This window comes from Trachinotus anak, unplaced genomic scaffold (genome assembly GCF_046630095.1).
Source record: "Trachinotus anak isolate AG129_WGS33_773 ecotype Australia unplaced genomic scaffold, CSIRO_AGI_Tana_v1 ptg000008l, whole genome shotgun sequence".
NCBI classification, from domain to species: domain Eukaryota; kingdom Metazoa; phylum Chordata; class Actinopteri; order Carangiformes; family Carangidae; genus Trachinotus; species Trachinotus anak.
In genome coordinates, this window is record NW_027273859.1 from 8,319,491 (window position 1) to 8,463,669 (window position 144,179).

A 144,179-nucleotide genomic window follows, 5' to 3' on the forward strand; every position below is an offset into this window, starting at 1 on the left:
TTCAGATTTAGCACAAACACTCACTTGGACTCAAAGATGAAGTGATAAGATTTTTGTGGGCAAAGGTCAAAATTCAAGGTCATGGTGACTTTATATCCTTGTGATTGAACTATATCAGGAATGCCCTGAGGGAATTTAATTACATCTGGTACAAACATTCACTTGGACTCAAGGATTAATTATTTAGAATTTGGTGGTCAAAGGTCAAAAGTCAAGGTCACTGTAATCACACAAAACATGTTTTTTTCCAAAATGTCACACAAATGTCTAATAGGATAAAAATGATGAAGTCATGAAATTTTATATCCACAGGTGTAAACTGCCTTTTGACTGGTTGACAGAGGCATACAACCATTAGGTAGTAGTTCCAATTTTGCAGTGATCCATCTTTGTTGACGGTATGATAGGGTGCACTACATTGTCCTGTGTTTTAGGTCTCTGTGGGTGTGCTAAGCCTGCTGTCCAATCCACTGCCTCCATGTTGGCCCCTCAGTGAACAGGGGCACAGGCTAATTGCATGAAGAAGCCGTAATAAGGTGGATTGAATTAGCTTTGCCTTGACTAAAATGAATTAAAGAGGCCGTCATGACATACAGACTCCCAAACTGACTCATTATACCTGCTCAGCCAAATATATCATAATATACTGTATTATTGTAGAGATGCTGACAATCTAGGACTATAGCCCAACATTAGTTTGTGCAAATGACTGTATGGTGGAATGAACAGTGTCTTGTTTTGCCTTAATTAGAAATGCCTGCATGAATATTTGTTTTAATATGGATGAACAGAAAGCTAACCCTCTGCCCTGACAATTATCAAAAATAATGAGCTCATATTGATCTGACTCGGATGCTGTGTGCATGGTAGAGCAGGCTAGTTACTTAGTGAAGTTATGGAACTTCTACATCACTTCATATACATTACATACATAAATACATACATTAAGGACAATTTCAGTGAAAGCTCCATTGGATAAATTAGCAGTTGTTTTGGTTTTCCACAGTCACTGTTGCTCAGGTTTGAATTTTTCAGTCAAGGATATGAATTATAGTTGGAGGTTAATACATCACCTTGCTGACAGCACATGTTAGAGATAGGAGTTCCTGAGCACCTGAAGGTTGAGGAGGATGGAGGTACTACATGGCTTTAGGAATCGTGCCTTGCAGCAGGGGTACGGGGCAGGACAGAGAGAGCCTTAGTCCAGATGTCTGTTTGCGTTAGGGAGGTTACGGCACTGCCTCCTGCCATGAGAAACAAACACTAATTGCCCATTGGCCCCGGGTTGGAGATGTGCAGCTGGGGACATGTGGCTAAAAATAGCACTGCTTGTTCCCATGAGTGGCGGGCACACAGCAGTATAGCATTAGTATTCAGCACTAAACCATGGCATGGACAAAAAAAGGTCATCTTCTGGCCATGGCCACAAATGTCAGGGTGGGGTACAAAGCGACACCAACACAGGGTGGGTGAACTGGTGGCTGCACCTCAGGCTTCGCCCCCATATTGACCAACCTACTGAACCATCGTCCTCTGTCTGAACACTTGCAGGAAAATGTCACATGGAAACAGCCAAGCCAGTGTCATGACATCCCGTGTTTTGTTTGTATCTCAGCAGCCTCCACACTTGTTCCATGAAGTCTTTACCTCCATGCAGCCATGGCCCTCCATGCTTGAGTCGAGTTACAGCTCTCCCTTTATGACACAAAGGTAGCATCTGGTTCCACCTGACTGGAGCCATGAATAATTTAATAGGGGGCATTATTATTTCCAGCCAGCTCCACTAGCTTGGCAATAACAAGCAGTTTAGGTAGTGCTATCAGCGTTGCTGGCTAAGTGGTTGAACATGAAGAGAGGATGTTATTTTACCTTGTTGGCATCTTATACTTGTGTGGCTTTGTAAGTATCTGGTTGAATGAGTGCTTAAGTGTTATTTTTCATTGATACACTAGGTCAACATGTTGCTCGGTTGTTTGCAGATTTTTGAATGTGAGTAAACAGCTGTGTGAAACATCTGGGTGACTGGGATAATGCAATTAAGTTACCCTTATACCAATCAGTTGATGCCTTGTAACTTGCACAGATTATTAAACACAACCCATCAGCACTTTATTTGATTTTACTGCTAATCCACTATACAAACATCCTTTTTCTATTTTAATATGTGATTTTTTCTTCGACTGAAGTTCATTGGAGTGCCTTTATTTTCCATGTAATCAAAGCTTAGTGGAGTGCTGTGTTCAGCATGTGCTCAAAGCAGCAGGTGGGCAGGTAGTTCAGTGGATACTTTATTCCTTCTATTGTCAGACTGAACCTGTGAGGATCAATGAAGGGAGAACACACTCTGTTTGCACTGCGTGAGAGTAGCTGTTAGCTGTTTTTTCCACTCAGACCACCTGCTGGCTCTGAGCGGCCACTCACCTACACTTTGAGATAGAGAGCTCGCAGATTTCATCACCAGTAGAACTTAGCAGCAGTTGGTGAAGAGTTATCTGGACTGAGTTAGCCCAAAGTTAGCCCAAAACTACATAATAAATCTACCATTGTTATTGTGATGACTAATCATTATGGGGAGGTATTACTATTCCTATATGAATTTGAATTAAATGCTTTAAACAACTGCAGCTTTTCTGTTTCCCTCCCACAGCTAAGAAATGAAGTGTTGCCCCACCACCTCTCAAGTGTGCAGCGTTTTGACACCTTTCGTCTTCTAGAGGACAACAGGAGAGTCCTGAGACTCAACCCGGAGACCCTGAGCCACCAAAGGCTAAAGCAGAAGTTGCTGGTGAGTTTCCTGTGAACGGGAGATAAAGGCGTGCTGATGTTGCACTAGGCGTGGGCCATTAGGGGCAGTTGAAGGCTGCTGTTGAGGCATTTGCTTTCAGCAGTTGTCAGGCTTTCATGTTCTTCTTCCTGCTTTGGATTGTGAACTTATGAACCATGAGTTATTTTTCCTGCAGTTGTTGGTTTAATTTTGAAATGAGCTGTGTTTGCTTCTGCTTGTGTTCATTTAAAATCATCACGGATTAATTGAGGTCAAAGTTTTTGTGTATTTCGTGACCACTGACCATATCAGAGAAAACTCAGGAGACAATGCCTTTTAATTTAGGCTTGTGCATTCACCTCATGTCCGAGGAGGAGATGGCTGTTGGCAGACTGCTCCTTTGGCTAATTTTGCATACTTTTAGGCAACTAATGTTTAAGTTTGAAGCATTAGTTCTATGTAGAAGATTGAATAGATGATGATTTTATTTTTAGAAGAAGTGAGGATGTTGATAAGAATTATATGTACAGTAGAAATAATGCAAGGCAAATAAATAGGCCTGGCTGCTCATCAAGGAAGGATTGCCATCAGTGCAAAGCAGGGACCCTGAAGGTGGCTTCTGCATTTTAACCTGCAATAATCTTGACATCCTTCCTGCACAGGGACCCTGAGTTAAAATGATATTTAGTACATGTAGTGTTTCACTTTTATATGTGGCATATTCTTGAATAAGTCTAAGTGTAACCAAGTGATCAGAAACTAACTTGAGGAGGGAGGTGAGAAGGTGGGCCACATCTGGTTTTGCCCCCCCCTTTCTGTTAACAAAGTGTATATTAATACTGACACAGAGCATCTACTGGGGTCACATGACTCTTTTTTTTCACACTTAAGATCATGTTTTAATAACCATAAAATGTGGCACATTGTCTTAACAGTTTGGTTTAAGTGCTGTTGTACCTGTTCAGTATCATATCTTGTAGAGTGAGGACACCCAGTAACCATGCCGTTGAAAATGTTGTGGAGAGTAAACAATAGGTTTCCAGAGTGAAGCTGGCTTCGTCTTCCTCAGGCTTCCTCCAGGCTGCGATCTCACAGCGGAGGCTGCTTGTAATTCCCCCGGCTTCCCCTGACGTCTGTGGTTCAATATGAATGAGCTGCATCGATTAGACCTCAGTGTGTTGCTTGCACAAAGGGGGCGAGTGTGTGTGTGTGTGTGTGTATGTGTGTGTGTGAGTGTGTGTGTGCATGTGTACGTGAGTGGGGGGGGACTGCTGGCTTTCTCTCCTGTGTCTCCTCAGCACTTACCAGACTGTTGTTTTCGCAGAGGGCAATGTTACAAGTGACATCTTTTAGTTGAACCATAAACTGAAGCTTTGTTATTAGCAGCTTCTATGTGTTAAAGAACAGTGAGTGTAACTGATATTTCCTACTGGTGTGAAGGAATTTTATTGGCAGTAATGGCAACATAAGACACTAACAAAGATGTTGTCTGTATCAAATTTCTCCTTCCATGTTTCCTGGTTTTGGTTTGGACACATACAGTCGCACAAACGTACAGAAACACATGATATTCACACACAGCTTTCACAACCCTCCAACCTTCCTGTCTTGTCTCACACACTGAGAGCGTGGCCTTCCTGTGCTAATGTCTGCCAGCTGTAGTCTATAGGGGTGCGAGGTTAGCGCTGCTGACTGTAATTTTTTGCATAATGAGGGTGGTGTGGGCTCTATTTTTAAACTCTGTGCCTGCTTGTGACAGGACTACTTGATAATTAGCTTGTCAACATTTCTCAAGGGCTCGCCTGCCATTTCAGTAATGTGCAGCAGCATTTTCAAAATGACCAAATGTGAATAATAACATATTTCTAAAAAAAAAAAAAAAAAAAATTGGATTGTAAATACATTTTTTAATGTGTCAGACGCCCTAAAGGTTTTGCAATAATTCTGTTTGAAGGACATTTAATTGTGAATTTGCCTACATATCGATGGACAGATTGTTTAATGTGAAATATGGAGTGTATGCTATTACTTGGCAGTTGTTGCCTTCCCTCAGGCTTAATCCACCGTATCTTTTGATTACACTGACAAATTTGAACCAAAATCTGGTAACACAAAAGCTCGTCCCTCGTACCTGTGGTGGTTTCTGGGAATTGAGTGTTTTTGAAGGCAACATGCATCCTATCATGTCATTAAGCTGGTGTTTTGCACTGCTCACTCAACAGAGAAATGGACTGGGAGGAACAGGGGTATTGGTGGGGGGGAGGGGGTGGGTGTTGTTAGTTCCCTCGAGTGGAAAAACAGCTGATTATGGATCCTGAAAGACTGACGTAGCATCAGTAATTACCAATACTGCATGGTCCTACGCAAGATGCGAGTGAAGTGGTAATGAAAAACTGACAGAGCATGAGGCATGTCTTCAGCGAGCTCCATTAGCCTGCAGCTCTGTTGTCTTATGATGGAGATGCAATCAACAAACCGCACCCTACTAAAGGTATCCTCTTTGTGTACACAGCTGTCTGTGGCTGTTCCATCTCTCTGTCTTATGCAGTGTGTGTGTGTGTGTGTGTGTGTGTTTTCCTGTGAGCAATCTTGATAAAAGCGATGCTTTTTTTTTTTTGTACCCTTTTCTGTCGCTTGTTCTCTTTTAGGCATGCAGATTTGTGCTGAAGAGGGAATTTCACAGATACTGAGTTGTAGTTGTTATTCTGCAGAAGTTGACATTTACATAACGTTTTCCTCTGTTTAGGAATTTTTAGTTTACGACTGCAGGAGTTTTCGAGATCAAGGAAAGTGGCAGAAGAGAGAAGCAGTTCTTTGCCACTTTCCTGCCTATAAATTATGCATCTACTCTTGTGGAAAATACAGTCAGGGATATAATTAAAGTCTTGTATTTTGAGCATGAACCTGCTATAGGGCTGTCACTTTTTATTTGAACATTCGAACATTCATTTGAATGTGGGAGGAAAATGTTAATATTCAAACTGTAACGACCTGTTCAAATTCAAAATTCACAGCCTCTAAGCTCAAGAGACCGTTTGAAGTGTTTTGGCTTATGATCCAGCAAAGGGCGCTCTAAAATGTCACTATCAGCTCGACCGATATGGCAAGCCCTATCAGTAAACTAAGCACTTAGTAATGTTGTGTTTTTGGTTCAGAAAATGGAGAACAGCGAGCAAAGCAGTCACCAAAGCCTCTGAGAAGCAGTGTCTGCTGACTTGCCACCCAGGTGAGGCAGCAGGGGCACCACATACGAGCGGAGCAATGTCAAGTGTACAACTTCGTCTGACTACCTACTATTCGGCACACTCAGCTTCAGAAGGCCTTTTGCCAGAAGCCTGTAAAAATAGCAACAGTTATCTTCAAGCATATGCAGCCCATTGGTATTGTTTCAGGAGTGGGGCTTCGGGGTTGTGCATTCAAATTCTTTCAAATTCATTCAAACTTGATTTTTTGGAAAAAGTGATGACTGCCACCTGCTCCTACTTTGCTGATTTGATCTGTGGTCATATGAGTGCATCCAAACCAACCAAACAGAAATCTTCAACCAATCAACCGGCTAGTTTTATATGCTTTGCACAACGTGAGAGATGTACAATTTTTTTTTCCAGATGTTCTTAAAAATGCAAAAGATGAAGCAGCAAAATACAAACACAGCGGGTTCACTGTTAAATCCTCTATTGCTAAAAAGCGAGACTATGTAACATACAAAGAAGAATTATTACATTATTACAGTTATTCATTTATTACATGAGCGAAATGACTCAGTAATGTCAGTTAATAGAGAAATATCTAGCTGAAGTTTGCTAACATTAGCCAGCTTTAGCCTCCACTGGCAAGTGGTCATCCCAGACCAAGCAAGGTTGTATCAGCAACACCCCTGAGTGTAATAAATTCACCAAGGGTGAATTTTATTGCTAGTGAATGCAACTTTTCATTTGCAAGAGCAAGACAGTGTTATTTCTCTTCTCACAAAGTGACATGCGGTTGCTTTAAATTGTCTTGACAGTCTGACGGTAACAAGTTGAGATGTTTTTCCACCTGATAGGTTTGTCCTCATCCCAGTTTTCTTCCTGCTCTGCTGCAGGGGAAGATTTTTGAGGTAAATTGGCAGGGTTTCCAGGGTGTCAAAAAATGAAACAGGCATATCATTCAAAGACTCATCGAAGGGAGCTTTTAGCATTTTTCAGCACTGAGCATTTGAAAGATCCAAGTTGCATGAACAGATGTGCTGAAAGTGGAGAGGTTTACTGATTTACTGCCAGGTGCTGTGATGTTTGGTGCTGTGTGATGTTTTAGCAAAGATCTAGGCAATGCCATTCTCTTAGAATCTTTCCAAAAGATAATTTCTGGGTCCACATCAGTCGGTTTTCTTGCTGTGCTCTGATTGGCTCACCTGCACATTACTAAGCTGAGGGTGTGACCCATTACACACCTGTGGGAGTGTCTCACTGTCGTAGCTGAGATGGCAATGGGCGAGTCTTATTAGGGCTGTGAACAGTTTCTCCTTGGTTAACTCCTGCCCTCATAACTATTCATGACTGGGAGCAGGCCTACAGTCAGGCCTACGGGTTTAACTGGGCTGCACTCGGTTTGATGGTCAAGTGAATCACCAGGCCAACGCACATTAGAGTGCTGCTCATGAATATGCATCACGCAGATTGCAAAAATCACAGTCACTTTGCAGTATCATAGATTGTGGGTTCCCATCATGTTCTTCTAAATCAGGGCTAAAAATATTCCCTGGTGTCAACTTAATGTCTCATGTACTCTCTCCTACACCACCATCAGTACCAGATTTGTCACCTATTTATTTTTATCCATATTCAGAAGACATACACATCAGAACAACAGAAGGGCTGAATCGATCTCCCTGCTAACCACTGAGCCACCGTGTGTCACAAGATTTAATGACACTTCACCATCGACTGCTGATGCTGCCCAAGCACTGCGTTTCTGCCTTTCTTGTGCCACATAATGCTGAAATTTTTCCCCTGATCAACCTTTATTACTTTGTCAGTGTTACCTTACCAACACACAGGCTGGAATTTCTTCACAGGATGTTGCTGGGACGAACATGTGTGGGTGTAGATTTGTGGTTTTCTATCATTTATTTCCGTAAGTGAGCATCATATTTTTATTTGTGTGCATGTGTGCTTGCGCATGTATTGATGTGGGAGGCCCCTGCGCTGGGGGCCAACCTCATGTTTACATCACTTGTAATGAAATTAGAGCCGTGTGGCGCCCACACTACAGGCCTCCACTGATCCTCTAATTCAATTACCCCCCTTATTAACGCTCAGATGCTGCTGGCTGACCCAGGACCGCACACTGCTCTTGCTACACACCATTCACTCAGCGGCTTTTCTGCTTCTCCAATGGACTGACAAGTTATCAGAGATTGTCTTACTGATGCACAGGGTCATCCAGGTTCCTCCTTGATACAAATGTGTTTGGTTATGACTGTAGAAGCAGCCCCAAGTCTCCCTACTGTGACGGCAAATACGACTTAACAGGAACTCGTTTACATGCCTAACATTGCACAGCGTGTGTCAGACTCTACAGTAAGATTGGAACATATTTTTATGCCTCTCTTCCACTTTGCCGTTTTTCTATCACATCTATTCTTGGTTGATCTGCAGTGATTATTTATTATATCAATATATTTAGTGATTGTTTGCTTATAATATGATATTTGCCAACATGTACAGGCTTTAGGATGATAACACTGAGGGGTAGATAGTTTTAAGTTCAAAATTCAATATTCAGGTTTATCCTCAGTTGTCGGGCAGTGCAGGATAAAGCTTCACTGATGTTCCACAGGGCCGCCTCGAAAGGGCTTCAAACCAAGTTTATTTCCATGTGGACCATGTCTTATTGCATGCACAACCTCCTTTTTAAACTAATGCCGTCCTTACACCGAACAACTTTTCATGAGATTCCACTGTCACAGACAAATTTCAAGTTTTCGGAATAAAATCACGAAAGTTGTGCTAGACACAGATAATAGTTGTATATTACAACACTCGAAGGAAATACCCAGTTCAACTTGCAATGATAAAAGAAAAGCAAGTAAAATTTGCTTTAAACAGTGAATGGTTAGTATTTTTACCTTTGGAAATTGCTAAAAAATGACGTGATTAATACATTTCATTTTAATAATCAAATAATAGTTTCAACTTTAATCAATGTACAGAGAAAAAAATATCATTCACAAGCAGTAAACACTGATGGTCTTATTTCCTGACTGAGATACAAGCCTTGAATGTAAACTGTAAGACTGTGTTGCTGTTGGAACAAGGCCCATCGCCTCTCTACTGTAACAGGTCTGCTGGCGGCATCTATGGCTGGATTTAACACACAGGGGGTCTGCTGCCAGCACACACACACACACACACACACACACACACACCAACCAGGGCAAACACGCGCACACAAACATACATACACAGCACTGTGTGTCGTCACTGTTTGGGCCTTTACCTCACCAGATAAGAGTACACTTATGATGCCGAGATAACGTTTATCACGGCCACATCAGAGATAGTGGAGAGAGGGAGAGAGTCCTTCCCAGTCTCCTCCAGGGTCAGGTGTTTCCGAGCCCGCTGACACCAGCCACCTTCATCTACAGTCTGGCCTGTCATGATAGCCATAGGCTTTAGCACCACTCCACCCACCCTGTATTCATTCAGCAGTGGTTTGGTTTCCCGTGGGTAAAAAAAAAAAAAAAAAAAAAAAAATCACCAGGTTTGATATAACAACATGGTGCTACAGTAATGGTAAATAAAACCTGTAAAATAAAGATATACGTTGCCGTGATATTATCTCATTATGCTGGGCTTAAAGGGGCTGCATTAGCAATAGCAGCAGAAACATTGCTTCATATCACAGATTAAATTGCTGGGGGAAGTGTCTGAAGTTAAGCCGGTTAATGGGTTTATCACAGGTTTGCAGAATCCCCTGTCTTTTGACCCGCTTGAGTGCATGCATGATACAATGAGGCTAAATCATCATGCCCATATTCAGGATTTCAAAGCTAAATCTCTGCCAAGTTTCTTAATCTCTAGCCACTGTATTGAGCTTATTAAAATTTCAATCTGCTACAGGCTCTCTTTCTCGCCTCACAGGATGAATGTGCCCTTTTAATAATGTAACCGGTTTTAACAAGATCGTAAAATGTTCATCTAACTTTCATAAGCCCTGTTAGCAAAGTGACAAATTCATGTGGTGGCAGGAATCACTTTGGCAGTCCCTCAGTTTTAGAAATGAGAACACAGTCAGTTTATTATTACTATTATTAATTTCTTTCCTTCTGGTGCAGCTCGGTGGAGGCCGCAGAGTTGTGCCTAAGTTTCCAGCAGCCTGCAGGGAAGGCTGGGCTCACTGCTGTGTCACCCCTGTGGCTCTGAAATAGAGGTTAGTCATGATGGGGGAGATTTAGATTGGCCCTTCTGGTAACTGATAGCGCTCCTCTGAACACTCCCCTTCTCCTCTGCCTCATCTATAATGTACATGAGTTGCACAAGGCTAAACCCTGAAAACACAACCTTTTCAGACGCAGCTACAGCGTCTGCCATGTGATGGCTTTCATAATCCATTTATGGCTGATGAGCTCTCTATGTTTTTACGCTCTTTAATACAATATGTGGTTCAGTGACATTAGTTGAACTGCGGCAGGGTCAGGGTGGCGTGAATGCAGAAGCTGCTGGCTGATTTGAGTCTGTGTGTGTCTGGGTGCTTCTTCCTCTCAGGCGTTGTTGGAGTAATGTGACCTTCATAGGAAGATTAAAATATGTAGCAGGCGTGCATTGATTTTTGGACTGGCCACTGGTATTTATGGACTCAGCCAGTGCATAAATATTGATACCCACTCTCCTAAAGAAAGATCTGACTTTCAGTGTGTTTCTGTGCACTCATGTGCTGGCTGAGTCAAAGAAAAAAAGAAGTATGAGAAGACACCTGATATAAGAGAATAATTGGTAGCACATGTGTTTTGGTAACCTAAATCTGCCACTGACCCAGCAGCAGCTTAATAAGGTCATTCCCATTATGTGGTGGCTAATTACAATGTCTGTCATTGAAGTCCCCGAGCTGCACAAGAGAGCAGTTTAAAGGGGCAGTTCACGTCAAAACACAACAGTGGCATTTTTAGTCATGCTTGTGGTGTGGCTCTGTGGATGTCGATTGAGATCAGTAATTGTTTCATCTCAATGATCTTGTTTTCATAGTCACTGGACGTCAAAATCACAATCAAAAATACAATTGGTTTATTCGCCCAGACATAGATGTCGATATCAGTTGTTAAGTTACCAAGACATTTGATCCCCAGAGGATGAATCCTAATGACTTTGAGTGTCTCAACAACTCTTGGACGGATTGTTGTGACATTAATGTAGGTTTGGTCATCACTTTTTATTTTTATTATGTATTTTATTATTTATTTATATTTATTTTATAATTTCATTTTGTATTTTATTTTATTACTTTTTATCTGGGGCCATCAACAAGATCGTAATAACTGAAAAATTAGTGACATTCCCACCAATCTCAGCTGTACTTTGTGTTTAGTGCTAACTGCAAGTGGAAGATAGTGAACATGGTGAACATCGTACCTACTAAACATCTGCATCTTAGCATTGTCATTAAGAGCATGTTAGCGTGTTGATTTTAGTATTTGATTTTAAGTGCTGCTGTGCCTAACTACAGCCTCACATAGCCCCACTTGACCTCTGTGCATCATATGTTGTTCCGTGACTCACTCACATAAAACTCTCAGTGCAAAACGTAGGGGGGGAAATACAAATCCAATTTTTTATTTTTTTTTATCTGTCATCCGGCAGCGATTTGCATCTTCACTCTCTACGGGACGAGAACATCTTTGCTCAGAGGGATACCAGTGTTTAAATCCGCTATTTCCACAGGCTGTGCCCAGTTTTTCAGCAACAGCCCCACAAACATGGCCCCCACTGCTGTCATCCTCCGTGTTTTTGCTTTTTTCTTTTATCAGACAGTTGACAAACAAACAAACAAAAAAAAATTGAGCGCAAGAATCAAACTGAGGATGTTGTAGTTATATGACATGCACATTAATCACTAGGCCACCAGGCCTCCCTCTACCCATCCATTTAAGCTCGGGGTGACACACTGAAATTTAGATAATGGCTGTAGCTCCAAAAATATAATGCACTCAGTAGTATTTGTTTTGTGCTCAGTGTTCCTAACGCTGAGTGTCTTTTATTATTTGTTTTTTTGTTTTATGAATACGCATATTTGTTGAGCATGTTAGCGGCTTTGTTTTGAAATCTTTGTGTATTTGTAAAACGTCAGGAGGTGGTAATTGTGCCCCTTTAATTAGACTGGTGCCTGGGTGGAATTAAAGGCCAACAGTGGCTGCCAGCGTTTCTGGTGCAGACAGAGGCTGACTGATAAGCCGGCCACTCACAGTGTCGGAAGAGCTGCGATGAGCTGTGTCTGTGTCTGGAGTGTTGGTACTGTATGCTGCTGTAACCCTCTCTTGTGTCCTCGAATTGCTCCTTTGTCTCAGTCGGGAATGCTTGTTCATCAGAGCGTTTTGTTCGGTGGTTAGGCGTTTTGTTTTTTTTTTTTGTTTTTTTTTCTCAGAGCTTGTTGTTGACTGTGAAGTTCAGACTCCTGCCTCTTGCTGCATTTGAGATGCTGTCCTCTGTGAGGTTTTGTTCTTTGTATGTACTTTAGGATGAGTGTGTGGGGCAAGTGGCCCTGACAGGCCGACTTGGGATGACTCACACTGCTGACACGACTTTTTGTCCAATGAGTTCACCAGAAAAAGGTTGTTTTCTGGGTCATTTGCTTAGATTGCATCTCTCTCCCTCTCCTTCTCCTTCCTTTTCTGGTTTTTCCAGCCAGTTGATGTCTTAGGTGTCACACAGCTTTCCAGTGAAGTGAGAACCAGCTCGGGAAAGACCTGTGACTGTGCCGATTAAAGCAAAATTCACCATCAACTTCCACTACATGTATATAAAAAATATATGTATATATGTGTGTGTTTGTATATGTGTTTATGTAGCCACATATATTTCTTTGTGTGTAAAAAAGATAACAAGGAGCCAGTGTCTCACTCCAGAGCTGCATCTAAATGTGCTCTTCAACTGAAAGTGTGTCTGATAGAAGTCTTACAGAGCAGAATGTAAAAGTACTTACCAGGGACTGAATATTGGAGTTGCACTCCCTTAGAGAGAAAGACCATAAAATGGCTGGGATACTTGTTCACCTTGTTAAAAGAAGCATTTTTGCTGACAACACTCTGTCCTGTGCCACTTGTAGTTGTTGTGCTGGTCTTGAGTTCATATTAATCTCCTGTGTCAAACACAGTGCTTATCAGTGTGTGATGGTGTATTACTGGGCAACTGGAGCTCTGGCAGCATGCAGTAATTTGATCCGCAGCCTTGGATAGCAGCATGGACTTCAGCTGAACTTCAGGATCAGGTTGCAGAGGAGGATTCAGAACTCTGTGAAGAGAGGTCTGTCTATCTCGCCACCTCTGCTACAGTCTGGACAGACTCGTGGAGACGGAAAACTTACCATTTGTTACCTGCTGCTTGTCTGGATATGAGGGAACTAGTCTTTAAGGCTTGCACCGTCTCTGTGTGGGAGAAGGTAAGGTGAGGCCGGCGAGAGTGCTTTGGAGGAAGTAACTTCTGTGCAGTGGGGGTGAAAAAATTTAGGTCAGAGAAATGTTCAGGCAAGTGGAAATAGAATTGTGTTTGATTGATGTTTGAACATTAGACAAGTAGCCAGTCTGTGTCAGTGTCAGACAGTTTTCTTACCTGCCTTTTTTTTCTTTAGCAATTTACTCTCAGATAAAAGACTCAAATACTTAAATACAAATGTTTTGTATTTAACTGATCATTTCCTGTAGAATTTAATGTTTCATTAATAACAAGTGCTTATTTTTCCAATTTCTCTTTGCAGATTTGTTTCAGGTAATTAATATTTTTTTATGTCAACTGTTTACTGTATTAAATGTTGACTTTAACAAGTCATTCAGTCTTATATTAAATTCTGCAAGTGGTGTGAGATAACTCCACCTCCTTTCAGTTTCATCCTACAGGCAATCTACAGAAACAAGCCAAATTACTTTGTTGCAAAACAAGGCAGGAATGGACAAATTCCTCCAGCAGACACTGGATTTACTTCCATCTCTACTATTAGGGAGCAAGATTATTGATTATTGATTATTGATTATATGTGATAAATGTTTAGCATTTTGAGAAGATATTATGCAAATGACCTGGAATACTTTTTAAAATTAATCTCTTAGAAAGTAAAACATCAGAAAACAGTGAAAATGTCCATCAGAAGTTCTCATCTTCAGATGTCTTATTTAAAAAAAAAAATGAAATTTACAATAATATGAAAAGAAAAAAGCAGCAAATCCTCATATTACAGATGCTGGAAACAGAGAGTGTTTGGAGTTTTGCTAAATAATTGACTTAAACGATAAAACAATTGTTGATTGTTATCAACTGATTATTTCTGCTCTAAAATTTTCAAAGTGTAATTTACAGAATTTCTTCGGAAGAGTATTTTACATTTACCCCACACTCTGTACCATTTCATCCCCTGTGACCCACAGTGATGTGTGCAGGCCTGTCTTCATTACAGTAACATGACCACAATGGAAAGTCAGCTATTCAAACATTAAACTGAGGCTTTGGCCCAACCCTTCAGCGTCTGATGCTCTAATCATTCAGTAGACTAACACTGGAGCTGCTGTGCTGCTCTGCTGTTGCATAACACCGGCCCTGCTTGTACATTTACCAGCTGGGAGTCCTCTACCTGCTCGTGTTTGATATTTGTGGCAGAACCCTGTTCAAGAGTGAGGGCGTTTGGTGTCTCCTTGCTGCATTGCTGCCATAAGCACTGTCTTCGACTTAAAGAAAACCTCTCCCCTCTTTCCCTCTCTCTGCACTGATGATGACTCACACTCCAACACACCCTGCAGAAATCTCCTCTCATGCACCCGAGAGAGAGAAGATTTGTGCTCTTTTGGTTCTAATACACACAATACCTGTTCATGTGTCCTGCTCTACCGGCTCTGTCTGTCTGTTTATAGAAATACCTGTACTCATCAGTATTCCCTGTGGTTCCCTGCAGAGTGGAAATGCAGCTGGTGTTTTTGTGCTGCTAAACCCTTGAGTGCATTTTGCATTTTTTTGGGCAACCAGTTCTCTTATCTGCAACCAAGAGTCTTCAGGAGTGCATTTACATTCATCAGATGAAGTTAACACCTCCAAGACGCTGACGTCAAACCCTGAGTCACAAAAAGCACAAATTAGAGGCGTTATTTTAAGTGAGGGAGTGGAGTGTCGGATCAAAGCTTTATCAGATGGTGCTTCCGTAAAGAGTTGGGTGGAAAGGTGCCATTTATAGGTTGTCCTCGTGATCCCCTCACCGTAGGCTGCCCTCCAGTAAGCAAGCTAACACTGTGTGACATTTGCAGTGATGCTGAAGTCCAGCCTGCACGTGCTGCGGTGCCGTAGGTCCGCTGCCCTCAGGATTCTGCTTCTCTGGAAATAGAAAAAGAGCAAAGAGACCGAGCGTGATTAATGGCCATATATGTGCAGCAGAAAACACAACAGGCCTGTCTGCCGCCATTTCCTAACACATGGCCCCACAGGCTGAGAATTACATAACAGATCTGCAAAGATGCTCATGCTGATTCTTAATTGCTTTGGTTCATTTATCGTATGCGATTGTGGCCGCGTAGCCTTGTGAAACTCGCGCGTGTCAGGTGGGATCACAGTCACAGTGAGATGTGAGCGGTTTCACATTCAGAGTGGTTTGCCCTGCAATTGGTCTCTCTCCTCTTATTCACCATGCCCCCTAGTTCAGCTCTCAGGACAGTCTTTGGAGGAAATCTTTTATCTCTCCCGCCTCGTGCCAGTCTGGATTTGACTGCCACTCTTGTTTTTTTCTATTAAGAATGTGCTATTTTTAGCACGCTGTGTCAAAACACGGCTGTCTCATCCTGTGTATGTATGTGCACACTGAAATAACTTCCCTTCCCCAGAAGGCTTGAGTGGTCTCTTCAGCTACATGTGCTGAAACCCTGTTTGCTGTGTTTCACACTGCATGCAGACCCATTACGCAACCCTGTGCATCAGCCGCGGGGCCACCGGGCCAGAATGGCAGCCAGCTACCAATCACTCTCCCTCTCATCTTCCCTTTCTTTCCTGTTTTCATCATCTCTTTCCGCCTCTCTGTTTTACCCCGACCCGCTCTTTGTTCCTTTCTTAGTTCATATTTTTGAAGGTAAAGGAGAATGCATGGTGCACAGATTTGTTTGTATACCAAATTACAGCAGTGTGTGTTTTAGAGAGTTGGTAAAAGCTGTGTATTGCCCCTGGCATGCAGAGTTGTTCTCTCTCTGTGTGCTGGAGTGTGAAGGCAGGTCAGTGGGGGCCAGCAGAGGAAGAGAGGATGATCTGTCCTTTGTTGTCAGTGGGCTTCCTGTGTGCTCTGCCTCATCTTAATGCAAAGTAGAGGGTTGTATTTTTAGAAGGTTTGGATCTCTGAACGGACATAGTCAGCAATACTCCACTAATTGTTTGATCTGCCATATTGCACAGTTCTCTTGGCAGGTTCAACAGAGCCTTAAATGTGCCCTGAATTCATGTCATCTACTAATAATTTTAAAGTAGGGCTGTCAAACGATTAATTTTTTCTTAATTGTGATTAATTGCTGAATTTCAGTAATTAATGTTTTATCACATGACTTAAATTCTATTATTTTGCATTTCAGGAATGTTTACTCTTGTTTGACAACACATAACCGTCAGTCTGTCTGAAGTAGAAGCTAACGTTAGCATGTCTGACGTGTAATTATGAAGATGTCTGATAATTTATTTATCCGTAGTAGAGCTCTGGCTAAATTATATTTTTATTTTTCAACTCATTCGATCTTCACCAACGACGGTTCAGACATTGGATTTAAAAGCTTTAGGTCTCCCGACACGCCCCTTTATGAAGGCCAGAACCGTCCCCCTTTCGCTCCCATAGACATGACTTGCCACAAAGTATCTTGCTCCACCATATAAAACCTTTGTAGGAAGTGTCTGTGGCAGATTGACCAAAAGTAAGGGTGTGTCAAAGGGTCAAAATAGTCGCAGCCAAAGATTCTGGAACGTAGTGATCTAGAATATTTGGTAACAACACCAGTGACGGTAGCCACTTTAGTGGCAATTAACACGATTGAAAAAAATAATGCGTTATGCTCTTTCCTAAATCTCATCACGATTAATGCGTTAATGCTGACAGCCCTAATATAAAGTATAACATGCAGATCCTTATTCAATCCTTCAGTCCCATGAAAAATATACTGATAACAAGTCAGATTTCATTGTATGTCTGCATGTGATGTTTTCCCATTAGTTTTGTGAGTAGGAAAAAGAAGAATCAATTAAGAATCAGTGTATTGTGTGTAGCTTAGTAAGTTTGCACAGACATGTACCATGTGTTTACTAGAGTAAGAGGGATGAGGTGTAGAGTATACTAATACTGCAAATTGCAAAAGTAAACAAAGTGTTTAAAGAAAACATTTAAAGGAGCAGTAGGGTGTAAAAATACTCCATGTTATCAGTAAAATGTTGTGTCAAGAATGGTCACGTGCAGATTGTTAAATCTGAATACTGATTGTGATGAAGGTGTAAGTTAACTTTTAGTAACTGGACAGTTTAACCAGACACCAGTGTTTGTTTACAGTTGTAAATTAATGAGGCCGTGTTAAACTCAGCTGGAGATCTTAAAACTAAACTTTTTTGTGTAACTGACAACAACAACTGAAGAAAAGCGATAAAAACCTTCTCAATGAGAACCAAACACAAATGTAACTGTAACTGGATGATGGCTGTAGTTTTATTTAGCATGCAGACTACAGGCTAGGCTACAACCAACAGCTGTTAGCGTAGCTTAGCTTAAAGACTTGAGTGCAAAAAGGCTAACAGCTAACATGGCTCTGTCCAAAAGTGGAAAAAACAGCACTACTGCTGGTGTACCAGCACCTCTAAAACTTAGTAATAAATATATTGTATCTTGTTTGTTTAGTCTGTACAAAGACAAGTGACAAGTGGTGGTCTTACAGAGTCAGGATAGCTGTTTCCCCGGTGTTTTAAGTCTTTGTGCTAGGCTAATCGCCGCTGCTGCTTGTTGCTTCGTATTTGATGGAGAGATGTGAGAGAGGTATCCATCTTCTCATCTAAATGACAGCAAGAAAGCAAGTAAGCTTATTTCCTACCTTTGTGGAATTTTCCGCACTTGATGCAACACACATCATAATAACCATGGAATCTGAAGAGAGAAATTACAGGCTAATTATGCTCTGCAAATTAAAAGCACATTATGTTCCATTCAAGTCCGCTCAGAGCATTGAGATTGTGTCTGCTTTGACATCTCACAGTCGCTGAAGCCATCAACATTTCACTCACACTCTATAAAGGTGGTAAATGAGCCTTAGACAGATACTTGAAGTAGTTCAGAGTTTTAATTGAATGAACTGAGATTGCAGGCACATAATATTGACCCTCTAACACACACACACACACACACACACACATTCCTGAGCCCCTTACCCTAACTTCAACCATCACTCTTAATGCCTAACCCGAACCTTAAAAACATGTCTTAGCCCTCAAACAACCATTTAAACTTGTGGGATTTTGCACATCCCCACAAAGCTGTCAGACCCCACAAGCATAGTGAGCTCCTGGTTTTTAAACCACACAAATGTAATAAAACAAGCCCACACACACAGACACAGTCTATTTTATTTTTTTCTGCTGCTTTATTTCTGACACATGAAAAATGCTTTGAAAAAAATGGAGACAATCTGTATGATAAAACCCCCTACAACAGTGCAGTCTGTGCCGTTTTTGATGTGGCTTTATATTCTGTGTGGGGAAAGGAGAATCTCAACACGGTTAAGTTCTGCGTCAACTTGCGTGTAAATGTAAAACAGCTTCTCTTTTGCATCTTTTGCAAAACAGATTCTCCTCAGTTTCAAATAAAAAGCTTCTGTATTGCCAGCATAAATGCCATGGTAACTGCTGAGAGCAGTGTAACATTTTAAGTGTTCTCAGTGGAAAGATAATCATGGTGGTCCTGTGTTACACAAAAGGCAGAATATGTTTTTTTTGCCATGTGTATTCACAGATTGAAGCAACTATCAAACACTATACATTGTACTATTTATTGCCGTATGCTGGCATCTATGTTAGTGGATAATACACTGTGAGGACATACAAAACATAGCAGCAGAGTCACTGTATGAGGACTTGTTAAAGATATGTGTAATGAGTTCCAGTGAGCCTAAACTGCTTGGATCAGTGCTAATGTTGGCTCTGTTCCCTCCAAACCAGCATCACCCAGCCCCTGCTGAGTGGAGGCAGCAGAAATTGATGGCGCTACAGCAGTGTCCTTTACCAAGACCCACACACACACAAACACACACACACATATACACACACACGCACACACTGGTACACAAATACATTTTCTACACTGCTCTGAAGTCATGTCCAGTCTGTCTGTTGGTCTCCAGGTGTATGTTGTCACCTTTTGTGGGAGGTGGTGGCCGTTTACACAGCTCCAAATTGACCTGTTATGTGTTTTTCCATTTGCTGTTTGTTGAATACAGAAAGGAATAATAACTTTTGTAATTAACCTCATGGCTTATAAAATTCAGTGCAGTGGAGTGAATCAGGCTTGGGAAAACAGAAATGCCTGGTATGACTATTATTATTATTATTATCTAGCCTCTCTCTGTCTCCCACCCACTTGTCTGTTTGGGCCATTCTGAGTCAATTTTTCCAAAAGAAAAAAGAAAAACTGGAGTTGTTTTTCTTTTCTTACTGGATGCTCAAATTGGAGTATATAGCGACAGAAATGGAGAGTCCAATGATTGACAGGTTGGAGTGTTGTTTTTCATCTGTTTATCCTCTCCCCTGTGTGCAGGAATCAAAGTCCTGACAGCCCTTCTCTGATCCCTGGATGAGGACCAGCGAGCATATTGACAATTGAGCCTTGTGCAACAGCAGCCATCTAGTCCAGGCTGTTGTTTATATGCTAATGCTGGACTCTGTCACTCCCGCACAACCCGCTCACTTTCTACTATGCTGTTATCCGTGCACAGTAGGCTTCATATTCATTTTACCTTCTATTCATTTTGACAAAAATGTCACCTGTGATGATGTTTTGTCTGGAGCATCTGCGATTTCATGATACCTGCTAAATTTAGTTCACCAGCAAAGGTCCATTGATTACAAAATTTATTTCTCTGTGGCTTCTGGGAGCCGTAGGCTGAAAGAAAATTAGTTTCAGATTTGCAGTCTTCATTTACCCTGGAGTTACAGGGCTCTCTGCTGTAAAAATAAGTAATTTGTTTTCAATTGAGCCTCAGCAGGGGCGCCTCCTCATTTGTTCCAGGCTACTATGTCTATGTGACCACAGGGTCTGTGAGTGAACGTGAATATTTGGGTGTACATTTTCTGATATATTTCCACGTTTCTTTTATTCCATTATCCAAATTCCAACACTGACCTTTTGCTATAAAATATAAAATAACCATGAAGGTACTTTTCATATTAAAATAAATTTTTGCCATGCATCTAAGGTAACATTGGTTTTTTGGTTGTTCGGTCCACCACTTTGGTCCAGACTGAAATATCTCAATGCTAATTAGCAAATATTAGCGGTTAACACACTAAATTTAGTTGAAGTTACGCATTTCAGACATTAGCATCGGTCACAACGCCAAACATCAGCATGTTAGCGTTTAGCATTTAGTTACAACCTTGCAAAGCCACTAGCATGGCTGTAGTCTCTTGTTTAGAGACTATAAATATACTCTAATATACAAATGTGTAATGCTGTTCAAGTTCATTCTTAAAGAAGCTATTTGTAAGTTTTGCTACTGCTACAAAATGAGCCCAGAAGAAATGTTACAAGTTTAGCATCAAACTCCTTCCCTTTACTCACCAAGAGCAGTCTCCAGAGGAGGAAAGACCAATGTTAACTCTTGTCTCTATCACGTTTTTTTCTTCTACTGAAATTAGCACGCTAACCAGCTAGCCCTGACCCATCTTGTCACTTTCTGATAGCGGCTCAGTGTCAGAGAAATCTTACAAATAGCCTCTTTAAATGTCCTTGACATCACAATGAAGAAACTTTATGTTCAAATGGGGCTCACATACCACTCCACACACACCTAGGCAAGCCCTGGCACTGTTACTTTGTGTGTGATCTACTTGTTGTGTCTCATCTTTTTATTTACCTCCTTGCCTGTTCTGTTTTCCAATGCTTCTCGTACAGATTGCATTGCAAACATGAAGATAATAATAGAGCTGAATCGAATTAGTGTGGATCCAGTGCTGGCATAATTTAGTTTCTCAATCCGACCACTTGTATTATTTGGCACTTGGACGCTGTAGGCAGCAGGTCCTCTGTTTGCTGCTCAGGTAATGACCAGTAATTGAGTGTCCTGTAAATTGGCAGTGATAGTTAGAGAGTGTGCCCCAGATGGGAGGTAACGGCGTCTGTTTCTGCTGCGATTGTGCCAGACTCCTGTGGGGTGAGAGCCTCGCTCTTTATCTCCTCCTGGGCACCACCTGTCTCCTATTACTGGACACAGGATCTCCTCACCCACACCCTAATATGAGAACTCCTCATATCAGAGTCTGCTGAGTTTTGTTGAGGCCAAAAGCCAAGTGTGACACTTGATAATAATCAATTCACACAGAGCAAGCCTTCCTAACCTGTGGGGATGGTCCTCTACGCCAGGCCGGGTACAACCTTCCTCTCCATTTTCCTCTTTCTCTAGCATTAAAGAGCCATTAATGGACACCTCTGCAGGGCCAGGCTGACAGCAGTTCTTGACAAGCATTGAAGACTGGACTGAGGAAGGGGCTTCAAAACTTGGTGCCGTGGTTTAGGATAGAAAAAGCAAGGATCTGCCTTGTCTTCACATAAATTAAGCAGGAACAAGAGCATCAAAACATGCATGCCAGTTCTTGACTGTTAAACAGCAGCATAGTGCAAACTATATTTTGCCAGCATCAAGTTAGTTCCCCTTTGACAAAGGATATAAAAGTTAAGGTGCAAACTTATTGGTCACCAGCTGTTGAAATATAGTTAATGAATGGAAAGACATTGGAGAGCTGTTCCCTGCATCCAGTACAGCTCCTCCCTGCAGAATGGAGCAGCATATGTCTGTAGTTCTGGCACATGATCAAAGCAGGAGACAAACCACCTCAGCTGGTGGCTGCCCCATTTGCCTACAGCCTGAGCTCTGACTGTGTGGGGCAGGAAGATGGTTAAATTAGCGCCAGCCAGTGTAGAATTAGCGTTGAAAAGTTTATCGTTACATTCTGTTGAATTGGGCTTTAAAGTGAATCAAAGAAAGGGAATGTACCAGCAGAGTTCATGGTGGTTAGTGTGGACTGTAGTTCAGAGTCTGCTGCCCTACTGCTGTGGATCACAGCATCACAGCTGCAGTGTTATTGCTGTCTGATACCGTAGAGCACGGAAATTAATACAGTGGGTGGAAGAGGGGAGTTCCTGTGCTCCTTTGACTCCTCAGTCGTTTCATAAATTACATGTGTAAATGAAATTATTGGACATAATTGTCACAGCTAATGGTTGTCCTCTTTGTGCCAAAGGTTGCACCGTTTTGGATCTGAAGGATCACCTCGTAATTATCCATCTTAGTCTACCTTGACCTTTCATAGGTCAGTGATTTTGCATTACCAGGGACATCGGGATAACACTGGATCAGAACAAATAGGACAACATGTAATATTTTGTGTCATAATCAGCTTATCTGGTTGGAGCCCAAGCGTGCAGACAAACAGGCAGCCTGGTTCGATGTGAATTAATTTGATCACGGCAGGTTTGCGAGATTCTCTTTCTCTGTTGGCCTCTGACTGAGCGGGGCGCAGATGTGAGAGCACAACTCCCCGCAGAAAGGGAGCGAGTGATTCTGGCAAAGTCATGACAGCATGAAGGGAAAGACGGCTGCTCTTTTACTTTTTTGGCTGTTTCCTGGTATGTGAGGTTAAGCTTGTTCTGTCTGTCTTGTAATTTATATTGAAGTTTTATAACAAAATATTGTGTAATATATTTGGCCTTAAATGACTGCAGGGCAGCATTACAAAATCATTGCCAGTGGCCAGATCAAATTAATCAATTTGGCCCAATCAAATTTTCACATTTCTTAACCACTTTATTTTCTGTCTGTCTATGATTGTATCTGTGGCCAACAGGCTGCTGCAAACAATAATCAGAGGCTTCTACTGTGGCTAATGTGTTAGCTGTGCCCCACAAGTACCTTGATTTCCTGTGTGTACAATTATTGTGTCGTATTAGTGGGTCTTGATTCATGGTTCATTTGTCCTCCTGCGTTCGCTCCCCTGCTCAGTTTGCAATGTTGACACTGCCTCCCGAGGGTTGAACACTCTGTCCAGACTGTTCAGAGAACACTCCATCATCTCAGCAGCTCATCTACCTCCACAGCTACTGGCCACTCTAATGAGACCGAGCCAGCCGTGATCCTCTGGGGTTCAGGTCTCAGTACTGTATATTTACACACAGGCCATCTGGGTACTTCAGCTTCTCCAGAAATGATGCTCCACCTGTCTTGTAGTGTTTTTTTTAGTAATATTTTGTTATGATTATTTATTTTAGGTCATTTATTCAAGTAATTCTGTCATCTTTTGACACTTAATATTATGACCTCGAATTGTGGTTGGAAGCAGCAGGAGCAACACGGAAGAACTAATGAATGTCAGCTGAGTCTAGTTCTGTAGTACTGTTTTGTGACTGTTTTGTGTATATTTTTTTGCAACATCACATAGTTTTCATTTCAAATTCCTGTAAAGTTTTAGTCCCAGCAGGAGCTCACAGTGCCTATTGTGAATCTGGCCAAAAGTGATTGATTTTGTAGGGACTGTTGAGAAGAAAAACTGGGATGTGATTTGGAGTTTGTTTTGGCTGGCACACAACAGCGGCACCAGCCCTGTTATCACAAATGTCCCTGACTGACTTACCTGACTGTTGCCAACTACTTTCAATGGAAAGTAGCAAAAGCGTGTTTGAAAAGTCACTAAATGTTGCTAGATCAAGTACGCTAATACACTAATTAGCATATTCATGACATCATGTTGTATTTGCTTTCTGCCTACATATACAGCAGAATTTCCAATAAAGCTGGTCTCATTTACATATTTTCAACAAAACAATATGAAATAGTGACTGAAACGTTGCCCATTAATAATACATGTTAACCAGCGATCACTTCCAAGACATTTTCAAGCTTCTGCTCTGCTGCTAAAATCCTGATTCTATACCTGCAACGTCATCTGACAAAATCACCACCACATAAATTAAAGACAAAGACGAAGCTGTGTTTTCGGCTCGGCCGGATGCAAATAGGACACAGTGATGTCAGTTATTTACAGCGGTTCCACAACAGATTTCAACTACATCCTCAGTTTCACACTGGCCACATGTGGTCCGGCCACATGCTAGGTTTTGACCTGGTCTTGTTGTCAGAAAGAAATTGAAAGTAAAAAAGGTATGTTTGTGATAGCACTTGTTTAGGAGTGATGCACAGCCTGGGAGTAGGCTCTGCCTGAGAGAACACTTTTGAGGAAAGTCCACAAATAGGCAACATCTGCAAGAAAGTTGTGGTTGAGCATTGATTTGATTCAGCTTAGGCTCATTTCACTGGTTGGTTAAAAGACAGCAGTATTTGCACTGTGTTTGGAAAGTGCATTTTGACACTTTTTCATTTGGATAGAAAATAGAAAATTTAGTGCAATATTTTGCAAGCTTTTGCAAATATTCTGGAGATTGGTTAAATTTGCATTAATTCTTCCCTTGATAGTTGGATGGAGAGTCAAAGGAGATAAGTACACACCCTACTTTCATGTTTTGTTTCTAGTTTTAGAGCATTCAGCTATGTGTGTGACTAAACCAGCTGTGATCTGGTGCAGGTCCAGGCACATCTGCCCTATTGTTCTGCATCCTCTGAGAAAATGGGAATAACACAGGAATAACAACACACCACTTCATCTTTGTGGTGTAGGGAGTCAATCCTGTCCCACAGTTTACAGTCCATACGAAGACAATAATTTCCCGTCATCACACATATCACTTTGTACTTTGTATGCTGTGGTTGAATTGTTTTTATTTTTTTTATTTTTGTCAGATGACTTTTCTCTAAACAGCTGCAATAAAAACTGCAGAGGTGATACGCATTTACAACAACCATCTATTCTTACAGGGTGTTTACTGCTCTGCCATGAGAGATGAAGGTTACCATGTGAACTGAATGACAGTCTGAAGAAGCTTGGCCAGCAAATCTAGCTGGGGGATGAGTAAGCCTCTGTGTCTGAGTGGGCAACAGCAGTGGGCTTTCAGCATTTGCTTGGTTGCAGCAATAATCATCAGATGTTCTCTGTGGACCTTTAGTCAGCAAAATGCTTTCAGCTGCCAAAACACAAAAATAAAACCTGTTTTCTCTGATCAGACAGTAATTTTTCTATATAATGGTGCATTATTGAATCCAGCATTGTCATCTTCCATACAGGCAAATGAATAGATTTCACAGTAATACACACACCCTCCTTTCTCTCCGTAGGAGTCTGTTGTGGCTGGATGAGTCATTGTTTAGTTTCCATTAAGGTAAAAGTCTCATCTGACTTCTTGGTGTTCATGCAGTGGGATTATCAGGTTTACAGTCCCCTCTCTGGAGCCTCTCATACACACTGAGCCTGCTCTTTCAAATTAGCCCCCTATTCCAACAACCATGGATTTTATTATAGATCTTAGTTTTTGCTCAGCACCTGTCACTTTCCTTTCATTACTGCTCTTACTATAGAGGTCTGTGATGATAGAAGAACATGTCCGGTTATGTTTTCACTTGTGCCTGTTTGTTTGTTGGTTTGTCTGTTTCTTTGTCTGTCAGCAGGAGTATGTGAAAAGCACTGAACCGATTTGCACTTTAGTGGAGGGACGGTTGAGCCCAGGCCAGGGAATAAAATTTTGGTGCCAACCTGGTTAAAAGGGCAGATTCAGGATTTTGGCCATGTTTCAACACTTGTTAATTTCTTAGGAAATAAGGTTTCCTGTTTTGAAGGTGTTGGAATCTTTGTACAATTTGGTGCAGATCCAGATAACGTGTGGGATAGTCTGGATTGTTTGGCCTTGGCAGAGGTATGCGCTCTGCTTCTAGTTCTTTCTGTTTTTCTGTCTGTTGTTTTTCTTTTTTAAAAAAAAAAATTCATTATCATTCATTCTCTTCTCCTCTGCCATACTGACAGTATTCCTCCTCCTTCTCTCCCTCTCTGCCCTATCTGCTCTTCAGTAGTAGTGTGTTTCACTCATGAGACATCAGCAGGCAGGTAGTGTAGCGATGGGTGGCTCAGAGAGGTCAGACCCCGGTGATAGTGGCAGCTTCATTTCTGATTCTGCAGCACGCTGAGGCTCGTGATTCTTGGTGGGGAGATAGAGAGAGTGTGAAAAAAAAAGAGAGAAAGACTGAGAGCAAGTGGAATCCAGACTAGGTTACTCCTTCTGCCACTGCTGCATGATGTTTAATATGCCTGATAGAGGACGACTCGCTGAGGTCTTATACCCGGGACGAAATGCTGCAGAGCTGAGGAGCTTAGACGGTAAATCCTGCCTCCATCCCATTTTTCATTTTGCCCATTCTCCCCTCTTTGTCATTTGCATTCATATTTAGGCCTCGGTGCTTTTACATATCTCTGTCATGATCTTATGTTCATTCACTATCAATTGTTTCCTTTCCCTCACTCTTTACCGTTTCGTCTCTGCTCTGTGTGGTATTTCTTATGTGTGTGTGTGTGTGTGTGCGTCTCTGGGATGTACTTGTTGACCTCTGGGAGTTACACTTGTTTTTCCTGTAAATCTGTGATTCAGCAGTCAGTCTCCATGCTGCTGTGCATACACACGCATGCACACAAACACACACATACACACAGATATACACTTGCAGGCGGCAGACGAGTACAGTATTAGTGGAGTGCAAGCATCTGTGCCTGCGCTCACAGACTTAAGCTGGAGGGGTTATGTAACTTACTCTGCCATTTCAAATGATTTGAAATCACAGGGGCTTGCTGTGCTGAACTAGATTATTGTGTGTCTGGGCCAGCAGTATGTGCAGTATAGTCATATACTACATGTTATGCTACGTGTACATGCTAAGTTGAACAGGTTGTTGAGTAAGAGAAGGGAATCCTCTTTTAAAGACCCTGACAGCACAGTGGCTTCCTAACACTCAGCATTGGTGGTCTTTCCTTCAGCCTCATTATTGGCCTTTCCTCTGGCTGCAGCTCAGCTGCAAGAAAAAACATAATAACAAGAAAAAAGTGTCTCTGGATAATATATATCTCAGGGAGCACCACTGACATTTTGAGAGGCAACAAATTAGTTGTGGAGCTACAGCAAGTGCCACAGTTAGGTGTGATGTACTGTTTGTTTTTGAGTGCGACTACACCTAGTAAAAAGTCAAGTGCTTTTTCTCTTGTGTGGCCATGAGTTTGTGAGCCTGCATTTGGTGTCATAATTAGATGTGAAGTTAACCTAAAAGGTTTTGCAAAAAGAACGGAGGCTGCTTTAAATCCCATCCGGAAGCAAGTCTTCCTCCTGTGCATGTCTGTCTATGTTTGATATCTCCATCAGATATCTGCTGTTTGCATAGAATCGCCCCATGGTAGAAAACATTTGCAGTTTTTTTTATTTATTTATTTATTTTGCTCAGCCATTGGCAGGATTATTACCCATCATTAGGCATCATGCATATTCAACACAACAAGGGATGAAAGAGAGAGAAAGACAGGGAGAGAGAGAGAAAGCGAGAGAGAGTGAGAGAGTAATGAGGTTACTCCTGCTCGCCAGAGATTATACACAGAGCTTTCCCAACTACAAAAGATCAGAAGACTGAGCGCTGAGAATAGGATGGGGAAAGCCTCCTGTGTTAATTAGTCGTCGCTGAAATAACACTGTAGCATGTGAACCTCATTTCATCAAGATGTTTCTTTGCATTGAATTTACAGAGGAAAGTCAGCAGCAGCGAAAACAGTTGATGTAAAGTGTATATTCACCATATGCTACTGCTGTGTGAGCCCAGGGGAACTCTCCATGGTGCTGAACACAGAGACGCCTCAGTTCAGGGCTCACAGCTGGGGCTCGGCTGTTTTCACTTCTTGCCTTCTTTTATTAACCTCTTTGACTTGCTCAGTTCTAGTATTGTAGATGATGATTAGTTGTCAAGACTGGATGTTATTTTTCTTGATGAATGATTCGTTTTAGTGGCTGATTTAATTCTGTTGAACAACTAATTGAATATTTGATCATTTCAGCACCGAATGGCGGCATTATCGCTACCTAATAACAACTTTTGCTGTCCCTCATTGTGGATCTTGCCACAACCTAAAGCCAAATCATACTTTTTTTGGAGACCACTTGTTTTCAAAGATATACTTCCATCTGACAGAAACACCCAATGGTAGCTCACCATGAAAACTGCCATGACTGCACAGACCTGCGAGAGTCATGGAGGTAGTATAGAAGGATGTACCTTTTCTTGTGCATGCATTTGCATTAGTGCCACTGAGGCACGATGCTAGATCCAGCCTACGGGGATGGTCTTTCTCATCTGTCTTCATCTGCTGTGCAGTAAACGCCTCTTCACTTAAACAGGAGCTCATTACTCACAATGGCAGCCATTTGAATCTTTTATCAGAGGGATTTTTAATTGAACATTGGCAAATGTGCTACAAACAAATGGGCCTGAGAACAAGCCTGAGAGCTCAGTATTTGCATGTGTGTGTGTCTGTGTGTTTCTGCAAATGTGAGAGTGAACGATTCATCGTGCATGTTAGTGCAGTGTCATAGCCGTCTGGTTCTGAAAACAGCGCACATTAGTTACCAGCCCACACGGGAGATGGCAAGCTGTCTGCGGAGGCTCTGTGTGATTCACTCAAAGGAAGTCATTCAGAGTCAACATGGTAGTGTATGCTGTGCATATGTATGCTCTTTTTTTTACTGGTTTCATATTTTTTAACATTTAACAAATTTTTGCATGAACTAGTTTTAACAGTATGGTGAATAAGACCGGAGGAGTTTTGAGTATTACAAATCCCATAGAAACTGCCGTGGCTAATGTCACTCCCAGCTGAGTAAGTAAATTAATCATTTCTGAAACACTGATGTGTTTTGTGTTACTTTTCAGTAGTGAACAAACATCTCTTGATTTTGTGGCTTTTGGTTGTGTTAAATTCATTTCAAAAATTCATTTAATTTTTGAAAAGTTTGACCTTTTGATCATCCATTTTATTCTCAACCATAGCTCTTACCCTAAATTTAAACAGCTGTCAAATATAGAAGATTTATCTTACTGTCCATGTGAGGGTTTTAGCCCTTGAAGGGATAGAAATACTAGAGCACATGCACACACTGTACATACAGTTGAGCAGGATCACTAGTGGACCAGCTACGACAGATAAGGGGTCAAAGATTGAATCATGCCAACTGTCACTTGCCTGGGGTGAAGTGCCACAAGGTTACAGATCATGAAAGGGTCAAAGCTTGTTCCTCCTCCTTGTGCTCCTCCTGTTCTCCGACTGTATTGCTCGCTGTTTTATTAAGTATTGTTGGCACTCGCAGGGCGGGAGGTGAAGCCACAGATGTAGCAAAGTAAAATATCTTTACTTTTAATGGATTCCAATATAAAGTCAAACCATGCTGTGAGCGTCGCTGTGGTGAAGTGCACATCCAGATGTTCTCACATGCAGCATGTATTGTCAGCTGTAGGCTTCTGGTGGCTACGCTGGTGCTTATATTAGTTTTGCAGAGGGACACGTGGTGCCCTGCTACCAGTGAATGTGTGTGTGTGTGTGTGTGTGTGTGTGTGTGTGTGTGTGTGTGTGTTAGTGTTTGTACATTGGTAGCTCACACTGACACCGATCAAATCCTGTTTAATTCTATACACTAATCTTCGAACATCCAGCTGCACTTTCATTCCCATCCATTGCAAAGATGTTCTTCATACACTGATAGGAAGCTCAGTCTGCTGATAAACAGAGAATCTGATTAGTGATGTAACATTTTAATTTATTTTTACTGTAAGTAGTGCAATAGTTGGTTATGCATTAAATGAATGTCCATAGAAAAGAAGTGTATTTTCTACTCTTCACTATACTGAATGCATCCAAGTTTCGCAGAAAGTGTTACCTCCTGATTAGAGTGAAGTGACAAAGAGAAGTGGCATCTCCAGAGCAGGACTGAACACACAGGCTGCTTTGATGGGGGTATCCCATTTCTAGCTGTCTGCCCCTACTGAGAAGCCAGTGCTGCTGAGTTCTCTGAACAGCACTGATAGACTAAACAAGCCATCCTCTGTGGATATTGTGGCAGAATTTAGTGATGTTTTGGCTCTAATCACACATTGTGAAGGAAGCTGAACTTCTTTTCATTGTAATTCCAGCTAACACAGCATTCAGCTGTCAGCTCAGTTAAATGGCTGCTTGATGGAAACATAACAGGCATTCAAAAACCTCAGGAGGGTGTATTAGGTGTCAGCGAAGCGCTGGGAACCCTCATATTATTACCAGTGGACAGAGGATGCAAACTACAGTATGTATATTAACACATTTAAATCTTTAATTTTGATCACTTCAGTTTATATTCATATCCATATTCATCAGATGTTTTGAAAGATGTCAGATGTAACTAGGAGGGCATACCTCCACCAAGGCCAAACAATCCTGCACATGTCTGTCTGATAACATAAATGATTTGTCATAAAACGTAGTAAGTCATGATATATACAATTTCCTAACAAATTGATGAGGAAGTAGAAAAATGATCTCACAATGTTTAGTAATAAAGTGATAAAAAAAAGGCTTCTTGGGAGTGGCTCAGTAGTCGCGTACCATGTGAGACAAGCAAGATGCTCTTAGCAGGCAGTTGTCGGTTCGACTCCCGACCGGCTCGACTCTTTCCTGCATGTCATTCCCCTCTCTCTACCCCCTTTCCTGTCAGTCTCCACTGCACTATAATAATGGCACAAAAGCCCCCCCCCCCCAAAAAAAATGTAATGGCTTCTTGCCCGGCTCGTGCCCCATACCTCCAGTAAATTGGTTCAGTGCCTTTTGCGTAATCCTGCTGACAAAAAAACAGACTTGGTTGGAAACATAACTTCCTTGGCAGAGGTAATTAATAACATTAATTAAGGCTGCAGTATCTGTGCCATGGCTCTGCTATTGTGCAACAACTAACAATATGTGAAAAAGGTGAAGAAGACAGATGAAAGTTGAAGTAAAAAAAATTTTAAATGATTTTGGCAGTTGAAACTTTGTCATTACATTATTCATCACAATGTAGTGTTCAGTCGTCACCTCAGTTGAACATCCTGATGGAAACATAACAGACTTACAAGATATCTTAAGACAACATCAGGTGTCAGCTAGGTGCTGATGCAGCCTTACATTATCACTAATGATAGAGAATACAATAGCACAGTGAAGTGTAAACTAAACTTATGTTCTCAATGAATGTCACTCACCAGAAGATGTGTGTATCCCTGAGGTCCAGCAAAAGTGGTCTATATATGTCCTTCTTCATAAAACATTAGTAAAGTTAATGTTTTTAAATATGCTGCAAAATCCTGCGTTGTTTACATCCATGATTACTACCTTACAATCTTCTTCTTCCACTTGTTAAAAAACTGCTCCATAGCGGTACTAGAGGTCGGAAACTCCACGGGGAACCTTTAATAATGTTTACGGTCCAATTAGGATTTCCGGTGTCAGGGCTGTGCTGTTGCGCTCTCGGCTTTGCAGGGACCCTGACGCGGAACAGACGCGTCGTTAATGTAATTAGCAACACCTGTGCTTTTGTTCTGCTATGACAAGATGTGTTTGCAGCGAAAAAAGTCTTCAGACCTAACAACCATAGGTAGAGAAGGTTTTTAGTTTTTAGCTACACTGTTGGCGTCGAAATTTTAATTTATCCAGAACTTTGGGTTGTAACCAAATACTCATAAAACTCAGGACATTCCCTTCAACCTTAGTCATCCTGTGTGTGTAGTCCTGTTAAACTAAAACGGTGAACATGGTAAACACTATACTAGCTGAACATCAGCGTGTTAGCGTTTGAGCATGCTCACTTTAGCATGTTAGCATTTACTGTAAGCTAAAGCACCTGTGCGCCTACGTGCAACCTCACAGAGCTGCTGGCATGGCTGCAAAGACTTAGCCTTGTTAATTTACAACTTTGAGTGGCCAGACTGGGTGAAGGCTTTTAAACAGATATTTGTTTGATCTTTTTCATCACATTATTCCAGGAGGACCACACCCTACATCCTCAACATTTGAACCTCAGAATCATTCCAGCCTCCTGTCTGTTTGCAGACAACAAAAACATTTTGTAATATCTATTAGATAATCTCTGGAAATCTCCCTGTGCCTCTGTGTTGTACACACACACACATGCATATACACATGAACGCACACACATGCGCTCACATACCTAAATACTGCTGAATAATGAAATGCTCCAGCTCCCTCTGCCTAGTCTCACTGAGTTCTCTCAGGAAGCCTCTGTTCCTGACAAACCATAGCAGCCGTCCTCTGCTTTTTTTTTCTCTCCCCAGGAGACTGAGATCAGCACCAGAAGGAAGGAGTGTGAAGCACTTGAGGCAGAGGTGAAGAAAAAGAATCAAACATGTCAGACTTTGGTAAGTGCTCCAAAAATATACCTCGGCCTCTGAGTGAATGGGTGGAGGCTAAAATTGATTTGCACCTGAGAGCCTTGCCTGCTATCATTACACACAAATGTCCCCTGAGAAAATGAGTAGCAGTCTACTGTGATGACAGCTTAGTTCTCAGGTACTGATGTCTGAAATTGAAAAATTGGAGCAGTTAACTGCAGGTTGCAGTGTCTGTGGGTTGGGTTTTGTTTGCGTTGGGAATACATTTGAGAATCAGAGACACACTTTGTTGCAGTAATTATATTCTGCGTGTGATCATGCACAAACAGAGGGAATACAGGGTGTGGTGCTCTGTTGTATCTAAGCAATTCTGTACAATGCAAGTAGTGTACTGAGGCTGTGGCTATATCAGTTTGTTTTGTATACACATCAGTTCATGGAGGTCAGTGCAACATATAGCAGCGCAAAGTACTGTTTGTATTTTCCAAGTAATGGTCAGGTAATGGTCACCACTGTAAAAGGTCAGAGATACTGTAACATAAGTGCTGTATTTTCATATGGTTCCTCCTGAAGGTCACAATGGCCCAGAAATGTCATTCTGTCTGCTGGAGTGGCTTTGACCCAGGCAGCTCCATGTTAGTGTTTTGTGCTTAGGATTGTTGAAGCTATGACAACAGAATCCAAATATATTTAAAACTATATATAAAACTATAAACTATATAAACTATAATACTCAAACTAACCATTGATTGTTTTTTTTTTTGTTTTTGTTGCAATGTCACCTCACATGTTGATATAGTGTTATTAATTATCAGAGCTGTAGACGGATCAATTAGCAGCAGCTAGTTAAAGGTACCCTCTGGAGTTTTTGACCACTAGTGCAGTGGGCTCCCTGTTTGATTGTATGTTGTCACGAACACAGATGCATGGCTGCTGTATGAACAGCTTCAACAAACTGAAATGCATCTATTTCATCATGGGCAGAGTTCAAGGTAGACTAAAGTGAAGTGTTGAAGACTGGTGGTCTATGGCCATCAGTGACAAGTGTTTTGTGTTGGTTTGGCTGCTTAAAGTTCATCAATTGATTTCATCAGTTTTTATTGGTAGGTGGTACTGGGGAGTGGAGAATTTGCTGTTGAAGCCAGGCTACATGCTGAGCACACTGAAGTAACCACTGACCAGCAGATGCAATTACCCCAGTGGCAATTTAAACACCCTCAACATCAGGCTCCATCAGTCTCTCACCGCAGGAGGGCTTCATGGTTTTAACTCACAGCATACATAAAGCTTAAGTAAGTGGTTCTGGTCTGAGGGGTTTTACCATTACAGTTACAGGAGCCTCACTAAGTAGAATGACCAATCACTTTCTATTACAGTATACTGAGATGGAGCTTCTTTTAAATTTGATTCTGAGAGAGAATTACATGTTACTGCTGTGATGTTCCAGCAGTTGCTAAAGTGGTGTCTCCACAGACTGCAGCAAAATGTTGAGTTTAATTTTAGTTGAATTCATGAGGAATTTTAGAGAATGTGAAAGTGTAGACATTTCAAGAACTTCAGTATGTGGTTTGGCAGCGGGGAAAACAATACAGGGTGTTTTAAGACTGACCTAAAAGCTGTTTCATGAGAAGAAGTTGAAGTTGAGCATTACAGAAAAATGTTTGTAACCTGTGGAAGCAGAAGTAGGCACAGAGAAGTGCAGATGGCCTGGAGGGAGATTGTTCCTCTGAAAGGCAGGAGCTGTACGGATTCAGCAGTAATTTAAATGGCACTGTTTGGTCATAGGCCATTTGAATTCATTCCCTCATGCCCCTAAGCCATCCTCTTTAGATGAGCTGCCCCAAATTTACACTCCATTAGGACTGTTTTCTTTGCTGCCCTCCTCTCACGTTCCCTGCCCACAGCAGCACTTCCCTCCTCACCCATTGTCAGCCTGCTGAGTCTGAGGGAAGCTACCCAGAGGACAAACTGTCCCCAAATGGCGAGCCGAAATGGCAGGCTGGTCTCCACAGACTGCAGCACAGCTCTTATCTCCTCCCGCACTGAGCTCTGAGAACAGAGACGCAAACACAGACAAGACCAATGAACACTATTGTGAGGGGATGGCGAGTTGACAGTAATGTCACTCCCTGTTTGGTCAAAACTGGCTTACCTCTCTCACTCTCTCTCTCTCTCTCTCTCTCTCTCTCTCTCTCTCTCTCTCTCTCCATGTCCTCTGTTTTTCTCCTTCTCAGGTTAAAGTAAAGGGGGAACATACAGAATTACGTGCAGCTGTTAGCAACTCAGTGCAGCTGCTCTGCTGGTGGACTTAGAGCACCCAGTTTATCAAACACTGACAGTCTGTAGAGGAATATGCACTGATTTTTCTTTCCAAATGTTGAAATTCCAGCTGGTATTAACGCCATGTCCCCTCCTGGTGAGTTCAGCTGTCGTGTATATAAACACATAGTCTGACTGAGTGTGTGAGTGACAGTAAACACTGGCATAGCCATCTGGCACCTCCACCTTCCTGAGTATCGGGTGTATAACTACAGACCATCAGCAGAGTATGCCCCCACAAGCATTTAAGGTCTGTTACCATGGCGACAAGCATTAGCTGTGCCAGCGTCGCTCAAATATGTGATGGTTCTAATTGAACATCAATACTGAGGCAGACAGCAGGCAGACTCAACAAGTCCAAGGACTGGACTGCAGAGCTGTTCTCTCAAACGTAGCTCAGTAGCAGTTGTGAAATGCTGAGTCTTTGTGGTGGGCTTAGCTTTCATTATGAGCTGTTTGTAAACACAAACACCTTCTGTCAAAGGCGTGATTGGCATCTCTCGTTGCTTGGCCACACGACATGCTTTGTATGTGGCAAAAGCAAAAAAGACATCAATTTCAAGATAGACTCTCATCTCTCTTTGTTTTTTGTTTTTTTTTTTGTTTGTTTTACACAGTGCAGTTAATTTAGATTAGTCCTATAAAGGTTTTGCAACCTGGCTTTGTACTTTATGTTTGTGATTTGTTTATTCATGTATACCACAGTGTGCGATGCTGAAGAGGAAGTGGTGTGCAAGACCACATGCCCTGTCTAAGGGAAATAATATTATTTATACACTGGACAGTGCAGCTTAAATTAGTACAATTCAGCTGCACACTTTAATATTTTTGAGACATTTAGAGCATCTTGCTGGGCTCCGAATTTTCTGTAGTCAAGAATAAATATATGTTTACTTCTTTAATCCAGATGGTCATCCCAAAGAAATAAGAACCAAGGATGAAATGTTTTCGCTGATCGTTAGTATAGCAGTGATGGGCTGGCTGTGCTGAACAAGAGCAAATGATGCTGCTTACACTAACTGACTCTACAGAACAGGGAGTAAGTGGGTGAAATATTTGCTCATGTGTTAAATGGCGGAGTTGATTCATCTGTCAGGCTTGTCGAAATTGAGCACGTAGCTGTGGCACACCAGGCTGAGTCAGCCCAAGTCTGGACCAAATACACGACTGCCTCTGCACTGCTTTCAGACACAGGAGTAACCCAGGTACTCTGCAGCAAACCTTATTTATTGTTCCAGTGTGTATTATTCAGGAAACTATCCTGGTTGTCAAGAATCAATAGAAGACTTCAACTGTTCATTTGTTTTAGATTTTTTTGTCTTTTTGCGCACTAGATAGTATTTTTGTAATATTAAAAATTGAATATAGGATATATAATAGATTATTTGCTATTATCCAGTCTCTAAAAGCATCACAAGTCATTAATCAATTAATTTATCTTGTGTACATTTGAAGTGTACATAGGTGTCAGTACTCAAAGCAAATCTCAAACAGCAGCAGAAAATCTCATGTTTCCAGCTGAATAATGTTGGAGGCAGCTCAATACAGGCCACAATGCACCCTGCCTGGAATTGTCTCCATCACTGGGCTCTACAGCTCTCCATGAAAATGTGTCTTGCCAAGGGATTATGATGTATACTGATCTGTTTAAAGCGTTAACGAGCCAACAATACAGGACAAAGAAACAGCTGATTCCCCGCGTTCAAGACAATTTGGTTTGCACCACTATGTGTGTGCTATCACATCCAAATTTCAAAAAGGATTTTAAATGAGGATAGCAGTCATGTTAAAGTGCTTAAATGAACAACAAGCTTTAAACTTCAAAAGTTCTTTTATATTGTTCTCCTCTCTGTGCATGCATACTGTAAAATGTGAGCTCTCTGTTTTTTCAGTAGCTGTTTGTCCTTCAGAATGAACACCTGGAGGCTTAGCCAGCCCACATTAGCTCTGAATTGAAGGATCAATGGATATGAATAGGAATGCCAATGCAATCTAGTGCTTGTACGGGAAGCATTAAAATTGACTGGACACAATTGATGCAGGTTGAAATGCCAACATTTTTTTTGGGATGTGAGGGAGATGAAATTAATGGAAAAACAGCAGATCTCAGATGTGACTGTGGTTCTGTCTTCAGGCTGTTGTTTACTCATTGCTGTTTGTCCTTCACAGTATTTCTCCTCTATGGTGTGCATTTGTGCACTTTGTTAATACACTTCATGCCCATGTCAGAATTTATTATCATCATTATTATTAAAAGTTGTGAGTAGCAGCAGTAGAGTAAGGGTAAAGTAGTAGTAGTAGTAGCATTTGAGATAGTATGGATTAGGGATGTTCCTAATGAAAACGTAACGTAATTTAACGTAAACAATGGCTGAGTCCGAAATCACTTACCGCTCACTATAATAGTCCACTATATAGGGAGTTTGCCATTTTGTAGTGCTGTCTGAATGTATAGTGAGAATTATTTTACCCATTATAATGGACTCATAGTATTCCACAATGTCAAATATTACTATAAAGAGAAGGTCTAGACCTCCTCTATTTGCAAAGTACCTTGAGAGAACATCTGTTGTGAATTGGTGCTATATAAAGAAAACTGACTTGACTTGACTTGACTTGACTTGACAATACATACCATCATGCATTGCGCTGATGTTGTAAGAAAGACACACGACACAGAGAAAATGACCAGCGGTAGGGTAGTGAGTATGGAGTAGTGAATGAATGAGTGATTTCGCACGCAACCAATGTCACATTGGTTTGCCAAGTGTGGCTAATATTAGCAGTGCTAGCACCAGTACCAATCTTGCCTTGGGGGTTAATGTCCACATGCAGTTCATTTTCATTGTTGTCCAAAATTGTCATGGAGAAGTATACAAATATACATTGTAAATTTCCCCACTGTGAGACTAATAAAGGCTATCTTTATCTAAATCTATACAGTATAACTAATAGCAATGTCAGAAGATATTCATAGCAATTAATGATGCTTAATGTAGTTATCATTTACTTCTTTTAACACACCGCACATTTTGGCTTGTCATAGTAGGAAAAGCACTGGTGTTACTGATAACACTTACAATGGACCTTTTCTATTCATGTGTCCTGGTGAGCCATGATGCTGAGCCAGAATGCACAAACCCTTAAACTGAAGCAGCTAAGTGAATTCAGCCATTATTCATTTTATTATTTACACCTGTGATTTTCCTACTGTGACGTGTCAAAATGTCCACTGTGAAAAAGGCCTATTGCCGTTACCAGCACCTTTTTTTGTGTGTGTGCATTTACCAGAGAACTCATGCTGGTTTTATGAGGCTTTGTGAGCATCTCTGCAGCGAAACAAAATTGCAAAGCATTTTCCAGGCTGTTAACATGTGTACTCTTGCATGTGTGTCACTTTTTTACCCCTGTCTCCATTTGCCCTCTAAAGCATCCTTCATAAGTAAAACATAAGGTAGCAGGAGCGAGCACGCCATCACCAGCCATTAAGAAGCACTGTATTTACTGTAAATGTATCATGTATGAGCCACCGTGTTTCTTAGCTCCTGACGGGAGTAACATTTGGCCTATATGCTGCTGTAGCTGTATGTAGAGAACTCTCCAGTTGATACTGTAAATTGCATCCATGGCACGCCTCATGACTGTTGATTGAATGTAATTAAGTTTTCCTCCTCTGCAATGAGGGCATTTTTTTTTCTCCCATCTGTAGACACTTGATAGGAAAGAGTGGAGAAAGGAGACTTTTTATGAGTGTGTGTGTGGCTGTGGTTTGCAGGGTAAAAGAATGCATGTTTGATTAACATCCACTGAGAGAGGTGAAGAGTATAAATGTTTTTTTTATTACATCTATTCCAGTATGTTAAAGAAGCTGATATAAAAGCTAACATTATTATTGTCCCACTTGCAGTGGCTAAAAAGGCAGCTTTTTTTAGTCAGTGCTTTCTAGAACATACTAGAGAACCTCGAGCAGTCTCCTTAGATGAATAATGCAGAGGCTATCGCTAACAAAACGCTGTGTTGAGTGCTGTGGTCTGGTCAAATCATGGTGACTTACTGTGTTCTAAACACTGTTTTCTTTTTCCATCTTTTGCCTAGGAGAATGAGCTTCAAGATTTCCTCCAGGAGAACAAGCACTTGAACCTCCAGTTGTTCAAAAATAGTCACAAGGCATCTGAGTATGAGAAGGTAAGAGGCAAAAAGGCATTTGTTTTGACTTTTGCTGTATAGATCTCGGCGCACTCCATTCACATTTGTAATGATTTTGACTTTTAGACCTCATTATCTGTCCTATCACTACATCTAAAACACATTTTTAACCATCCTAGTGGCATGACTGTATGGAGGACAGTGTTGGTCTCTTGGTCTGCTGGTCTAATGGTCGGTCGGCCACATTGGTCCAACAATTATTGGATAGGTTGCCATTACATTTTGTACACACACTCATTGTCAGAGGATGAATCCCAGTGACAATGATGATCCTCTGACCTTTTCTGTAGCACCACCATGAGGTTGACCTTTTGGTATTTATTTTTAGTGAAATATCATGACAATTATCAGAAGGATTGCTATGAAATTTCATACAGACATTCCCTGCGCCCTGAGGATGAACTTTGGTGATCCTATGATTTTTTTTTAGTGACGTGTCTCTGCACCTATTGGATGGATTGCCAGGAAATGTGGTAAAGTCTCATATTCCCCTCAGGGTGAACTATGGTAACCTCTGTGATTCCTTAACTTTTCATTTAGCGTTGTCAGGACGAGGACAAAATTTCAGTTTGTTCAGTACTTTGGTTTATGACTGGACTAAAATAGTGAGATTCCCATCAGCCTCAGTTTTTCACTTTTTGTTTAGTGCTACTCAGCAAATGTTTTTTCAGTGCTAAACTAAGATAGTGAACATTATACCTGCTAAATGTTAGCATTGTCATTTTATGAATGTTAGTTATCTTATATTAGCATTTTGCACAGAGCACCACTATGCCTAAGGACAGCCTCACAGAGCTGCTAACATGGCTGCAGACTCTCAGTGTTGTTTTGTCCTAGACCAGAACCTCACTGGTCTTACATTCATCAGGTGACTTTCTGGGTTATACTATAACTAAGCCAAAATGGCCCTAGGATGCTGGATAAATGGAGCTGTTTTCCACCTTCCAGCATATCAATGCATGCAATGAGCCTCCAAGTCTATTAAAACATCCTCACCTTCCTTATAGGCCCAAGACCTCAAAGGCCTTTGGAGCTGATAACACAAAGTCAAAGTGGATCAACAAACAAAGAGCACAAGCCCCCTCTCTATGGACAGAAAGGCAATTTCCTGAAGGAGCTGATTGGCAGGTCGTTGCTGTTGGGGTTGAAGAAGGGCAGAATGCTGGTTATTGATGTCTTATCAGGACTGGGGTGTCTCTTGGAGCAGCTATCCTGAACTGTTATCACGCTGACGGATATGAGAGCAGCACTCTGCAGGGCAGTGCGGATATTAGCCCTCGCTTACACCCCTGTGTTCTGATTCCTATCGTATCTGAAAGAACTATTATTTGCCTATAATAGACTATTGACCTGCTTCTGCAGAATCCAATATAGTTTTGTTTGATCTGTTTACATTAGGTCTGACAGTCTCTCCATCTATCCATGCAGGTAGTTTTCACTGCATGGAGGTGGGCCATTCAGACGCAGACTCACTAGTTTCTGTTTGTGTTTTGCTTTGCTGGTGTTTGTTGAAACGCCCTCCTGGAGGAATCATTATTCATTCATGGCTGCTCTGAGGAAGGGGCTTTACCACATTGTGGCTACAGGAACCATCATGTCACTGCTGATTTAGGGCTTTCAAAAGGCTGATTGAAAAATACTGCCTCTTAAGAAACAATACAACTGATCTGTGGGAGACAAACTATGAAGAATATGTAGGAATACAAATAGTCACATTTTTCAGATATTGCTCATAATGGCAGAGCTCATTGGTGTTGAATTGATGTGCAGTATTAATAAAATGTGCAATTGCTTCATTCCATTGAATGCTTAGTGCTTGGTTAACAATGAAGCATGAATAATTTATTAATGTTTTGGTCTACAGCCATTGGAGTCAGTGAATTATGTTACTCTTGCATTATAATAACATTTAAATGCTTTTATCAGTAAAACCAGCCAGCTCCCACGTCTAGCCCGTAACAACTTCTGTGGTTTTAAATACTTGGAATGCTTTGGGTGGCATTAAAGCAAATCTTTTTTTATACTCTGGTGCTTAAAACCAACACTGAATACCAGAAAAATAGGAACAGTTGTACAATTGAATTCAGTCCAAAGCAACAGCTTTACCTTTATTATGTTCAATTGTTGATATTGCATCATAGAGCCACTGATTCAGTGCTGTAGTCAGCCTGGAGACTGTGTGGTGTTATTGGATTGGATTATACTGAATGGTTGTTCCTGACATTTGCTCCACCCTCGAAAAGATGAACAGTAGCAAACTGTTAGTTGGGTCATTGCTGCAAATGTCACAAGTTAATCTGGCTGTATTTGATGTGAAATAGCACCATAGACGGCTGGATATATGACACAACCTAACAAGTAGTTATTTTTGTGAGATGCTGCCTCTGTAACACCCTCTCCTCCACCTTTAGTTCCTTAGTGTGAAATTTTTGCCAGTGCTATTCAGTGAATGTGTCATTTTGCTACAGTGATTTTTCATACCACCACTCTGTAGTGATGACACTCTTATTATAATCTGCAGTGATGCATTTAATTTGAAGATCTTGAAATAGGTTTTTATTATTGACAACCTGGTCTGATTAGATAAAACTGATGGCACAGATTTTAAAGGTACACTGTGGTATTTTTGACCGCAAGTAGCAATGTTTGATGAATGAGTGGCCATTTTGTTTGTATCTTGTGCTTGTGCACAAGCACTGCACTGCACTTTGATACATATTCCTGCTAATGGTTTTATTACAGGTTATACTACACTGATCACACACTGGTTGGATTCTTACAGTGTGTTTTGATGAAGAATGTTGAATGCAAACGAAACTTAATACACAAGAAAACTGCAAAAGGGACATTTTTTCATCTCTATGTAGCATAAACCCAGGCTGGGTACCTGCACTGAACTACTTCCAAAACAAAAAATAGAGCAGTACATGTCCAAAATATCCATCCATTTATCCATTTCCATCCGTGTCAAGAGGATGAACACTATATCTGACCACAGCCACACTGAACAAAGAGGGTGGAGACTTTGGAGAGTTTTGCCTCATTAAACTTTAAGGTGGCAGAAGAAAACGTGCAGGCCAGGAAATGCGAATGGGTAGCCTCTGTCATAGTGGAGCAAGACATGACCTCTCTCATATCTGAAAAGAAAGACATGAACCTGCTTGTATTCCTAAAATGTCTAAAAACCAGTCTGGGGCAGTGTGAAAACCAAATATAAAAATGCATCTGATTTAAACTTTAAAAGCCTGGTTTGACTCAGAGAAAATAAAGAGTAGTACAGCTGCACTCTCAGACACAGTCACTTTGCTCTTGCTTGTCCTGTCTGCACAGGTGAAGTCTGAGTATGCCCAGCTCAAAGAGGCCCTTGGTGCTGTGACGCAGGAGAGAGATTTAGCCCTGTGGGAGAGGAACCAGCTCCAAGGCAAACTGGAGAACCTAGAGCAGGTGCTCAAGGTGAGGAAGCTGGCTCCAAGGGCAGAGACTCTCTGTCAAACCTGGGTGCATTTCTAGTTCTAGTAGTCCGTCTATCCTGGGATCCTAATTCAGGTGTTTTTATGGAGCCTAACCCTTTGCCAGTACCCCTTCTCCTACCTGTGCTACACTGCCTCCATCTGGTTATCTTCCGCTATACTGTCTAATGTCCCTGACATGTCTGTTGCCTTCCAGTGTCGTGTTGGGAGTTCTGACCAGGAGCTGTGAAAGAGTAGAAGCTTGGAGCAGTCTGCCCCACTTTCCTTTCCTATTCCACCCTTTGATGTTCTCCTACCCTTCTTAACCTTCCCTTCCTGCCTTCCCCCCGTCCCCTCTCCCCCCAGCTAGATTTATAAGGTATCACTGCTATGTCCATCTGTTAGGGAGCAGTCCTGTTCAGTCCCATTCTGAATGCTTTCTGTCCACCTCAGTGGCTGTGCTTTTCTCTCCCTTTATCCGTGGGCTGCTTACCAGACATACGAATGGTCACCTGGCTATATGACCACAGCACTGTGGAATGTAATTTTTGCATGAGGCAGGACAAAGAGTTTGGCTTTGTGACAACGGGAGGGGGAGGAAGAAGATATAGAGAGACGGGGGTCACCCTTCATGATGATAATGTCACCTACAAGTTTGATGACATTACCTATCTTAGACCTTATTTTGTACTGGCATGAAAATGTCATTTGCTTCTTTCACCTTACAGTGTTGCAAATATTCACATATAGTGGGAGCAGTGATGTGACTGGATGACACGGGCATATTGTATCATGAAGAGCCTAGCATTCAGTCCCTTGTATTGTATGGCTTCTTTTGTTGTTATGGATGACCACAGACAAGTGAGCACGCTATGGAGTTTGCTCACCCTTTTCATGTAACGTAAAACCCTGTATTGATCATGCAAAGACAACATCGCTGAGGACAGCTTTTCAAACAGTCTCAGTAACCAGACTTCTAACAGGTATTGTGTTACCTAAAGGGGGCAGCAAACCTGACTGTGGATTGATGTTAGTTTTTTTGTTCACACAGCAAAGCATCTCTAGTCCTCATCCATAAGCACCTTTGTGCAAATTTGATCTGATCTCTTCTGCGGATCATTGGACATAAACTGTTCTCACATGACATTTGCTGTGGCATAGTTTATGTGTCTCTTGGGCTTAAGGGTTCAAAGACCAGTACACTGTTAACCAGCCTCTGTATGTGTGATGTGTGTGCACATGTAACACCTGTGTTGTCTCTGAGTGTGGAGGAGAAGACTGGAGATGCATTTTGTGTTGGCTCAGTGCCGTTGGATTTTAGTTCCACTAACAGCAGCCCTCTCTATGCTCCCCCCTTCAATCCTCCCCCCCGGCTCTCCACCCTTGCACCCCCTGCGGACAGCATATGCGTGAGGCTGCGGAGCGGAGGCAGCAGCTAGAGTTGGAGCATGAGCAGGCCTTGGCTGTACTCAATGCAAAGCAGCAGGAGATTGACCTTCTTCAGAAGGTAAGGGAACTCAGGGTACATAACACTCACAGCACCCGAGGGTGGGGCTTTCTTGTTTGCCCAGCCGGTGCCTGTGCCTGTGTCATGGGTCAAAGAGCTTTTTGTTGAGCACTGGTGCGATACATGCAGTGCAACAAAGGTGAAAGTCAACTCAAAGACTATATTAAAGAGAGCACAGCAAAGAATAGTGCTCTCTACAGGTTTTAGCACTCACCCCCCTCAACATTTTCATCACTGGCACCACCAGAGCTCTCCCTCTTAAGCCCATCATTCAGCTGTCTATCACTCTCCAGACCCTGAGTGCTCAACATTTCAGGAGCACTCTTGTTTGTTACAAGCGAGCAAATCAAACATTCAAAACCCAGAGTAGATGTGACACTTTTTAGAGGCCTGCTTAAACAAAAATGCTGGCCCAGGCCATTTGATGGTCGGTCTTCCTCCTCTGTGCACTGGAGCTGACTGTAATGTCAAAGCAAGCCGAGCAAAGGCTGAGATTGCTGATAGTGTGAACGTGATAAGAATTGTCACCAATGCCTTCTCTAGAAACAGCGTGTGTACCCCAGTGTCGCTGTTGCTCTAACTTCACAGTCAGCCTTTCACAGAGTTCTCAGCTTCTCATTAACAGAAGCTCATTACTGCCTTATCTTCCTTCAGACACTGGCTGCTCTCTGCATTCTCCTAAATTAATTGCCTGCAAAGTAGATTGATGAAATTGTAAAGTCCACAGATGCGCCAATATTCATGTGGAACACTTTTTTTTCTCAACAGATGTTTCTAGTTCCCATAAGAAAAATTATATTTGAATTATAATTCTTCTATAATACCCTAACTGTATTCCTCTTGAATACACCAGCCTCCTCAATTTATTACAGATGGAATATAATTTTAAATTAGTTCAAAATGATTTTTGTTTGCACAGAGCCTCGACCAAGGCCACTTAGAAATAGCTTAAATAACCATCGAAACATAGACCCTGACAACATGTTCATTTTTTGAATGACCATCTACAGTAGGTAATCATTGTAAAAAGAGAAATAATTGCCACGGTCAAAGACAAAGGGCTGCAGTAAATCGTCGTTCATGAAGGTTATAAAGTTTATGTTTGTTTATAAGTTTGTGTTGAAACTGTTTCAGATGTTTCAGGAGTTGATTTAACTTTATGGTCATGTTGAATTGTACTGCCTTATATGGACATGTGTTTCTATTATTTTGTCTACCCCATTTATATTACTGAAAGTAGGCTTAATAAGAGAAGCACATCTCTGTACGACATTATAACCTTCATGAAGAAGGATTTATTGCAGGACTGCGTTAGTTTTAGTTAGGTGTACCTAGTAAACTGAGTTCACCGGCGCTACAAATAGACATCTGATTTTAGCTGGAGTATGACATACCAGGGATTACAATGTCAGGACAGTTTACATTGATTAGGGGTCTTAAACTCAAATAACCTGGGGGCCAGTAGCCAGGTTGTTCTTTCCTATGGGGACACTTGAACTCTCAATAGAAAAAAAACTCTGTATACACTCTGAGGCTGAGAACTTGCTGAACGTTGAAGAAATAGCTCACATATTCCCCACAATGTCAACTATGTCTTTAAAAGTAAATTAAAAGCCAGTTTCAGTTCTATAGCTGGTGTTATAACTCGGGGATGAGCCTTGCTAGAAAATGACATGATTTCTATTGTTGGGGAAAAACTGAATGGGGAAAAAATAAAACATTTATTTTCTTGCGGGATTTTAAACATAAATGGCTGTATCTGACCCCCAGGTCGGTAGTTCGAGTTAGTTTAGTGGTATTCACAGGTAAGTGGAGAAACTGATATATAGATGCTTCCTTTATTATGTTAGCTACCATATTAACTTTCTTGCATGCACATAATTGTTTCATGTTGCGTAATTCACTGTTTTGACAATTAAACAGGCTTAAAAAAAACATTAAAATGTAAAAGGTGAAAATGGTGTAAGAAAAGACACAATATCTTTAGCTGGTTGTTCAGTTTATATTGATTTCTGCTCTAATCAAGGCACTGCAAGTGAATGTTACATATGAGGAAAAGAAGCTTCATCCTTCATCACTGCTTCACATTGCGTGGATGGAGATGAGTGACTTTCTTTTCAACCATTTTCACCCTGAGCACCAATGAATGAAAAGATGTTTCCATTATGTTTGTCAAGGCCTTTCATTGGTGTTTAAAAACTGAAACTAAACTGCAATATAAATGAAAGTGAACTGAAACACTGCACCCTGTGTTTCCTAGGCTCAGGTTGAGGCTAAAAAGGAACATGAAGGCGCTGTCCATCTGTTAGAGGTGAGCGTCTGGTCTCCGGGGGGGGGGGGTTGACTGTGTGTGTGTGTATGTGTGTGGTTGCTGCTGGAGGATAAGGGACTAGTCAGCCCTGGGGCAGACCTGTGTATACCTAGGGCCATTTCCTGCTCTTCTGGACCTCGCTATCTGAATCTTTGTGCTCTTGTTTTTCAGTTCTCATTTTTTAAATTACAAATCCTGGGCTGAGTATATATTTTATATTTTCACTATATTTTTAAACTAACTTGTGAAGTACACATTGAACCCTTTTTCAGAAAAGCGAACAAATCAAACACAGGCTGTCATTATCTATCTTTCATTTCATCTTTCTATTAGCCTAGTAAGAGGGTGATATGTATGCGTGAGTGTCAAAGCAGCCCATATTTTCAAGAGTCTTGTGCTTTCAAGATATGTATGAGTGATCACATGTGTAATTGTGCTTTATTTCTTTCCTACATCTCTGTTCACTGTACGGGTGTGTGTTATTCTTATACAGAACCACTTGGACAGCATGCAGGTATTTCAGAACTGCTTTTATTTATTTACTCGATATTTTTTTTTACAACTTTCCCACTATAGTCAATATGGTATGCAGTCCCCACATGTTTACTTTGGCCCAGGATGTATGGTGATTCATCATGATGTTAATTTTGAATTGATGTAAAATGTATTAAACATACAAGTGGTAGTCAAAAAGTAAAAGGTAACATGACGCGTACAGCAGTTATGAACTGATTTAATGTGTGGTCATTGCTTGGTTTTCAATTCAAAACAATTCAGAGCTGCTTCTTGGGCTTTACCACCAATGTTTTGCATTTCCCATCAAAGCAAACTCACAAGTGGAGGGCTTTTTGATGACTGACAGCATAAACTGGAGGTCTTTCTGACTTGATCATAAAGAAAAATTCAACTACACTCACTTAACAATTGATGAAAGGTTTCACAAAGTTTCAGAATACGGATCGACTTCCATCAAAGATAAATGCCTGGGGCCTCACTGACCGACCTCATTTCCACATAATCAAAGCCCATCAACACACTGAGTCATGCAAATTTAAATTTATTAAACCAGTCATGTTTTTAAAGTGTGTGTTTGAACAAACAAAACAAGCAGAACAAGCAGAAAATATTTAATTAATGCGATAAGTTACAATTCTTTGTGTATTGCAGATATTTAGGAATTAAATATTAGTCATTATATCTATATAATGATTGATACAGTATTTATTAGCTGTTTGAGTGTATAAGACTGTATTGATATTAAAGGATCACATTTCCGAATAGTGATGAATGTGATCCTTTTCTTTTGGAGCTTTGCATGTATGCTTTCCAGCATGTTTTTTAAAAACTGTCTACTTGCCATACAGCTGAGAACTGTATGATGCTATTAAAACTAACACCTCTTTATTTACTAATTCTATTCCACAAATGCAGGAATTCCTTTGTCGTCTGTTTGCTAACAGCATGTTATATCCAGCAACAACCAGTCTGCATGAAATGGACGCAGTGTTTCAAGAGAGCACCACAGAAAGTAGTGCTGCAGCAGGTGTTGCTGTGTGTTGGGCAGTGCTAAAAAATTCCATGGTAGCTTCAGTTTCCTCCCGAACCTAGAACCTCTGGTTCAGATTGTTGTCAGTTTCAGACTGAGAAGTGATTGCTGAGGCGTTGCATCATTCAACCTGAGATATCATGCTGTAGCACCTGGAATTTCCATTATTCCTGCCCAAACAAATATGTTTGATCTGTCAGTGTTAGTTTGTGCAATGAAGTTTCCTGCTCTTAAAGTATGGCTGATGTTATTTTTATATGTTTGTTATTGTTAACAAATCTCATGAAAAGACCATTACCAACATCCTTACCTTGTATGTGGCTCTCAGCCTGAAGTTCATTGATTCCTAGTGACAGTGTAAATCTTTAAAAACAGATGTCCTGTAGATTCACAAATAAATCTTTTCATATATCTGTCATTTCCTAAAACTGCTGGACACTGTAGTTTTTATTAATCAGACGTAAATAGTGCATTTGCTGGGAATTATTTTCAGCTGTGGATTAATACACATTTGGTGCTTTAGTGCGTATTTACAGCAGCAGGGCCGTGCACAGAATTTGGGATTGACTTGAACTACAGGGCACATGTTCATCATAATGAAGGAACATGGTAGCCAGTGCGACAGTGTGCCTCACTGGCTACACCAGGCTTTGGCTACTGCACAAAGACAGTACTTGTTTGTGTTATTGACTTTGGTCTTTTTGAGGGATTACTTGACAATAAGTAGAAATATAGAATATCGTCAAGCTCGTGCTCTAAGACACTGTGCAGTGTGGGTTATGCATACTGCCTTGAGCAAGATCCTTTTTTTTTTCAATATTATTACCATTAATTGTACTATAGTTGTGCATGTGATTTGTAGACTGTACTGTCAGTAGCAGTTCAAGATGTTTTTCTCTGTAATGACTGATCCAAATGTTATGAGTCCTATAGTAAAATTTTATTCCATATTCTATTTGTGTGTAGACAGTAGAGGTATATATTCATATACCTATTGTACATATGTGTGTGCTCTAGTATTTCTCTGGGCAAAATGTTCAGTCCTGCATTCTGTGGTTTCCTTATTTTTCTTTTTCTTTTGCTTCTCTCTTCCTCCCATCCTGTCTCTTTTGTTCCCCATCTGCCTGCCTGTCTCTTCTTTTCTTTCTGTCTATCTTTCTCTCTCTCTCTGTCTCTCACTCCTCTCTCAATGAATTGCCTCCCACACCTTCATCAGGCCAAAGTCCGCGAGCTGGAGGAGAAATGTCGGACTCAGAGTGAACAGTTCAACCTCCTGTCAAAAGAGCTGGAGAAGTTCCGGCTCCAGGCTGGGAAGTTTGATATCCTCAGCACTGAACCCTTAACTGTATGTGAATCCCCTGGGTCACCCAACAAATCCCTGTCCCAGCTCCTTAATGGACTGGCTGCCCCCCTAGGAAAAGGTATGTGTAGTACCTTGAGTGCTTAAAAAGCAAAAGCAAACAATTTTTTCACTCAAATATGTCTTATAGGTCATATATTAGTAGTTAAGTATAAGTATTATTAGCAAAGAAAATAGTAATATTAATATATCCCAGGCGCTTCTTGCTGTAGGGGACATATTTTCAAGTGTCTGAGATCTGAAGTCAATAAATAGGACACCACTCTTACTTAAGTGCTGTGCAATCAAATAAATGTAATGTTTGTGTCACATGGGAGAGACCATCAGTAACTCCACACGTACATATTAGTAGAGGAGTCAGGACCCTCACAATGAGGTGAAAAAACTTGCAGCTGAAATTCAAAGTCTGTGAGGACAGGCCTCTGACTTAATCTGCAGTAAGCACGAACTGCTAATGAAATAATCAATCATACTGAGAAATAGCCTCTAGCTGGCAAAACCTGCTCTCTGTTTGTTTTTGACTTTAATACACAAATGCTAATTACAGAAGTATTTATCATGAAACTCTTGCTAGTAAACTGTAATTAATCATGTGCGGTAATTAATGTAAGAGATTGAAAACTGCACAGTGAGCTGTCTACCTAAATGATACCTGCCTAACAAAACTATTTGTAAAAATATAGTATATATTCAAGTGATAGAACCTTTAAGGAATAATAAGCAGGTAAACTGATACCATACCTTGGGCAGTGTAAATGGTGCAATTAGATATGTGTGAGAATTGTAGATGGTATTAGTGCTGTTCTAATGACTGACATTTCATTTTGAAGCAATGTAGGTTATCGAATATTTGAATGTTTCTTTTTCTGCACCCTGTTCTTTATCTCTTCTCTGTCTTTCACTGTCTCTGGGCATAGACTTAATGAACTCTTTTGTAATATGATGTTTTTGTCAGAAGTTTGACATTAGTTCACTTACATTGTGATGTGAGGATCTGATGAGAGAAGTTCTGTTTGTTCTACAGGCAATGAGGCTCCAACAAGCAGGTCTTTGATATCCGAGTTCATTCGACCACTCCAGATCAGTGGAGACAAGCCCGAGCTCCTCTCTGTCAAGCCAACATTCCTCACTCGCACTCGAGCCAGCAGCCCAGCACGGGCTTTCCTCTCTGAGGTATCTGATGATGTCTGCTTGTATCCCATATGGCTCCTGTTGTATTGCAACTTTCTTCAAGCTACACAAAGGACTATCTAAATATCCTAGATGACAGTGCGGGGCCACAATGCAGAAGAACCATCAATAATTTAGATTCTTTATTCTGGCCTGTTTACCCAAATTAAATCCTTTTGTTAGGTATGTGAATTTCCATCAGCACAAAGTGGAAAAGCCAAACTTAGAGTCTCCTAAACACCATTAAATGAGCTCAACTCCCCGATGTTAGATTCGTTACCTCTCTCATACCTTTGTTATGCTTTAGTCCAGACAGCACTTTAAACAATTTTGGGGGAAAAAAATGCTGCTTTTTTAATCTAAGTAATGTGTTTGGGCTGAACAAGAGAAAATCCACACAGCAGGAGTGCAGGAGGCTTCCTGGTTTCACTCATGCAGACAGACTATTGGACTGGACTGATCATAATATTTTTAGAGCACAGGAGGTGAAAAATTGAAACAAAAGAAATATGGTGAAATCACAAAGAGGGAACATTTGATGTTTAAAAAATGTATACCCCTTTTGCTGTCTATAGATGGACAAAGAGCTCAGCTCAACCACCAGGTCCAAACCAAGATTCACAGGGAAGGTTCGTCTATGTATTGCCCGGTACAGGTACGTATACACAACACACAATCACTTATTCACCTTCTATTCACAGCGGATCTTGTTTCTTTTGAAACACAGAACACAGATAAAAAAAATAACACATTACTATGCTTTATAGTTTTAGTTTTTAATAAGTCCTTACAGCGCTTTGGAAATGTTTCAGTGATTTAAGTCAATTTTCAAAGTAAGTGTCAGCTGGAGCTCTGTGCTAACATTACAAGACCTCCCAAACCATAGTGACGCAGTATAAACGTCCTGAGGAGAGGGTGATAATCAAGAGAGTAGGCCAAATATCCTTTAGATACCTCTTTACAATAAACTGAACTGGCTGCTCAGTGTAGACAAGTTCTGGACAAATCTTGCTGAGTTTATTTGCTTTCTCTCACAGAGCTTTAGGCTGTGGCCTTAAAGACAATTCAGTGTTTCTATCTCTAAAGAAAATTACCTGTCAGCTCAAAAATAATTGGAATCCTCATGCACAAATATGTGAAACAGGGACAGAGCTTTAAACCCACACTATCGTCAGCGCTGTCATGTTTGAAACAAAATAAAGAAATAAGAAATAGAAACAAACATCATACTTTTCAAAGCTGCACTCAGCAAACTCAGCAAATTGTTTTTACTTGACATACATATTAGAGACTTGCAGTGTTTGACATTAAAAAAAACTATAGTGGGAGAAACACTGTGGCAGTTGATTTGTTCATTTATGTTTTCTGCTATAGTTACAATCCCTATGATGGGCCCAATGAGCATCCTGAGGCAGAGCTCCCCTTGGTGGCAGGGAAGTACCTCTACGTTTACGGGACAATGGATGAGGATGGCTTTTATGAAGGTCTGACCTGCCTTGATTATTGTTTATTGTTTTGTCCTTACTACACCGTAATACCAACTATGTCTGGTGTGTTTCTCAGGAGAGCTGCTGGATGGACAGCGAGGACTCGTCCCTTCCAATTTTGTGGATTTTGTCCAAGATGAGGAGACACCTTCTGTCCAGCACAGGGACACAGTGGCTAAAGAACCTGGCTACCTCAACCACAGTAGCCTGGGGCCTCAGAGACTGGGGGTCGGCACAGGAACAGGAACAGGAACAGGCATCAGCAGCCTGCTGTCTGACAGTAAACTAGACTGTCTAAGCACCAGCAGCTTGGGCATGGACCTCTTGGGCTCTTCCAGCAATGGGACAGGAACCTTGGATGTCAGCATTGACGAGGTCGGTGAAGACATTGTGCCTTATCCCCGCCGCATCAACCTGATTAAACAACTGGCCAAGAGTGTAATTATTGGCTGGGATCCTCCTGTGGTCCCACCAGGCTGGGGCTCCATCAGTGGCTACAATGTCTTGGTGGATAAGGAGGTGCGCATGAGTGTCCCCTACGGGGGCAGGACGAAGTCTCTTATTGAAAAGCTCAATCTGGCCACCAACACCTACCGTATCTCAGTGCAGAGCATCACGGATCGTGGCCCGTCAGATGAGCTTCGTTGTACTCTGCTCGTGGGAAAGGATGTGGTGGTGGCACCTTACTACCTGCGTGTGGACAGCATCACACAGGTCTCTGCTGAGCTCTCTTGGATGCCCAGCAACAGCAACTACAGTCACACTATCTTCCTCAATGGTGCAGAGTACGACATGGTCAAGGCAGGGGGCTACAAGTACAAGTTCTTCAACCTGAAGCCCATGACAGTTTACAAGGTGAAAGTTGTGGCGCAGCCACATCAGGTGCCTTGGCAGCTTCCAATGGATCAAAGAGAGAAGAGGGAAATCTCAGTGGAGTTCTGCACTCAGCCTGCAGGTCAGCCTCCAAAAGCATTACTCACATTCACACTTTAACTCTTGCAGAGACCTTTTTCTATATGATGTATGGTTGTGTAGCCACAGATAGTTGTATGGTTGTGTATCCACGACTTTGGTGTGAAATATTTCCATGAAATTTGGTCAAGATATCGATAGTGCCCAGAACATTATGGGCACTAATGACTAGGGAGATACTCTTCAGTAAATACTTGACTTTTGTTTATGTGGTGTATGGTTGTATAGCCATAACAAGACCTACTGTTATTAGCCACGCTAGCATGGTTGCAGGGATGGAAATGTTGGTCTGCTGGTTGGTCAGATGGTCAACGCCTTTGGTCCATACTGAAATAATGCCATGAAATTTGGTTCAGATATCCATAGTGCCCAGACAATTATGGGCACTAATGACCACTGTGATGTCGATATGTGTTTTTGAGTGAATTATCTCACCAGCTGTTCGATGTATTGCCATAAAATATGGTACAAACATTATTGTACCATGAATTCTAATAACTTTGGTTACCCCACCCCCCGACTTTTCATCTAGCGTCAGCAGTGCATCAGATTTTTAATTCGCCCAATTCTTAAGTTCATGATGAAATCCTGAAAGACTGATGCTAAAGACATACTCATTATCTTTAACTGTATTTTTTGTTGAGTACTAGTGAGCATGATAAACATTATACTTGCTTAACGTCAGCATGTTGGCATTGTCATTGTGAGACATTAGCATTTAGCTCAAAAGCAGCTAAAGATCCTAAACATGCATTTTGGGATTTTTTTTGCTACTTGGGGGTGGTGTAAAGTTGTTGAGATTAACTTGTTAGCAAACAGGTTGCTTTTTTACTCACCAGACACAAAGCAACATTGGCAAGAACATGAGACATGTTTTTAGCCACCTGGCAAATGTAGGTCCAACATTCACTTCCTTTTTATCTTCTTTTATCCTCCTTTAATGTCTGAGAAAAATGTATGGCTCTTTAGCAGAAAGGCGCTGATTGATAAGATGATGATTGATAAGAACACAGACTGAACCAAAGTCTTAGTTTTGTAAGTGTCTGCAAATACTGTCAGTTTGTAAGTTTTGTGCAAAGTGTATTTATGATAAACCCTTGTTACCCCAATCTGATAGCTGTTCTAGTCTCATATTCTGTTCTGTTTCAAAGCCATCTTATATTTCACAAGGAAAGCCATCTGATAATTTACATCCAACACAGCCATCTATTTATTTACTTAGCCACATGCTTCAAGCCCATTACATTTACAAACCTGACAAACATCTCTGCCATTTTCATTTTTCCCCAGCCACTTTCAGATTGCCCTCAAGGATTTGTGTGTGTATTAATGTGATAAGACACATGCATGGTAAAAAAAAAAAAAAAAAAGAAATGAAAAGTGCAATGAGAAATCGTGTAAGAACCATTTGCTGAATAGAGCTACGTAACACTGGAAACAAGAGTCTCTCGAAGCCAAATTAGTGTAAATAGTGAGCGTAGATCTCTGGGATTTCTTCTCCCATGAGACTCGTTGATGCTTTGCTGTTGCCAGCATTAACTTGGGTCTCACAGTCTGGCTGTCTTCTAAATCTTCTAAAGTGAGAATGGAACAGGAGTTAGTCTCGCCACAGCCAGCTACATTTGTGGTACTGTTTTGTGTGAGTATGTCATAATATAAGTACAATGTACTTAGCCAGATGTGTACAGATCAAACATGGTTCATATGTGTCACATTGATTCTTTTTCTATGACAAAGTGCTCAGAGTAATGGGATTGTGATTATTTAACCTGTAGTTAACACGGAAAGGAGACCAAGACTCCCATTGTAAGGTGCTGGGATAAGATGAAAGCAGTTTAGAAAATTAAAGAGTTCAAAGAGTTTTAAAAAAGTGAGAAAGGAGATACAGGAAGGACAGAGAGAGCGAGAAAGAGTCTGAGAGAGAAAGAAAGGGGAGGAAAAACAATCGAGTGATGCTGAAGTTTGAATTGACGTTTTCTGTGGGCAGCTGACGAGCTAACACGCCGAGGGTTCATTTAATGATCTGTCTATTGAACATGTTAATCAGAGGCGTCTGAAATAGTCTTGTTATCGGTGGACGACTCAATAAGGAGGACAGCGTCTGGAGGCACTATATTCAGCTTTCACACTCAGCATGTGCTCTTCAAACAAGTGACTTCATTAGTTCTTAGTGATAACAACAATTTTATTAATATTAGTCACAGGGAGCAGCCTCCAATACCCTGCCTAGCAATCAGAGCCCGCTGTTTGTCTCCAGTATCAATGAAAGTGGCTCCACTGAAACATTCATATAAATGCCCATTTCAGTTCTCAGAGGAGCTTGTTGTATATGACTGGTGTAGTTTAAATATGAGAAGAGGGAATGAAATCTCCAAACAGCCACTGCTGCTGCTCCACGACTCTGTGTGTTGACTGCTGACAGTCAGTGTAGAAATGTGATTAAGACTGCGTTAATGTAGACTTTTGGAGCCACACACACTCTCACACACACAGCTGCACGTTGCAGCTCGGAGATACTGCTGACTGCATCTGCTCACTCTCTCTCACTGTGTGACTGCAGGGGAGCAGCAGCACTGCACAGATGGGTATGTTGTTTAGTATGCAGGCAGTGCTGACAGATTGTGGAAATAGCAAACTGTGTTTTTTTTGATGTTCCATGAAATATTGTCAGCGAGTATCTGGCAACAGGATATTGCTGTGCATACAGTGAAGGCCGAATGTTGGCAAACTTGGCTTTTTCAACCAATGTAACATCTTTCGACCGATATGCATACAAATGAATCTGGGGATACACACCACAAACCTGCACAGAGATAATTATGAATATTTAAAGAAAATCATCCTACAAATTACAATATTGGAATATAACTCAATTCAACTGTCAGTGACCCATTGCATCACAGATAATGCCAGTGGCAAATTATATTTCCATGGAATTTTAGAATAACGCTTTTAGAATTTAATTTACATTATTTTTACAATACACTTCTTGGTAATAACACAAGGTTAGGGAATATACAGAACTTTAGACTGAGACATGTAACATGGTTTCCCTTGAATGACATTTTCCTTATTTCAACGGTTCCTTAATTCAGGAAGTCCATTGTACTCAGGTCAGCACATTCATTTTTGATCAAATGGCGGAAATGCTTCAGCCACTGTTGAGCTTTTTTTTTTTTCTCTCCTTATCCAGTGTGTGTGTTGTGCTCCCCAGGGCCCCCCCTCCCTCCCCAGGAGGTGCAAGTCCAGTGTGGTCAGACTCCTGGGGTCCTGCAGGTCAGATGGAAGCCACCACCTCTGACACCTTCAGGAACCTCCAACGGGGCCAGTGTGATCGGCTATGCCGTGTGCACAAAAGGACAAAAGGTACCAAATGTCATACAAGTCAATTGTAAGATACAGTTTTTAAAAAAAGGTAAAACTTTGTCTTCCTCAGTGGTGACTTTGTGAGTAGTGCTCTATTGCCATCTCCTGGAGAAATGATGTAATGCTGATATCCAGCCCCCAGGGGCAAAAATTCAATATAGAATAATTATAATAATGATAATATAGAATAATTCAGGTACCTCTCTTTAGCCAACAGATAAGAGAGCTACAAGTGCATGTACTTACGATTTTATGATGGTATGATTTAGAGCAAGTAGCTTTGCATGCTGACATTCTGAATTGCCCTTTGGTAACGACTCTCTGGTTCCTCTGTGAATGCAGATAGCAGAGGTCTTGTACCCCACAGCAGACTATGTGACCGTGGAGTTAAACAGGATTCAGTGTTTGGAGGCCAGGGAAGTCATTGTAAGGACGTTATCGACTCAAGGAGAGTCCCAGGACTCCCCCGTGGCCGTCATCCCGCACAACCTCTTGGGATCTCCACGTCTCTCTCACCGAACCACTGTACCTCCCCACCCTATCCCTCACCCACAGTCCCATCCAGTGCACTCACAAACCCACCCTCCTTACCCATCAACGTACCCCCCAAATCACCCTCAGCCCCAGATGCAGCCTCTGCCTCGAGCCCAGCCCCACACGCTGCCCCACGCACAGCCGCACTCACAGCCCATCCGTCACCCTCCTCCTCATCCCCAGCCTCATTTCCAGCGTCACCCCATGCCCAAGTCCAAGACGTTAGTAAGTGCCAGAGAGCCAGAAACCAAAGAGCATGAGGTGGGCCTGCGGTCAGCCCAGCCCTGGGAGCGCTCCCCCTCTCCGCTGCCTCCCATGCGTGGACCCAACCTAGAGCCGCCACACTTCCAGCCACGGCGATCACCCTCTCCTCAGAGGATCCTGCCGCAGCCTCAGGGAGTCCCCATCCCCAACACCATCGCCAAGGCCATGGCCAGGGAAGCTGCCCAGAGAGTGTTTGCAGAGGGTAACCGGGTACGTGGGGAATTTGTTACATTATGACAGAATCTAGAACTGAGCCTGAAAATCGTATTTTTCATTATGCTAAAAGAAATATCTGTCAGGGTGATATTTTCACTTCTAAATGTTCACGTTTTTTTATTTAAAATCCATTAACATAAATATTGGTTTTAAGATTTCAGATTTTTTGTCTCTTGAAAACTATTATGAAACTAATATACATTTGCAACTGGAAAATTTAAATCCACCCAACCTTTTTTTGCGAGATATTTCACCAGAATATTACACTACATTACCTGGAATCCCTTTTCAATCTAAAAGTCTAACATTTCTCTTGTCAGGTTGAGAAAAGGAATATCTTTAGTGAACGAGGTAACGCCTTGCATCCGCTCAACTCTGATGAAGAGGAGGACGGCTACGACTCTCCTCACGCGAGGAGGAGAGGAGCCTCGGTGGATGAATTCCTCAGAGGTTCAGAGTTGGGCAGACAGGTACTTTACAGACAACACGGCAAACTGTGCTCAGCCAATCAGTGTGTGCACATCACTTGTTTCTAGGCAGAATGTGGAATCAGTTACCTACATGTAGGTAAAATCAAACTGAATCAAATAATATCTCATCAAGTCATATCAAATTTAAGCAACTCTTAATGTGTATTTCTCCATTTGGATTGCAACAGTATTACAGGCTTTTATTTTCTACAATCTTTTGTACTTTATTTTTTTTAGATAAATGCTTTGAAGAAGTTGTAAACTGAAATTGTACTTTTTACAATTTAAGACTATGTTGTATTGTTATATAAGAGTTTTCACCAACGCACACAACTTCCTGAGCATCAGTGCACTTGTGTGGAGGAGTCTGAGTCTTTAGGTGACATTGGTGTTAACTAGTCACTGCTGTGGTACTCTGAGTCTCTGTGGGGTGTCGACACTTTTCACATCTCTTTGCTGACTGTTGCCACATAATCCAGCACCAGAATAAATGGAAAAGAATGTAATGTTATGAACTTGTGCATCTCGACCTAATATGCTTCATCTTTTTCTCTCGGGTTCTCCCTCAGCACCATCATTACCACTACAGCCACAGTGAGGAGTACCACACAGAGAGCAGTCGGGGCTCTGACCTGTCTGACATAATGGAGGAGGACGAGGAAGAGCTTTACTCTGAGATGCAACTGGAGGAAGGCCGCAGACGCAGTATCAACTCTCACAACACTCTTAAGGTACTTACTGCTCACCTTCAGTCTGTAGTGGTCCTGGGGGAGGACAGAGTAGGGTGGGGAGGACAGGGATTTAGGGAAGGAGGGAGTCACCTTGTCACCTGCAGAGGTTCCTGCTCTTTCTCACAGGCTCTACAACCAGGCCGGTTGTGGCTTTGCCTGGTTGAGCTCCCCTGCCTTGCATTAGTTGAATCAGCCTCCCCACCCCACCCTGCTCCTCCACCTCGACCCACCAGCACTGCTTTATTCATTCAAGGCTGAGCTCATGGGAATGGCTGTGTATACATAACTGTGCAGCATGAGAGAGGGGAAGGCAGTAAACCAAAAGCATCATGTTTTTTACAGTTTGCATTGCATTTTGATGCTCTTTATACCTCACCGACGGAGTATCACAATGTTAAAGTCAAATGTTAGAATTGATTAATATTGATATACTTGATGTACTGTATCAAAGGGTCATGGCATATCGAGTGCATATGGGAATCTCATTTAAGTGAGTACTTAAATGGAAATATTCACTTTTGTTTATGTCTGTCACGTCCTGATGTTTAATTTTCTACTGTCAATGTAGGTGTGTTGTAACATTGTCGGTACATGATCCTGTCTTCATTGTTCTGTCAGTGGGGATGTGTGGATATAAAGCCAATCTGCCTTGTTATGAGAGTGAGAGGTACTGTAGTGGCTGATTGGTCCTCTGTATTATAGTGGACTTGCTCTCGGAAATCAGTACAGTATCACTGCAAATTTGTTTAGGTTATCCCTGCTTTTGCCCAGTTAAACCTGTACAGTAATGTGGGGTTCATGAGGGGTATTCACTGGTGTATTGACTCTTTAAATACACCAAAACAGCATCTCCTCTTTGTCATTGCCATCTATTTGTAAATCACTGTTGCACATTCTCCATCCCTGTCTGTAAAAGTATTACTGTTCTAAAATATGTATAGTGATGATACATTTAAATTAGACATTGTTAAGGGAATAGATAAGGATGCACTGTCAAATTTGCTTATGCCATTGTTTTCTGGGAGCACATAGAGGGAAGTTCTGTATGTTTCACCACATTTGAAATTGTTGTCCTAATGCAGCTATGTCCTGAGTAGCTGATTCTTCTACTCACTTAGCTTCATGTTGTTATCTTTTTCTTAAGGTTTATTTATTCATTTCATCCACATTGATGTTTTCATTTACCCCTCCCCCATGGAACTAACTAAGCCTGTCACATACTTTTTGTTTGAATATTTCTGATTTCCCACAAGCAAACCTTCCTTCTCCACATTTAACCTGTGTGCCCACGCTCAGTTTATTGGTTACCACTCTATATTTGAGCCTTCGCAGATTCCTGTTCAGAGCATGCCATTTCCTCCTCACGGAATGAGTCTGCATGTCTTACTACATTGCCACAAATAACTAATTCTGTCTTTATTTTGTCTTTTCCCCCCATTTGTTTGATTCACATTCTGTGTTGTTTCCTGCCTGTTCTAAAACCTTCAAAAAACTTTTCAACCCTCTCCCTCACAAAAATCTAAACTGAACCTTTTGAATTGAACTAACTGAACTGTGAAATTGTGGAACTTTGCCTCCTGTGGTCATGACTGAAGGCGTATTACAAGCGTCAGGACTTAGCCGAGGAGAGAGACTGCTGGGACCTCCAGCGGGAGGTGGTGAAGCAGAAGTCGCTCCGCAGCAAGCGTCTGCACAGCATCCCTGAGGTGGCCGAGGAGGAGTCAGACAGCGTGGACAGCATGGGCCAACGCCTGTGCTTTGAAGATGGTGGGCGGCCGGGAACGCCACACACTCAGCGGAGGATGTACCCCCAGGACACTCACATGCACAACCATCTCACCCCCAGCAAGACCTCCCGCCACCTGCAGCGCCAGCGCTCCTCCCCTCGCTTCACCGACAGCCGCTACTGCTACGCTGCAGACGACCGCAGCCTGGGACGCCCCAACCGCCAAAACACCAAGAGTCCTGACAGTGGTTTAGACTGCGGCAGTGAGGAAGAAGGCTCTCTAGGCCGGGGTCATCGAGGCTACTATGCTCATGGGAGCCCACTGCGGGGACCTGTGCGCATCATTCACTGTGAGGGCCCGGTAGAAAGGCGGGCACTGGCCATGGGCCGTAAAAGAACTCTGACCCGCCAGTGCAGCGTGGAGGAAGAGTTCTCTGACGTCCCAGTGACTGCAACCATGTCGGTACACACGGGTGACTTTAGGAACAGGGAGCACTTTGGGCCTGCTCGGGAGGCCGGGCCGCGAAACTACTCCAGGGAAGGGGCCCTGAGCGAGGGCAGGCTGAACGAGCTGGACAGGGTCTATTACAGCCCCCACAGGGAGGCTAGGGCCCGGTCTTTGTCCAGGCTCAACCGGGACCAGCCGCTGGTGTGTGATTCAGACTTTCTGCTGTACTTTCCATCCGCAAGCTGCAGCCATTCTGTTTTCTTAATGTTGTTTGTTTTTCTTTATAATTAACCCCCTTCCTTTCATTTGGCATTTGGTTTTTCATTTAATGAGAAATTATCACAGTTCATGGTTGGTCTGATTTGATGTTTTATTTTGTGTGAATTACTTTGCTTGTACTCAGAATGTCAGGTGGATTTTATAGTAAAGCTTTTAATTACCTAAAGGCCATTTAACCAAGTTTTGACTTCTCATGTCTTTGAGGGGAAAGGTTCCATTGAAAGGAAAGTCTCTGTGCAGTGCATGGGAACGTGCTGCTCCCGTCCTCTCTGCCCTTACCCCTGCTCTCTCTCTGCCAGCTGCTGGCTTCATATGTTGCTCTCCATGTCTCGCCCTCTGGAGCTGCAGCCATAGCGCTCCACCTTGTGCTTGGAGCTTTATTGCAGCATCTCCTGCCTCTCATTGCTCAACATACAAATTGCGGCCAGATCCAGACTTTTGCAGCCTGCCGTGATTCATCTAGCCTTCAACCCATACTCATCATCTCTTGCTTGTCTCTTTCACTTGTTTCAGCATAAAATTCTCATTATGTTCTTCATCACTTTCATGTATTAAATGTGTTGATTGGTGTAACACAAAGCCCCAGGCTGAAAATATAATGGCTTTGCCCATCAAACCATGTCTTTATCCATTTTCAATCACACTCACCATCTACTTTTATTCGTTGTCCGCTCATCTTCTCTTTCTCTGTCTTCTTTACTCATCATTTCAGTCTTTTGTGCCGTCATTTGCTTCCTTTTCTCATCAAGGAGCTGACATGCACAGAACAAAACAAACCAAACAAATGGTCTTTAGCTAAACATCTGACCCTTTCTAACCCCCAGTCCATGTTGTTGTGTTGGGGGTTGATTTGATTTACTTGTTTTGATGATTTGTTGTATTCCTTTATTGTTTTATGGATTTTTTTTTTTACTATTATTTTGCCTCCCTAAGGACAAATGGAAGCCACATCATTTGCTCTTATGGTTTTCAGTTGTTTAAACAGAATTGTGGGATTCTTTTCAGTGGTTTTAAGTGTAAACTTGTCTTGACATCGCTGGTGGTTGCGTGTTCTAATCTCTTACCTGTTGTTTTTTACTCTAAAGATCATTGGGAACTCACCATCACATGGAAGCGCCGATCGTCTGGACCACTCAGGGAGGAGGCCGGTTCACATCGGCACCCCCCCTCAGCGACGACCCATTCCATCCATTGGTTAGTGAGGTCACCACATGAGGAGACGCCTCATCCTCACCTGCAGGGCCACAGATGTTTGTGCTATTTATACCATGTGTTTCCCTTACCCATGTGAGCCAAGCTGTACATCTCTCCCATAGAGCTTAAACAAACCACGTAGACCCTTTTTTATGGGGTGTTTGCACACCCTGTAGCTGTCCATCCTCATGAGCTGGATTCGCCAAATGTCCACATGCAGTTTTGCAGGAAAGTTATCCCAGATACACTCCCTATGCCTGTGGTTACTGTGGGTTAACATGTTTACATGACCACCCAATCTGACCTCCCCGCAACAGTAAAAGCATTGCTGTTTTACACCCAGTGACTCCAGAGTGAAACTTGTTGCCTTGTACACCCCTCCCCCCCACCTCAGGGCAACGTCATCATCCTACTGTCTCAGCATGAGTGAATGAGCCATGGGGTAGAGCAGAGTGTGTGTGTGGGGGATCTCTGACCGTAACGCTGTGATTGGTGTCTTCTGTAGAGATCACCATGGACAGTAACAGTGAGGGGAGTGAGGGGAACCTCTCACCCGTCAAGGAGGATGTTTACTATGGCAGTGTAGCTCGGCGCAGGATATGGCGATCTATGTCCTCAGAGGATCAATATGGTATGTGATGCAGCTTCTCTCCAAGATGACAATTCACCTTAACAATGCCAGAAAAGGCCAAGAATCGGTCTTGAACACATGCAGTGATATCATGGTGGTCTTTGTTCTGTGCTGGGCAGTTAGCTGCTTTGTTTAGTTTAGCTTAGCTTAGCTGAATAAAGCTGACGGGGGAAGACAAGACTGGCCACTTTTCCCGTTGCTGGAGAATGAAAATCCTTTCCCTGTCTGTACTCCTACTCCTTCAATCCCAAGAAACCCCAAACCACCCACTCTACCCATTCACCCTCCATATCCTGGCCACGCTCCCACCCCACCACAACTTAGCCCACCCTCCTCTTCCTTTCCTTCTCCTCCTGCCTTTATGAGCCAGCAGCCCGTTTTCTTTGTTAATTTTTGCATGACCTGTGTACAATACAGTGAGAAGGAAAGACACATTACTGGAAGAGTTAGTTCATTATTGCCTTGTTGGTATCACTCAGTTGCACATTCATTTACTCTGCTGCCATCAAAATGAAACATGTTTTCCCGTTGAAGCACATTTTACATCTTCCAAAAGGCATATCTCAGCTGCTTAGTTGGTATTGGTTGCTATATCCCTCAGCCATTATTCAGACTTGCAATCTGCCATTGAAACATTTAACATGGTGATCCATGAGAAGCATGGAAGCTGATATCAGGTTCATCCCTTCCCCCTCACTGTCCCTGATATCTGTGCTGCCAGGAACTGCCGGGGCATTTGATGTGTTATCTCCCCTTGGGAACGTGCCTTCTTTGCCCTTTTACGTTGCACATTGTTTCCAGATGTGGCCTCTAAGCATGACATCACACCTGCATTTGATGTAGGAATGCTCTCCTCGACATGTCCAGTCCCAGCAAAACATGCATGTTGATCAGCCTCTGTGAGATAAGGCAGTGAAACAGCAATGAACAATAGTGCAGTGTTACTTGTGTCATTCAGTTTCCCTTGCACCCCACAAACTGCTTGACGTGCGTTTCCTGTCTGTGCTGTGTTGTACTGTGTTCTATGATGTTTTGTGACTGTCACGCCAGCAAGCAGAGATGTGTGAACGAAGAACCCTGCTGTGCTACGATTGTACCGAGCCTTTTTTTTTTTTTTTTTTGTAAAAAAAAACAAACGTTTTTTGCTTTTAGTGCGTGAACGCAACAGAACTATCGTTTTCAAAGTGAGAGAGATTAAAACTAAAAGTATAATTATTGCATTCGATCTCTGGCTCTTTTTTCACACATGAATCTCATCACCCTCTCCCCTGTCAGCTCTAACAAAGAGACATCTTCTGCTCTCATTGCCTCTACAGCCAGCGTGGCTGTATAAGGCTGGTAGTAGCAGCAGAGGCCTCCTCTATGTTTCAGACGGCTATGGCGGTCGCAGGCACGGGCGGGGACGGCGTTCCCCGGAGTACTATGAGGAATCAGAGCCAGAGGAGATGACCCGTGTGTTTGTGGCTCTGTTTGACTATGACCCCCTGTCCATGTCTCCCAACCCTGATGCTGCTGATGAGGAGCTGCCATTCAAGGAGGGCCAGATCATCAAGGTGGTGGCTTGATTCTTGGACACTACTCTACTGAGATGGATGTTTCATATGTCCCTAAAAAAGAGAAAGTCATGTGTCCTTTATTTTTTTAAAGTCCCCTACGCTTGACTGCTGTCTTATCAAAAGTCTTTAGAATTACACATAAACAGTAGTGATCTCTGTCTATTTGCAGATTTTATGGTATCTGTCTTGTTTCTGGCTGGGTGTCTTCCCCTGACACTTTGTTGTCCTTTTAGGTGTTTGGGAATAAAGATACAGATGGCTTCTACAGGGCGGAGATTCGCGATCGAGCGGGTCTGATCCCCTGTAACATGGTCTCTGAGATCCAGACAGAGGATGACGAGATGATGGACCAACTCCTCAAACAGGGCTTCCTGCCACTCAACACTCCTGTGGAGAAGTTAGGTCAGACATCATTTTCCCAACAGTACCCCCTCCAACTCTTTTCTATTGCTTTGAACTTATACCCTTTATGTCCTTCTGGGAAACGTTATGTTCTACTAAATTGCCTTTTACTGACACATTTCTCCTTCCGTCTACTCTTCTCACTTAATTATGTTTTTCTGCTTTCCTGTGAAGTGAACTGCGACCGTTTCAAAGATGGCCGCTCAATAAATCGCAGGTCCAGAAAGTCCAAGAGAGGTCTGTGCCCAGTGAAATGCTCCTCTTCTCTCTGCTTCATCTTTACTGCTTTTTTCACTCCTCACCATCCTTTTTCATCTGTGAACTTTTGACCAATTTCTCCTGTATTTATTGTCACTAAGCATTCCCCAACTACTAACATGGACGTAGTCTGCTTTGAAATCCTGATGATCACATATTGCAAATATTGTTGGACTTGTGAGGCTATTGCGTATTGTCACTGGTCATCGCATCCTTCAGTGGAGTTTTTATATTATTGCCACTGATTACTCCTGTCTTTGTGTTGTTATTGCTTCCCCTCCTCACAGAGAGGAACAGGCGGAGCGGCCGTCAACACCCGATGTCAACACGGAGAATGGTAGCTCTGTATGACTACGACCCCAGAGAGAGCTCCCCTAACGTTGACGTAGAGGTAGTGTCTTCCTGTAGCTCCAGCTATCCACTTTGTCTTGACCGTTCTCTGTCGCCATCATCATGTTAACAAATGCATAAAAGCACTAAACATTTTCAGCTGCACAGGATGTGAGACAGAGATACTCTATTTGTCATTTTGAAGTTCAGAATTTAAATAAATAGTTTGGCCTTGTGAGAAATATTCTCGTTCACTCTCTTGTCGAGAGTTCGCTGAGAAGATTTATATTACTCTCATGTCTGTCTGTTAAGTATAGTGCTACAGTAGCTGGTTAGCATAGCCTAGCATAAAGACTGGAAACGCGGGGGAAGTGTGGCTCTGTCCACAGCTCATAAAAAGTCTGCCTACCAGCACCTCCAAAGCAGACTAATTAGCCTGTTATATCTTGTTTGAGTTAGTGTATAAGTGACAATTTGTGCTTTTACAGCAGGCCATGCTGCGTTCACACAATGGAGAATGGAAAGAGCAGGAAAACCTCCTGGTATTCTGATCCCCACTGCTGGCCGTGTAGTTACATGACTTAAATACCCTAAATAGCTACATTTGTGGTGTCATGTATCTGGTGCAGTTCATTAACAGGCTAAACCAAACAGAAACTAACTGTGCAGCTTCTTTTAAATTAACTGAATCAATTGCATGAGTCTTAATAGTGAGTTTAATATATATGCAGACATTGGCAGACAGTTTGTCAGTGATTTGTGGACAAAGTGAAATTCCCAATATCTGCAGTTTGGAATTGCAACTCAGAGGCTGACATGAGCGGGTTTCCTGATGCATCATTTCAGTCAAAATGATAACATGTAAATGCAGCATTGCCTGGCGTCTTCGTGGTGATGACAAGATTCCAGGAAGTTACTGCACCCAGCCAAGAAACAGTCTGGCACATTAACTGTAAAAAAAAACAAATTGTCATCTTTACACCTTTTTTTTTTTTTTTTTTGCATGGATTAAAACAAACAAAATACAACATGTGACTAAGTCAGCTTTCGAGGAGCTGGACGGTTTGCGTGTCTTTTTTAACTTTTGGACAGTCAGGCTGTTTCTCCCTCCTTCCAGTCTTCGTGCTGAGCTAACTGTCTTCTGGCTCTCGCCTTGTATTTACCAGGCAGATAAGAGAACGCTATCTAACTCTTGACATGACAGTGTCAAACTATTCATTTAAGTCAGAGTGAGGGCAGTATGTGCACAGGTGAGGTTGAATGAGGAGTTAGCACTGTGTTAGCTAGAGGATAGAAAGTACTTTCCCATGCTGTTTTTTGGCCCTTCCCCCCGGTTTCACTTACTCTCACCTTTCTATTGGCACTGCCACCGACACAGTATGAGGGCAACAGACTGAATGAGGAGGTGAGTGAGGGCAAGGAGGGTACAGTACTGTCTGCTCTGTGTGTGTTTCCACCCCCATTTGTTGGAGTGCAAATAAGGAGGTGGGCTCTGGATGGTGGGCCACGGCCCTCTGTCCCCGGTGGTCATGAATACAGCCCCTCATACATTGCCTGAGCCAGCATCTCCCCTCCTCGGTTTGGTCTTTTGTGTCGACCTGTCTCCTACATATTGTACATATACTGTGTTTGGTTTGTGTGTTCTCAAGAATCCCATAGGAGAGATGTGCCCACTGTGTTGCAATCCTGTCTTCACAGTTCCAACATTTGATGCATTTACAGTTGCAACAGTCCATCTGCTAGGACTGGATTGACACTCGTGCTTAAGATGCATCACATTGATTTGGAGAAGGAAGCACAGCATTTCAAACTCATCAGACCCCAGTAGATTTGATGTTTTGGAAAGTCTTTGGCAAACTGCTGTGAACAACAACAATAGTACAACAGACCAAATGGATCTCAAGTCTCTCTCTTCTCTAACAGGCTGAACTGACTTTCTGTGCCGGTGACGTCATCACAGTTTTTGGTGAAATAGATGAAGATGGCTTTTACTATGTAAGTACTAAATGTCTCCATGTCTGTTGATCATCTGTTTCCGGCTATTTAGAGCACAATGCAGTCAGCATGGCTTTACATAAAAACACATCTGTGCAAACTTAGTCACAGAGTTGTGGAAGGATTCATTTTGGGGATGTACATAACAATTTGAGGAGAAAAGTACAATTCCTGGGGAACATTCCTACAAGAAACAGCCAACAACAGTGTGCTCCAGCAATGGCATGATGACTTATGCTTCATAGAACTGACTAGAGTCTTCACCACAGCAATGGCAGCTGGGTATTGTAGTAGTTATCCACGATAACAGCCTGATGAAAAATCACTTATAACTGAGAAACAATGCAGGAGTAATAGAAACTGGTCGCAATAATTGAAACCTGTACAAGTGATAAAAACCTTGAGTAATGTATTAGATTATCCAGGAGACTCCCATGCTTCTTTGTTGAAGATTTCATTACAAGAAAGCTGTTGCACTATACCTGCTTTATGTTCCTGCATGAGATACAGGTATGTTTACTAAACACAAGGCTTAGTCCATATGCTTAAAGAACACTGTTCTCTTGCAGTATTAGCTGTGAGGATGCTGCATTGGGATGCGAGGCTCTAGCCTCAGTCATGTACACTTGAGTTTAATGCAGCTCACTGCTGTTGTGTGCTCCACAGGGCGAGCTCAATGGACACAAAGGACTTGTTCCTTCCAACTTTCTAGAAGAAGTGCCTGATGATGTAGAGGTTTTTCTCACTGACTCACCATCTCGATACCCCCAGGACAATCCAGCACGGATAAAGACCAAAAGGGTACATGCTCCTTCGCAGTACTAGCCCTCTGTCATCCATTTACTCTTTTCAGTTCCCTCTATCCCCTTTAGTTTTGTGTCTGTGCGTGTGTGTGTCTCATTGCTCAAAGTACAATGGGATTTCTGACTTTGGAGCATTACACTGTAAATAAATAGATGTCTAAGATCTATGAAAAAAATAAAACTTTAAGACTAATACTTGACAGAGGTACTTTTATTTTTCATGTTTACTGCTGTGAAAGGGGGGGGAGTTCTGCATTGTATAATACATGGGTATATTGTATTCATAAAGCATTCTCAATGAGAGTAAAATGGAGTGGGAGAAGCTCCTGTGACTTTTTACTTGTTCTGTCATGTCTTGAAAAGAGCAGTTAACACTTTTTGCACATGCATATTTAGCATTCTGATACAGATGCTTTATGAATATATTCTGTGTTTGATCTCAAATAATTTCTAATAGAGTAAATAGTTTTGTTGTACTGAAAGATGAACTATGTAGTCTGTAGCTCAGCATGTTCTATAGTCCAGATGCATGAATTCTTGAACATTTTATATAAAGAAAAGATTAAGTCTAGTGTAGTACGACTTTTGTATCTGCTCCTGAACGCCTTGTTTTGTATATTGCTTTCTTGTAAAGTAGCACGCAAAGGTCACTTAGCCTATGTTGCCATCAGAGAATAATTTCAGAAGTAATTATTTACTAAATGTAAATATGTGATGTTATTTTTGTGTTTAACAAATAATGCAATTGTTGAAATATTAATAGGTGTCATCAAGATATTTCTTTCCTTGTGTTCTAATTTGCCATTGTCATAGTGCAAACTATATTGAAATGCCATCACCATATTTTTTTTATTTCTTTTCCTCACCCGCTTGGCAAAACAGAAGAAGAGTGTTCATTTCACACCTTAAAGGCTCTGTTTCCGTCACGTAAGTGAGCAACTGAGGATACCAAGATTACGCTCCCCTCGTCTAATGCAGATGACATGGGTACCCTTAGTTTCTGGTATGCAACATGTACACTCAGTATGATGTTCCTTTAGTGCTGCTATGCCTTTAGGTAGTTTTTAGGAAACTTGTGAAGCACTCAGTACTGTTTGTTGGTAGGAGACAGTAACCCTAGCCAATGCATTAGACAAGAAGTATGGTATCTTCAGTTGTTTCTCTGAGTGTTGTACATGACAATGTCCGTCTCCTGCAATAAGTCTCCTGCTGTAATTCATGATAAGCTAAAAGGCCATTGTTGCACAGTTATCTGCAATTGTTGATTCTTGAGTTAAAAGGAACAGTAATGCAAACATTTAGACTCGTATGACATGCTGCATCCTAGACAAGAATTACAGAAAAGCCACCAAGTCTATGCAAAAACCCAAAGAAAAGCATGAAGTGTTGATTTGGTTTCATGGTGTAGTGTAAGCCTATCGCCAAATTTAGGACACATTTTCTTGCATGTAAAGAGTAATGTGAGATGGTAAATACAGCCATGAACTCTAAAAAACAAATTTTGGTCAAATCAGTCAGCACATTGGTTTTCAAATCAGTTCCAATTTGTAAATCAAGACAAACTGCTGATTAAAATGCAAAAATTACAATAACAATAATTTAAAGTGAGACTACGCATCTTTTGCTGAGCAGCAGCCAGTGTGGTTACAGAAACATGACGCCCCGAGTGTATTGAACTTCCATTTGTGAGTGGAAGAATGTTTGGTTTTCTCAAAAGTTACATAGTCTCACTTTAAACTCTGCATAATAAAAAACTACATGCAGCAGAATGATGATATGATTTGATGTTACATGTTCTGGTGTGTAAATTATATTCACACATGCTGTAAATAGAAATAGAACCTTATATAAATGTTATCTTTAACCATCTGTCTTCCCAAAGTGCAATTTAAAGGAGCCTTTTAGCTCATGATTACAGAAAAGGAATAGTGAATAGTTTCTCTGTAACCCAGTTGTATCAGTAAATATTTCTATATATTGAAGAGGAAGGAAAGTGAATGTGATATAAATACGTCCCACTTGTCCCAAACTGCAAATGTATCTGTTTATGTGAGAGGAACTGCCCTGCCTTTGGTAGTCATTGTTGGGAAATGTTGTCACCTTACATTGATGTGAAAGTTAGTCAATGTCATGTTGTTGTAGCTTATTCATAGCAGCTTCATTAAAAAAAACAAAAAAAACAAAAAAAAAACAACACAGTTTCTACCTGACAGAGGGGGAGGGAAAGGCGGGGAGGAGGGAGGGTGTGTGTATCTATACCTCAGTGCACAAGACTACATCCAGGGAGGTAGACTTCAGAGCTATGGTGGCCCTGCTGAGACAGAAAGGACTTAAGAGAAGGAGGGGGAGTAGTGACTGAGGTGTGAGAGACGGCTGGCTTTTTAACACCCTCAACTGTCCCTTACGGGTCTCCCATTAGGTTCCACTGGAAAAATCGGGTCCGCCCAGAAGAGCAGCCTCTCCCACAGAGTGTCCACACATCCCTGGCTCTGGCCCTGCCACCGTGGGGCCCGGCAGTCCCATCAGGGCCCCACTGGACATGTACTCCTCCAAAAAGAGAAAGGGACTGCTCTCCAAAGGGAAGAAACTATTGCAAAGACTTGGCGCTGTAAAATAATTTCTTGACTTACTTGCGAGAGTGTCATCCACTTCCTTTTAGTGTTTAAAAAAAAAAAAAAGATCATACAGTGGACAGGTGGCATTTGTGAGCTTAGCAAATGCTTTATTCTTGTACATCTGTTGTATACTAGAATATTTGTATTTTGTTAACGGTATCAGCTACATATTTTCAACAACACATTTCATATAATGGTCCCGAGACCTCATGGTGTCGGCCAATGTAGTATTGAGTATCTGACCTCCAAGTCTCTGGCTGATGAAGTTCTGCTGTAGACAGACAGAGCCCGGGGCATTCTCCATTTGCACTTGGTCAAGTCTGATGACACTTAATGCATCACATGAGTCTGACCAGTGTCTCTGCACACAGAAATCAGAACACCATTCAAACACTGAGGGCTCAGATCAACCTTGGAGGCCATTTTGAATCTGAGGAAAAAGCTGGACTTGGAGGGACTCGACTTGCTTGTTCAAAACAGCCAGTTGCGTTAATAGTATGAGGTTTGCATGCTTTACTTCAGCACATTCCCTCCTGGCCCTGTGAGAGTGCATGTGATGTGATGGGCTCAGTATGGAACCTGCAGCATGCAGCACTTCAGTAGAGCGTGGCAGACTCACTGTGCAGTTTACTGTGACAAATAAGCAGAATTAACTCCTACTCTTCTGCCCTATCTCAAAAACTATACTAGCAGCAAGTGTACCCCCCTCCCCCTTACAAAACAAGCACATACTCTTCCTACTACAGGGTCTCTGCAGTAAAATGAGCCTGAATGGAAATGCCTAGTAGATCCAACCGTCATGTATTTGCCTTATAATCGCACAATGGTTAGTACCTTGTCCAGTAGTGTGTGCAGTTCCATGCAAACCATTCACTGATCTTGTTGTTTTATAACACAAGCTGTTTGCAGATGTTAATCCTGACTTGTGATGTGCAGGGTATTGTGTGACTGTCGTGACTTCAATAGGACCAGAGATTACACATAACCGACCAAGACTCGTGTCTACGGTGTCCATCGTCCATAGTTAAGCCCAAAATAGAAGACATTAGTTTGATCTCAGAAGTATTCCTTGGAGAATAGATGATTTATAAAGGGTAAAATTGCTCCCTGCATAACCAAATTCTACCACTACTGAATAAACTGTTTTTTTGTGCCACACTGATGCACATCTGATCTAAAACAATGGCTACTCTACAAAGGAAACAATATTACATAAACACATGAACAAATAGAAGTAGATAATCTGTGTGTCAGTAAATGATGTCCTTTTGTTGTACTGCGTTTGATTCATAACATGCAACACTTCTGGGCTTCACTAGAAGATTAAAAGTTTGACTCCTTTCACAGTAGTTAACAGTGAGACACAAGGCTACCTCTACACTGCCCCTCCACCCCCAAATCTATTAGATCTGAAATATGTTTATTCAAGCCAATCTGTCATCGATGCCTGTTCAGTGTGTCCCAAGTCATGTTGGTGCAGGATACAAGTACTGTAAATCAATATAATATATATATCTACACCTTAATGTAGAGTAGTGAATGTATGATGAATTGAAAGCCAATGTATTTTCAAAGCTGCCCAAAAGGATTGTGCAGGTGTCCGTCTTTGTGCGTGAAATGAAACAGTCCACTTTTATCTCCTCACGCCATTCTGTTTTCCATTTCATCCTCTCATGTATTTTAAAATCTAGCCTATTTTTTCTACACACAAGAGTTGAACTGAAACTGCCAAAAAAGAATGTATGCAAAACATTCTGTAATACTTTCTGTACAATTCTCGGCCACCTGATCTACATCTTTTCCTATTGATGGACCATGTCCTCAGACATTGCTTCTATTCATTTTGAGTGACTGTTGCTCTTTTTGTACTTTGTCCATTTGTAAAATTGTTTTTAAATGTTTATACTTGATTTTCAAACTGCCTTTTTTGTACATTTAACTTTATAATCAAACAGTGCAAGCTTTCCCCATGGTGTCTTGAAGACCATATTGTTTAAAAGTCTGCAATTGTGTGCTAGCTTTATGATAAGAATTATCAGCCTATATTAATGGTTACAAATTATTGTGTGGGTGTGCATGTGCAATCTTTTCTAAAAAAAAAAAAAAATCTAAATAAATTTGATATTTTGTAATGTTTGCATGTCTTATTTAACTTGAAAATGCAAAAATGACATACCACGCAAAGAAATATTTATTAGAACCATTTGCAACTGCAGGCACAGTTCTTGGGACCTAGAAATTGACCCATATGAGCCTTCTTACAAACAAAAACTTAAAATTTCAGCATGTATTTACTTCCCAGTATGGAGGGCAGCCATTTCTATGTACTCTAACAAATCAGTCTCACTTGTATAATAAAGCAGGTAAAGAAAGATTCCAGGTTCCCCTACAAAGAAAAAAATGCTTTGATATTTTTTGTTTTCCTGAGGCAAAACCCCACATCAACTTACACAGGTAATGAAGTTACATTACATCATTACATGCAGTCTAATTCTTAGTTCAGAAACTGCCTGGATTATCTCTCTGATCAAGTTATGTGTGGCATTTCACTCAGTTTACCACCTTATGTGAACCACAAGTGCATTTCCAACAGAAGGCAGGTGCCTTTTCAACTCTGAATTGTGGCTTTAAATTAGACTTAAATATGTAATACAAACCTCTTGAACTGTGTAATTTTATACACAGGGCTATCTGACTCAGTCTGAGGCTACAAATGCAAAACTCTTGGCATCATCAAAACTTAACTTACATTCATTTAAACTGAAGAGAACTTTTCTCACTGACATTCACATACATCAAGTTCTTTTCATGGAAACTTTAGAGTCAGAGCTGAACAAATAGCTCATCTTTCCCATCCTTACAGGTAGAAGAGGAGGTCGTCCAGTTGCACATTAGGTTCCCTGTGGATGTTCTGACCCACAAGGAAAGCCAACTTGTGGGCGTACTGGCAGGGAGCAGGCACTCTGATGATCCCCTAAAGGCCAGATATAAAAACAAACAGTATATTCTTTGACTCCAAAATCACTCTGACATTTACTTTCTTTTTGGGATTACATCATGTTGGCTCTGGTCCGTTATTCTTCTTAAAAATACCACAAATTCATTAACAGGAGAACAACATTTTTCAACACAACTGCACTTACACATTCAAAGCTGTTCTCTGTGGAGAAGCCACGAGTACAGCCATCCAACATGAAACACCCATTAACACAGGGATTTTAAAGCCAGCCTACCTGCCAGTTGTAGTACATGTGGCACAGCTTGTAGGTAAGCCGCTGCATATGATCAGGCTTCAGTCCGCTGGTGTCGTACACAACATTGTAGTGGGTTGGTGAGACACTTCCAGACCTGACAGCCTGGCTCACGATGTAGAAGTCATACCTGACAAACAACAGTTAAATCACTATTACTAAATACAGATAAGATGAAGGAACAGCCGAGAAACATACCACTCAGGACGGGTGACCTCTGAGTCAACGATGGTGCCTGGGAGAGGGTTGGTCACTTTGCCATCGATGTGGGCGAAGAACCTGCTGCTGATGCGCTTCTTCACCACCACCACACTCAGCTTTGGCCTACGATGAGCAGATGGAGATGAAGGCTCCATCAAAAACAGTCAATTTACAGGATAATTTGAGCTTTGTTCAAGTTCTTCTTTTGGTGTGTGAGCTCCCCTGCTCAACCGCATTCAAACCAGAGTCAATATCAGTTGATCAGCTGTGGACATTACTTGTGTTTCAGCACCTGGTGCTCTCAGTGTCATTCACGTTGGAGATTTAACGAACAGCTTCTAAGTGCAGCAGCGCTTTTAAGAGGAAAACTGGACGTGAAAAACTTACGAGTAGTCATGCCCCATGGACTTGATGGAGTCCATGATCTGTGAAACCTCGTAGTTAACCACACTGTGCAGCTGTCCATCTCCCACTCCATCTCGGTACACAATGATGCGTGAAGGCAGGCAGTTGTTGAACTTCAGATAGTCTTTCAGGGCAGCTGGAGGATAAACAAAAAGTTATTCTGAAACTTTTGACAGAGGATTATTGTGCATATTAAAACTGAAAAATAAAAGCAACTTGCCACTTAAGGCCATCTTCAGTCCATCCATGATTTCCTGACCCTTGTGCTGCAGCACACACCTGGAAAACCACCTTGACAGAGAAATTGAAAATATCAGACAACTTACTAGATGCACTGTTGCACTAAACCAAAGACAGGGAGGTCACTAAAATATCTAGTGTAATGCAGACCTGTGCACATGTTAAGTACAATCTAACACGACTGTAGAACAAAGTATAGTGAACAGTCACCACTCAACCCTTCATGACACACAGCTGCCCCCCTCTGCTGTAGACACTAACCTGCTCATGCTCTGGTTGAGGCTGGCCACTAGAGCTCCAATGGACCTTTTCCCAGCAGTAGTGTCATGGTAGCAGTCAATGCCCACAATCATCAGCTGTTTGAGCTGCACAGAGGGATGGGTTAAATTATCAGTATAATGTCAGGATTACATCATTACTTCCCATTTGTTGATGTTTGTTTTTATCCCAACCATGCCCTTTAAATGACTCAAACTGTCATGGAAACTAATGTATTGTCTGAGGTTAGGGATACATTCACTAACCTAGGCCTGTGGAGAAGCCTTATGAGTAATATATGGGTGCAGCGATCTGATAACAAGCTAGGATATACCTGAATCAGAAAAACAGAGTAAGCCAGTGTCACATTTATATGTATCACGTCTGACAGTACAAAGCAGGAAGCCTCCAAAACAACATAAAGTGAAGATGACTACGAGCATGAAAAGAATTTCCTGCCACTGTGGGGACAAACATAGTTTTGTCTGTTAACATCTCAGCCTTTGTGCAACGAATCTGACAATAAACAAACCTGATTCAGACCCCAAAATTCTATTAAGTGTTGTGTTAAAATTTGAAACTGACAGTTTGAGACATTACATGGTCCCAGTTTCATTTTCTGCTCTAAAACAACCTCTGACAGCTTAACCATCTGAGGCCCACGTTAAGACTTTTCTGTTTTTCATACCTTTGTGTTTTTGCCTTATGCAGTTGTCATTTTCAAAAGTTTCTCCCAAGTGCTACACAGATTCAGAGTCAGCACAACTTCAGCTAATTATATGTCACTCAAAAATTTCTATACACTCTCATGGGAATAGTAGCCCGCAAAACAAGAACAAAAAAAACTTGAATTACTGCCTCACTGTTCTATGCCTCTGCGATTAGTTTCAGTTTACATTCCTGTTTAGCCAGAGTCATAAAATAACATCCATTTGAGTGAAATTGTCATAATTGCTGTGTGAAGTCTTGACTAATGGCTAAAAAGTGTTTTGTGAAGTCACCGTAACCTCAACCTTTAACAACCAAAATCTAATCAGTTCATCCTTGAGTTCAAGTGAATGTTTGTGCGAGCAAGTGTTACTGAGATATTGTGTCCACGAGAATGGGACGTACAGACGGACAGAGGAGGCATAAAAATTACAAAGGAGGACTTTTAATTTTTCCCTCTTTTATCGATAAAAACACTGCAAACCATAATAACGAAGAATTTGTTTAAGGAAATAAACAAACCACTGCAAACCAATATTTGTTTGGTTTGTTCTAGAGGTGATTTGGAGTTTCTTTGGAGGAGTGTCCAATTCAGTGAAGTGACTCAAGACGTCACTAGCACAGATGGCAAATGAGAATCTATCAATATACACAGAAGTAAAATAGCAATCCACCAGTCAAAGGATAGGACGATCCAAATCTTTTCTAACTTTATCCAAACTTCTCTAACTTCAGTCAGTAAACTGTTTGACTGAATTAAGAGTTTATCAACTCTAAAGACAACGTGATATTTGGGAGCATTTACGCTCTTGTGGGCTTCAGAGGGTTAATCTGCTCAAGAACTACTTAAATCTTGTTTTCCCATAGCTTTTATTTACGACTTATTTTCTTTAATGTACAAATTACAGATGACTTAATGACTTACAGGGATTTCCACGCTCCACAGCTCTCCTCCCATCTTGCAAGCCATCTGCAGTGCAATCTTGGTGGCCACAGTCATGAGTGCCTGAGGTCGGCTGAGGGTACGGGCAATCACACACTGGCTGGGAGTCGGGCAGTCCACACAAAGGTACTTCTTGATGCAGTCGTACTTGTCCTTCCTGCTGCTGGGGAGGACCACCACCACCTAGCAAATGGAAAACAGTGCAAGGTCTCATACTGTTTTTATTAATGGGGCACATCTCTCTGCTTTAACACACGAACTGACTAAATGAGAAGAAAAGGTTAAATCTAACGAACGTGATCTGCTCTGTCTTCGTCTGTTAAATGTTTAGTCACTAACCATCTGTGTTTCGGGTCCAACATTGTGCTGCAGGGCTCTGAGGAGAGACTCCTGGTGATCCTCGTACTCAATCCTGAATGAAAGGACAGCTCAGATGATTAAATTACATAAATTAGTGCCCAATGAGGGCTGAGTGATATGACCGCAAAACGACTCAACAATTTAGTTAGTTAGGCCACAATACAGACTATGAAGTTAACAAATTGTTAAAAGTATTGAACTTTCAATTCTAAATTAAAAATTCAAATACAAATTTATTTTGGAAAAAAAAACTGTTCCTGTTTTACAGGATTATATTCAAATATATCCATAAATTACATAAATGATAACTGCCATGCTCACAAATCACTTTCTTCTGAGGGTAGGAAATAACCCATAGATAACTACAACAGATTGTTCATGTGCTAAAACTCACATGGTTGCTCTCTGTAGGCGGATGCCGAGTGGACCTGAGACTTTGTTGAGGGTCTGCAGGATGGACTGGGCTTCATTGCCGTTACGACGGGTGTAAAACAAGAGCCAGTTGTACAGCGGAGGAGACTGGATCACTGGCACCCCACGCATCTCTCTGGACCATTCAGCTGATGCGGGGTTGTAACCATACTAATGGTGACACCATTATTTATGTTAATCTCTAAATTAAGATTGTATAAATAAATCCATTTAATTAATTCAAAAGAGCAAATTTATGTAACCACAAGCATATTATACCGATCTTGATCCCTGGAAAATCCTCTCCACTGGGAGCATTCTGCCAGTCAGATTTAGGAGTTTCTTATCAAAGTTGAGTCCCCACTTATCCAACTCTGCCTGTGCGTCAGCATTCCTGCGAAATAATTTTCAGGATTTAAATCAAAGCCTGGGATTACACTGCCTGAAGATGTTGACTGGAAAATTCACTATTCCAGTGTCTGTGCAATAAGAACAGACTGTCTACACAAGCTGCTGAAATGAGCACAAGTTTTAGAGAAAACAGTGAAGAGCCTTCATGATCAATTCCATGATACATATAAATATATAGATAAATTACAGTATTTAAATAGGCAGGAAAAAGTAGTTGTGACCGAGTATGTTAACATTTGACAAATATCATTTGTGATGTGTATAAATTCACCACTGTCACCTGGAGCTAATAATAATAATAATAATAATAATAAAGTAAATGAGTTAAAGGCCTTGAAATCACATCTACGTACGTTGATTAGACATACTCAGCGGACTGGCTGTGAATTCTGACAAATATAACTGTCTTTTCAATATTTCTCATACTGGATGCTGGCATGAAGCTGCTGCTGCTACGATGTGTGTCCAGTGTAGCCACACCTCAGTTAGTATAAATGAGTGCTTGCAATATTTCTGACTATGAAACTTGTGGCAACGAGGTGGTTAACTCAGCGACATGTTGTTTATCACCCACTTCTGTATATTAGTGACAAATCTGTTGAGACGTCCCTCTCTCTGCTCTGGGGTCAGTCTGGTGTGGGCGCTCAAGTCTTTCATGATGTTGTAGTCAGCTCGCATCTTATCAGTGAGCCCTGCCGAACAGATTGATAAACCTTAGGACACCTTTCACTTAATGATTAGTTTACCATGGATTCTATCTGAACAAACTAACAAGATTTTCTACAATTAACTTCTGTCACCAGCAACCACACAGGGATTTCACAATGCTCTTCTATACTCTTGAATGTTGTCTTGTGACAGAAGATTGTACTGGTCAAATCTTTGAGCTGACACATTTGTGTATTAAATAAGTGTATTTCCATTACAGTTAAATCAGCTTATTATACTATACGTTCAATACCACATACAGTCAAGCCCAAAATTATTCATACCCTTGGCAAATTTTGACTTAGTTACTCTTATTCAACCAGCAAGTTTTTTCTTGATTGGAAATGACACAAGCACCTCCCAGAAGATAAGACAATGTACAAGAGGCATCATTGTGGAAAAAAATATTTCTCAGCTTTTATTTACATTTGAACAAAAAGTGGCATGTCCCAAATTATTCATACCCTTCTCAATAATCAATAGAAAAGCCTTTATTGGCTATTACAGCAATCAAACGCGTCCTATAATTGCTGACCAGCTTTTTGCATGTCTCCACTGGTATTTTTGCCCATTCATCTGTAGTGATGAGCGCCAACTCTTTCAGGTTGGAGGGTCTCCTTGCCATCACCCTGATCTTTAGCTCCCTCCACTGATTCTCAATTGGATTCAAGTCAGGACTCTGGCTGGGCCACTGCAAAACATTCATGTTTTTGTCCGCTAACCATTTCTTCACCACTTTTGCTGTGTGTTTTGGGTCATTGTCGTGCTGAAATGTCCACTGGTGCCCAAGGCCAAGTTTCTCTGCAGACTGCTTGACGATGTTGTTGAGAATCTTGATGTATTGCTCTTTTTTCATGGTGCTGTTTACTGTGATTAGGTTTCCTGGTCCATTGGCTAAAAAACACCCCCAAAGCATTAGGTTCCCAACATCATGTTTGACAGTGGGGATGGTGTTCTTAGGGTTGAAGGCTTCTCCTTTTTTTTTTTTTAGGATACATCATTGTGGCCAAACAATTTAATTTTTGTTGCATCTGACCATAAAACAGTAGACCAGAAGTCTTCTTCTTCGTCCAGATGAGCATTTGCAAGGTCAAGTGGGCTTTTGTGTGCCTTATCTGGAGAAGTGGCATCCTCCTTGGTCTGCGTCCGTGGAACCTAGCAGTGTGCAGTGTCCGTTGGACTGTCAGCCTTGAGACGTTGCCACCAACAGAGCCCAGATTCAACAGGATGGCCTTGATGGTGATCCTTGGATCCTTTTTACCTCTCTCACTATCCTCCTGGCCAGCACAGGTGTCACTTTTGGCTTCCGACCACGTCCTCTGAGATTTTCTACAGAGCGGAACTCTTGTATTTTTAATAATACTTTGCACTGTAGCCACTGGAACTTGAAAACATTTAGATATGGCCTTATAGCCCTTTCCTGACTTGTGAGCAGCCACAATGCGCAGCCGCAGGTCCTCATTGAGCTCCTTTGTCTTAGCCATGACTGTCCACAAACCAACTGCAGAGAGCTGCTGTTTTTCACCTGCTGAGTTGATTAAAACAGCTCTTCCCAATGAATCAGGGTAATTAGGATGCTTTAGAACAGCTTGGACTATTTGGAATGGTATAGAACTTTGGATTTTCCCATAGACTGTGACAGTTTGCAAAGGGTATGAATAATTTTGGACATGCCACTTTTTGTTCAAACGTAAATAAAAGCTGAGAAATCATTTTTTCCACAGTTATGCCTCTTGAACATTGTCTTATTGTCTCCTGGGAGACGCCCGTGTCATTTCCAATCAAGAAGAAACCTGCTGCTTGAATAAAAGTAACTTTAAGTCAAGATTTGCCAGGGGTATGAATAATTTTGGGCTTGACTTTACACGCTTTAGGTGGAGCAATAAATATTTCAAATGTTAACATGTTGAGTCTGAGTTTAGAGTCTAACACTACAGAGTAATGTGGAGACCTGTGAGGTAGCACAGCTCTGGGATGAGCATGGCCGGGCCAGGAGGAGCTGCTCCAGCAGGACCCATCCTCTTCACGTGGCTGATCAGAAGCACCTGGTTCCCATCAGTGATGTCCAGGCCATATTGCTTAACACAAAGAAACGGGAGTGACCTGTGAGTGAGGCTATTTAACACTGTGCACAGTTAACAATGTGCTCTCCTTAAAAGTTTGAGATGGATGCATAATTTCAACAGATTTTTTTAATCATTGCAATACTTTATACTTTTGGCCCAAACTGAGTCATAATCTGCTTTATCTTTTATATTTGTGCATGTCAGTTATCTGTATGCGTTTGTTGAAGGTTTGTCAAGTATTTTCACAGTTATACTAATCTTTGTGCTGAGTGTATGACACCTACAGTCTTGTAGTAGTTCTTGAAGGAAATATCTTTGTCTCCCCTCTTGAATGTGTTATTGGGAGTATGATCCCATGCAATGTCATCAATCCTGTAGGTTTTGTTGTTGTACCTAAAAATTGACAAGTAAACAGCACAGTAAGCGTTCAGGTTACACTGAGGCATTTGTTGGGATAATAAAACAACACCTCCAAGCCCAGTGTAATGAAGATGTAGGACTTTCATATGAATACAAATATTTGTATGTGAGATGTGGATCCTACTTGGTGAGGACTATGAGTCCAACCAGCTCCTTGGTACAGATCTCAGGAAAGCGTTGAGGTCCACACTGCTGCCTGATGGTGGCCATACAGTCAAGGACTGTCTCACTACGCAGCACTCTGTGGCTCACGTCAGTACACAGCATGATCGCCGACTCATACTGCAGGATGGTGGTGGTGTAGCCTGGCCAGATGGTCAGCCTGAGATAAAGGATGGGATCATTGTTTTTCATCTGTAATGAAAAAGTTGTTCTCCATCATTGGAGACTGCCCATTAACACTATTTCAGATAACTCTGCTATGGCTTTTCACTGGATGTAAAAAAGACTACTGGGACAACTATTTTATTATTTTAACACCAGGACATTTTTTTTCTTTCAAAAATTTCAGCAATAATCATTCATGTTTCATTTTCTGTTTTACATCTTTTTCAGACTGCATTTCCTACACAGTAGCAAATGCAAAGGCAGAAGCTTAGTTCATGACACCTTTTAGAAAGCAAAACTAACCATTTTCTGTCTGTGTCTGACTGTACTCGAGTTTCCAAGTTTGGAGGACAAATGTTTGTAAGGCCAAGGCTGAAAAAGAGTGAACCTGCTGTACTCATTATTGGTTGTGAATTACTCTAACGCAGTGTGTATTTGAAAGAAAAGTGTTATGCACTGAAAAAAATGGCAAGACTCATGACGTGTATTTTCTGGATGGTTATATACACTTGTGCCATTAGTTTACTTGTTTGAGAATCAAAAATCATAGAAGATCACATAAAAGAAAAAACTTAAAATCTTAATACATACTTTATGTGCAATAGTGCTGTCTGAAAAATAATACTGAAGAAAATGAGTTTACCTATGCTGTGGGACGTTGAGTGGATCACTGGGGTTGTAGTAGTTGCGTCCAATCTGCTGCATGTTGAGAATTCTCAAGATCCTGCAAAAACAAAATGACATCATTAATATGGTGTTTAGAAATTCAAAGACTCAAAATGCTCGTGCAAACAGTACAGGTACCAAAGCTTTTTTATTCAGATGTAATGACTCACTTCTATTTGAACATGCAAGAACCACAAATACACTAGTCACAAGTAAATCTAGTTATTGGGAGATGTTTCTTTGGTTTACTTTACTCATTTCAGAACTTACTGTACATTGCTGATTCTAAACAGACCTGAAAACTGGGCAACTTGCCTTCTGAATATGATGTTGTAGAACTGAATACACACTGGTGAGGTGGGTGGCAGCTCATTTGTCAGTGTAACAGTTATCTGAACCTTCTCCCCATTCCTTGTTTCGCTGTAGAGCACAGTCTCCTAAATGCAAAGTTAGACATTTCTTTCAAAGGCAGAAAACTTTCATCACTTTATCACTGTTATTACTGTTGTGATGTGTGGCTAAGCTTAGAGTATGAGGGTACCTTGCTGTGCAATCTTAGAGGCAGAAAGAGCAGAGCTCCATCAAAGCTCCGTGCTGAGCCAAGAACTTCCTCATGCTGGAAGAGAAGGGCAGATCTAAGACGACGAGACTCCATTGGTGGGTTAAAGTCCACGTGGTACTGATACAGAACCCACTGAGGGCGGGACAGGATGCGAAAGAAGTTGGCTGTCAACTGAACGGGAGTCCCACTTGTTCCTGAGGAAGCATACATACAATTCTAATCTATTATCTTCTCCAATTAAAAAAAAATGTATTTGCATGTGTTTCAAAATGTGCATTTCAAATAATGACAGACCAGATTTTGACTCCTTAACATGCTCCATAGCCTGCCTGGTGTTAACCCCTGCATCATGAAAATCCCGGCGCCGTCCACCTCTTTCTCCGAGCTTCACCTGCTGAAATCCAGCTGAAATCTGTAGAACAGCTAATGAAAACAAATTCATACCGTCAAGTTTTCAAACATTATCATGCAAAAATTAAAAGTATAAAAAATATAAAGGTAAATACGCTGTATGAGATGCACTTTGTAATCCTCAGAACATACAACAGGTATAGGCAAAGCTTTAGGCATGTAAAATTAACTTAACACCACAATCCAAGTGAGTGCACACATTCATTTAATCTCATGCTCTGAATCCAATTTCCCTACACAGCACTCCTTACCATAGCTAACTAAAATAAATACTGTAATAAATGTGCGAAAAACTGTGCACTCATAATTGCACTGCACAAGACTTTCCTCAATATATTTATTTAATAGCATATGCAATTTTGCAGACTTTCGAAAGAAAGACCAACCAAGACCATTTGAAATAAGTTTTATGACTTTGTGCTTGGCTGTACCTTCTGCAGAAAACGGTCCTGGAGCTCCTTTCTGCCTTCCTCTACCAACCAACTCCCCCTCTGCAGGAGGAACGACTGCTGGTGCAGACTCTCGAGCCTGGCTCTTCAAGAAAGAAAGGAGGAGGAGATTTGGAAATACAATGTTAAGGAAATAGTCAATTGTTTCCAAGGGATGAAAGTCAACTCTGTTATACTGTTTAGAGGATCTTGCCCATTGCATTTTGTGTGACTGAACTTAACATGCAAACAGATTTCCATTTCAAGCATCTTTCAAGCAGATATGAAGCGATGAATGCAAAACATTATATCGAATAAAAAGTTGCTCACCTAACACTAGGCTTGCAACAGTGAGGTCTGTGGATCATACCTATTAACAGCTTGATTATTTAGATAACATTTCATTACTGAGCTCCATAAACGAAAACCCATTAATGTACAAGTTATCCGTTTACCTCTGTCCTAAATATCTGAGAGTCACACAAGGATCAAAGAAATAACAGTGTAAAAGGGTTAATGTCATGTACAAATACCCCGAGATTTCAGTACAGACTCCTCTTACCGCTCCAGGTGGCGCAGTCTCTTGACCGCGGGCTCTGCCTCTTGATCTTGCTCTTGCCCTACCTGTCATTTTCAGACCTCCTTAAATGGTTTAAGAAATACAACATTATTAATGCAAAATTAAGTGCAATGAACTAAGAAACATTCAGAAATAAACTAAGAATTGAAATTTAAAAAAAAACAAAACTATTTACTAGTTTTCTACAAAACGCAACTTTCATCTAAATTAACTGATCATAATGTACAGTTATGAGAAAACCCCAAAGTTGCACATATAGACTTTAAAGTTATGTAGCTCTCCTCTTGTAGACACTATGGCGCCTGTCAATTATCTTCAATGCGGCCCACAAGCAGCCTGGGCCAGCTCCTGCATGGTCAGGCTAGCCGAAGATAGCATGCTAACAAAAGCTAACAACAAGTAAAACTGCATTTTTCCTGTTACAGGGCAGGCAAATATTATTATTCATTGTTCTAGTGTGTTAGCAAGTTGGTGAAATCCGTTAACCTCCACAGCCAACACTGGGTTAGAGTAGTCTTGTTAACTTAGTGAACGGATTTTACTTAATTAATTAACATTAATAAGCAGAGGTTTGCCGGCTATGACCTCACTATCTGAAAGTGGTATAATTAAGATTAAATCTAAACTTGGTAAAAAAAGAAAAAAGAAAAAAAAAAACCAGATGCACTCCCAAAATGTCATGTCATTGTAGAAATATGCTTAATATTTAATAGCCTTTAATAGTCTTACCGACCTTTGACAAAGCTTCTTCCAACGATGAAAAGTTCACTGCAGGTGTTGATCTCAATGAAAATTGCGGCAATGTAGTTATAGGCCTTTTCACTGAGGAAATTCATACGCTGTTCTACAGATTTTTTTTTTTTTTAATTAAATGTTTCTTCCGTTTACATATTGTGTCACTGTGTATTACAGACGCAGTTGTACAGAATGAATAAACTTAATAAAGATGTTGTAGAAAGGCTGCTGAAATAATTAATCAGAAAAGTCGAGGAACTACATTTTTAAGCGCAGTGATCCGTTTAACCTTAGTGCTGTTGCGTGCCCATTTTAATTTTTTTTTTATGCGATCTCATTTGTGACCACCAGATAGCAGCAAAGCCTGACTCCTCGTGTCTTGGTGTTTTATAAATCAGCAACAAACTCTCAAATATCCAGCTGAGTTTCAGCCCCCTGCTCACTGAGAACCACAATAATAAAAACAACATTTCCCAAAATATCACTGTGACCTCTTGTGACTGATCATAATCAGTAATGTAGGCACAGAGTACGGTTAAGGGGTGAACCATGACTTAGTTTGTTGAGAACATTTTGTTGCATTGTATTGTACGTATTCTATGATAAATGATTTTTAAATGTTAAATTGTGTAGATTTAAATAAAGTTTATATCCGGTTTAAACAGTTTGTAAACTAGGTGAAGATGGATTTAACCTTTTAGTGTATAAATACTGAAGGAATCAGTCTTAAAAGGGCCTGTAGGCCTTTAAATAAGACCTGAATTGATTCAGACTGAGGGTATAAATGAAATCAAAGTGTGAACATGAGTTTTCTGACCAAACCTGAATGACTGATTAAGTAGCCTATTGACTCTGTATTTATGACCCTTTAATGATGATGTACACAAATAATTAAGACATGTTGGCTTGCTCCAAGACTAACAAGGCCTTCTGTCTGGAGTTGATGATTCTTATGAAGTTTAACTTGACCATGATGAAAAATGAGTGATACATGAATGTGCTAAGAATGTTTAAAAAAAAAAAAAAAAAAAAAAAAAAATCCTCTTATTCACTCCTTTCAAGACGTACCTCATCTTGAGCTATTATGTCTTCCCAAACTTTTCCTCTCCTCTCCACAGTCTACCATTTGAAGCAGAACTTGGCATTTTTAGGAAGATGTACGCAAGTCTTTCATGTCTAAGATCTAAGAGTGATTACAGATTCAGACCTGAGGGACCCGCTTCAGTCACTGTTTACCTGCTGGAAAGAGACCGTGCAGGGATGAAGAAATAGACAGGTACATCAGTGTCATCAAGCCAAGTCACACTGAGACACAGAAATCCACTGGGGTGTATTTGCCCATGAGCATGTGCTCAACATTACACACATAGTAGTATTATGTCGCCAAAATGCTGAACAATATGCATCTGACACAAATGGTCCAGGACTGTAAAAGCTTTGATAAAAAAGAGTTATTCTTCAAAAACAACGCTATCTCTTAAAAAACAACAAAGGCCATTGAAAAATAGTAAAAGCGAAAGGAAAAGAAGAAAATGTGGCTAGGGAGTGGGCTGCAAGCTGAGCGGTGTGAGGCTGAGAAAGGTGCACCCTGCCAGGGACGTTGATGAATGCGCGTCAGGCTTCAAGCTCGCCCTGCAGCCCCCAGCGGTGCGGATTCCACGCTTACGCTAATCATGCTCTGCAAGATACTACAGCCCAAAACTGATGAAAGGAAACATGCAGCACAGTTAGTATATCAAGATGGCTTCACTTTCACAATATACACACCCTTCAGTCTTACCTTATTATCATCACAGCCAAGGATGCTGTCATCATCATCATCATCATCATCATGACCACCATCACTCACAGCAACATGTTTCCATTGATGCAGTACTTGTAGGGTACTCATAACAGTCAACCTAAATTCCCATTTGAAACATGAAAAACAAATCGGGATCAAAGCTTCTGTTTCGAATAAATAAATAAACAAATAAAAATCACAGTGGCCCCATGAAGCCAGAACCCCTGATTGCAAAATCAGAACAAGAGGGGATTCTGAATAATAAGGATCTACCGTGCCGTGATATCTGTAAGCGGGTTAGGAAAATTAGATTATTCTCTTGCCTGGCGTGGAACCTAATCTGCTCTGCATCAGTCTGTTCCCCCTTAGAAAAGACGCAGGTACTGCATCACACACACAAAATTAGGTTTCTAAAGCCAATGTGGAATAAGCAGTCAAACCAAGCATATAGCATGTTGAATCTAAAACAAATTGGTCTTCTCTCTGTAATGAAGACACAAAACACTACAACAGTATCAGGCTTTGTCAGCAATGGTGCGCAGTTGGAATTGTCGAAATCACTGAGGCTCATTTCCAATAGCGGTCCCCCAACAGAAGGAGAAGAATCATTTCCAGGCAGATTCTGAATGAAAAATACCATAAGGGATGGTTTCTTCCCCAAAACATTAATGATTCTCCTTTATAGATGAAAAAGTTTGTTGCCTTAAATGATTAATAAGCCATAAATTGTACTCTATCTATATTGAATACAGCCAAAGTCAGAGTAAAAAAGACTCGAAAAATATTTGGATGACAGCCTCCATGTTGGAAATAAATGAATTAAGAGGCAGATTTTCTGACTCTAATGAACATTGTTGTTTTGACTGAATAATACTGTATGTTTGAAATGCTATTAAAGGTGACATAGTATTTCATGAATCCATCTGATGCCAGTAACAGATTTGACATCAGATGATAACTGAGTTATCTCAATGACAACTGAGCAAATTCCTCCACTAAGGAAGAAAAAAAGCTAGTGAGTGGCCCCTGAGTTAAACTCTTAGCTGTTTACACTCTCTCACTGTTCACCATCTTCATCTCAAGTGTAAATGTGAAATGTTATTTATCATATTTTAACTTATCACAATTTGACTACACTGTTTGGACTACGCTATTTTCTGTAGAAAACAGATTTTAGTGAATTTGTTTTTTCTATCTTCAATCACATCGCTGTATCCCTACATGTGATGGAACACCATCACCAATATGTCCAATGTTTTATATGTTACCATGTACACACAATGCATACGGTATATCACTTGCATTTTGAGGCCCTGGCATATATATTCTCTCTGGGAAACCTGATAATAAAATTGTGTGAGTGGTAAATGTTGGTTCAGTTCAAGGCACTGATTTCATGTTGACTTGTCTTTTTACTAATTAATTTTTAACTTCATTTCTTTTGTTGTTTTTTTTTTTTGTTTTTGTTTTTACAAGTTTTCCATGTAGACACTGAAGCTCTGGGCAAAAAAGTAGAGAAAAGAGGTAAAAAAGGAGGATGGCAAAAGCTTATGGGTCAAAGTAACCATAAACAGGAGCTAAGCCAGGAACAGATGAGGGAAGTCAAAGATTTTAAATCAACACTGTCTAGTAAACGAGACTGCTGTAAAAACAATCCTCACACACTATGGCTGAATTGCTACATACTGTATAAAAACCAAAACCTTAACTGGGCACACACACATCATCATCATGGCTTTCAATATACAGAACCTTTTTTTCATGAATGATTCAGTCCCTTATCCACACTTCCTGCAAGCATGAGTGCCAAGGACATATCCCATTCATGCTCTTTTTGTTCTTACAATATTTGGCAAATGCTGTTTCCTGTTCATTTGATAATGAAAACCTTTGGCTGCTGGCCTTGACTTGTTAGAGATTATTTGTGTATACAGAAAAAGGAAATCTAGGTAGAAAAAGCATCATCATTCAATGGGTATGGATTTACCCACTTAATACTATAATGGTGAAAAGTAAATATTGTCAATCATTACTCAGTTTGCTTAGAGGAAATAATGGCAAGAAAGAATTTGAGTATTTTTTAAGTTGTTTTGTTTGTGAATATGCTTGGTGTGTGTGTGTGTGTGTGTGTGTGTTTTGGAAAGGCAGGGGGTAACGGCAGCAGGAGGAGGAGGAGGAGGAGGAGGAGGCCTGTGCTGACCACAGCAGAGTCCTGCAGAGGCAGAGCCCCCCCTGAGCCAGCCTCAGTGAGGATGCCATGTGATCTCTGAAAAGTCAACAAGGGTTGGTCCACAGCTGGGCTGCAGGAGAACAGAGAGCAGACACGTAGCAACACCCTCCTGCTGAGAGCAGCCGAGGAGACGGAGGACGCACAGCCTGCCTGTGAATCTACTGTAGATTTCTCCCCAATGCAATGAGAGGGGGAGGAATCTCCCCCAATTCAGTTTTATCATCACAGACGCAACTGCTATTTTAACACTCACTTTCATTTACATACGTAGTTGTTTACTAACAATTGCACTCCTGCATTTAGATTCTTTAACAATGAACATCATGGCGTCTGCTCCAAGCAAGCTCGCAATCCGTCTCCTCTGCCTGAGAGCCACCGTACAATGGGAGCACTGCAGCTTTAATTTCCACAAAAGATTAAGTTGCCTTCTGCATCACTGAAACTTTCTTGGAGTTTGAAGTTGAAATCTCAGTGGTTATTCCTCTCTTTGTCCAAAAAATCGGTTTGAACAAAGGTGCAGTGAAGCATCAGCAGCAAAGACTCTAATAAACGCAATGTGGGAATAAAGCAGAGGGGAGTGAGCATCAAAGGCAGCCAGGCACAGCATGACTGGCATTGGTCTGAACTCCCAACCTAGGACACTCAGCATGCTCTTCAGCAATCGCCCCCTTTAGACCAGTCCTGGTCAGTAATTAAAACCATCATTCCCACTGCTTCGGTATCTCATTAGCCACAGGACTCTAGGCTTTCATCCCTGCTTGTCCAAAAATATCACAACTCCACACCAGCAGAGATGAGTTCTGCACAACCAAAACACACGTCTGTGACATCTCTGAGCTGAGCAGAGCATTATCTAACTTATCATCCAACTCCAAAAGAACAGTGGGAGATCACACAAGCCTGTCTATTCATGTCCACTGAAATTATTATTGCTCCTATCAGAGATGACTTGGAGGGAAGCTGTCACCCCGCTGTTGGTTGATTAAATCTACCTGTGCAGCAAACAAAGAATAAATACGGATATGAAAGAGTAGCCAAAACATAACTGTGACTCATTTACTCTGCAGGCAACAAGGTGGAAGAGTGCTTTTGTATAATTTCGTTTTCAGTTGCAAACATCCACCAGTGTTTGTGACTGAAACCCATTGCAAAATGAGGACAAACTGATACATTTGAAGCTCCTACGCTTTCACTATCAAAGGGAGGATTTGAAGTGGGCGAGTATCAGTTGCAGTGGTCAGATTTAGCACTTTGGCTGTAGATAAAAAGAAACTCTTCTTCCCATGTTTAATTCAGTATGAGCCATGACTAACTCATGTAATATACTGGCCTCTGAAGTCAGTCGAAGGCTTCTCTGCACGCTTTGTGTACACTGTAGACAGAAACGTATGTGTCACTGTATTTTGACGGCGATGTGCCTCAGCACAGGGATGCAGGTCAGGAAAATGTGTTGGGATAGGTTTATTTTATTCCCATAGTAAATCAGTTTTTCAGTATAGCAGCAGTGCGGAGCTACACTAAAACCTTAATCCACTGCATGTTATTAACCTACTTGGCATCACCGCCAAGCTGTTTTAGTGCTTTCAAATGACAGCAAGAGAGCTAATGTAAAAGACAGGATGTCAGCAAGAGCATTATTGTGTGTCTTGCAGGTAAACAGTGGCCTATCTGTCATTCAAGTACATAGAGTATATATTTTGAATGTGTCATGAGTTGTGGTATCTTGTTCTGCAAAAAAATACATATTTAAAAAAAGGGAGCATCTCTCAAATGGTTTAATGAAATTCCAAAATGTTGGGTATGAATTTTCAAAATTATTCTACAATCCTCCATTGAGAAGCTGCTAAATAGTTGCAGCGCCAGCATGCCCCACCCAAACATATAAAGCAGGATCAGTCTGTTCCGAAAGTGTGCTGTTACATCGCCCTCACAAACATGCCAACCACTCCTCCCATCCTGCTGCACAAATGTGTGTGTGTGTGTGTGTGCAGTATATGTATTTGAGATGGAGCCTCCCCTTTCTTTGGCCATGAGAAGCCTCTGATCTTTCAGCGTCACAAAGACTTGTGCAAGATGAGGACGAGCTCTCAACCTTTGTAAGCGTCCAGTCTGAATCCACTGCACTTTGATTAACAGCGGCACATTGTTTATATGAGCATTTGCTCAAAAAGGCCTTGATATCACAAAAACCATTATAGACAGGGTCCCCGTTTCCTCTCCGGTGCCATTATGAGTCAGTCGAAATTAAAACCCAACCACAAGCTGGTTCTCAGCCAAATTCAGCTAACTGACTCTCTCCCGCTCTGTTTCTTTCAGAAGCCTTTGATGTTAGCAGGGGGCTTTTGCACTCGCAGTGATGGTAACGAATGATACTTTAAGCGATTCTTTTTTATCCGGCGAGCTTAATGAAAGATTAATGGGTTTGATATTTTCCCTTGTTTATATTTTATTTAAAAAGTAAGCCATGGTCCTTGGAACCTGTTAAAAGCTTCTTAGTAATGATTTTATGGATCAGTGGAAGTCATATTATGGTCTTTGGCTCTAAATGCAATAAGAAGTGTTGATTGTCTTCTCAGCAACATTATCTTTACATAAAGAGCACTGACCTTGAGTGACTACGTCTTTGTCTGATATGGATGGAGCATATTGCAGCTGCAGCGGAGATATGTTCATTTCCATATGTTCTAATTCGGCTGGCTGCAGACTCCCCCTTTCACTCTGTTTCACATCTGAAAGGATGAAATGATTCAGACTAAGTGGATTTTGCAGTGACAGTCTATAGATTTTCCCTCTAGCATAATATATTGCTCATTGAACAGAGGGTTAATGCATGATTTGATGATACAAAGGAAATGTACAGCTGACTGCCAATCAGAAAAGACTGGTTCTCCTATTTCAGGCCTGTCATGTTTTTTTTTTCAATAACAGCTGACTGTATATTGTTCATAGTTTACTTTAAATGCTCAGAATCCATCCATCCATGACCCTGCTTATCCTTCCAGGGTCAGAGTGGGGCCGGGGCCAATCCCAGCTGACGCTAGGTGAGGGCGGGGTACACCCTGGACAGGTCGCCAAGTCTATCACAGGTCTGACATATAGAGATGAACAACCAGGCGTGCTCACATTCACACCTATGGGCACTTTAGAGTCACCAGTTAACCTAATGTGCATGTCTCTGGAAAGTGGGGGGAAGCTGGAGAACCTGGAGGGAACCCATGCAGGAGAATGTGCAAACTCAATACTCACAATATGTCAGGTAAATTGAAATATTACAATTACAAATTAAGCCATATCTAAATGCACCAACACATGTCATATGGTAGGGTTGGATTGCATTTACCACTCCAATAAGTAGTCTTCCACTTAAATGGCTGAGTAATTGTTAGTGACCGAAATACACCTCTGTAATGCCATCACATGCAAAGCTCGTGAGGAGATTTCTATTCTTTTTTTCAATCTTTATAAAGACCTTGAGAAGTATTTTCCCATATGAAAAACACAAAGAGATCAAGATCAAAGACCTCCTCTAAATATAATTTTTTAATGTATTGTATTTAACTGATCAAGCATTTTTGCTCCTTTCATGTGATGTATTCAGAAGAGGCACATTTCCCCCATAGTGAATACAATGAAGATCATGCACCAGTTGTCTTTTAAACATGTAGCCTATACATGAATAAAGGAAGGTTTTTTTCCTTGATGAAGATAATGTTATGTGAACATTTCTTGATTTGTAGTTTCTTTCTTCAGTGTGTAGTTTATTTTTTTATTTGCTCTATTCAAAGGGACACTCCACTGATTTTACACATGAAGGTCATTTCAGCCACTGCCCAAAAACAACATATGCTTATGTTCCAGTGACAATTTCCTCCAGCTGTTGTAGAAATTATGACTCCTGTCCACTGCGATCAAAAGAAGAAAAAGAATGACTGCGATCATTTTCAAACCATTGCGATCATTTGGTAATTATTGCAAATGCGACAACAAAGGTCCCCTCACTTACACAAAGTTGTTAAAATAACCCTGAAGACGTCACAGTCTGAGGAGAGATGCGACCAAGTTGCGTAATCAGAAACTTAGGATCCGTTGTTTTGGAGCTTGGTTTGCAATAGGAATTAAAGCTCCGGATATCTCAGCTTCTGCTCCTTTGACCATGACTGTTCTTTTTAGGATCTATCAATTACAAGATCTCACCTTTAGGGTAGTGCAATAACAAATTGCTGAATTGCCTGTTTAACTTGATAATAAGTGATGCAGTGTCTAATTAGAAAAGCAGGGCAGGAATCAGGGTTAAATTTTATGTTGGAAATAACTTATTTCACAATTAAATTGCCACGCTGACTACTGTTTCATAAATACCACGTATGACACCACAGTGGTGTAGAGGACATTTCTGTTCAAAAGATGTCTATCTGCCAAAAATATAAGAGGAGTATATTCCCCAAATTAAGTATGTGGATAAATCTGGTCTTTGCTGAGATGCTCGTTGTGACACATTTTTTTTAGTGAATCTAAACAAAAAAAAGAGTGGCATAGGTCCACATCAGCAGTGGCAACCATTATTTCCTGTGGTCTGATGCTTACTTCTTAAATTAGTACAGGATGAATACATGTGGTGTAATCAGGAACCCGCAGGACCAGTAAAGGACCCAGTATAGTCCGACTGCTTCAGCCACAGGAAGGATGTGAACCTCGAGAGACAGGCTGCAAGAGTGTTTACGTTTGACTGTGTGGGAGGGAAAAAGAAAAAAAAGGAAGGAAAGTAGAAGAAGGGGATTGAGGGAGAACATTTAGGGGAGAACAGTATGTTTCTGGGTGTGAGGGCCTCCTCTGCCCCTGAGGCTATCCCAGCCTCTCTCTCTCTTTACTTTCTCTTGCTGTCTCTCCCACCTCTTGCTCTGTGATTTATGCCTAACCTCTATAATTACAGTGCCAACCGCAGCAGCCATCAGGTTCAGATGGGGTAAGGCACAGACATGCCCCATCACCTGAGAGCAGCAACTCGCCAGCTCTGCTGCTAAATACAGCTGCAATTTTCCCTTCAGCCTAATCTCCTTGACATTGGCTTTAGGAACATATTTGTGTGACAACAAGACACCGCAGAGGCCTACTGCCAAACATCAGTCAATTGTTTTCCATTAGAAGACACAGTAAGGTTATGAAGACTATATTCTGTCAGTGAATCAAATTAATTTCTGTTGATTGATATTTGCTCTTATCATACTTTTACTTTGATCCATTACTATTAAACAAACTAGTGTAAGGTTACAATAGTAAAGCAAACTAATAATGCACATGACACCACCTGCCTTGGCATGCAGTTTAACTTTTGCAAAAGTCCTTCACTCCACCTGTGGGATGAAATATGATTGGTGGTTATTTGGACTTGGTGACCTGCAGCACATATTCACTACCTGACCTGACATGTTCTTGGACTCAAAACATTCACTCAGATCCCACAACAGAGAGGAAATATATCTGTTGCCATGTGTTTTGGGAATGGAAGCGCTTGGACTTTCAGAGGCTGCTCTTCTTTGCACTGTATATGTATAGGGATCTCCATGACACACCAGGCATTGTCAGTGGACAGAAAGCTCTCTTTGGCAGCTCCCTTGGTGAAGCAGCATGATAGAAAGTCAGGAAAAGAAAAGAAAGAGAGGAAGAAAGAGAGAATGTGCCCACATGAGTGCGACATAGTGCTGCTGGGCTGATTTGATCACCATGACAACCATGCACAAGGGGGTGGTGGGCTGGGGGACCCCCAGGCTTTTTGGCCCGACACAATACGGAGAGGCATGGCTGTCTTAACCTCAGTGACATCCCCGTTGTCAGTGGGTCAAATCCTTGAATATCAATGAACTGACTCAGTGCCCCTTGCAGTGGTCCTCAAAAGTGTCTGACTCACATAAGAAGCTCTCGCTGTCGTCTCTGACCCCTCCTGACCTGCTTCCAGCCTCTTGCTGCATTCAGACCAGAAAGACTGATTCCACGGGGTTAAACAACACTTAATCAACGCACATACATTCTTGCTTCCAGTTTAACGTTGCTTTCAGTTTAACATTGATTCTGTCAATTTGTTGTCTGCTAGAGCAGTGATTTCCAACCGGGAGTACTCAGTTCCTCTGCAGCTGCCAGGGGCTGTTTGGAAAGACATCCACACATTTGCATTTAGAGGAAAAATAAATATCCAAATAGGATTACAAATTGATTTGATGCTGATCTTTGTTTAGTTCTAGCCATAATAATAACAAGTAAGCTGGCTTCAATAGGCTGACTGCACAGGACACACCTTCTGAGACAGCGGTAACAGACTAAAGCCATATGTTGCCATAGAGACTACATGAACACTAGTTAGCAAGCCAGAGGAAATGCCAAAAATACTTAGCTAAAAGTAAGGATTAGAATGGTTTAGATAGGTAGGCCTATCTAATAGAAGAAAACTGGTTGAAATATATATATATATATATATATATATATATATATATATATATATATATATATATATATATATATATATTAAATGTCCTTTATTAATAATAATGATAGTTGAAATAGCAAAAAGTAATGGATAAACAGCCAAAAATGATTAGCTAAAAGTAATGATTAAAATGGTTTAGATCTATGATAGGAAGTAATCTGAAATGATTCTAAAATTAGTTGAAATTGTTATTGATGCATAAGGCTAGCTAAAAGTAATGGATAAACTTTTCAGTAAGTTAAAAGTACTGGCAAATATTTGGTATAATTACTTAAAAGCAATGGGTAAACAGTTGAAATAATTTTTAATGAATTGACAGACAGCCAAAATAGTTGGCTTAAAGGAGCTATTTGTAAGTTTTGCTAATGCTACATAGACAAAGTTAGCAATAGCTCTTTACTTAATCATCTAAGAGAATCGTTGCAAGCTCAGCATCAAACTTCATTCCTTCAAGGTGGAAAGCAACGCTCTTGTTTTGTTTTTATTGCTATTACTTTTCATTTGCTGAAGTTAACATGTTGACCAGCTAGCCCCGGTTCAGCTGGCACTTTTTTGTCACTTTCGGATACTGTGTCACTGTAGCTCCAGGCTCTGAGGAAGTAGAGCTATGTAACAATAGAAAAACTTAGAAATAGCTCCTTTAAAGTAATGAATAAGTAGTTCGATGTTCCAGTAGAAGTAGAACAAACAGTAGTTGTCCAACATAATATAAACACTGTCAGAAAAGAAATTGTTACAATATCTAAATGAATCGAAATGAACACATTTGGAACATGTTGGGTGGGGTCAATGAAGGGTTCTCAAAAGGGATACATCTGATCAGGATGACTGGTTATCCCAAGCAAAGCCATTGGAAATAATGGGTCTCAGTTCATTGTCAACCACACCACAATCTTTCCCTAAATTTAACCAAAGCCCTTTTGTTCCCTAAACCTAACTGCAGACAGGACTCTGGATACCAGACTTTGTATTTCTGTGAGATCAGGTTGGACAATCCTACACTTAGTTGGTCCACCACCCCAACCACCTCCTGGCCGTCCACTGCTGTTAATAAATGTAATGCTTTATTCATTGAAAAATAAATTTCCTTTGCATGTTGAAAAGTGACGCTTAATGGGCCCTTACCAAACGTCCATATGTGACGAATTGGGAGTGAGAACGGGTTGGTTTAATAGAACATGTTTTTGTCTGCAGCACTGCTCCTTTCTCTCCTTTGAAGAGCAGAAGAACAGAGGCTTGTCTTTATGTTGTTTTGTGAATCTAGCCATGTTAGTTCAAAGAGTTGTCCGTGACCTGAGGCATGATCAAAAAAAGAACTAAATTTAGTTCTTCATTTCCATGTCAGCCATTGTTGCTCATGATGCACTGTACTGTGAACATTCATAAGCATAATGTGCAAGGGTTGGGCAGTAAATATGTTGATACATAGTTAGCATGCTTTTGTGGAGCATCCCTTACCACAGAGTGCGATTGCATGCCTTTGGTTTGGGCCTCTCTTGTACTTATGACAGCTGTTTTATGGACTGCAATCAGTTTCTCTTATTTGACAATGTAAATCCTGACTTTGCTCACATCTGTTCTCAAAGACTTTGACAAATAGAGTGAAGTATGTAAATGTTTTTGGAAACAAGCCCAACCCATTGTAACTAAAATACAAGTACATTTTATTCAGGTGTTGACAAGTTTATGAACATAAACAGACCTTGAGCAGCCTCAAGTCTCACATCAAAAGCTCAGGAAAAAAAATTCAGTGTGAAACAAATGTCTCACAGCCAGTTAGTCACTATGTAAACGAAGACAGCAGTGGAGCAACTATGTTTCAACTGGGTTATCATACTGCAGTCACAGATTGGTCCTTCAAGTGGGCCACTATTTTCCACTCAGGCCAGATAAGTGGGTCCTGACCCCTTCTCTATGTAGATTAGCCGTTGCTTCCATCACTCCCATTACTATTATCAGGACCAGACAATCTGGCCTGCCACCAGTGTCCAGGAAACCGAGATTCTTTTGCCATGCTTTAGCTTGATTACTCAAAGGAACACATGCGCTGGTATCAGATACAGTTGCAAAACCCAACAATAAAGTCATTTATCATCTCCCCAACTGATCCTTGGTACTTAGACCAAATTGCTTCCATTCCTGTCACTGCATAAAGCAAGCTGGAAGCAAAATGGGACATTGTCTTCGACCGCTGTAGACCACATGTTATGTGTTGTGCGTGCCCATTCATATTAACTTGATGCCCCAAGAAAAAAACTAAATACTCTGCAAGGATGTTTGCCAGACCGAGGAGTGTGTGGCCAAAACCTGAGCAGTAAAAACACAAGTAAGCTGACAAATAGTTTAAGCGTGTTACCTTGTATTTTATAACTATATAACAACAAGACTTTGAATTGCAAATAAGTAACTGAACACCACAGATGACTATGTGCGTAAGCCAAATGCTGTATCATTTTTTCATTTGTTTCCTCCTGCTGTCATCGTGTGTTCAAAGATTGGAATGAAGATCTCTCATTCAGCTTCTCTTGTGTACAGTGTGTTGGTTTCAGTGGTGGAATCTCATAGTACATTTACTCAACTATAGTGCAATTTTGACATAGGCCCACTTGTACTTGAGTACTTCAGATTTATTCTACTTGATACTTCTGTTAGAAGAATAATTTGATAATTTAAGTGCTATAATTTTATCCTTATAGCACTTAATGTGTCTGAAGGGTAAATATGTAGTATGGAAAAGACTGGACACTGTGGGAAACAGCTAACGTGGCTCTGTCCAAAGGTTGCAAAATACAGCTACTTTCACCTGTAGCATTATTGCTGGACAGAGCCAAACTACCGGTTTCCCTGTTTCCAGTCTTTAAGGTAAGCTAACCAGCTGACGGTTGCAGCTACATATTTACTGTACAGAAATAAGATTGATATTGATCATCTTATTCAATTCTTGGCAAGAAAGTGAAAAGTGTATATCCTAAAATGTCAAATTTATTTCAACTGGACTAAGCTTACAACTTATACTTATAACACACATTACATCACCATGTCAATAATACTTACACAGCAATATAATATATAATATACCATCAATAAGGGCCCTGCATAAGTACTTTACAATTTGATAATTAAGTTATATTTTGATGATGACATTAATAGTACAATATCTAAGTCACGAATGCAGGGCTTGTACTTGTAACAGTGTTATCATAATGGTATTACTGCTTTAACTCAAGTAAAGGATCTGAATATTTCTACCACCACTGGCTGTTAAAATTGTTTACGGATTTACTCAAGCAAGACAGTGAATTTGAATTTTGGTTGTCTTTTCACAAAAGTCACTATCGGAATTATGTATTACTAATGTAATAAACAATAGACCTAATAAATAGCCTACATTTAGTTGTCTTTGATTTTCTGATGATTAATTCATGATTATTAATCAGTAATAAGCAGTTATAATGCATCAAAACTTTTTGTGAGCCCATAAGTAGTTGATAGATATCATATGTCTGCATAGGTTTTGATGTCTTATATGTAAGGTGTTAAAAAAAAGTCATTCACACACAGTTTGGAATTTATAATAAGACCTTAAGTCATGGCAGTAAGTCATTAAATGGTGGATAGTGCAAATGTACTGTGTGTATCTTGTATCTCGCTTCGTCACTGTCCATTACAGAGGTTTATGTAAAAATAGTGAAATTTCTGCATACAGTATATTCTGCCAGCAGGGCCAGGATGTTTTCTCCAAGTTTATATGACAGCTGATTGTGTAGTTTCCTTTCATGTTCTCCCCCTCTGTGCCAGCTTTCTTTGTTAAGTTTGCTGAAAGTGTCTTTGAACCACAGGCATTTTCTCTCAGTGGTGTTCATGAGCCCTGCCAGATCCGTCATCATCCCTCTCCCCATGTCTATCCCTCTATAGCTCCTATACTGTCTGTAAACTCACACACACACACACAAATATACACACATGTAGACAGTCTCCTGTTGTGCTTGCTCTCCCGACTCTACCATCAATCCTGTCACTGCCTAGCATCTCTGAAAATCACTTGCATGTGACAAACACTGGCATGGTTACACATACATATGTATACATGCAATCACACATGCATGCAGTTAAATACATAAATGTCCTTTATGTGATGTAACTCGTGAAATTTCTGAAGAAAATAACTGCATTTGAATTTCTAAGACACAAGCAGCAACACAAAGAAGATTGTTTGTTTGTGTGTATATGTGTGGGGGTGTCTGTATGAGAATGTCCACAGACAAAGCATTCCCACAGGCAGGTTAGAGTCTTCTGCTAAGTCACCATGGTAAAAATCTGGTTTCCAGCTGATGCCAGATTATTTACATCCCTCTAACCACACAATCTCTTGCCTACTAAGTCACGTTGCAGCCTATGTGTGCCAATAGCACTTGTAACACTTATTCCTTATCTGACAGTGTTGTGTTGAATGCTGAATTTTCTAATACGGGATGTTCCTGTGTTATATGGGACGAGTGGCAACCCTAGACTATCAGAACTGCAAGCATTTATTTATGTTGCTGGTTAGCTGGTAACTGGCAGTGGCTGACACAGTGTTAGTGGCTATGCTGACAAGGTTTCGGTGACCTGTGAAAGAAGTGCGTATCAAGGGGTTAGTGTTAGAAGAAACATCGGAGAGACTCAGCCACATGTTTGAACTTCAGCTAGACCCAGACTCAGATGAGAAGTGTGTTGTGCACTAAAATAAGTATATAAAAAACAAGCAGACATTTCAGAATGGCTAATGTAGTTAGCATCTTTTATTTATTTATGTTGTTTGTGAGCTTATAACTAGCATTGGCCGACACAGAGTTAGTGATTGTGCTAATGCAAACTCTCGTTTGCTCTACCCTACTTCTAAGGTTTATTTTGCCCGCCCCCCGTCTGAGCAAGTTGACAGGTTTGGTTCCTTAGGTAATACGATGTATGAAACTCTGGCTATCTGGATCCATTTTTTTTTTTTTTTTTTGAGACTGTCACTAGTTCACTACTATTTCAAGGTGGACATATGCAGTCATGGCGTTGACTGCGCATTTCTTGTATTATCTCAATACACCATATGGACAAATTAACAAGGTTAAAAACTAAATTTTTATCAGGGGGTGTCTATGAATAAAGCAGCTGGTTAGGTTAGGTTAGCAATATTCCTACATGTGTTTGTGTTGAAACAGCTAACCTGGCTCTGTCTGAAAGTAACAAAATCCTATGTTTAGACGTGCAGGGAGGCAGATTTTGTAACCTTTAGACAGAGCCAGTCTAGCTTTTCCCCCTTTAGGCTAAGCAAAGCATACCAGCTGTTGGATGTAGCTTTATTTTTAGCATACAGACATCAAAGTGGTATTGATCCTCTCATCTAACTCTCAGCCACTTGATGAGATTTTGTGGCCTGATATGGCCAACTATCTGCTGAAAATCCCTTTGCAGCTGTTATCACATTTCCATATATTTCACAGTGTGCTGTGCCTTTCAGTATATAATAGTTGGAGTGTATTGCTCATGTGACACTAAAGTGATTCTACTTGTGACTGTGGCTCTGAAGGAATTTTTAAAATTAATTTTGATTAATTATCTTTGATGAATGACCAGTTATTGGATTTCCCATCTCTTACATTGTTTGCCAGCTATCAGTCTGCATGCTTTCACAGGCACCGAAATAACAAAACAAGCCAAAACTTATGAAAAGACAGTCAGGCTTAAGAGAGGAGGCTGGCACACAAAGAGCACTGTCTGAAAAGTAGCAGGAGTTGCCATGCTCTGGTCTATCTGATGTTGTATTCAGCCTAACTAGTCCTCTGAGGAAGTGCGCCGCTGCCCTGCTTGTATGGAGGGGGAGTGTCTGTTTGCACAGGTCTCTGTCAGTTAACACTAATCTGCCTGATCTCCACCTCAAAGTCACTCACTTCTCCACATGCAAATAAACATATTCAGTCCTCTTTCAAACCAAAGCCACTATCAAACACTTGTTTGATCAGCAGAGGGCCTGCGAGGTAGTTCATTATGCATTTGAAAAAAAGTGCCATGCCCCCGCCTTGCTGGGAGAGGACTCATTGTTGCCAGGTTTTTATGTAATTACTCTCACCTTCAGCAGTGGCTGGGAACAACTGCCTTCACAGCAGAAAGAGGTGTGTGTGTGTGTGTGTGTGTGTGTGTGTGAGCTATTAGTGTGGCTTATTACTGCAGTTTGGGCATATATGTATACTGTACTCTTACATTGCCCTAGATTCTGTGCTATATAGATCAATCCAAAACATGAAGCCCAGCCACACTTACTTCAACCATAATTCTCAGTTCTCTGAGTTTATGTACCAGAAGAACTTGAGGGATGAGAGGGTGCTTTCATTGCATTCTGTGATAGCACTTTGGTCTGTGAAACTTGCAGCTCTCTGTGTTAAGTTTTTTTTTTTCTTCAGCAGTTCTCTCTTACTCCAAGTTACTTCTTCAGCAGGAAAAACAAAGCTGTTTCATTTGTCATGATGCAACAACTATGTTTCTTCCCTGGCACAGCCTAAGGAGGCAGAACTCTCCAAAAGGCAACAGATTTACATTTAGAGCAGCTGTCTAATAAGAGAAACAAGTGCCAAGAATCAGTATGGGTCTAGCACATTAGGAGCATACATGTTGAAAGAAACCCACACACCCCCTGAGCACCAGCCAAATTCCTTTGTGTGTATGTTGTGTGTGTGTGTCATGTAGGAGGCTAAGCACTGCTTTCCAAACAGACAGGCCTGAACTAGTAAACAGGTGCTGCTAGAGCAGCTGAGGATGAGGACATGGGGCGTCTCCACAAAAGCCTGATCAAAGAGAAGCTGCCTCAGCCGCCAGTCATCCCGGCAACTTGATTTATGTCACCGTGTCAGAAAACTTTATGACTGCTTGCACAAGCAGCAGACAAAGCAAAGGTACACAGGTTCCTCCACAGCTTTGAATACAACAACATGGCATAGAGGAGAAAGTGTAATCATTTATTGATACAGAAGTAGAGTTTTAAGGATTTGACTGGCGATGATGTTTCCTTGCCACTTTCCCTCTGAACCCAAAATCAGCCTTTGACATGCAGAGCAGGCTTAATTGTTCTGTCATTTCAACTTTATGCTCGTAATACCGCTTGGTTCCACAAAGACACTTAACATCAGCTCAATTACAGAGTGTGAAAAGCAGAAAAGCCTGGCTCACTGGCAAACCAGTCAGATTAAATTAAATCAAGTGATTATCAAAGGTTTGATGCTGTTTCAACAACACTGATCACAAGCAGGAGCTTCTTTTTGTCAACACATCATAAGCCAACTCAGACACCGATATCTCCAACATGGCATGGCAGATCAGCATGAGAGGCAGGAAGTGGAAATGAGTGTGCGGGTGCCGGCGTTCGTCCTGGTGGAGTTATTATGAGATATGTGGGTCTGAGATTCATCAGCCTGAGTCACATGGCTGTGGCGGGATTCCCCACTTGGTCAAATGAAACATGTCAAGGAACAGCATGTTATGATCAGCAACACCAGACGGAGGATGTTTCACTAAGCTGAGAGACACTCCTGGTTTGATAACCTTTGGTCTGATGAAGTAAGATCTATACTTTTAACAGACTAAATCCAGCAATAGATACAGTTGAGTGTGATTTCAAAAAAAAGAAAAAAAAAACCTTTCTTGCCAGCAATACTTTGCCCTTGCTCTGAGCAGGATTTTTCCCTTTGAAGAGAGGAGAAGAAGAGAAGTGAAGCCTGCTCGGCTGAAGAAACCCTGGAGGGGGGTGGTAACTGTCATTTATATTTACAGCCTTCCCAGACACCTCGGGGGCTGTTATCCAGGTGGCCTCTGTTGAAGCTCTCAGAAGCACTCACACCTTTTTTGCAACTCAGAGTATCAATAGACACTGGCTGACTTTGATTCAGCCACATAGAGGTTGTGAGTCATGTGCTTTTGACTGTTAAAACGGGTTGGGTTGACGCTGGAACTTGAATGCCCTCGGGGATAAAGCATTACTACACTTCTGAAACTTTATTAGACCAGAGAGGACTCTCTACCATAGGTTTTAAACTCCCCAAAAAAGATTTGAAAGTGAAGAAGATAAAGGTGGAAAACTGCATCTTTTTCTCACATATCTGAAAAAAATATCCTCATGCTTACATTTGCATTTACTTCTGACAATCTATAAACATTCCTCTATGCCTTTGAAATGGTTCACATACTTTGATATGTATTCAATGACTTTAAGCATCCATGTTTTCCTGTTGCTCTGACAGCACTGTCAAGACAAAAGTCAATTGCCGTTGCTTGGATTCAAGACTAGACTTGTGGCTCTCAGAACAGGCACCTTAAAAATTGTTGACAGGGTAAGGATCGTTTAACACCAAACATCTCAGGACACCACACAATGTACTTGGTTTGCTCATGCTTTAGAAAAGCGCTTCAGTCAATATGTATCTACTTCAAATCCAGGCCAGATGTGTCTTTAGAAATGTCACTATGCCCTGCTGATAAGAAGAGAAGCGATGACAGATATTCTGTATTTTGGTTTGCAGCGATCCTCTTTTCAAAGTCAAATGCTTCAAACAGTCTAATCCTGTCCTGAATGAGAGCTGGATTATTGTATAACCCCTTCATTGATACGCACCAACACATGCTACACACACAGAGAGAGAGAGAGAGAGAGAGAGAGAAGGACAGAAGACTAAAATAAAGTTGTATATTCATTTCAGCTGAGGTGAAGACCTACACAAAGGCTTACATAAGCAGCCAGAATAAAGGCAGTGAGGAATATAAAAAAACCATAAGCAAGTTGTCAAAACCCTGAGGTTAAATACACCTAAGATATTGGACATTTTAGCCTCCTAATTTCACCTTTCGACAATATCACCACTTTCACTTTCTCATGTATATAGGTATTAACTGAAATGTGCACTGAAAGGAATAAACATATTTTAAAAAATATATATATATATTAAAACACTATAATTGAATCTCAAAAATGAAAGCAACAAAACCAAACCTGAGAATCAAATAGTGATTATTATTTTTTGGGGTTTTCTTTTTTTGGTAAAGCAAAGATATTAAAATTAAAAATTACAAGTAATTTTATATTAAAAAAAAACACTGACTAAATCTTAAAATATGCATAAAAATGTCTTTGTTGCCTTACTGTACTGTATACAAAAAGCTAACAGAAGACCACACACAATGTCATAGTTTTTTTTGCTGTCTTTATCTGTTTTTGCTCGGTTGTCTTTGATGCAGCCACAGAGGGCTGGATATAAACGTCCCATTGTTTCTTTATGAACATTTAAAAACAAGAATAGAGACGCTGCTGTTAATGCTTCCTGTTGACTTGAGTAGCAACATGTCTTAATTTCTGCAAAGCAAGGTTTTGAGATGTAAAAGTGCAATTTCTTCTCCTATAGCAAGAGAAATATAACGTGTGTGCAACATTTATGAGCTCATATGAACTGCTAATAAAACCAATCAGTTAACACTACTGTAAAAATGTGTCTCTTGCTGTGTTTTTGTTCATGTAAACAATGTAGTCTCCAGCACTTATTCTGAGTGACAAACATAATGTTAAAATCCAGCTCTAACATACCAGCTAACATACCATCACATTCACAAAAGAAGCTCCATGATGTTGATTTTTATGTTGTGTCAAAATGATTGCTGCACAATGTCAGCGTGTTACGGCGAAGGTTGTAATTGCAGAAAAAAAAAAACAAGCTGTATGCGGCAGAGAGAATAACAGCACAGTTCAAATACACAACTCCGGCTTTACAAACATTTAAAACTAGAACGTTTTATTAATTTTTCTATAAAATCTCAGCTTTTTTTTTCTTTAGAAATATATACAAATGTTCTCTTGTGCTATAAAACAGCAAAGAAAAAAGAATGGAAAACTCAACTGCGTGTACAAATAACTTTTCAGTAATGAGTGCTTGATTAATTTATGGCGTGGATTTGCCTCACAATGGGCAGTTCGTAAGGTCTCGAGCGCTTTTCAACAGCTGCTCTCACTCCAGTTCAAACATACATGACACTGCCTCGGTTTCTATGAAAAAGCCTCCAAACACAGCACTCATCTCTCTGACCATTTGCCTCCATTGTCTGCGGGGTCCTTTCACTGTCTGTAATCTGTCACTAACAGTACAAGTGTCTTTTTTGTCTGTAAGGAAAACAGCTATTGCACATTATTCAAGTAACCCCATGGCACATCCAAATGGTTTATTCCACTCTTTTTGTCTTGGGAACAATACGAATTTTTTTTTCTACCAAGTTCCTCAATAGGATAAGTGAATCCAGGAGTGGCAGATTTTTTTTCAAACAAAGGCAGCTCTTGTTGCATGAGATGGCTCAAGACACACACAAAAAAAAACCCACGTTGCATTATCTTCAATGCAGTTTGCATAAATAAAACATGAATCTTGATTCTTTTGATGGCACTCTGATTACAAAGTCTCATTTAAGTAAGGGCTTTACAAGTATTTTTGGGTTTATACAAAGAGAGCCAGTTCATACACATGTTGGAGGGGGCCGTGTAGGCTCATACTTAGTACTGTGCCCTTTGAGAGATGGGTGAGGTTTGATGTAAGGCCTACTGCTGGTGAACACACTGGCAGCCTTTCTCCTTGCCCTCTTCTTTAGCTTCCTGCTGAACACATTCTGCCACGACTGCAGTGTCTTTGAGGTCCAGATCCACATGCCACTGGTGATGCCCACCACCAGCAGCATGAAGATCTTCACCATGAAGATCTCGACAGCGGGGATGGAAGTCTTCAGGACGCATTCGTCTGACTCCGGCCCGCTGCTGTCCACACACTTCTGCTCCCCTGCCAGGATGCGCCAGTAGTCCATGTTGAGCCTCTCGTAGAAATAGCAGGCGATGACGCAGGTGGCCGGGACAGTGTAGAGCACAGAGAAGACCCCGATGCGAACCATCAACTTCTCAAGCTTGTCTGTGTTCTCTCCCTCTGTTTTCATTATCTTACGGATGTGGAAGAGGGCCACAAAGCCAGACAGCAGGAAAGAAGTGCCAATAATCAGATAGCAGGAGAGAGGAATGAGCACAAAGCCCGTGAGAGCTTTGACATCCGTGCTGCCCACGTAGCAGACCCCTGTCAGCTCATCGCCCGCCACCTTCCTCATCACCAGGATCATGATAGTCTTTACTGCCGGGATGGCCCACGCAGCCAGGTGGAAGTAGCTGCTGTTCGCCTCGATGGCCTCGTGACCCCACTTCTTCCCTGCAGCCAGGAACCATGTCAGGGTCAGGATAACCCACCAGAGGGAGCTGGCCATGCCAAAATAATACAGGATGAGGAACACAATAGTGCAGCCGGTGCTCTCCAGACCCTCCTGGATAATATACTGGACCCCATTGTCTCTATCACAGGCTATTCTGTCAGCCCCCACAAAAAGTCGAATGAGGTAACCCACAGAGTAAACACAGTAGGACATGGAGAGGAAGATGATCGGCCTCTCTGGGTATTTGAATCGCTGCGGGTCTATGAGGAAAGTGAGCACAGTGAAGGCGCTGGAGACAAAGCAGAGGATAGACCAGATGGCCATCCACACCAGAGAGAACTGCTTGTCTCCCTGACTCCAGTAGACGTCCACTTTAGGGTAGCATTTAGGTGCACAGGACTCACTCTTCTCCACAAAGTGGAACTTGCCGGGGTTGCTGCACGTCTGCTTGCTCCCGCTGTCCTTCAGGTGCAGGTCCTGCCCGCTCAGAGGCCGCTGTGGCCTGAAATCTGGAGGCTGGGTGTGGGAGACTTTGGGAGGCTCATCTGAGCCGTTGTTGGGGGCCTCCATGCAGAGGTGGTTGGGGTCGTTTTTGGTCGGCAGCCTGGTGCAGTCCAGAGAGTCAGGCCAGGGGAAGTTAAACTGTTCCAAGATAGGTGAGCATTTTAACTTGACCTGCTCACACATAACTCTACATGCTGGGATGGGGTTGGACACCTGCTCTGTGCACATGGGAGCATACAGTGAGCACAGGAAAAATTTGAGATGACTGTGGCATCCAAATTGTATCAGGGTTGCAAACTCCTGCAGCTTTATCGCTGCTTCTTTTTGGTCATCGTGGCCCATAAGATTTGGCATGCGTGTCATGTTATAGCCAATGTCTTTGCACTGGGGGATGTTGATGTGTTGACATCTCCCTTCTCCTGACCAGTCTGGGTCTATTGAGCTAATAGCTGAGCCCCCACCGCTGCACAGGACCAGCAGCGCATAGATGAGGCTCAGTTTAGCAGATGGACACATTCTCCCCTCTCGATTTAAAGAAAAATTCGGCCAAATGTTCACCTCTACCACAACACACAAGTTTCTTTCATCAAAAAGTCGGCGATGAAACCAGGCTGGTGTTTGGGTGGAGGATCAAAGCGGGGAAACTTACACAACTATCTGCAGGAAGAACATTGTTTTCTCATTTTAGGTTTGGAGAGTTTAATAAAAACATATTTCCCGCGATGGCCCGACAGCGTTTACTGGCTGGAAGCAGCGTGCGTCCAGGTCCATGCTTTCCAGCGCTCAGTTCGTGGCTCAAGTGCTGGAGCTACTTCGCAGCGTGCACATCAGTCTGCTGAGAGTACGAGAGGATTGCTGTGTGCCCCGATTTGTTTCCCACTTGTTTCCCAAAGACTCACTGCTCCGTCCTCATGTTGCATGTCACTTTTCCGGACTGTCTGCGCCTGCAGCGGGGCGATTCCACTCCTTGTGCGACAACTTGGAAAAACAACAGAAAATATTTTCCTCCGGTCCTCTACGCGGCTCCTCGCAAAGCACCCGGGACAATTAATCAGTCTGAAAAATGAGTCGAACACATATCCCCGGTGAAAACGCGGAATGTGTCCCAGAAACGCAGGATTATGCTCTTCCCGTAAACAGGCGCCTGATGCGTTTGGTGGCAGCGCTCGTCTGAGCTGGTCGGAGCCTCCGTCCCGGTCTAACCTGCCAAAAGATCCGCCTTCAAAGACAGCTACTTTGCATAAGAAAGATGACACTGACACGCAGATTATTTTCAAATCGTGCGGAACAGCTTGTTCATTACAGCAGTTTCTAAAGGCTCACAGCAAACTTCCCCCCTCTCTCTCCCTCTCTCTCTCTCTCTCTCTCTGTTTGTTTGTGCTCAGTCACAAACTTCGACTACAACACGACACAGACACATTTTATGAGAATCACACAATGTTGCGCAATATGGGGGTCACAGGCTCCAAGGTCCAGAGGGGCCCCGGCACCGCAGCTTTGGCCTCAACTTATATATAACTGCTTTCCTCTTTCATATAGCTGATTAAACAATGAGAAATATACGATTTTAACAGGTTTTATTTCCCGTTTGTTGTGGCTACAACATTAATCTCAATATATCTATATGAAAGCTGTATAGCCTTTATATAATTTACAGGTTTGGACCAATGCAACCTTCGATTTTTGGATGAAAGGCTTTAAAGACTAAGTGGTCATGAATAAAATGCATTTAACTTAACCTAAAATACGCCTTAAATAACAGGGGCAATTAGTTGTATTAATTAATATAATTAATGTAATATTATTGACTGAATATGCATGTGCATGTGTCTGAAAACAGCTGATCTCTGGAGACATTCAGCAGCTCATTGACCAGTGGTGGAGTAACTGCTTAGTTCTTTTATCTGTGTTAAAATAATAAGACCACAATATAAAATACTTTTTTACAAGAAAAAAAAAAAAAAAACACACAAATGCATTCAAAATGTACAAAAGTATTAGGCTAGTAGGAAAATATACTTAGAGTATAAAAATAAATTCTTTTCTATTCTTGATTCTTGATGCATGTAGGTGTAAGCAGGATTTTAATGTTGCAGCTGCTGAGGTGGAGCTCTTTCCTATGCTGTTTATATAGTTTAGTAGAGTAGGCTATAGCAGAAAGTTCTCCTTCCTCTGCATGTAGTGGAACTGAAGTACAGAGGAGCATGAAATAAAAATACTGAAGTAAAGTAAAAACTCCTCAAACCTGACAATTTCTAATGGACTGGAATCAGCCAGAGTGGTTTACTGGCAACAAAAAACTGAAATATGATAATCACTGACCAGACCCTTTACTCTAATGCCAGCTAAATGAATGCTGATCAGTTTAAGATGAAAATGATAACATGCATGAGTGATGTTTTAGTGTGGGTTTCCCATGTAAGTAATGATATATTTATTGATATATTTTATGCATGATGTATTTACACATAAACAAGACAGATAGACCTGCTGTGAGCAAAACATGCAGATCTTATTACTTAATCCAGCCCAGCTGAATATACTTAATTCATCCCTCAGAAGTCAGTGCAAGGCAAGTTTGCAAACCACACAGGATAATATTCATACACATAACCAGAATGGACTGAAAAAGTTGAAAACTGTGGCTACTCTCTGTTGAAAGAGATTCAAGTCACTTCTGTCAGACTGGATGAAACTTCTTGAAAACACCAGAACAAACCACACATGAGGGATGAAAACATATCCCAATATAGAATCAGAGTTTAGTGCTGGGATCTGTGTGTTCTGGCCAAATTTAACAACACCTTACAGTCATTTCCTGGCTTTTTCAATGAAGAATGTAATCCAGCAAACAAATAGGGAGGTTAAAATGGCAGCCCAAAGTGGTGACATTATTCTATTGTCAGGAGTAAGCTCACATCAATAATTCAGATGCTGCTTAGCCTTTCTCACTGGGACATCTGTATTCTCAACAACCACCTGGACAATTTCAATATTTTCACCATTTTTCTTGATGTCCATTTATTTGTTTGTGTATTTTGTCCGACAAAATGACTTCAGCGCACATTTAATTCCATTTTTATTTTAGAGCCCTGGAAAGTGAAATGACCATTTTAAATCATGGACAACTATGCTCCCCCTGTGACCCCTTTATCCTAACCACTGACTCTAATAAGACACTCAAGAGTTTTCCCCACAGTGAGTGTCTTACGGACACATCACAGAGGAGAGTTGTTCCATCATCCTAATAAGCTTCAACTTAGCTTTAACTTATTTTTGCAAATGTCTGAGGGGCTGAGCTGCAGAAAATGTTTCAGTGTGTGAAGATTTACCAGAATATAGGTGATGAAACATTGTCATAAGTTAGTGAGAAACATGTTTCTAATTAAAAATTAATCATGTTACTCAACAACATTCAGAAAGCACTGAGTCCAGCTCAGCGCCTACTGTTCCCATGCAGAGAAAAAAAACACGACCAAGCCCTCACTGTTGGTTTAAAAGGGTTGAGTCACTTCAGTTTCCTCTGTAGCAGAAGTTTTTGTCTTCTGAAATAGTTTATTATTATTGCACAGTGAATCAATGGCAACTGGTAAAGTGTGTGTCTGTGTGCGTTTCCCCTTTCCTCTCAGCTCCAGACACATGCAGGTGCGGAGAAGTGACATCTCCCCATGAGTATGGATGTTATGTTCACTATATACACATGTGTTATCCCCTGTGACCCTGAACTAGATAAGTGGTTTAGAAAATGAATGGATAGATGGGCTTTTATCAGCCTGTTAAAGCAAGATGCAGCACTACCAAAGCCACAGTGTGTCATAAAATAAGCCGAATACAACATGTCAACACATAGAGTGCTGTAATAAATGACATCCGTAAACCCTGATGATGCATTGTTGTTACAGTGAGGAAGAACTCCATATATAAAACTATAAAACTCTTGGTTTTATACCAGGAGCAGGGCGGTATGTTGGGCTAAGAGAAGAATAGGTTATGAGGCCCTCTGCCTTTTTTTTTTTTTACATGTATGCGTGTGTGACAGAGATCCCCCAGACCTCACTCACATTACCTTGTAAAAAGTTTGTGGTGGTAAGATTTATATTCAGGCCCAGTCATGGTCTCCATCAAGGCTGAAATACTGATCACAAGTAAACAGCAGTGCTTTTAGTGCATTTTTACAGGAGTCACTAAAGTGCTTTTAAAAGTATGTCTGAAATGTGTCCGGGCAAGATGAGAAACCTGGCACCGGCGTGCATAAATGGTTTAAGCACAGCATATCTTAGTGGGGGCATTTCAGCTGTTAGTGCTCAGTGTGTGGAGCAGGAGCATAAATATAGGGTATGAATACACTTATGAACACGATACCCTCCTCCTATACGCAGCACATGTGCTCCTCACATTTCACCTATCCAGCTGTTAACGTTTGAAGAGGTTTGGTCAGAACTCAACCCTGGGGAAAAAAATACTTGATGTCCATCACTTTAAAAAAACATATGGGCCTACAGTGCAGTATCCTAGTTTCATTTCCTGATAGACACTATTCTTTTAAGCATGCAATATTTTGTGTTGTGTCAAAATCATCTTGGTGGGAAACTCGTAATCATGCTCAAACCATTTCCCTTTGAAAAAAAAGAAAAAGAAAAAAAGGCTTCATTTAGATTCAACAGCAGCATGCATTTTCTATATTTTGACCCCTCACAAAGACGAGGACAACAGCTGACATGCCTGCTCTGTCCCTCCCTCTCCACTACACTTTTATTATGTAGCTGACACATAGAAGTAGAACAAAAAGAGTTGACAGCTTTAATGTGAGGAAGAATAATGTATTATCAGTGCATTGCCTGGGCCGGGGCCAGTTCTGCTCTCCATTTACTGATCATCCATCTTTCAGGAAATGCTGTCTGATATACTTTAAAGCAAATATCTGGCCTTATTATCGCTGCCTTTGGTGTAATGAAACTGACAAGATAATATTGTCACACAGTCTAATAAGACGACACAGTCTACTGGTTTGTTGTAATTCATCGCCTTTGTTCTGTTCTTGTTCCTGTCTTTCCTCCTGCCTGCCTCTCTTTCATGATTGTTTTGCTGGTCATGATGATATCTCTTTGAAAATGAGAAGAAAAGGAGGAATCAGGCCTGTTCTGTCTTTAGCATCTGTAGCCTCAGCAGCTACTACTGTCCCTTTTATGATTTTTCTTTTTTTCATATACAACCCCCTCCTATAGCTCATTCCTACTCACATATGTGCAAAACACACACACTCTCTCTCACACACACACACACACACACACAACTTTATCTCATCTTTACAACCACAACAGTGTGCTGTAGAAAAGCAGCGCAGCTCCATCTCTGAGAAATCGGCAACTGTGAGATAATTCTGTAACTAATAAAGTGAAAGGAGGGGGATGGGGAGGGGGGGGGGGACCCTTTGATGGCTGAAGCTGAAAAGATATTTTATTTTTTTGTGTGTGGGATTTGAGATGTGTGATTCTATGGTGCTAGCTCGCTCCCCTGCTGCTAGGCTCTGGCTGGAAGCTGGCCCCCCTCTGGCTAATGTTATGGAGAATCGGAGGAATTTTATGGCTGTCTTTTTCCTCAGCCCCCTTTTTTCTTTTGTTCCCCTTTGAAGAATGACTTTAGACATTTTATTTACATATTTAACCATGGATGAAAGAAGTGAAGGGCGAGGAAACAAAGCTCCTCGGCTTCTCAAGGGAATTTTGATCAATAAAAATGAATTGACGCTAATGCATTTTTGTTTGCAACTCCTGAAGTGAAATCAAACGCGTCACCACGATGGTGACATTTCTGAAACTGACGCCATCACTCCTTTTGATGATAGGCAACGTGATCCGCTCACACCAACTCTGTATCAGTTAGAGTAATCACAGTATTCCTCCTAATTGCTGTGGTTTGATGACTGGCATGCTGTTCCAACATGTGAGGTATGCTATGGAAGAGATGGGGGACGTTTAAGACATGTTTGGCATTGTTGTCGGCGCTGAAAGGGCATGTTGATTAAACGTACGGGTGGGGTAGGGCTATAATCTTCTTAACCAAGGCCCTCCTCTTCTCTTTCAGAGGGCACAATGAGAAGAAACAACACACTCAGTTGGAGGTGAGACTATTTGTCCACATGCCCTGCACATTGTCCAAGGATCCTGTTCTCCCTCCTGATTGCACGCATTCAGCGTTTAGCTCAGGATGATCCTATTTATCAACATAATCTGTTATTTTCTCTCTTATTGCCACTCAACAATTTGTGAAGAGGTCGGTGCCAAAAACCAAAAAAAAAAAAAAAAAAGTGTTGGGAATGCTTTTGCATCTGTACATGAATGGTAAACAACCTATGAGAACCTTTTAATATTAAAGCAAAGCTCTGTCCTGTCCCAGCTTAAGAGATTCTTTTTTTTGCCAACTGCTGGCAAGAGCCCTGTCAACATCAAAGCCTGCAGTATTCTTTGCTCATATGGTTTAAATAGTTCAATAAAGTAACTTATTAATGAGGACTAATTTGTTTCACTCTTCTTTTCACTTTGCTCCATTAAAATCTGCTTTGTTTCACTGCTGCTATCACGAGTAGAGTCCCATCAGTTGAAGGTTAACCCTCTGACCTCATTCATTGTGTACTGTGGCTGATAAGAGGAAGTCACTGTATTATTGTAACCTTGTAAGTGTTTATAGAGTAGATTAGTATAATTATAAGGATGGTGGACCTTCATATATGGGGGAAACTGACAGCCAATCCGCAATAAACAGTGTTGTAATGAATTTTGTTTGTTACGAAGCCCAATAACATCTGGGTTGAGGCTGCTTTGAAACAGCAATATTAGTTTAGTGGGGTGTTCTTACATCATACTCTTTCATGTGGTGGTCGTTTACCAGCAGAGAGAAGAGGAAGGGAGGAAGAAGTGGTGGAAAGAGGAGGAGGAGGAGGAGGGTTGTTGGAATTCAGCAGCTTGAGACGAAGCAATGAAGCAAAGCAGTTGCAGTCAACAGCTTCCAAAACGCATTTTTGTTTCTGAAAGTCACAAAAGACCCAGTGGAGACATTTGCAGGAGTTTTCTGCAAAGTTCTTCGAAACATGTGAGTGATTAGTCAACGTTCAGGATGAAGGAGGAGGAAAAAAGTCAAAAAGGTGGTAAACATTTTATTGCCTGCTTCGGTGAAGGACACTGATGGCAATATTATTACCCGAGGTCCTTGTGGGGGCACTTGAGTGTGAATTGCTAATCAGGAAGGGCCTTCTCTGGCCTAATCCCTCTTTGAGTGGCCGGCCTGGAATCAGCGCGTCTGGGGAGACTCCCCACTGCTTCTGGCTCTGGAGGCTCCATTCAATTGTGCAGCCCTCCTGTCCCATTCCCACAGTCCCCTCGCACTGTGCAGCGCAGCCATGCATGTGCACACACACACATGTGCGTGCACCCACACAGCACACATCCTCCTCTAACCAAATTAGATTAGACCCTTCCCTTTCTCCCCAGCAAGGCGCTGGTCTTTTCTCTGCCCGGTCATTTATTCTACCCTTTTGTCTCTGCTTTAGAAAAGAGAAACAAATTCCCAAACAACTCTCCTCCTAAGAATGCACTGGTTTGGAAAAAGGATGAGGGAAGTGCAGACATCCCTAGCAGACCTTGGGTGATGCTATAATATCGCCGTCCTTTTGGTGTGTCAGCTCTAATGATGTGTGGGGAAGGAGAGTGGTGTGGCGGTGTGGGTTAGCAGAGCAGTGAGAACAACGCCAGCTGTGCGTCATGTCAACCTGTTACCCCACAACAACACTGAGCCGATCCTGACAGCAGCACTAAGGATCTCTTTATTGTGGCCCCTCGCTAACATTGTCCAACATTTGCTCTGCTTGGCCCTAAATCCTCCCTGACTAGAATAGATAAAGTGCAGTTGGCGAACTGTCTGCATGAGATGTGCACCAGTGTGTCCGAGTCCTGTAGTATTAGTTGTTTTGATTCCTTGTATCTTTATTCCCTGTAAACCAGTAATGGACACTGACGCATATAGGCAAAATAAAGGCCTCAGTTGAAAGGGTCTTTTGTAAGAAAGCCCTGGTGGAAGCTTTTTCCTCCTGGTTCAATGTGCAGCCAAGCTATCCCAAAAGCAGCAAATTGAGATCAAAGCAAAATTAAAGCTGACTCGTTCAAAGCAAGATAAAAATGTGTGAGCCTGCAGCGATATTTTCTCTATTGATTTCCTCCTTTGCTTGCACTCCGTGGGACTGTGCTGGCTGTGCTGTGCTCAGCGCCAGCATCGGAGACTCTGAGGCTGCTGCAGGGAGAAAGGAAATGACTATCGATACAGACAGAAAAACACTGTCATAATGATCAGGGATAAACGGATTTCACAGAGCGCTTGAGATCTAAGTGATTGGGTAACTTCTCATTCCCGTCCAAATCTGTTTTCACTTTGCATTAAGACACAGGGAAGAATAATGAGAACATCTAATGGCAAGCATGAGAGTGGCATGAAGAGCGAGCATGGGAACGGCATTGTCTTGTGCTGTTATTAGTTGTGATTCTCTGGACAGAAGAAGAAGGCGCGTAGAGCCAAGTTTTGTCATTGTCTTCTCATCTGGTGCATGGGTCTCTTTTTCAGGGAGCCACATGTGGAGTCTATCTCTCTGAAGTTTATTTAGATTTGCAAGAACAGTGAAGAGCGTCTTTCACAGACGTTTCTTTGGCCATTTTTTGTTTTTGATTTGCTTTTATGTTCAGTGCTACCACAAAGAATTGGGCACAGATGAAGTTTTCTCAGTGCCGCACAGCAGATAACTGCACATTTGGAAAGATGTCAACTTTAATTAGAGAGAGCTAGCTTGAACGTGATGTTCCAGTAATAACACAACAGCAAAACAAAATGCCTTTGTTATGTTGAGCTCAAATCTGGGTAATTATGGGTAATTTACCGTCGGTGTACTTGTGCTGCAGGTTGTCGGCGAGGTGTGAAAGGATGAGTGAAGGTGAAGGATTCAGCACAACGTTTGAAGTCCTGGGAGGGATTGACAAGCCTTGCAGTGAAACCTGAACAGGTATGAAGACAAGCTGAAACAATCAGTGTGTGCAGACACCACAGACCAAGAGTGCGCCTCTCTTTCTGATGTAAGTCTCCTCGTTTTTGGATTCTCACAGTTTTTATCTACAGCAGAACAACGTGGCAAAAATGTCGGAAAGCTGATAAGAAATCTAAATTGTCAGTCGACACTGGAGGCTTCAATGACTGAAAAAAAAAAAAAGAACCGTCTTTGTCTTCTGCTTCTCCCAAACACATGCAAGAATGTATTTGCACATCTGTCCTGCTCTCTTCACCTTTCTGTTGTGAGGTGTAACACCTGGGCGAGCTGAAAGGAACATGAATCAAGCTGAGGAAAATGTCTTTTAATCTGTTTCAGATATAGTTTCATAGCTGTAAGCAGTCTTACCTCATCTATGAAGCTTCCTCCTCAGACAGAGGGATCGCTGTATCTGCAGGCATTCCTCAGGCTCAGATATCAAAACAGCACTAAATAACCTGTCATTCTCCCTCCCCAGAACATAGACGTTGCTGCGTGATCAAGCTTGTGGTCCATTTTGGAAGGTAAAAATTAGCCTACAATGGTATAATCTCTAAAGCGTAAAGGTTATAGGGTTGTAGTGAGATGTATGGGATGAACAATCTTTCTGAACGTTGAGCTTTAACCTATGAAGACGTGTTGTTATCAAGCTAGTTTTGGATCTACAGTCTGGAATGCAGTGAAATGCCTCAGAAATAAAATAGATGATAGCACCAGTAAAAAAAGATCTTCTATGTAACGGCTGTAGGTAACCCAGTTATGGAATGTGCCGTGGGCTTTTTTTCCCCCCTTTCACTCTGAGCGAGTCAATGGCTGTTTGACTTTTACACATTTGGTGTTCAGGAGGTGTCCCAGACACTGATATCAAACTTAATACCAAGTGATTTCCATTCCACATCAGTGCCTCAGTGCCTCCTGAGTGATCGAACAGGGATCCTGTGACATATCCAGCACTGTCAAAAGTAGAAGCCACTACAGCAGTCAGTCAACAGTCGTCCTGTTCAGAGCTGTTTGACATGCAAGTTTTGTACATCCTGTTTGATACACTTCAGTTTTATCTCCAAAGTATGCGGGATGGTATCTTTGGGGAATGGCTGTTTTTCCTTGTGATTAAACAACACATGAAAAAATATGCATTCATCTCCATCCATCACACATGCAACCACACACACACACACACACACACACACTCCTTTTTCTGCTTCGTAGTTCCTGCAGACAAGACCGTTGATGCTTCTTGTCATGGGAAAGGATGTTGATGGAGAGGTTTTAGCAGAGGGATTTGAAAGCAGTTTTATTGGTGGTGGCTCTGATAAGAAGCCAGTGACTTAAGCAAAGAAAAGGAAGCACACTGAGTGTTTAAAGATGGCTGTTGTTAGGATGCACAATAGACTGGTGCTGATTGGGAATGAGAGACACAGGCGAGGTCTGAGCTCTTAAGCTCGTTATTAGAAGCATACACAGCCTAACGCTTAGAGCAGTTCTTTCTCTGCCTTTTAAATTCATTATAATTTCATTTAAAGCAAGGTATCTCATTACAAACTATCATGGTAACCCATTTAAGAAGATTTTATGTTTTTTGACTGAAGGTGTGTTCAGACTGAAGCAAATTTTCACCTCTTGTTATTTGCACAGATGTGACTGCTGTAATGTTTTAGCTAAACAGTCTAAACATTGAATGTTATTGTATTTACTTAAATCAGTAGCTAGAAAGAAATTAAGAAATGTCTCATTTGCTCTCTTGTTGAGACTTACAGGAGAATAACTCTCATATCTGTCCAGTAAATATGCTGCATGCATGGATAGATGGTCCCATTTCCAGAGTTGGGAAGCCGTTCTCCCGTCTTTGGTCTGTTCATGTGCTTTTAAGTCAGAATGTGGAAACAGCATGGTCATTACAAAGAATGACTTCTCTTTTCAATGCTCAGAACATTAAAACAGCACCAGGATAGTTGTTTCCAGTATAGAGTTGATGCTCATAAATAACATTTTTTAATCTAGGTCAATCTATTGGGACAGCAAGTAACAGTTACAACTTAATATCATCACATTTTGGCGAATTGATCCAAAATGTGAATGTGCACCATTAATCAAAAGTTTCTCACCATCAATTATACTTTTACTTTCATCCGGCGTGTTTCTGCATATATCACGTCTTGTATCAAATTTTCACCAACATTCTGAGTCGCTGTTTCAACTTAAGGGCTGCTCATGTGAATTTTTCGCAGTCATAAATTCATTTTCAAAATTGTTCCGACACCACATGCAGGATAAGTCTACACTTAGCTTAGCTACAGCTCAACAGCTAACCTGGCTCTGTAAAGGTGAGGTAAGGTAAGGTATGCCTATGCCTACCCGTGAATAATCGTTCCAAAAATATCTTAATGTTCCTTTAAGCTGTGGCTACTTGGTAACCTGTGCACAAACTGTGTCGTATGCATATGCACTACTCTATATGAACTAGTTTGTTAGAACGAAGTGAACCCTTTATTATTCATTTTTAATTTTCTGACTAAAGATGTGTCCAAACTGAACACAATGCAAATTTTTGTCTCAGATAATCTGGCATATTTGACTTTTGTTTGTTGTTTTGTTTTGTTAGTCCATGTTGTAACTTCTATGTGGAGTTCTTACTATGACACAAACTTCTTCCTCATCATTTACCAGGTGTTACTGCAATAAGGATGAGGTCTGTGGGATCCTCACAAGAAGGACAGCGGTCTTTTTCATGGTTGCATCCAATTATTATTCTGTTTCATCTTCAGTACAGATGTTGAGAAGATCTGTGCCTTCATCCACTTGAGAGGAAGAGCAAGAGGAGGGTAAACAAAACTTTCGTGCCTTAAGTGCTGTTTTGAGTGTCAAGTGCTGTTGACAGTCTGGGTTCAGGGTGAGCAGACTGTTAGCTGTCTAAACAGGGTCACAGCGGACGGCCCACTGTAGTTCAAACAGGTCAGCAGGAGTGAAAGACAACACCGGCTCGGCTGGCCCCCTGTCCCCTGGGAGCTGATGCAACCTTGTTGGTGGCCCCCCCTTCCAACAACAAACTCTGTTCCCTCGTGACGACTGACACCCTTGTCCCCTATCCTCAAGCTATCGCTGTAAAGAATAGGACATGCTGTCACCACCACGACTCTCTCAGTCTGGACAAAAACAACTGCAGCCTCTCCAGGCTTCAGTGTCTGTTTCTTCCTAACTCTCTCACCTCCTCTTCTCTCTGTGGTTTGGACAGAGAGCCTGGTGTTTCAGGTTCAGGACGTTCCCATTAGCACCTTTTGGTGAAGCCCTTTCATGCAGCCGTTACAGCCCTTGTGATCTGACCACAGCCGGGCTGTTAACCTGCCGCTCTGACGATGTCAAAGCACACAGACCCGACAACACCAGGAGGAAGTCTTCAGCTCGGCCAGCACAAAAAAATTGTTTGCTCGGCTGTCTGGAGGTGTTTGTTTACATCTGTTGACATTTGGCTCAGTGCTGACATCTGATATGTGTTAGCAATACCTGCCTTGCACAACTCCCATTCCACTACAGTCCATTGTGAACTGTAATGTTTGACACTGTTGTTTTAACTAAAATATGAAGGTAACATGTCCACACAGAGTAGAGAGAGCTGAAGTCCTGGTGTCATCTCCTGGTTAGCTTCTGTTCAACAATCGTCTGTGAGTAAATTCAATACCTCATTCAGTATTTCTTTTGCTGCTTTATCTGAAAAACATTTGAACAAGTGTCTTTTGGGTTTAATGTCCTTATGCTTTACATAAACTAGTATCTTCACTCTTGGCTATAAGTTTAAAGGAGCTATTTGTAAGTTTTGCTAATGCTATATAGCCAACATTTTTATGCTTGGCTGAGGCGGAATAGTTGATGTATTGATAACACAGTGCAATGGAAACAGACCTAGTAAATATGTCATGATGTACATGAAACATATGACTTTAGCATCCACTGAAGCTACATTCTACTGAAGAGACTACAAATGGCGGCTGACAAAAGCATCAGATATATGTAAGGAGTAATCAGGAGCCTCTTACCTTCCTCTAATTCAGTGGTTGCCAATCTTTTCCAACTCATGGCCCACTTGAAAATTTCAAAAATGTTGGTGGACCACATCTGGCCCCCTTAACAAAACAGTGGCCAAATATTGCCCAAGAGCACTTTTTAGTTTAATGGTAACGATCCAACATTCAGGATTGGACTGAAGGCAGGTAAACATATAAGAAGCTCAGCTTTTCCGTTTTGTTTAATGGAGGAGATCAATCGTCAATTCACAGTCTGTCTCTAGATTATTTTTCCTTTATATTTTTTTCATTCAATTATTTTTGTTTTGACACATACAAAAACATTATCTATAGTTTTATATACTTCTTTGTAATTACATCTTTTCACCCAAAATGTACAGTTTCGCAAATGATTTGTCGGCTCACTTGCAATAGCTTCGAGGCCCACCAGTGGACCCTGGCCCATAGGTTGGGAACCACTGATCTAATTAATAAATGAAACAAACATAAATGCCATATTTCCATCATGGTTTCTACATTGTTTTCCACACAAGTTTTAAGTTGAACTTTTAATTATTCAATTTTATTGAGCTTTCTTCTTCTTTAATGGTGCCCAACTGGAGAATTAGCACTCGCTGTTTCTCTCCATGCGCCCAACTCTCAATATTCACTTAACAATAGTGGATGGAAATGCACATTTTCTTCGGAAAATTTGGATCATTGAAAGTTACATTTACAATGGAAACCTGGCCCATGATATCCACTTATACTGTTTTTGATGTCATCTTTCCAATTTTGTAGCTGTAATCTGTTGCTGGTCTGTTATTACAGACATGTCTGGACTGGCCAAAGCTTCTCCACTTGCCAATAGCTTATTTTGTCTTTTTAAAAACAAACAAACAAAAAAAAAAACTATTGTCCTTATCTAGACATAAAGAATGAACCACATAACATCCCGTTAAGTTTAAGTTTCAAGGCTGGAGTTTTAGTTATCAACATGTTTATGACATGATTTTGAATGAGGTTTTCTCAAACAGAACACATAAGTTCTGGTCTTACTTGGACTATCTGTAGTCACATGTGCTTATGGTAGAGCTACAGTATAAAAGGATTAACCGTCTATAGTTATGAATAAGCGTGGCCTCTGCAGAGTTATGTGGGCTTCAACCAGTGATTCGTTTGTTGCCAGAAAATTCATCTCTTCTCACTGGCATCCAATAAGTCAAACCACTAAAATGATTAATCAAGTTCTCATTGAATACCAAGGGACATACTTCAATTGATGGGGCAAACAATTAATGGCATCCTGTTTATTTGAAGTCATTATACTGGGTTTGTTCCCATCTGCCTCGTGGGAGGAAGTGGCGTCCCTGGTGCAGATGCTGTTTGTCAGAAGTCAGAACGGTGAAGCAGCGAGCCAGCATGCAACAGAGGAGATTCAAGCAAACTGAAATAGAACAATGGCTCTTCCAATCCTGTATCCTATTTCACAGGGAACAATGCTTAGTTTGTGGCACTTTTCCATACACATGAAAGACAAGCCATGCTTCTATAGCTATACACTGTACGCATTTTTGTGATATTTTGGTTCCGTTTGCTTTGATGTGTGTTAGGGGAAAGACAAGCCTCTGCACAGGATCAAAAGCTTTACTCACTCTAAAGGATTTGTGATGTGGCTACAATCATTTAGTTCCAGACTGTGTTTTAATGGGTGACACCTACAGTATATTTATGATTAGCTGCTGGATCTCAGGCCTCTGTCCCACAGGCCCGGGATGGTTTGACCAGCAGCTGCAGTAAATGCTGATGTTTGTGACTTTAGTTGGTTTTGCAGTTTGCACCTACTGCCTGTTTTTGTGACATTACAAATGAGATCAAATTCAAGACATACAAAGGAGTTGACACAACATAGTTTAGTGTTCTCCTCTTTGTGAAGACCACCCCCCGGGCCAAACTGTGGTTTAAGGCGACTCCCCCTCCATTTATTGTTGAGTGACTGTTTGTTGTCATTGCGGTATTGTTTTCACTGTCACTTTCTGATCTTGGTTTATGGCTCCAGATGTTGGCAGAGGGGTGCAATCCCACAGAAAAGACATTTCAGGGCTGCGTCTGATGTTCTCTGTGGTCTAGTTCTCTTATAACAGCAAACACAGACTTGTCCTCCCAAAACCCCAAGCAGTCTTAGGCCTGCACAGGAACGAAACGTGGCCTGAGCCTGTGGCAACCTGTTTTGTTGATGAAGTTAATAGAGTTTATAGTTTTGCAATTGAAATTGTCCGCTCTGATTACACAGTAGATTTGTATTCAAAAAACCAACATGTCCACTACTATGATTAGGCTACAGCGGTAGCATTGTTGATAAAACCTGTTTTTCTATAGTTTATTTTGCAGGGAGTGTTGTTTCCTCATATAAGTGCTGGGAAACCTGCAAAGCTGTACCAATTTCCTCTGTGTAAGTGACTCGCACCTCCACTCCTATGGCGACTGTCTGATTGGTGTGAGGAGGCCACCCCGGCCTTTTTCTACTTCTGTAAAGGTTAGGAGATGTGAATGAATCAGTTCTGTGTGTGCCCAGGGAAGAAGCAGCACAAAAGCTTGTTGTGGGGGGTGAGATGGCCCCAGTATGGCTTCTTACCACCAATCAGCAGTGATAAAAAAAAAAGAGGAGAGGGAGCCAGAGGCAGTTAGGGGAGTAGAGCTCCTCTGTAATTACAACATGGTCTTAAAAAGCAAATACCAAGCCCTAGCAACCTCAGCCAGGAGACAGAGAAAAAAGGGGGGGAAATAGTGGAGAGGAGGGGTAGAAAAAATAGGCAAGGGGAGTTAAGAAGCGCCACAGAGAGCGACCCTGCAGTGACCTCGGCTCTCCAACAATCGTCCCCTGCCAGCTGGAGCCAGGGTTAGGGGCGAGAGCGAGGGGCCGGGCAGGATCCCCTCCGATTTATGACTGACTATAAGGCCCCTGAAAGAAACCCAATCACCCAGGATTCCTGCGCAGCATGACTCTGGCTGGAGAGAATAGATAGCCCAGGAGAGTGTGGGACTGGGGCTTCAGCGGCAGAGCCAACGGCTGATACACAAGCACTGACACAGAGGGCCACTTTGCCAAGGGGAGGGCCAGTGTGCACTGGCTCTATTATGTGCAGCTCTCTGCATTGAGCATGATATCATTACACTGTGCCGACTAACCTCAGCTGCGTTCAACGACTGCCCAAACTCATCCTCTGAACTCTCTTTGTCCAACATATTTCACAACCTGGATTTACATGCACCCGGCTAATTGCTCTATCTGTCTAATTAGTAGAAATTTAATGGTTATTAAATTTCAACCTGCTATCAATGTAGAGTGGGAAAGAGAGGCAGGCTGCGAGTAGGGCATGAAAAGAAAGGGAGAAGGCAGCTGTCTTTTAAAGCGGGGTAAGCCGCGCTTGGAGCTACCCTGCTGATCCATTAGCATATCTGAATGATCCTGTTCCTGCACAGCCACCACCACGCTGCAAGGTGGCACATCTGAAGAACGCGCCCTTTGAATGAGCTTGCAAGCTGGGGAAACTCTTATTTTTCAACCCGTTTGAAAATCCGGAGACAACTTGATGTTTGAGAAGCCAACAAAAATAAAAGAAGGAGAGAAAAGGGGAGAGAGGAAGAAAAAAGTTTGAGATTTTGAGGAGGACAGAGTTTTACAAGCTTTTTGAAGCTGGATACTTAATAATTCACTTGATGCTACAAGCAGCAGTAAGGCAGTATGGAAACACACTCATGCATGACAACAGTTTTCAACGCCTATGCGTTTTCAAACGAAAGTGTGTCACAACCCCTGGTTCAGGCAACAGAAACGTAGTGTTTTGCTGAAAAGGGGTGTTTTCGGAGATCCTCAAAAGCAAACCCATGCTCGAAATAGATTTTATTAATTCACCTTGTGAAATGTAAAGAATTTTGATCATCTACATTTTTTGAGACAATCAATATCTAGCTTAAATATTTAAATGATATTTGCAACTGGCATAAATATTACCTCCACTTTATCCGCTTGTGGACTTTCAGAAAACAAACAAACCTATTTTCAAGTGGTGAGAGCTTCACGTCAAAAGCACAATTAAAGTGCAGTGACACAGTGAACCGCCTCCCTCACGCTGTGAAAGAATTTGCAACATGTAAATAATTATTAACAAAGCGTTCAAAAACAGGTTGGGGTGGTTGCAACCCTTTGGTGCGACACACCCAATATCTGTTGCACAAGCAGCAGTTCTGAATTGCTGAATGTAAAATCTGCCTGTATGTTCGGATTCTGATCTGATTTGGTAAATGTGTCAGAGCTTAGTTGTCTTTTTTTTTTTTTTTTTTTTTTTTGGATCAGCCTTGAAGTTGGTCTCCCCTCGGCCACAAAGCGGGCTTCTATTGACTGGTTCCAGGGAGCGTATTGATGGTTCCATAATTTGGGCACAGGAACACAAAAAGGCTGACCCCCGCTGGGCTCAGCACGACAGCCCAGTCAGCAGGGAGGCTTGCATTTATTAGCCTGGGAGAGGAGCTCCTGCAGAATTAAAGCACATTCACCCACCCATTGATCTCTGTCATGAAAACAATACTCGCCTCCCTCTCTGGCAGCGAGCTAGGCACTGTGCGCTCTGAGGTAATTCGGTGGCCATAGAAAACAGGATGGCTCACACCCTCGGGCTCCAAGTAAACTATTTGAAAAGTGAGAGGAATAGGATAAAAAAAACTAAGCCATATTAGATTATCAATCCACCTGTCCAATTGTATTATGCCATGAATCGGGATGAATGGTGGGTGAATATGAATGCAGCTGTTGTGTGTGTGCTTCCAGGGAGCAGAAACCAGTCTTTGTTTTTTTGGCTGTGTTGTGACATGTTGAATGCTACTTTCTGAGGACTCTGAGCCCAGGTTTCCTGTGTTTCTGAAAAGGTGTCTGTGGATTCAAGCATGGCTCGGCCTCGCGCGGCTCACTGAACTCGTCTTTTACTTTTGGCTCTGGCGTTATGGTCATATGAGAGGCTGCATAGCTTCTGTCTCTCCAAGGGATCTTATCTGCTGGCCAGTGGACAGGGGTAAAACATGGGATACAGACGAGGGCGAATTAGGGCAGTATGTTCCAACACACCATCTTAGTTTCTGTTAATCCACAGATAATGGCCCTCATCACCTCCAAAAAATACCAGAGAGTCAGTCACAAGGCAGGAGCACGCCTTGCAGTATCTCTTATCTGATAGCGTGCACATGTCCACGAAACATACCCCTATAACTGCTTTATAGTTAACCACCACCGCTTCCCAGGAAAGAGTCATGAAAATCAAGTTATCAGTTGCTGTTTAATCAGCAGGCCTTCCCCTGGACATACATGAAACAAATCAAATATCTTGAGGAAGCTACAAGGGAGAGGCTCTGTACCGAAACTCCTCTCCTCTCCTTTTGTGTGAGTCGTGTGTGTGTGTACTCATCTCTGACTGTTGACCCTAAGGAGCTCGCAGGGCTTTGATGCTGCCCTCAGTGGCTAGTGTCCGGTCAACTCCTCACACGCAGGCTGCAGTGTCAACACATGACACAAGAAGACAGAGAATGTCACACTTCACACATAGTTGAAAGGAGCGATGTGCCTCATTATGCCACCTAGAGCTGCTTTTGTCAGCCGGGGTTTGATGTGTGGAGGGGAAAAGGCTCAGGGAGACGCCATGGCCTGGTATGGGGCCTGCCGCTGCCACGTTTGAAGTAACTGTCGGGACAAGGTCTTTCATATTTACAGAAAAGAAAGGAAAACTCAAGGGATGGCCGTGATTGGCACGCTGTTTTGTTAGTGCAATAAATGGCTGGAGCTAATCACCATTTGCACCCGCCCTGTTCATCAACCCTCTTGCAGCCCCAGGAGTTTTAAAAACACTGCTTTGCAGGCACTTTCTTGGCTCCTCAAACATGAAACCTCCTTTAATCTATTCTTACTCAAAAAGCCATTCAAACATCTTACATAAATTATGCTCTTAGCATTAGAATCAAAGGCAAGCACCATCTCTCCTCGTGCTGTCAGTGAACTTTTTGATGGACAGATATATTGAGGCTTGCTTTATGGGTAGCATATGCGTATTGTAATTCCAAAAGCGACTTTGAAACTCGACTGCATCCCTTGGTTACAGTGAGAACGAGCTCCTAAACCACCATCACAGTTTTCCGTCATTCATTCATGTCAGGAACAACTGTTAAAAATGAAACAGGAGAAAAATTAGAGCTTGGTTTATCAAACTGGTGCACAATGAAAATAGTTCACCTCAGACTGGAATACAAAGCATCAATTCATGTTATCATACAGTATTTTAACCTCTACTGTAACTGCCTGTATTATTGAAAGACAATTCTCCCTGAATACAGGAGGATTTTCTCCAACCAGGACAAAATGTGACTAAAATGTCTAACTCCTTCTTTTTCGGAGGTGTTTATTGCTGTAAATACCTACCTGACTACAGCCACTCTCTCTTCTTATCACTCTCAGGTCTGCAACATGGTGCTTTTCAATGGACTCTTCTGTCTGTGGGCTTTATACTACACATAATTGGTGAGATTAATGGCCTAATTGTTCCTCCTCTTCCTGCCTTCCTTTGTGGTCCAAGTTTGGTCATTGTATGTAATTTGTTTATAATGTTTAACAGGAAGAGCATCCACATACAACATGAAATATGCTTTGTACTCAGGATAAAAAAGTATAATCCTGTGTCCTTCCTCTATATTGCAAATGAGAGGAAGAAAACTGGTGGTGTCAACAACTACACCTCAAACCGCCATAGAAGGTCATGGTCAGGGCCTCTCTTTGTAATAAACACAAGGTTTCTTTCTTTAACAAAGGATAGGGAAAGGGAGAAGAGAGGGTGTGTGAGTGGAGGGGAGGCGGTGGATGGTGGGGGCGCAGTAAATAGACTCTGTTCTTATCTTTGTTCAAATAGTGTGGAAAGGGAAAGTCAGGAAACTCACAAAAGGGAGAAAGGAGAGTGGAAACAAAGCCAGGTACAAGATAATGACAAGGTCAAGTGTGCGCTCAATGGCTCAGTTCAGTCGGAGAGAGATAAGGCCCAACTTGCTGACAAGGTGTGTGCAGCAGAGGGGAATGGGAGGTCAGGTAAAGCTCTGGGGATAGGTCTCTGTTCCACATACACACTGTCTGAGCGTCTGGCTGGAGGAACACCAACTCACCAGCACCACCTGCTGGAGCAGTGAGCACACATGAGTGACAGCGGTTTGAGATTTGATGGTCGAAAAAAAAAACTTAACAGAACTTACATCACGACAAAAACAGTGTATCATTAGTGAGATTAGCTTGTGAACAGGTTCATAATGAGGCTGCAGAGGTGGAAATGAGAGAAAGTTTCGTTCTGTGCATCACTGTGCATATCATGCCCTGGTGTCTGGAGTCCAGCGTTGTTGTATAATGACAGCAGTGTGGGAAGCTTTCAAAACTTCCCAACCAAAAAACAATGCTGGCTTGAAAAGGCACGCTGCCAGTGCATTCATCAAGTATTTCCTGGAGCCACTCCAACAATAACCAACAGTTTGACTGGAAGAATTCTTGTCTCCCTTTGATGTTTAAGTTTCTTCTGTTTCTGAGAGGCACATCATTGACTGAGTGAAATTTAAAAAGGGCTCCCAAGCTCCCATCTGACGCCGAGCATGACATTAAGTATGATTTCAAACGACAACAAATAAAGTGTGAAAGGGCTACAGGCTTGCAACTTACTTTCAGAGAGCATAAAGGATAGGATTAGTTGAAGGCTATCTCTGATGTGTCACTCATCTCCAGGAGAGAGGAGAAGGAGAACACAAGATAAAACGTCTTTTGGTGGACCAGCAAAGCCAGAGAGGAGAGAGAAAGATGGAGTGATATGCTTCAATTGATATCTGATACAACTGATCCAAATACTGACCCTAATCCTGATCAGGAATTCTGATGTCATGCCTGGATAAAGGGATAAAAACCCTTTGGGGGGGATTCAGGCAAAAAGGGAGGCCTTGGAGAGACACTCGGAGGTGGGCTGGGTCAGTGGGACATCAGGCAGCACTTTGACCACACCGAGCCTTGAAGATGTGAGGGGCTGAGGGTCTGTTAAGTCTCATCCAACACAGCCCGGCTCAGGGTGAGTGCTGGGAGAAAGCACCAGGAAAGTGGGATTGAAGTGAACTACAGGGAGCAGGCTGGCTATGCTGTTGAGACTGAGATAAAAGAGCGAGTCGGCAGCTCTTTGCTCTCCTTCATTTGCTTCTGGAAGGAAATGATATTGTCTTATTGATTGCATATGAAAACCACAGTGACGCCGACATATAGAGCAGCGGTACTTGCCAGGGTTTATATGGAAAGATTGCGGAGTGGCTCAAGTAATTTGATGAAACAGAAAAGTTGTTTGATGTCTACAATTGAATCAGCATCAACACCTGAACACCATGTTGCTAACAGTGTGTGAAAAATATCTCAGGAGCAGGAAGCAAGGACAAACAGTTAGCTAAAATAATGGATGACTGGTCAAAATGGTTGAATTGCAAAGCTGAAAAATAATAGATTAACAGTTGAGACAGATACCTAAAACTACTGGCTAAGAGTTAAATCTTTTGCTAGGGGTAACATACAAATCGTTAGTATACACATATCTGTATGTATATATGTATACATACATACAAGATTAGTATACATTGCTAAATTTAATTGATAAATGATGGAAATAGTGGATTTTAATAAACAAAGTGTTGAAAAAGTTACCTTAAAATAGTAAATGGTTAAAACCTTTAGCTAGAGGTAATAAACAAATGGTTTCCATGCATTGCTCAATTTAATGGATGAATAGTTGACCTAATAAAGTAATGAGTAATGAATAAATGTTTGAAACATTCAGTGAGCCTATTGCAAATGCAACCAAAGCAGCTTCACATTCACAGTTCAATTGTGTGAAATAAGTATTCACTTTAATGTTCTTAATTATTGAACTATTTCCAATTCAAAATGTTTGTAAATGAGCTCATTTGGATCATGAAGGGTGCTGTCAGTGGCCTGCATGAGTTCATGTGACAGGGCAGAGGCGGGGTGTCTGACAAAGAAGGTTGGGAACCAATGATCTAGAAAGTCAGAAATAGACCCCGAGACAACAGAAGCAACGGTTGCTCAATATTAGTGAGGTTTTTCTAAAATGTTTCAGAGTTTAGATTGTTGAATTCATGTAGACAGAGTATGGTTTAACTCATCTGTTGTACAGTAATAAGTACCAAATTTATTTTAGCTGATATTGCCATCTAGTGGTGACAGCAATATTTGATAATTATAATTTCTGCAAGTCCTTCGAACCAGGACTCCAGGTATTTTTCTTGTCCGAATTCAATAGAAATATAGATGCATAATATGCCCACACCAAAATGAACCAGACAACAGCTTACTTCCAGGGGGAGGCAGTCTTGGGTCAGAGATGGTGGCTCACAGAAACACAAAAGAAAAAAAAAAATCCCTGCCAGAGCCTCTGCTCTGTGTACGGAGAATTAATCGACCATAGCTGGGCCCCTGATGGAGGGGGAGCCGAGCGTAGAGAACATGGCTAGCCCCCACTCTATCAATCAGACGACTCTTCGTCTACCCAAACCAAATTGACCTGCCGATGCACTGGCCACGTCCACGCTCTGTGTGGAAATAAATCACATTGAATCAGAGGTGGGTACCCGTCAGCTTCACTGAATACACCATCCCTCCCTCTGCTCTCCCTGGATGGGAAGATGTGTCTGTTTGCATGGCTTGCTACCTCACACACAGCAGACTGAACAGTTGACTGAACTGCACATGAAGACAATTATGGAAAGAGCTTGTTTTTTAATGTACAATGGGCTTTGCATTCTTTAATCCCCTGGGATGATCGTCCATTGGCTCAGCCATAGCTGTAATAACCTCATACAGCAGGACAGAAGAGGTTAAGGATAAATACAAAGGGGAAGTTTTAAAATTAACCTATAATGTCCTGTCCTTAAATGACAATAAGCGTACTGAGATTTGTCTAGCTGGCACTGGTGCAGGGTTGTCGATACGTCCTTGTATCAGTGCTGATGTAACAAATTTCCTGACACTCATTGTACTTGATGCATACAGTGATCTGGAGTCTTATTCTCATTAGAAAATACAACCACTGCACTGTGCACCCCATGGTGTTGCACGTCTACCCTCATCCTTCAGCTCGGCCTTTGTTCTCCCCCGTTGTAAAGTCTTCTCCAGTGGCTCTCAGCTCCGGGAAGTTTCACAACATGAGCAATGGTTTGAGGGGAGATAATGTGAGCAGGGCTGGCTCTAAATCTCAGTTCTGCTCATCTCCTCTCATCCTCTGGTTCACCTGTGCGGCCGGCTGACAGATGACACAGTGTGCAGTCCAGCCTGCATCTGTGTGCCTGGGTCATCCATTGCTCCCGGAGTGATAAGTGGCTACGTCCTGGTGTGGCTCATCCTGCTGCATACACAGTCAATCACAGGGCAGAGCCGCAGTACAACAGCAGCCTGTGGAGGACAGCAGAGCAATAACAAAACTTGAGGTGACATCTATATCACATGAAGTGACAAATGAATTTACTACCATGAGTCCAATAGAGAGCTAGTTAAGATGCTTCCACTTTTGCCACCATAACGGTTAATAACCAACAGCTAGATCGTAGTTTTGTTCATCTTAAGTGACATCTAAAGAGATAAAAGTTATGAGGACGTCAAGCACTGAGAATACACACTGTTGAATTATGGAAAGTGTTTACCATTAAGCCAAAGTATGGAGCTAATAATCATTTATATTAGTCTCCTGCTGCCATAGCCTACAGCAGCATAGAAGGTACTCTGTAGCGGGTCGAATTTACTGCTGCATCACATTGTAATTCCACAAAACAGACTTGGCAAAATACTACTGAAATATTCTTACCATTTTGCTTCAGAGCTGCTTCCAGTCCCAGCTTTTGAGACAATGTTCGTGGGCTATATATGGTATCCTAACATATACACATAGACTAAAAGATCTATAGGGTTAGAGGGAGAATTGCACGTTTGTTGACATGACACACTAATCAATACCTAGTGGATTTCTTCTAAAAAAAGTCCTAATATCTCAGTTTTCCCTGGTGACAAGCAGCCATTCAGACTGTTTTCACCAGGTTTTGAAATTTCAGAGAATTCTTTCACCACCCCAGTACAATGGAGGAAAAGCTGTATTCAAAGCATAGAACAATTGCCTTTAAAAAATCAACAGTAACAGGCCACATTATTGATTAGGGACTATTTTTTTCAGCTGAAAGTAGTAACAAATGGATTTTTAAATGTAATCGTAAATGTATTGACACAACCTCAGCAAATAAAAGCAAAAACTATCTGCATGGCTAATTACCATTAGAGGTGAGCCTGATTTTTCATTTCATTTGACTTATATATTTATCTGCAATAGTGTTGAACTGATCCTTCAAGGGTCAAACCATCAGTGTCAAACTAGACATAGTCACAACACCAGGCATACAGATACACACTGTGAAGTTAAATTGATAGAGCACGGCAATAACACTGCCAGGACTGTGGCTTTGATTCCCTCTGGGATTACCCTTACTAGAGACATGTGCACTCCTGGCACTGGAAGATGCTCTGAATAAAAGTATGTTCTAAGGCGCAATCCCCAGTGACACACACACACACACAGAGACACACACACTCACACACACTTCACAGGAGATAAATGAAAAGAAAATGAATGCAGGCCAGAACTGAATTCATTTTACATCCCATTGCAAGCTCAATAAGCAGTGAGATGCACAACGGAAGCACCAGATGGCAGCACTGCTGCACTGCTGCACCACATCCTCATTGAGTATTTAGACATTCACACATCTCACCTGATCATTTGTCTGACATAACATGATTACATACAATGTCATATATCCTTTCACCTGCTGTTAGATTGACATGTTGCCTGTCCTAAAACTCCTCATGTGCACACCATCATCCCCAGCAAAGAAAAAAAAAATCTAATAACATGGCTGACTAACTGCTCAGCCTTCATGTCATGCTGTTGTGAACTTGCACGAAAAGAAATATACATAAATTAAAGTTGAGCTCTGACATCCACTCATTGGCCTTTTCCTAGAACACCCTCTGGAGATGGTGAGGGGGGGAGTCTGACTTTTGGAAAGGAGTATTCCTGTTAATCCTCTGGACCTGATCGCAGTTCGCCAGGTAATTCCTGAAACTTGGCACTCTATCAGTGAAAGGGAAATTGGGCTTAAGATGTGGAGCCCCTCTGGTTTTGCAGGGTGTCTTTAAGAATGCTGAAGGGGAAGACTTGGAAGTTTGATGTTTACAGTCTGTGCCACTTACTGCTTTACTACTTAGGCTGCTGTTTCTGCTCATGTGCGGGAATGCATATATACATACACTTTGCACCGTACATATTTCAGCTTTAATCAAGGAGTGGCAGCCAGTAAATGACAACAGACACCATGGTCATTCATACATAGTCAGGCTTGAGGGATTCCCTACATCCAGGACTCCAAGAATCCAGTGACCATGTCCAAATAGAGATCGTGGGCTGTCCATATCGTGGTTGTGAATGTATTGTGTAGTGTCAGTGCATACATACTTATCACACTCCGGGATTTCTGCCCGTCATGATTCATTCCATCATGGCTGACTGTGTTCCCCAGAGCGTGAGGGAGAAGCTTATCATCTGTCTCCTCATTTCATGCCCTGTAGCAAGCAGTCTTCAGCAAAGGAACACACTCAGTATGTAGCCATCATTGACAAACCTTCATTGCTACACAGGAGACATATTGGGGGAGCAGTTGGCACATTTAATCATCATATTCAAAAGGAGTTTCAGGTGTAATATCCTCACAAAAATGTAACCTTTCCACTGCAGTATTTTCAGGATAAGGTGAGCCGGCTCCAACCTTAAAATGTGCTGTAAGCTGAGATAACCTATCCAATATCAGCAACTAATGAGGCAGAAAGAGGAGCTGGAGCAGACAGACACTATCATTTTAGTTCCATACGTTTTCTTGTGCAAGATAAGCTTTGTCAGAGGTCAGATACTGTGTGATAGTTTGACCAATTTCCAGCACTATTTCTGGCAACGGCTGTCGATTTGATGGCAGCCTGGATTGCCAGCCGTGGTGAATGAGCAGCTGCAGTGCTTTTGGCTCACAGGGGAAATCTGTTTGGGCTGCCTGGAGTTGAACTGCCGAGCACTTTTACTCCTGGTGAGAAGATTGCACTCATGTTTTATTGAACGTTGCCCCCGGCACCTCTCATCCTTGACAATCTGATTCTACCAAGGTCCACCTCATGACCTTAATGTCCAACCAATGGGGTGGCACAATTCACTCACACGGACCCCTCCATCAACCTCATCAGCCTCATAGGTCCGCTGGGTAGCATTTATGGGCCACTCTCAAACTGGATTAATGTCTTTGTTACCTGCCCACATTGTACTTAACTGTCCTTGCACTTAAATAACCTGTCATCTTTGCCCTTTAGTTCACTTGTCCGATTACAGACAAGGCTAGACATCACTTTATCATCTATTCTTAGTTCTCTTTCACTGTTAAGGTTTGCAGACAACAACATCCTCATACTGAGTATGTACATGTCCTTTGGGCAAACATATTAAATTTGGGTCAAGGCCTCTCAGCTTGCCAGATACTGGAATAAGAATCTGTCTAGTCTCCTCGTCTGACCTCTAGAGCTGTCACCTAAACTGTATTGTAGTAGAGATTTAATCTACTATAGCTGTCATGGAGCCAGTGATGCTGCCATAAAAAAACAACTCAGTCATCTATTATCCATTTTAGCACTTAACCTCCACACAGTTTCTACAAAAGAGAGAAAGGAGGAGTTTATTCTTAGAGATATTACCTCACAACCCCAGAATGGAAAAACATTCAACATTCAACATTTGGGCATTTTTTTTATAATCAAACTCAGAGTCTATGACCATGCTAGTTGCTATGTGAAGCTGTGCTCTTGGCACAGAGCTAAATGCTAATGTCAGTGTGCTAACATGGTCCCTAATTGGGAAACATGGTCCCATGTTCACCTTCTTAGTTGCAACTGTTGGCATGCCAACTTCTGCTAATTAGCTGAGCACAGTACTTTTTATAAGCAGTAAATAAATTGATATATTACATATAAAAAAAACTGACCAGTTTGATAAGTCTGGAGACTGTGTTGATTTTCCCTCATGTGACACCACCGTCTGGTTCTTTTCTTCTAATGTTTTTGGTCATTATCTTCTTGCAGGATGAACCCCTGACCAACCAGTCTGTCTTTCTTTGTTACTCGACTTTTACTGTATCAATATACAAGACTACTTCCTGCAATACAGTATTTTCCTAATAACGCATCAGAGGGTGTAATATCACAGTTGGTTCCAAGACTGTCTTAATAAAGACAAAAGGTTTATAAGCTATCAGTAAAAGTTGGGGCATCTGTAGGAATTGTTTGCATTAACTTCCTTTACCTTTTGTACCAGAGAAGGTTATTCACTGGACTTCAACTGCCTGAATTTCAGTAAAATACTGAACAGATGGGGGACTGAATGAATGACAATATGGCAAACGTAAAATACAAGGGAAGCTATAATTGTTGACAAATAGTGGACGTTGATAAGCACTTCAAATGTCCTTACACAAAGCTGCTTGCTCCTACTTTACAGTGTGTTGTAAATCATTGATTGAATGTTTGTAACCTTCTTATAAATGCTAAACAGGGGGACTGACCATGTTACAGTACAATGGTGGCTGATGGGAATACCATTACTTTTGTATTTGGTCATAAACCAGAGTATTGGAAAAATTATTTGTTAGTTAATAGTTATTTTTTTTTTTTTTTTTGAGCTGATAGTGTTAGATAAAAAGTCATGGGATCATCAAAGTGATTACAATTCATCCTGTGGGGGACATAAATGTCTGCACTGAATTACATGGCTATGCATCCAACAGCTGTTGAGATAATTCACTCAAAACCACAGATGTAAACCTCATGGTGGAGACAGAGGAAAAATCTGAACATTACCAAAGTCATTCAGATTAATCTGATTCGTCTGGGGTCCAGGAATGTCTGCACAAAGTTTTCATGGCATTTTAATCATTGTTGAAACATTTCAGTCTGGAGCAAAGCGCGGATTGGCTGTCCATACATTCATGCTTTCATCATGGCAAAAAATTTAGAAATAAATGATAAATGAATGAGATAGATAATGGGATCATAATGAGTCTACTATGAGATAACTACACTTAATTGTGTCCTGGATACTGCATCACTGAGTTAATTTCTTCTACAACCTCTTTAAGATAACTAAACTGGAAATTAATGAGCTGATTATTAAAACATGAGGATTCTGTGCGTAACAAATGATATTTGGAGACTTAGGAGACAAACTAACTGTTTGATAATTGCCTGAAATATATTCTTCTTTTGCCTTTAAAAAGATACAACTCTTTAGATGTCAAGATGTTATTACTGCTTTATGTCACTATTGTTAACATATTTCTTGGATAATTGTGAAGTTGGCAGCCTCCAGAAAGAATTATTCAAGTCATAGAGACATCAAAGCTTCCTCAGTAGGCAAAAAGAAAATATGAAAACGGGGAAATGTTTGTTTCATATAGTGAGAAGAAGCTTTTACACAGCAACAAAACATCTGGTTTTCAACCAGTCAAATTTGATCAGGATTTCCCTTTTTCAGACAGCAGACATTGGATTTTTTTTGTCTTTAGAAATTTTGCCTCAGCTGAATGATTGTCAAGATCTTCCACTTTCACATAATCGTCAGGGGTACAACAGAATGAAAACTTATAGAGAAAGGTTTATGATTTCAGTGGTTTAGTAGCGTGTCTGTGTTGTACAGAAATCATTTCTAAATCAAATGAATGGTATTTATGCGATATCACCTCTTGGATCACTTGAGGAGTTCAGGAAAGAGCATATGCAAAATCTCAACAGACGTCCCAGATTGGACATATGTGTCTTTTTTTAGCCAGGAAGTGACTCAATTTCACTCAAAATAAAATGCAAATTATGCTCAGTTGCTTCAAGCATTTTTGTTATTTGTCGAGACATGTAAACATCGGATCAATCGTCAATTAAGCATAAGAGCCAATTTTCATGTAAAGTGGCTGTTGTTGCTGTCTTAACACTGGCTGCATGCTGCTGTGTGTACACTACAGTATGTACTGGCTGTGCAGAGGGCTGCGAAGCCCCCTTCCGCTCGCCTTGCTGTGTCTGACTTCTCTGTTGTGGTGCTGGGATTACTCCGGGGATTAGCAGGATACTGGCAGCATCCATCGATGGGACAGAGATGACAGTTCCCATCATGTAGTCTCCCGCTTCAACCCCTCACTACTCCGGACTTAAAGTGACACAAACAGCAGATTACATGAGTACAACATCAGGGGAAAAAGTCACACATCACAGATTAGGCTGAACAAACTCTTCTTTGGCTGCCTGGGGGTATTCAACCCAAACATGGAGAGCTGTCTCTCATGGCTCAGTTTGGGCTGGATTAGGAAGCTGCAGACAGCATTTCCCTGCACAGAGTTTGGAGAAAACAACTGCTGGTATGCTATTTAAATGATGGAGCGCACTAATATTATTGCAGTTCTGAGCATCACTATTTGCACTCATGAACATTGGCAGGGCTTTCATCTCTGTTTGTGTGGCTATCATTGCATGAAATGTTCTTTATTTACAGCCTATACTTTTAGAGGCTGTCAAGCATCTAACACAGACATCCAATGAGATATTTGCATATCAAGCTTAGTGCATGTTTGCAACTATGGTGATGTCCATGCAGAGGTAACTTTTATGTCTGTAGAACTCTGAGGAGTATACATACACACACACACACATATATATATATATGTGTGTGTGTGTGCGTGTGTGTGTATTTGCCACCATGCCACACTCTCTATAACATAAACCATAAACCAGTCACAAAACACAGATACATATGATTACATCTAATATAACATCAAAGCACTCTCACACAGACACACATACGCAAACACACGCACACACACGCACACACATGCACACACATGCACACACACCCTATTCTTCTTGTTTTTGTTGTCATCTACATGTCTGACCATAATGCCCCATGTACCATTCATATCACACCTGTTTTTGTTATGTCACCAATAAAGGAATTAAAAAAAAAACTCTGGAGAATAAAGAGAGATCAGACTCTTTTGTGTATTTGAGCCATCTGAGTTTGTGTTTGCCCAGGTCTCTTCTTTGTACCTTTTAAGTTTTACAGACTTGCTATTAATGGTTGAAGAACAGCCACTTGCGTGGGAGGGCAGTGGCTGCTGCACAGACATGTAATATGAAAAGGCCTCCAGTCACCTCCCTCACAGAAACCATTTCCTCCGTCATTTAATAGGACAAAGCCTCCTGCATATCAAAGATATTGCATATCACTTTCTTATCCCGTGTAGAATATAATGGTGTTCTTTAGTACTATAAGTGCAGGGCTTGTTATTCATTGCAGTTTGAACAATGTACACTCTTTGAAGGTTTATTGAGTGAGAAAGTGTAGACAGAGCCTACTGCGGGTGGGAGCATCCCTATATAATTGCATCAAGTGACTAACATGTTTTTTTTTGTCTGTTTGATCTGAAGATTAAGTGGGTGTAGTTTGACTTGTCAGGTTTTATTCTTATTCTTATTATCTTTATTTTTGAGCACAGTATATTCCTATGTTTAGTCATAGTCACCACAACCTGTAAAATGCAAAAGAACACGATGAAACAACAGCCCTTCCCTGTTCCTCCTATAGACACGTTTCTACCAAGGTCTGTCACTTTACTAAATCCAGTTTACCATTTACCAATTGCACTAAAGGCCTGTTTATTCTGGATAATTTCCTGCAGAGTAGCATAGGACACCTACTCGGCATTCAGGGAAATAATGAGTGTTAAAAAGCAACAAGGCTCTATGAGTTAATTAAACACCTCCAGCAGATTTGAATATTGAGCCTATTTGGTGATGATTTATCCGCTGAGAAATGGCTACACTTCAAGTCAAATAAGTCAAAACTTATCAACACAGTGAAAGTTGCTGTGAACACAACTTTCAGGCTAGTTAGTATTGTGATTCATTTTCACGATCAGACCCACTCCTCACCACGCAGCACATGCTGACCCTGTGTTGATTTTTAACACTTACAAGTGGGAATTGTAGTGGTCAGTGGTGCTAAAGTCTCTCAATTACAGAGAAACATTAAAAAGTAGTACAGCTTTCCACTGAGGTCCCATTTATAAGTGTTTTATAATGTATTTGATTTCATTTGTAGTTTGCCAACTTGGGTGGCCAGGTTGTGAAAAGACATTCTGATATCTGCAGAGTAAATATAAACCTGCAGCCAGCAGCCAATTAGCTTAGCATTAGAGAAACAGCTATCCTGGCTCATCTAACATTGACAAGATCCTGCTACCAGCACCGCTCAAGCCATGATGAGCTGCAAAGCAACCAGTGGATAGTCTCTAGCACAGTGGTTCCCAACCTTTTCCATCTCAGGCATCTCAGAAATGTTTGGTGGCCCACATCCAACTCCATAACAATACAGAGGGCAAATAATGGCTTCTCAGAGCAAGTTTTTAGTGATAATAATGGAACATTCAGAACTGAACTGAAAGCTTGTTTGACAAAAATCACTGTCATCATCGTCTGTCTCTTGACACTCTTTCCTTTTAATTCTTCTTGTTGCTAACCTGATAGCAAATAAGTATACAATGTGGTCTGGTGGCGACAACACAAAAGTTCCTATATGGCTTACCACAGAGGCAGAATACACACATCATTACATCTTAATACATCTTTTCACCAAAACGGTACTGTTTAGCAAATGATTAGTTGGCCAACTTGCAATACCTTCGCAGCCCACCAGTGGACAGCAACCCGCATGTTGGGTATCACTGTTCTGGCACATAACACCCTGTGAAACAGTGAATTGTCTTTTTGCTTTGTATACAGTGTGAATTAGTGAGCTTTGGAAATGCTGGCAGGCTGATTACAGCACCTTTACAGAACCAGGCCAGCTCCATGTTTCCATGTTTTTTCGCTAAACTAAACCAAGCTAAGCTAAACTAAGCTAAGCTAAGCTAAGCTAACCAGGTGCGGGCTGCAAGCTAAGAGTGTGGTATTGAGCTTGTCATCTAGCTCTCAGATAGAAAGCAAATATGCATATTTCCCAAAATGTAGAAGTATTTTTTGTAAGTGCAGGAGCAATTATTTATCGATTATTATTAGTATGTATTATTATTATCATCACTAACTTTTAGAGTTGTTACATGTTTATTGTCATCAAGAATCACACAGCATGCATGCTATTATAAAAATACTACAAGCATAGTTAGAATAATAAGAACTTATGTAGGAGTAGCAGAAAGGGAGAGTGCAAGACATTAGTCCCCTCACACAACACACACGTGCACCCCCGACACACACGCACAAATACTGGTCCTACAACTCTATGTAGCTATTTAACCTTCAATAGTTAGTGACAGTGTTATTGTAAAGATATGTAAATTTTAGTGCACTTTCTTTCTGGGTTTGCAGTGAAAATGAGAATGGGAACATTAGAGCGTTGCGTGTGGCTAAATGCACCTCAGCAGAGGCTACCTCTATCTGTCAAACAGAAGGATGATGTACATTGAAAACACATTCCCTTCCTCATGGCACTCACATCTATCACCAGTTTATGGCCACTCTCCCCACTCTAGCACATCTCTGCTGTGACATCCATCTATGTCAACTTCCTAACTTGCATATCCGGAGGCCTGGGCTGTTTGTCTGTCTTTTAAGTGTTCATAACATATTCTTGACAGGTTTCACCATATGTTTTCTCTGCATTCGCAAGCTATTCTGTCTGCCCCTTATAGGGAATCACCAGAGGAAGGTCACACAATTCAGCTATTTTTTTCAGATAACTTAATGTCATGTTAAATGATGGGTGAATGCGTGACACTTCTGACAAGTGATTCACGTTCTGTGCAACATCAGGTGACTAAAAAGGCTGTTTCCTTACAAGAGCATGCCTCTGATATTTTAATGAAGATTCAGTTGGGAGATTACTCACTCATTCAGCTGTCAGCTCCTCAAGTCAAAACTGTCTGATTTACATAGCATGGAAAATTGTGGCTCTGTTTACTTTCAGCTGTTAAGGCCTGCTGAAGCTCATGAAATATTTGTGCTTGTCTGCATGTATGACAAGTATTCATGTTCTCCAGTTCTGTGTTTGTGAGTGTGAACGTGCCTGCAACACTGAGGGTGCACGTATGCTGCTACAACAACTTCAGTGCCAGTTTTGGGGGGATAAATCTTCTCAGCCTTTCGTAATACAAAGTGTAGTTGCTGTTTCTCTGTGTGTGAGGAGCAGGTAAATAGGAAAGGATCTAAATTATCCTACGGCAGCGCTACAGCACACTGGAGCAACCCCAACACACGGATGTTGCTGCTGCTGCTGCTGCTGCTGCTTATCACAGTGCTGCAGTGCTAGGGAGGAGTTCAAATAAGCTCACAGCAGTAGCTTGTGGCAACTTCCTCCTGTCTCCAGATACTGTGAGGTTTCGTCACACACTGTGTGTGTTGATATGTTGGTTAATCCTCTTTATTACTCAATAAAGCCCCATTACATTTACTACTACAAGTCTGCAAACAAGTAACTTTTGTTGGTGTAAAAGGAGTCAGTATGTGCACCAAGTTCTGCAGCTGAGTTGTAAATATCAAAACTTGTGTTCTGTGTCTGATGGAGGATGGACAGGTGTATTTCATCCGGCTGAAATCTGCTCCCTTTTCCCAAAGCGTGCTAAAGGAGCACGTGTATTAGCATCACTTTCGCACAGCACCTGCACATAAAAGTATTATGCGGATACGTGCATGAATATAAACTCCGCTCTTCTACTCAGCAGGTTCTCTGTTAACAAAATGAGCTGAGGTGAGTTGAAAAAAACAAATAATTTCTGACACAATTAACCTGCCACTAAAGGTCAGCCACTCACATTTGTTTCACTGACATATAAACTCCTCTTAACCATCAGAGGGCACTAGAAATCCACCTGACGCTCTCAACCTGTCAGAGGCCATTAGAATAAATAAATATCACTGAGTTGAAGGCTGACTTTTTTTTTGAACATATAAGAAACTGTGAAAGTTCACAAATGTTGTGATATTCCTTCACGTAAGAGCAGACATTCCCTTTAATCAATCCCTAAATATTGAATGAACCACAGTTATGAGGTAAGTGTGATGTAATCACGTCCTAATTAGCCTGATTGAATTTCAACTGTGATTATTACAGTACATGCAACTCTTCCAGTCAAGGTCTGACTAGATTGCAATAGCTTGGTTTTTTTGTGTGCAGACAATCATCCTTAATTTTGGGTGAAGAATAATAAACATACTTTTAGCAAGGCAGAGCTGTAACTGTGCGGCTGTTAAATTCAGGGGAAGCTGAAAATTACTTTTTCCAAATGTTATTGTGATTCAGAGAATTCATTGCAGTAGACAATGGCCTCCATCATAAGATAATCATCAGGTAAAGCAAAAATAAATTAGACTTTCAGAAAAGTTATTACTTTCTTATTTCTTTCTTTCTTTTATTTCTTTCTTTATTTTATTGTACCCCTGAAAAGACTTTATTCGTATGATATTTGCATTTATTTGATTCTATTTTCGATGATCTATCAGACCTGGTGGACAAAGTAACCCTCATTACCGTCATGCTTCCAATTCACCTTGCAGATCGGAACATCCATCCTCCACAATGGATATAGATACTACAGAAAGCTTCATTGTATGTTGATCCAGTGTCAGCACACAATGAAATCCCCCCATTAACAGTTTAAGAGACAAGAAATTAGCAGACACTAAGCAGGACGCGTTTGATCATTTCTTCTGACATTACATTCAAACCAACGCAGGGTTAATCCTACCAGCTGCGTACTGGACGTGACTTCCTGAGCGGATGAACAGTGACAGATGATGAGTTTAGTGCCCTGAGGATCGCGCACAAGACAGTCAGTGATCTCCTAACAGCCGTTTAACACCGCAGACTCCCTACCGCGGCGGCAGACCGGGAGACCGACTCAGCCTGGAGTTGCTGAGATTATTTGCTTAGAAGGGTGATATTGATCAAAGCTGAACATCCTCAGATCAAGACTCCCGCATCTTCTGACCGGACACAAAGTCTCCAGGATCGTTACGCACAACTTTTACGCACAACCCGCGGAACCTGCGGATGATCAGCTCTCGATGCGCGGTGCATGTTACTTTCAACGCGGACTACACTGCGATTTATACTCCCACAGGTGTGATTATGTTAAATGTGCGAACTGCAGAAATGGATGAAACGATCCGCTCCATACTCTGGTGAAACAAGACCAAGCCTCACGGGAACACACTGGGAACTTGCCTGGACACAGCGAGCCACAGCGCCGGGTGCCAAAATGAGCCTTTACTGCCAGAGCTGGAGGATCTTACAGATAGTCTTTGCAACAATTACAACAGTTCTCTCACAAGGTAAGTGACCCGGGAGTAATTGGTTGCGTGTTTTGAGTTTTTTTTTTCAATATATAAAATACCCGCATGGAATGTTAAGTGCAGCATATGTGCAAAGTGCAGTGAATTAACCCGAAGCCTCTTGGGATTGTCACTGTTTAGGCATGCATACTGTGTCTGCATTGTATTTGATGATAACAGCTGAAAACAAATGAGCTATTAAAATGGACTGTCTATCTTTTGCACATGTTGGCGAGGGGAGGTGGGCCTTTTCTTAGCCAGCACTAAAACAGTCTTCTATTTAAGTCTAAATAATATATAAATGTCCTCATTTGTGGCACAAACTTAGATCTGACTCCACAGTGATCCAGTGTTTCAAAGAGGCTGACATGAGCATGTGTGTCTTACTTGCTGCAATGAGGTGTCACAGCAGTGAGTGGGGTATGAAACATTTAGGATGAGATCGGTGAGGAGTGAACGACTTAATGGGTTTATATTACAACTTGAGCTGTGCCTTAATGCCCAGTGCTTTGCCTCTCTCTGGGAATATATTACCTTCCCTTATGGATATCTGCTAGAAAACAAGAAAACCCTATTTTAGCACACAGCAAGGCAAACAAGAAGCACACAATCTAAATTCCCAACTTCAACAGTGGGAAAAAAGAAAAGAAAAAAAAAAAACACATCACAAAGGCATTTACTGTAAAGCCTATAACTGCCTCATAGATGGCTATTTCCAGGGAATGCAAGCAGGCTGATTTATGTGGATAAAAAGATGAGAAAAATGGAGAAATTGTGATAAAACAGATTTTTAAAGCAGCTTTAAGAGTCTCAGCATAGCAATCCCTACCAATCACTGCACAAGCTTAAGCCTCCCTCAATCTCACTCTTTCCCTCTCTCTCCCCTTATCTCGTCCACTCTCTCACTACCCAGCCCCACAGAGCATTACATGCTATATGATCAGTACTACATCATCTCTGTATGTTTGCATAAAACACTTCCTCAAGCATGTGAGATGAGGATCTAAAGCCGTCAAATGTATTTTGACCAGGAGATTTTTACTGACAAGAAGTGATGGGGTTCTAACTTTTATCCAGGAAACAACATGTAGCCCGGCCTGTTTAGCAGCTCTGCACATGACCCCCAGTCATGACTTGTACAACAACAAATCAGCACAGGCGTCTGGATCACAGGGCATAAATACACCACCAGTGAGAAGTTTTGAAAGCTCATTATCTGATCGTTTTTATTTCAATGAAATGTATTGTAAATTTTTGTAACGACCATAAAGTTTCATAGTGTAAGTCCAGAATTGGTTTCAGTGAACTCAGATCTTTGTGACTCATTTAATTGGAACCTCAATACTCCAATTAGGCTCCTGCAGCAGATACTACACCGTTGCACTGTTTACATTTCTAACAAACATGTCGTGCAGACCTTTCTCCCAGTTTCTAGATGCCCTTTGATAATTAACCACAAAGCTGGGAGATGCTTTAACTTAAAAAAAAAATGAACAGCTTTTTTTCCCCTCTGCTGTAAACTGCTGTTTTCCTCCCAAAATGACTGCTAAGTG

At 41.4% G+C, this 144,179-nt stretch overlaps 4 protein-coding genes across 26 annotated transcripts in view; 2 read left to right on the forward strand and 2 right to left on the reverse strand.

Moving 5' to 3' along the window:
- Positions 1–1,793: 1,793 nt before the first annotated feature.
- Positions 1,794–73,110, forward strand: rimbp2b (RIMS binding protein 2b). 23 transcript variants are annotated; one of them, XM_071482327.1, is made up of 27 exons: positions 1,794–1,899; positions 2,648–2,785; positions 32,472–32,555; positions 38,943–39,032; positions 42,384–42,506; positions 43,905–44,009; positions 46,270–46,320; positions 46,814–46,834; positions 49,083–49,287; positions 50,251–50,399; positions 50,972–51,051; positions 51,771–51,880; positions 51,960–52,838; positions 56,070–56,221; positions 56,564–57,229; positions 57,556–57,705; positions 58,275–58,436; positions 60,032–60,811; positions 61,975–62,083; positions 62,589–62,714; positions 64,086–64,267; positions 64,504–64,672; positions 64,847–64,909; positions 65,218–65,321; positions 67,184–67,255; positions 67,922–68,056; positions 70,478–73,110. In XM_071482327.1, the coding sequence occupies exons 1-27, from the start codon at positions 1,858–1,860 to the stop codon at positions 70,673–70,675; spliced, it is 5,145 nt and encodes a 1,714-aa protein (XP_071338428.1). In that variant the 5' UTR covers positions 1,794–1,857; the 3' UTR covers positions 70,676–73,110. The 23 variants fall into 23 exon arrangements, 22 of the variants coding, with proteins under 22 accessions (XP_071338428.1, XP_071338423.1, XP_071338411.1 ...); XR_011691592.1 differs by lacking the exon at positions 60,032–60,811 and adding an exon at positions 68,941–69,061 and having other exon boundaries at positions 1,795–1,899; positions 56,049–56,221; positions 70,478–70,606; XM_071482322.1 differs by lacking the exon at positions 60,032–60,811 and adding an exon at positions 68,941–68,985 and having other exon boundaries at positions 1,795–1,899; positions 56,049–56,221; positions 70,478–70,609.
- piwil1 (piwi-like RNA-mediated gene silencing 1) lies at positions 72,847–84,881 on the reverse strand. Its single transcript, XM_071482335.1, has 21 exons — positions 84,763–84,881; positions 84,012–84,091; positions 83,453–83,555; positions 82,905–83,033; positions 82,590–82,804; positions 82,364–82,485; positions 82,026–82,106; positions 81,180–81,377; positions 80,920–81,028; positions 80,521–80,647; positions 78,436–78,553; positions 77,730–77,844; positions 77,434–77,621; positions 77,019–77,091; positions 76,662–76,862; positions 75,032–75,135; positions 74,751–74,821; positions 74,513–74,666; positions 74,123–74,248; positions 73,907–74,054; positions 72,847–73,647 (listed from the first exon to the last, which is right to left on the reverse strand). Exons 1-21 carry the CDS (start codon positions 84,863–84,865, stop codon positions 73,531–73,533), a joined length of 2,682 nt encoding a protein of 893 aa, XP_071338436.1. The 5' UTR covers positions 84,866–84,881; the 3' UTR covers positions 72,847–73,530.
- A 19,572-nt stretch (positions 84,882–104,453) lies between these two features.
- fzd10 (frizzled class receptor 10) lies at positions 104,454–108,372 on the reverse strand. The gene has a single exon (XM_071482336.1). It carries the CDS (start codon positions 107,517–107,519, stop codon positions 105,768–105,770), a length of 1,752 nt encoding a protein of 583 aa, XP_071338437.1. The 5' UTR covers positions 107,520–108,372; the 3' UTR covers positions 104,454–105,767.
- Positions 108,373–141,878: 33,506 nt separating this feature from the next.
- Positions 141,879–144,179, forward strand: part of LOC139623792 (transmembrane protein 132D) — a 27,168-nt gene continuing 24,867 nt past the window's right edge. The window contains exon 1 of the mRNA XM_071482337.1: positions 141,879–142,626. Coding sequence (XP_071338438.1) covers positions 142,431–142,626 — 196 coding nt within the window. The 5' untranslated portion in view covers positions 141,879–142,430. The remainder of the gene's footprint in view (positions 142,627–144,179) is intronic.

What these genes read in the sequence shown, in the direction of transcription:
- piwil1 (XM_071482335.1), bottom strand. Translation starts at nt 84,865, where the DNA reads ATGAATTTCCTCAGTGAAAAGGCCTATAACTACATTGCCGCAATTTTC. An exon ending in TACAACATCATATTCAGAAG is followed by an intron (nt 82,107 to 82,363) that starts GCAAGTTGCCCA and finishes TTGTTTTTGCAG; the next exon opens with GATCTTGAGAATTCTCAACA. An exon ending in GAGGTCACCCGTCCTGAGTG is followed by an intron (nt 74,055 to 74,122) that starts GTATGTTTCTCG and finishes GTTGTTTGTCAG; the next exon opens with GTATGACTTCTACATCGTGA.
- fzd10 (XM_071482336.1), bottom strand. Translation starts at nt 107,519, where the DNA reads ATGTGTCCATCTGCTAAACTGAGCCTCATCTATGCGCTGCTGGTCCTG.
- rimbp2b (XM_071482327.1), top strand. Translation starts at nt 1,858, where the DNA reads ATGTTATTTTACCTTGTTGGCATCTTATACTTGTGTGGCTTT. An exon ending in ATGAAGATGGCTTTTACTAT is followed by an intron (nt 67,256 to 67,921) that starts GTAAGTACTAAA and finishes TGTGCTCCACAG; the next exon opens with GGCGAGCTCAATGGACACAA. An exon ending in CACGGATAAAGACCAAAAGG is followed by an intron (nt 68,057 to 70,477) that starts GTACATGCTCCT and finishes GTCTCCCATTAG; the next exon opens with GTTCCACTGGAAAAATCGGG.